The sequence below is a fragment of the Stegodyphus dumicola genome, chromosome X2 (genome assembly GCF_044657685.1).
Source record: "Stegodyphus dumicola isolate Sdum_Otavi_A_Nest chromosome X2, ASM4465768v1".
Taxonomy (NCBI): Eukaryota; Metazoa; Arthropoda; class Arachnida; order Araneae; family Eresidae; genus Stegodyphus; species Stegodyphus dumicola.
The window spans coordinates 66,331,917-66,448,945 of NC_140781.1; the positions used below are offsets into that span (position 1 = coordinate 66,331,917).

The 117,029-nt window shown below is 33.8% G+C and overlaps 1 protein-coding gene across 3 annotated transcripts; it reads left to right on the plus strand.

Moving 5' to 3' along the window:
• The first annotated feature begins 214 nt into the window (after nucleotides 1–214).
• LOC118181994 (flavin-containing monooxygenase 5-like) lies at nucleotides 215–72,902 on the plus strand. 3 transcript variants are annotated; one of them, XM_035351248.2, is made up of 3 exons: nucleotides 215–359; nucleotides 59,850–60,489; nucleotides 65,173–72,902. In XM_035351248.2, the coding sequence occupies exons 2-3, from the start codon at nucleotides 59,857–59,859 to the stop codon at nucleotides 66,334–66,336; spliced, it is 1,797 nt and encodes a 598-aa protein (XP_035207139.1). In that variant the 5' UTR covers nucleotides 215–359; nucleotides 59,850–59,856; the 3' UTR covers nucleotides 66,337–72,902. The 3 variants fall into 3 exon arrangements, with proteins under 3 accessions (XP_035207139.1, XP_035207137.1, XP_035207138.1); XM_035351246.2 differs by lacking the exon at nucleotides 215–359 and adding an exon at nucleotides 46,968–47,163; XM_035351247.2 differs by lacking the exon at nucleotides 215–359 and adding an exon at nucleotides 58,938–59,082.
• The last annotated feature ends 44,127 nt before the right edge of the window (nucleotides 72,903–117,029 follow it).

Genomic DNA, 117,029 nt, shown 5'->3' on the forward strand with positions numbered 1-117,029 from the left:
TTTTAATGATACCGTTCGTGCACGCAAGATATACCTTCTGACTGCCTTGAAAAACTTGACCCTCTATTTCAGCCTTCCCCGTCTGTGCTATTTTCCGAACCTTTGACACTTGATTCACGGAAAAAAGAATGACAGAATGAAGTTCAGATAATGAGAGAAAATTTTCTTTTACGGAAGTAGCTAGTTAGTGACCCAGACTATGCTTTATGTTTCTCATCTGATTTGACTTTAGTTAAATGACGACCGAATCATATACTCAGTTTCTTGCAATATGTTGTTTGAAGGTCTGTTCTCTTAAAGGATTATTATTTCTGACAGTTAGTTAACATTCAACTCTTCGTAACACGGAGCAGTTACAGGTAAGAGAATAGCATATATTTCCGTCTCTCTTCCTTGCATGATATATTTTAAAGAAGCTTACATTTTTAGGATCACATGAACATTTGAATGACTTAAAACATGAGGAAATGAGATATATTATTTTAGGATTTATAGATACCGATTAATTCTGTATTTATTAACTTCTTTTTGAAATATATACAAAGTTTAGCCTTAAAAGAGTTACAGTTAGTAATTTATTGTAATTATTTAATTAATATTTTACGAAAATGAATTCATGTTCATTAATACTAAATTGATTTATAAAAGAGATACTGATACGATTCACTTTGCTTTGAATGATGAGAAGAGCTAATTATTTTTAAAGTGATAAATAAACATAGATAACTTAATTTCAAAATCTTCCAGTGATCTTGAAAACATCATGACAGAATCCTGGCATTAAAATTATAATAATAAATTTGTTTTTGTTTCAGCAAAAATTGTCTTAATTTTTAAAATATTTTGTAGAATTATTTTGTGATCTGCTACTTTAAATTCATAATCGTTATGGTCTTGTTATTCAAATTTATAATCGCTATGGTCTATGCTATTTGCTTTTTTTATAAATGTTTAGTTTCAGAAATTACCTGTCGTCTGATATTATTGATATTTGCTTTATTTTTGGAAATAATCGCTTAATTATTTATTACTATAATATTAATAATAAAAAAACTCCGTTCTTAAAAAAGAAAAGAAAATTTGCTAGAAATAGCTTTGCTTTATCTCAAAATGTGGACAAAATTTGTCTCAAAGTTTACCTGCATCAGTTTTGAAAAAGAGAGAAATTTAGACAAATATTAACAGCTAAAACAAAGCATAAAACATTAAACTGCAATTTGGAAACTTCAGATTACGATCTAAAACATCAAAAAAGAGTTCATCATAAAATGTTTTAAATGAACAAATATTTAAATTTAAAAAAAATACAAAAAAGTATGCATTATTTCGCATTTTTTTCTTAAATAAAAACGACTACTGTTTCCAGCTCACAAAATTAAAACTTTCAGGTTTAAAAACTCCAACACTTCTTTTTGCATTTATTTTTATTCAAAATGGTGACAGTAAAAAAATTATCAAAATATGAAGAAGTTATATTATCAATTGAATAAAAATGTATAGCGAGAGGTTTGCCGTCTATTCATTTCTCCAAAATTTCGTTATCGCCGCTCGATTTTACTTAGAAAGTAGACGACAATGTAGAGTATTCTCTTCGATGTGTTATAGGAAATTAGGAATATGTTTTCACTTATCCTATATGTGGTATAAAATAACACTTGTTGCTAAACGTTAATAAGAAATACAGCTAAAATAACTTTTTAAATGATTCATTTTCTCACTCTGATCAACAACGCAGTTTTATAATTTCGAAGATAAACAAAAGATCTCATGCATCGTCACTGGAGATAACGTGGTCTCGTATTTCTGATTTTAATTTGTTACTAAATTATGTATTTTTTGTATTATTGTGTATCAAATTGAAAATAATAACACTTGATTGAGATGTTAATAAATACATCCGTCGAATGTATAAATTTCGCATGCACTATTTTAATATAATTTAAATTTTTGAATGGATTTCTTTGTACCTAACACTGTTGCTATTATTATACAGGAAGTTTAAGTATTTTACAATTATTAGAAACGGACATTTTTTAAATTCTGTTATGGCTTGTAAAATCAGGACTTCGTAAAGACATTAGGTATTTTGGAAGCAGAAAAGATGAAAAATGCGCATCGCCTTCGCAGGTAATCGAACCATGGGCCACTAGAATACACGCCCAGCGTACAGACCACCACACTACGAAGGCATGCTAAGAAGGCCGGATAAATACCTTATAACTTGAATTCAAATGTCTCATCATATGCCAACAATAAAGGTACCGCTTCATTAAAAAGCCAAGAAATATTTTAATCTGTATTTGTTGGTGATCTGACAAGATATGCCTTCGCATTTCTTTTTTATTTAAATCTCAAAGGCTTAGGAGGATTCAGATGATGCTTTTTGTAAAACTCATTTTACTTTCTTCCCTTCAGTTTATTTCCAATTTTGAAATACATTCAAAAAGTAACAAGTTTAAAATTCAAGTATCAGTTTTTATCACTGAGATCCGAACTTCGGAGATCCTCGTCCTTATACGAATACGCTGCAGCTGCTCTACTGAAATCAGTCACCAATGTCATGTTATTCTGTTTAAAATATGATTTAATCTTGTCTGCTTGAACTGACAAGGGATGTCTGAGTGACTACTTTCACAAAGCAAAATATTTGCCATTCCTACTTCATTAGAAATATATAATGCGTCTTATACTTATTATGCGCTATTAATCTCACTATTTAAAAGAATGGATGAATAGAATATCAAGAGTTAATACAAATATTTCAAATTTTATCATAAATGGGCCTTTCTTTTAACTTAATCGCTGAAGTAATAGAAATTTAAATTTGTAACGGAGGGTAGAATCATTCAGAAATGTAATATTTAATCAATCCTGAACAGTAGTATATTTTACTCCTATACATTTTCTGAAAACGGGTAGAGATGTGTAGAACTACAAATTTTGCTAATTAACATATCTATCTGAGCTATGGTAAGAAGGGATTTATCACATTTCCTGCTCCAAAATATCTCTACGGTTCGATCCGAATTAAAATTTGGTTGACAATTAGAAGCTATCATCTAAGTTTGGTCGACAGAGTCTCGTACTTCACCTCTATCGCACTTTAAACATAGAGTAATGGAATAATGTAGTGTATTAACGCCTTACCTCCTGCATGTTTTTGTGGTATAAGTGTTTAGGACGTCCATTTGGTAATTTGACATAAGTTCGAATTCAAATGAATGGGCTGACTGCATGGGGCTGCCGTATTTTATCATCTCTTAGGAGATAGTCCAAGAATACTTTGCCATAATTAAATAAACGATTCGTGGTTCGAAACCCAGAGAGAATAAAGTTATTTTTCCGCGTTTCTTGTTCCAAGGAAGATAAAAGTCTCTATAACGTTTAATTTAATTAAAGTTAATGAACTCATTATATTTATTTTTTGTGCTAGACAGTCTGATTTAATTGAACGTAAAATGCTAAAATCATATTAAGTAATGAATTTTCAAATGTAGTTAACTTTTCAGGAAGATCGAATAAATTAATGTTTCTGACAACACATTTTAAATAAAAGTTTGCGATTGAAGACGTAAAAGAGACTTTAATTAGTAAGGCTATCTCTCTAACATGGTGTCCGAAATTAAAAGATTTTTCATATTTGGTCTCTTATCTCCAAAACTAATTGACAAATTTTAATGAATTTAGATATGCAGAAGGTTGATATAATCAAAAAAACTGTACCATGCGACAGCCATGGTATTATACTTAAAGCCATGTATGATTATACTTAAAACCATTTGTATAATACCATGTATGATTATACTTAAAGCCATTTGCGGTGAGCTGACCTAAAACAGAAGTTGCAGAATCGAACAGGAAAGGAGGCTAATAGAGAGTATTATCCCATTCAGCAATCATAAAGCCAGTGGCGGAGCTACTAATTTTATCGCTCAGGGCGGTCCTTGAATTTGCAGTTTCTTTTGATATACAAGCATGTCAGAATAACTTATAGAGAAATAAAACTCTAAGTTTATTTTTGTAGAAAATCTTTAATTCCAACATTTCAAAATTATATTAGCATTCTGTTTGCTTTTTGTCCGCAAAACTATCGATGACAGTGCATAGCTCTATTTAATTGCCTCAAGTCCTGTTATGTGGACAGTATAGAAAGATTCTTTAAATGCAAAACTTGTATCTGCATTTTAAAAACCTCTTTAATGATTCTTATTTTGAAAATTCTATGCAGTTCAATAGAAAGATTTCATTTGACATCATAGTTTTGAACGTCCACAAGGGAACCACTAGGATCCAAGGTAAAAAAGAAATTTTGCCCACTAATTTCTATTTAGAATATTTGCTATTTTATACAAACGTAACACCTGCTCCTACTGTTGCCAAGAATACATCATATAGATGAACCTTCTTTTACTCGGAAAACCCTACTTAGGGGATTGTGCGACATTTTACTTTATAAAGTAACGGAAAATCCCACAGAAAATTACAGAATAATCTATTCTCTAATCCTTAAACGTGTCACTCTAATGTCATTGTACGAATAGTTATTATTCAAAATTGGTTTGAAGAAATGTGATCTACGAATGGGGGAGGGATGAAAGAAAAAAATTGAGAATCGGATCGTTGTCCTGTTTACAGGACACCTATGAATTTTAAAAAATACAATATTTTTATTTCTAGTACTATAAATCTGCTAACAGAAATGTATATCTATCTCTGTTTAAGAAAAAAATATAGATTTTAATCCTAAGTAACAGCTCAGAAATAAATCATTTGTTAATTCATTCGTACATTTATTTTTTAACTGTATAAATGTAATGCACTTAACATATTATGCTTTATTATATGGATTATGTCGCATTTCATTGCCTGTTTACATTACTGTATTCTGTTATATGTTATATTCTTTTGTAAATTAATATGTATATAATCTTAGTACTATTTGTGCCAGCAAATGTTAATGTTTTAAGTAAGAAAAGTTTAATTTGCAGAAAAATAGCTTCAAAAAACTAGTCAAAGCATTAATATTATCTATAATTTATTGAAACAAAAAATATTGTTATTGCGTGCTCTAAAATGTTGAGTAACCTTCAGAAAAAGGCATTTTTTGCTAGTTTTACCGAATTTTATTTAGTTACTGAAGGTAGTTTGAACGTTACTTTCGCAACATTTTTGGTTATGAAAGATATAAAGAAAAATTTTACGGAAATCACTGGTAATTGTCTGGTACACGAAAGCGGTTGCAAACTTTGAAAGACAACATATGTCAGTAGCTTACATATGATTTTGTTTCAGAGAGTACACAAACAACAGAAAATTCTCAAAAGGCAAAGAATATTATTTTACGTATTTCAGAATAAAATTACGTAAATGCATAATTAATATATATTTACGAAATACGGAGCATAAAATAAATCTCTAAAACTCCCGTTTGCGTGATAACAATCTTAACTTGCGTGCACTCAAATGTTTAAAATTCTATTAAAATAAATTTACCTTTCCCATTAAGTGAACTGTTAAATTATGAATAAATCGGATTTTCTATATTACTATTATTCTAAAAACGTCTTAACTCTCTTTATCTTAATATAATGGCGTGCATTTTGTCATCTATTCAAACGTTCTTATTTCCCCAGGTTAGTCAAGGATTTCGACTTCTAATAATCCTGCAGAAGCTTGTCTTCCGCATCGAATAAATATTCCATTTTGTTAAAGAGTAACGAATAAACTGAACTTTTTAAAACTCGTTTGATTTAATAGAACTTTGACTATTTGAAAAACAGTAGATAAATTCGCTAAATGATAAAATAATGTAAGTTTTAACAACTATCCCATACACCAGCCACACAAACGTACTGGCAAGGCAACAGAAGGCTCAAAAGGTTAAAAATGTTTGTTCTAATATTATGTAAAGCTGATAGAGTATATTTACAAATTAGTTATGTAATTGCTAAATGAATTCCTTTTTACTGAAAACAAATTCAAGATTTTTTTTAAATATACTAATAAATTTATCAAAAATGTGTTTGGATCGTTTCTTAATAGACATGCTTTGATGAATGAAGCAAGTTCGTTTAACAGAGACTGCATGCAAGGCATTAGAGACAATAATTTAATAGGCAAGTGCTGTATTGATAAAATACGATTTTATATGTCTAAAGCCAATTGTAATATCCTAACTAAATAGAGTTCTTTAAAAACTAGAATGCTGAAGAACTATGCAGCGACTATTCTCTGAGTTCTTGTACGTGTAACTATTCCGGAGAAAGGTTAAAATACCCTTTTATTTCAATTAAAAATATATTTACAGATGGCCCTTCTTGGCCATACAAGAAGCCACTACTTGGGCTTTACTTCAAAGTATAAAATATAAAACTATACTAATACTAAATAAATTTAATCAGCCGAAGCTGCACAAAATCAAACTCGCAGAGTTGGCCCTTAATTTAAGAATCACTGGCGTATACTAGCAGGCAAGTATTAAGTACGGCCGTAGAATAGCAAGCTTTAAGTAATAGCAACTACGTAGCAGAAAGGCGGAACATGCTCTCCTACCGTAGTAACTCAGACCTCAGTTTAAATACTCGTTCCTACCTTATTTGCATAAATCGAAATACTGAAACCTCATTATGGTGCGGAAATGCAGGTAGCAAATTGAAAGGTAAAGGAAAGGCTTGTTCCAAAATAAAAATAACTATTAGAAAAGTAAAGTAAAGCCCTACACAGTATTACGACTATTATAACTGATTTTAGCAAAACACACGCCGGCCATCTGCCTATTGTGGTCTGGCATCTGCTTATGAGGTCCTCAGTGGACGATCTTTTAATGAAAACTGGCAAATATTTATATTACATATTAAAAAAACTACGAAAACTTCATTCAACCAGCCTCGACAACCATGAATATAATGCAGGAACCACCAGGGATATAATCGGTGTTTTCCAGTTTCAGTCACTTGGCGTCTGATAAGTTATCCGTAAAAAATGTCTTTTTGCGGTAGCTGTAAAAGTTGGCAATACAACTAATATTCAACAACGAAACCTTTTCTTATATTATATGGGCATCAATGTCAGTTCTAGAGACTTCCGAATTCATTTTAGTCTTCATAATAAAACATTTTGAATATCTCAGTAATTCATTTACTTAGTAAACATTTTAAAAACACGTGAGCAGTGGCAATTCATTCATTGGTAAAGAGTTCTAAAAGTAAGATTGGAGTTATGCACTTTTTTCTTGAGAACTGAAAGAAAAACCGTAAATGAATTAAGCGCTTAAAAAAACTAAGGTTTTTTTCTTTTCTATACTGGTCTGAAATTTTTCGTCCCTGTCAATCTTTTCTTTGTGAATGTCTTGGAGACAGTAGCTAAAAAATGTTACATTTTTGGATGATAAAAATTTAATTCTGTGCCCGTGTGTACAAGATTCATATAAGCGAAAAAAAAGGAAAGAAAAGAAATCATAACTTTTCTTACTGAAATATTGGATGCAGTGGAAATCCCAATTTCTGCCGACAGGATAAGAATGTTCAGCATAACGCCAAGGATTATTATGCTCCAAATATATAGTCAAACAACCCCATCTTAATTTAAAATGTCAAATTCTAAAATCAGCTAAAATAATGTGTAATGAACATTTAATAATGTTATAGTAAGCTAAAACTGAATCAGGACCAAACTATAACGGGAGGTAAGATTATCCACTAATTATTTAATGCGGGATGAAGAAACCTATGAATGTTGAAAAGAAATTACGGTAACAAAACGGGAAAAATATATGAAAAACATTTAAAATATACTAAGGTACATTAAAAGCATATCAGAGTAAGTGATGAAAACCACTCTCTCTTAAATACAGGTATATATTAAAATGAAAGACCTGTTAAATAAGACGATCAAGTGTTACATCACAGCTATTGAAATACCTCTGGAAGGTGCATTAAGATAAAGACATTCTAATAAGATGTGATCCACCGAAAGAACAGAATTACAAAATATGGGCTAACCCTCAGCTTTTAAAAGGTAATTAATTATGCGTAACTCGAGAACGGCCAATTCTAAGACGAGTTAAAAGGAATCTTCCCGGTCTGTACTGGTCTCCCAATATTCTACTCTAGGTTTAATATTCCGCAGCTTAATCGTGGAGCTGAACGTCTCACAGTTACTTCCACTTACACAGGATCTTCTGCTCGATGACAATGTTGATATCTCTGAATGTACATTTCAACAGTAAACTTTGCTGTGATATCTATGAGATCATTCCCCTTTATCCCTACATGCCTGAGTGCCCATCAGCAAATAATCTAATATCTACTGTTCTTCAAGTTAGACTTTAATTTCAGAACTTGAATAATAACAAGATTCTGGGTGTTGTAAAATATTTCTAAAGCTTTTAGTGAACTGAACGTTGTTCGTATAAATAATGACCTTCTTTGGCATAGTTTAGATAGGAAGGAGAGTGCATAGTATACAGTAGTCAATTCAGGGGTAAAAAAAAAAAAAAAAAAGAAAAAGAAAAAAAAAAAAAAAGAACCGAGTAAATATCACGCAAACGGTTGCCCTTCATATGATTGCTAATCTCAAATGATGCTCCAATATGGTTAAATTCTTTTGAACCGCCTTCTGTATATACAGAAATGTACCTGCTGTATTTTTGTCTATGCTCAAGGAAGAACTGTCTATATACGATGTCGTTAATATTTCTTTTGCGAAGGTAGGGAAGTGCATTAAGAAGGTAGATACGCTCATCCTTCCAAGGTAGAATTTCAGAATGCTTATGTATACACATCAGATGCGAACTTCTTAAATCAAATGACGAACCTTTAAAGAGAAAGAAAGCACATAAGATGGCCGTGTCTCAAATAGAGGTTCAGACACGTCATTAAGTAAAAGCAGCTTACGCGGTTGTTGAAGTTGTTGCAATATATTGAATACCAACGATGCTATAAATGTTCTTGCTTCAACTGAAGTAAAGGTTCATAAGAGTCGACATATAGGCTTTGAATAGGAGATATCCTGAAAGCACCAGAACAAATCCGCAGGGCCTGATGATGGATAGGATCCAATTTCAGTAAAACTGAAGACCATGCTAATCCACAAGCTACTGAATCATAGTCAATTTTGGAACGGACAAGCGTTCTATAGATGTGAAGCAAAGAGTAACGATCCGCGCCCCAATAGGAGTCCGTCAGCACTTTTAAAAGATTACTTTTCTTTGAAACATTTCCTCTTCAAGCACATATGCGGAAATAATGTTAGTTTATGAAGGAATAACACTATTAAAAATTTTACTTCGGATGTAACTTACACCTCACCGACCAGGCTTCTGACCTAAGCAAAGTGCAAACAGAATTGATGCCTGATCGGTGAGCGGCATTGATTGATAAATTCAAATAAGTTTACATAGTCATAGTGTTACATGGTCACTAGTAGTTTTGTTACATCTTTGCACTTAAAGTGTTCCGTGATTCTTATTTTAATTTTTTTCGTATTAATGAAGTCTTGCATATCAGTATTAAATATTCATTGAATTTATAAGATATTTCTCCCGCCTTTTTAGCATGCCTTCGCGGTGTGGTTGTCTGCACACTGGCCGCGTATTTCAGAGGTCCGTGGTTCGATTCCTGTTGAAGGCGTTGCTCATTTTTCACATCTCATCCTTCCAAAAAGTACCTAATGTCCCAGCAGTGACGCTCGAACTGAAAAGGGTGGTAGATGATGATTCTCCACACCCAGGATTTGGCGATTTGTTCCACTAAAACCTCAGTCGCCCTTTAAAATGGAGAGTATATAAGGTGTTTCGCCCGCCTTCTTAGCATGCTTTCGTGGTGTGGTGGTCTGCACACTGGGCGCGTATTCCAGAGGTCCGTGACTCGATTTCCGGCGAAGGGGTTACTAATTTTTCACATCCCCTGCTTCCAAAAAATACCTAATGTCTCTACAGCTTTATAAGTATTGCACTTGTAATTTTGTCCTTTAAAGATAGATAGTGTCTATTAGCCGTGGTTAGTTTTCAAAGTCCAATTGTTAAATTTTGTATAATATTATAAAATCTCATTCTCTAATATATCCATTTAGCCAGGATCGGGGATCCAGGATCGTGACCCCATCTCACCAGGATGGTGATCAATTGAATGACTACCTCTGGACTGCCACATCCATACTGACAAAGAGTGGGACCCTGGAAGAGGCATAAATTCAAGATAAAAAGTGAACGCGTTATTCCCTGATCCCACTTTTGGAGAGTGAAGTTATACTGTGAGCAAGAATGTAGCTATTGTTATTACGATCTGAGAGCAGATAAATATATTCTTTCGCAATGGCAGACAGCTAATTGCCCCGTTATGGCAGACAGCTAATTGCCGGCGTTACTAATTTTTCACATCCCCTGCTTCCAAAAAATACCTAATGTCTCTACAGCTTTATATGTATTGCACTTGTAATTTTGTCCTTTAAAGATAGATAGTGTCTATTAGCCGTGGTTAGTTTTCAAAGTCCAATTGTTAAATTTTGTATAATATTATAAAATCTCATTCTCTAATATATCCATCTAGCCAGGATCGGGGATCCAGGATCGTGACCCCATCTCACCAGAATGGTGATCAATTGAATGACTACCTCTGGACTGCCACATCCATACTGACAAAGAGTGGGGCCCTTGAAGAGGCATAAATTCAAGATAAAAAGTGAACGCGTTATTCCCTGATCCCACTTTTGGAGGGTGAAGTTATACTGTGAGCAAGAATGTAGCTATTGTTATTACGGTCTGAGAGCAGATAAATATATTCCTTCGCAATGGCAGACAGCTAATTGCCCCGTGAAAGTGAGGACAGCAATAAAATTCGTTGGGCAAGATGATATAATTTTCCACAGTAGAGCCACTACTAAAGCACACTTTTATGAAACAAACATTTATGAAAACAATTATTATCAAAGGCTTCCGTTACTGTAGCACAAAATTTTAATTTTCAGCAAAATAACACGATTGCTCTTGAAGCAAATCTCTGAGAACGTGGTGTAGTGTCATTAGGTTTTTGATGCTGGAGACATAAAAAATAAGCAATGATCTCGCCGGGACTGGAACCTAGACTTCTCGAATACGAACCGAGTATGCTACCGTCACACCACGAAGGCATGCGGAAAGGAGGTAGAAAATACCTTATACACTCTTCCTTTTAAACGGCGATTGGGCATTAGGGAACTTAGTCGCCAAATCCTGGTGGTGAAGACTCATCATTCACCACCTTTTAGTTCGGGCGCCAATGTACATTCATTAAGTTTTTTTATGCTGGAGACATGAAAATCGAGCAAAGCCCTCCCCAAGACTCGAACCTGGACCTCTCGAATACGCGCCGAGTGTGCTACCGCAACATCACGAAGGCATGCAGAAAGGAAGGAGAAAATACCTTATAGTGTTATGCAGAAAATATTATAGGAAGATCTTGACCAGCTATGATCATGGATTTTACTATCACTGAAAATGTGAATGAGAAAGCGCATTTTAAATATGGAACGGGTAATTAATTCCATGTATTTATTTATTTATTTATTTATTTTTTTGGTTGTTGTTATTTACAACATAGCTTACTTTCTTCCTTTATCCTTTCGTTGATGATTAAAATATAAAAAAAGGGTTAAATTCTAACTTTTGTAAGACAAATCCATATATTTCGTATCTCACAACTGTTTTTAACTATATAAATATTGCTATATAACTATTAAAATGCTCATAGTTCGACCTTGATTCACGCCCAGGCGAACGGGTTGACTGCATGTTTGATTTTCGTGGTTTTTTCATGCATAACAAGGCCCACCAGCGGCCGAGCGGTAAAGTCGCTGAACACTGGTAGTTCGGTCTGAGGTTCGAATCCCGCGAACTGGCTGGCTGCATGGGCGTTTTCGTGGTTTTCCCCACGTGTAACGTGTATACGAGTCAGTTTCCCTTAGAAAGTCCTCATCCCCTTAGGCATCCTTTCCCTTAGGCAGATAGCCCTAGTGTGCTTTGCCATAATTAAATAACTCAAACCCATGCATAACGTAAATAATTTTCCTTAGAAAGTCCTCCACGGAGGCATCCGTTCTGTTATTAAGGTAGTCTCGAATGCTTTAGCATAATTAATGAATCTGACCTAGATATGTTATTCAAATCAAGGTGCTTTTATTATATAAATACTACTACTAATAATAATAACCTAACTCTTGTCGTGGAGTCTAACTGTTCGTTAGTACAACTGCTCAGTTCTAGTGTTTATCATAACTGTTGCTTACAGTCATTTTTACATTACGAATTGTTATGATGTAAATTATTCAGCTTATATTTAATTTTACATATATTTCGATGTTAAAATTTGAAATAAAAGAAGTGATCTTTGCCTTATTTAAAGTGGATGACATTATTTCTTAATTTAAAATTACTTGTTGCAAATTTTAAATTTGTTGAAATAGAATATAGTAATTTTGTTTCAGAATTACTACTTTTTCAAACCAAAATGAAATCAAAAGCATTTTATCAAACAGACATCAAAAATGATAACTACAATATAAGTACTTCAATTTTTGGTATTTTCAGATGAAACCTAAAAACATTGAAGTTTAAATTAATAAACATGCCAAAAAATACATTTTAAAAATGAGTTTGCTGAACAAAATTCGCTTAAAATTATTCTCGATAGAACCGGCATGCTTGAATTTTAATGACAATTCGGATTTGAATGTCGTAAAATTACTACCAAGAATTTTGAACAGCATTAGTTGACTGAATAGGATTTTACTTCCTGTACAAAAGAAATCCAAGTAAGCTGTTTCTCATCGTTGCAGGAGTTAGCTGTAGTAAATTATATGCTTTGGAATAGATAAAAGTTTGTTGAGACATCATATTCTTAAATAGGGATTTCTTACATAGATGTGCGATGAACTGTTAAGTCCGAAATATATTCTAAGCATTAGGAACGGTTTCCTCTATGCATCATCCTTCGGGCTGTAACAGTTCACTGCACATTTCTGAAAAAAAAAAAAAAAAAAAAAAAAAAAAGAGATGCATTTGAAAATAAAATAGCTTCAGCAAGGAATAGGATGATTTACTATATGAGAGAAAGAACAGATGTACTTCTGCACATCTTTTAACTAAGTAAACGGATGAGAAAAAGGTTTCAGGTTAATAGAATCCCACATATCTTCTTTAAACCTCTCTTCCTGGCTGTTTCGATACAGACTTTTCCTGAAGCGCATTGAATTCAGTTATAACTCAGTGCTTCTCAAGGCAGAACTTGATTTAAAACTCTTTGAAGAAAAGTAAAATGGCGTCAAGCGCGGCGTTAATCTCTTCTTTGGAAAAAGAAAGACGGTAACAGTGCTTGCATACAAATCTTAGTTTTTCTTAAAACATTCTCAATTATATAAGAATAATTTTACATATTTAATCAAGGTATGGGAGAGGATAGATAAAACTTTGAAATGCTTGAATTAATGATTTATATCTGAGTTAAAATGTGTCTATAAATTTTAAGAGTACTTAAAACACAATTGTTGCTTACGTTGCTGTTATTTAAAACATACTGCATTTTACGCATCAAGCCTTCTTCTTGAATCTTGATACATATTCCAGACAAACCATTTAAGGGATATGGTTATGTAAAAAATGTTTTAATAGCTCTTCACATGCATATTACTTCCAACATGTTTTACAATTTCCCTCTTTCACTGATTTATGCATTTCATGCTTTATTTTATATGCAATGAAACAAATAACCGTTATTATTCACATACAAAATTGGATATTATAACATATTGCAGAATAGCTACGTGATTTAGGCAAAGAATATAGTTTTAAGAGATTTTTATGTTGATGATATGTTAACTGGTGTAAAAGATAGTTCGGAAGGTATTGCATTGATAGACGAATTGCAACATCTGCTAAAAAGTGGTGGCTTTGATCTTCACAAATGGTCGACAAGTGAACCGTCATTGTTAAAAACCTCTGGCTTAACAAACACAGATAGTGACAATATTCATCGTGTAATAGAAGACAAACCATTGAAAGTTCTGGGATTGGAATGGCATCCGGACAATGATGAATTCAAATGTAATGTCGGTGTAATAGAGTATCAAAGTGTTCCGACTAAAAGAATTATTTTGTCATTCGTAGCAAAACTATTCGATCCATTGGGGTGGATAGCTCCGTTTGTAATTCTCGCTAAAATGATCCTTCAGCAATTATGGAAATTACAGTTATCATGGGATGATCCTGTAACAGAAGAGATTGATCGAAATTGGAGAAATCTATGTAGAGAAGTTAAACTTTTGAATTCTATAAATATACCTAGGAAAATTCTGCTACCTGATTATTTTCGATGTGAACTTCACGGATTTTGTGATGCGTCTGAAAGAGGTTATGCAGCAGTTATTTATATCAAAACTTTCAATAACTCTGACATTAATGTTAAACTCGTAACAGCTAAAACTCGTGTAGCACCATTAAAATCTATTACGATTCCAAGACTGGAATTATGTGCAGCAGTGTTATTGGCACGCTTGATTCAGTCTGTAAAAGCTGCATTAGTTATAAATTTTGATTTAGTGCAAGCTTGGAGTGATTCACAAATCGTGTTGTCATGGCTAAGGTCAGATCCTAAAAAATGGCAAGTATTCGTATCCAATAGAGTTTCTGAAATACAATCCATCTTACCACCTGAGAACTGGAGTCATGTTGATGGAAAGGAAAATCCAGCTGATTGTGCTTCACGTGGATTATTTCCTGCAGAACTATTATCTCATCAATTGTGGTGGAATGGTCCTTCTTGGTTAAAGTACAGTGAGATTGCCTTATCTAAAAATGTTCTTATAGATGAAGGCATTACCAGATGCACGTAAAACAGTCTCATTTGTAGTTTCTGAACCTGTACAGGAACTTGCTATTATATCAAATATATCTTCATTTCCAAAGTTACAACGCATATTTGCTTGGATATTAAAATTCATATCGAATTCTAAAGTAGCATATCTAGAAAGAAATACGTCTTTTTTATCTAGTAATGAAATTCGAGCTGCAACTTTCTGTATTGTCCGAATAATACAGCGATTTCACTTTTTTAAAGAAATTCAATGTTTGGAGTTGGGAAAGGACTTACCTACAAACAGCAACCTCCTTAGCTTGTGTCCAATTTTAGATGACAACAAAGTGTTACGTGTAGGAGGAAGACTGAAAAATGCGCAACTATCAGAAAATGAAAAACATCCAATCTTATTACCTTCAAAACACAATCTGACAGAAATCATAATTAGACACTTTCATGTCAAATATCTGCATGCAGCACCGGAACTTCTTCTATCTTTAATTAGACAGCAATTTTGGATCATAGCTGCTAGATCTGCTATCCGAAAAGTAGTGAAATCTTGTATTACGTGTTGTAAACTTAGAGCTAAAACTGCAAGTCAAATAATGGCTGATCTACCGGAATCTAGAGTAACACAATCGCGACCATTTCATCGAACTGGAATAGATTTTTCTGGACCGTTCATGATTAAACATCGTGCAGGACGTGGACAAAAATCATTTAAATATTACGTATGCTTATTTGTGTGTTTTGTAATCAAAGCAGTACATCTTGAAGTGGTAGAAGATCTGTCAACAAAGACATTTTTAAGTGCATTGAAACGATTTATTGCAAGAAGAGGGAAACCATTTGAGATTTATAGTGACTGCGGTACTAACCTTAAAGGTGCAGACAAAGAAATCAGAAAATGTTTTTTGCAATGTAAGCAAAATCAAGAAATTCACAAATTTTTGTCTTTAGAGGAAATAAAATGGATATTCAACCCGCCATCATCTCCCCATTTTGGTGGACTATGGGAATCGGCAGTAAAATCAATGAAATTACATCTAAAAAGGACTGTTGGTGATACTGTGCTGACCTATCCGGAATTTCAGACCTTGATAGCGCAGGTTGAGGCTTGTCTCAACTCTAGGCCATTGTGTCCAACATCGGCTAATCCAAATGATTTAACTGCATTAACACCTGGTCATTTCCTAATAGGAACGTCTTTAACTGCCATACCTGAACCAGACCTAAATTATAGTTCCTTCAATCACATTGACAGATGGCATGTGAGACAGTTTATTTTTCAGCACTTCTGGAAAAGATGGAGTCGAGAATACCTGTCTCAGCTTCAACAAAGACCTAAATGGCAAAAAAGTCAAAACAATTTAGAAGTCAATGACTTAGTCCTCATCAAAGAAGACAACCTTCCACCTCTTAAATGGAGGTTAGGGAGAATAATTGCTGTTCATCCGGGCTCAGATCAAAGAGTCAGAGTTGCTAGTATTAAAACTGGTCATGGTGTCATAAAAAGACCAGTCGTGAAATTGTGTCCTCTTCCTATTCAGACTAAAAAACTATGAACTGCTTCGCATATAATATTTTGTATTATTTTTTCTTATGTTTATCTTTATTACAGACTAAGAAGTTTCAAAATGCTCCAACTGTTGAAATCCCCTGGGATTTCAACGAGGGCCAGGATGTTTATGTGAGTATCGTTTGCTTCATTTTATTGTTGCAAACAGCGTAAATTCCTTTTGCTTTTCTTCCTTTAGTTTTGAACTTTATGTGTGGCAACAAGATAATTGATTGATAGAATTGTGTTTGTGACAGCCATGTAGAATGGCTCGCTTATTTTGTATCAATTATTTTGCATCGCTGACAAGTGTAATTTAATAAAAGTGTAGGAATACAATCCATTTGTTGATTGATTATAGTTTGTGAAACATATTAAGTTTAATAGAAACAACGTACTTTCATTTTGGAGCAAGTTGAACTCTTGTGAGTTTCTTATGTGAAAGTATATTGCCCAACAAAACTCTTTTTTTCTTTTTACATAAAAGTGGAGAGATGATTTGTATATAAAACAGTTTCTAAAACCTTTCCTTAACCTAGAACATTTGAGTAACCACGAAAAGAAAGCAAAGTAAAGACCAGGAAAAATAATGTATTTAGAGAGAGAGAGAGAAATGGAAAAAAACTGGAGAAGAAGAAAAACATCTGATTTAATTTTTATAATCGGTAAAAGGAGTGCATTACAATCAGCATAAATTATACATTTAATAAAATCAATATTGACTAGTAAACTGGCAAACTAGTTGATTTCATTAAATGGAAGCGAGAAGGTAATTCGTGCAGACTTTTCCTTGTCAGCACCAAATCTGCTTATAACACGTTTTGAATAATCCAGTGTATCTGAGTATTTGCATCAGTGAAAGCAGTAGTGGTAAATATAAAAAAAGAAATTTCTTATTTAAAAAAACTCTGATTTTATTTTCATTATCAACAAAAGCACACGAGAATCAGCATAAATTATGCATTTAATACTATCAGCATAAATTATACATTTAATACAAAAAAGCACACGAGAACTAGCATAAATTATACATTTAATACACAAAAGCACACGAGAACTAGCATAAATTATACATTTAATACTATCAGCATAAATTATACATTTAATAGTGTTGACCAGTGTAATTTTACCTTTAAATCAGCATACTAAGTTTGAGCACTAAAATGACGGGTTTTATAAAAAAGGGCTTATCGGTCCCAGTTTAGCATACACGAAGAAGCGTATTCATAGTTTCGATTCTAAAGCATTTTAAGAGTCATTTGGAATCAAAATAAATCTCGTTCGTTTCAGTCGAATTATGACGCAACTTTCCTTTATGAACGTAAATGAAAAAAATTATATTTTTATCCGTACAGGACAAATATAAATATAAACTTTCAACAGGCTGAAGATCTTTCAAATACCATTCAGCAGTTTTCTCCTCTAATATAGATTTCTTAAGTAATTAAAGTCATAATTGCTGATCCGTATCATTTTTCATTTTAACTATAAACTTGCTGCTCTCACACACACACACACACAAAAAGAAAAAGATATGAGCGACTTTATAACTGCAAAAAATACCTTTAATGTTTATTATTGCATAAACTGAACTTTACGTCTCTGAGTTTTTAAAATAAGGATTTAAAATTAGCGGCCATTCGTCGAAACCCACCTATTCTTAATTTAACTGTTAATTATCTTGTTGTTGGAGGCTTAATCTTATAGTAGTCAAGAATTTCACAGTATTAATACATACATAATGAATCCTAGGTATCCTTCCCTTTATGAAGTGGACTAACTAAGATTTATACCGCAGCTCGTGAACCCAATCACATTCTGGGAACGGGATAAATCCCATAAGCGTCACCCACCGATGACTTGAAACACTCCTGCTGGGCCCAGGGTCCCACACCCCCGAGACACCAACAAATTTATGGTACCCTCTATTGATCGCTCAACGATCAAAAAGCCCACCGCTAAACACGGGCCGGTCAAGACCACCGTCCCGGCCGGACCGAGACCACGGTGGGGTGGGCGATGGAAACTTAGGGTCGATGACCGGCCGTTAATTTGGGCTACCTGCCAGCACTACACGGGATGCCCCTCTCCTTAGGCTTTACACGGAATTCCGAGGACAGCAGTGACCAGACGCTCAATGGCCCAGTTTGCTATTTGGCTACCAATACTCTGGTGGAAGGGACTTACACCTCCCGGCCCATGAAGAGCAATTATAAACTTACCCCATGGACCATCGGGAACCGCCAAGTTCAAAAATTTTATGCCCCCGTGGCCGAGACTGCCTAGGTACAGATCCTAGCCAGTAGCTTCGCAGAGTTCTCTACGTCGACCCCCGGGGGGTTATGAAGTGGATAGCGTCTTTGCATGGTGTGCAACGGAAGATCAGAAATAACACACGTTACCTCTGAGTAAATTTTAGCACTTGAACGGTAGCAATTGCTTAAGAAGTGCATTCCTGTAAAAAGTTATTGAATTTTACAGTTTTACACGTCTCCCAACCGGTAAAGTGGTTAACGTCGCTGACTGTCGTGCCGAAGGTCCCAGGCTCAAATCCCGGAGAAGGCATGGATGTTTGTAAATGTATAGTGTTGGTGCGGCATGGCGACACTAAATATGAGGCGAGCCAAAAGTCCTATCATGTGGTTTTGTGGAAGGGGAGAGGGATGGGATACCCTTGGACCCGCCCCCCGGGATACTCTCCAGCAAAATTGGGGACGGAACTGATCTAAATCGCACTGTCACCTTCAAGGCTGTTGCCAACGACAGGCGAAAACCACCGCTCCTTGCCACGTGGATTTTCGTGGGTTTGGGCTGATGATACTGTCAGACAACTGAGCATAAGTAACCACAACACAGTTTGACTCTCTTTTTGCTGTCATCCAAGTTAAACTCTATGTAGACGTCAAGTGTTTATCGCGATAAGTCTAAAAGTACCATAGAGACTTACGAAGGATGTAAAAAGCCCTTTTTTAAAACTAAATAAATGTAACAGAAGGCACTTCTGGTGCTTATAACTCTGCCAGCATTTATGGCAAGAAACTTAAAATCAGTAAATTCAACGTACAGCTTAAATTTAAATAAACTAATAGCCAAGGTTACACACAGACATTTACCGCAAAGTTGGCTCAGTACTTCACCAGCGTGAATTTCAGCTATCGGCAGATATAATGCAAGGCCGATGTCTAAAATGTAGCAAACCTAGAAACGTGGCCACGAGTGGCAGAACACACTCTGTTTTAACAGTCTCAAAACCTCACTTAAATATATGCGAACTATTTTACATTCTGGTGGAAAAACGGAAAGAATGAAGTGATAATACGTCTTCAAAACATAAATTAACCGATTATTAAATTAAAGGAACCTCACATCTTTCCCTGCCAGGACTTAAGTAATCGCAGCGAAGGTCTTTAACGATGTTGGCTATAATTTTAAATTTTAACGAACCAAGAGACAGCTTTTTACTCCTGGCTCTCCGCAAGGCAATTTCTTTATGATACGTTTTAATATTAACAGAAGCCTAGTTATCAGGAAGGGAAAAAGATTTAAGCAATAAATTTAACACATTTTACGTTATTTTTTCCTTTTCATTTCGTTTTTATCAGAATCCTTCATATATTTTTCAGTGATTTTACAATTAATTTTTCATTCCCCTCTGCGCTCTAGCAATATGTACTGAAATGTAAGAGCTTGTGCCATTTGCGCAAGTTTTCTGCACTCTCATCTAACCAAAATCCTACAGGTTAGAAACATAGACGCACTAACCTCAAAACCACCTTAAATTCAAAGCTATATCTAATGTGGTGCAACATTAAACTAATCAGATCACATTAAATAGATCATTAAACTCTGGTGTTGGCTTTCAAGCCTAACGTCTAATTTCATGCATACCGCTAACTTTTGCTTAACTTAATTTTATCTTACTTTGCAAGCCTGCACTTAAACATTTCATTCACTCATCGAGAATTCAACTTTTACAAGTATGCAAGCACTTAATTTCGTGTCAACGCATACATTAGTAGAACTTTTATTTTTACAAGCCAACTTATCAAACATTATATCCTGAAACATTTACAATATATTAACATTGAGGGAATTTTATTCAGTTTACACTTTACATGGCCTGTATAAGAGTTGCTCAAAATTATTTTACAATTTCGCCAAACTTTCCCCAAAATCAGTCTCTTGCACTAAATCAGAATTCTTATTCTTAGTCTAAACTTGAAATGATTGCGAATAAATGCATAATTAAATTATAGTCTTGCGACATAACAAAACTGAAATGGCCTCACCTGAGGCAAAACTTAAGATAAACAAAAATTGTTATATTTTTAGATATAAACGCAAAACTGAATACTTGAAGAAAATAAAATTCATTTAACTTTTGCTCCTCTAGTAGTCGCTTATCCGTTTGGAGAGAAATTGATCCCATGATGGACATACTTTGTCTGCTGCACTCGTTGTCACCTTCTGGAACGTGGTTCAACATCTGCCTGGGACTTGGAGCTTCCTCTTCGGTGCTCTCTCCTAAAACCTCATGAATTGTATTGTCGCTGAGAGAACTCTGTTTCAGCGGTGCGCTTCCTGGTCTCTGGGATCGCCATCGACACTTTTGTTTTCGCCAGGACCGTCGTCTGTCGGTTAGCCGAACCCACACTGGTTCTTGTACAATTTCTTCCTCCGTGGCGAATCCTCCTCCGCTCGGTGTTTCGGATGTAGACCTTCCCATGAAGAACTGTCCTTAATTAATAACTAATAAATAAAATTTAAAAAAAATAATAATATATAAAAAAAAAGTCTGAACGCCCAAACAGGCGTTTTTTAACGTTTTGTGTGTTACCTTTATTTATTAAATATCATATGTTTCGCACTTGAACCATAAAATTCAACCCAACAGTAATATCGGAAAATATTTAAAAGAGCATATCTTTAGAACTTCCGGTACACAATCTCGCGCGCTGGAGATAGAATTTTTCTTTTGCCGTACAGTTTTCCCATTGCTAGCTTTGAAATCGTTGAGCTTCTTAATCAAAAACTCATAAATGCTGTACAAAATATGAGATAATAAAACAAATTCCAAATTGGGGGTTAATATAAGTATTTTGTTAATGCAATATAAATACAACTCAAATTATCCTTGTCAATTCTGATGATATGACTATGCGAACAGAAACTCAACCCATTTTATATTGAGGACTCAATTTTATTTATGTCAAAAGGGCACATAAATTGTCATCTTCATTGATAGCAATTTAACAGCCTATTTATATGTTTACATGTGTTATTACTATATTTACCAGTATTTTGTAAAGTCTAATTTTGGTGAGTGAAACTAAGACCTACAGCTGAATCAACGTGTCCTGGATGTATCAAATGCGGCATCGCACAGGTTTTCTATTGTCGAATTTATCACGCAATTGCAAATGTTGCAGGACCAGCGGTTTCTGCAATAAATAAAAAAATGCATATGTATACATAAAATAATAAAAATAAAAATAGAGGAACAACAGTATTGATACACCAAAGTTAAAGTAAAGTTGTTTAACTTTACAAATTAAGTGTAGAAAACTAAGCATGTCTTTCCAGATGTAGCTGTTTGATCACAATTGACTGTACCTTTCCAAATGAAGGTATCTGCTTCCGTGCATTTATAACTTTATTGGTCAGAAATTATATAGCGTTCAATATATCAGTTGGTTAAGCTTAAATTCTCAGCGGAACATTAAGTTCAACAAGTCATGCTAAATGCTTTATCTTAACTAAGCATAGAAGTAGTGCAGTATGCAAGATTAGTTTCGAAGTTGTTATCTAAGATTTTGCAATTAGAAAATGTAAAAATACTAATAGGTGTAAATAAAAGTGCTTAAGACCTTTGAAATCGTTACTTCAGCTCTGTTAAGATCCAACTTTGAAATACAATATAAATAATGAGATAAAAAAAATCAAATTTATTTGTTTAACGGTAAATTCAAGACTCGATTTAGTTAGGTTTTCAGACCAGGCATATTCAGTTACAGCAAATACATGCTATTTAACTTAAATTACATGAAATATTTGTAATAATTTTATAAATAATTTGCTGTCGTAAGTTAGTGCTCTATTTGTCCTACAGATGGCAGCATTATCCTTTTCAATCCTTATCAATGCTTACAATAGGTCAAATTTAGAACCCTAAGTGCTGGCCCAACGGTCTTCTTTCCCACGTTCTAATTCGGAAACCGGCTATTTTTTTAAAAGCACCGACATGCCATAAAAGAGTCTAATAATGCCGTTAGAAAAACAAAATTCTGTTACTGAATTCCGCATTCTTATAAAGTTTTGGAAAAAAAAAACTATTATTAAATTCTGTATTACTATGTAAATACTATTGTTAATAACATTATTATCTTAAAAACACTTTTGTATGTATGCTATAGTGAAATTTCGAAGCTGGTATGGTACGGCAGTGGCATCAAATCGCATCAATTGCATTCACACAGTTATTCAAAAAATTTCAAGTAAATTCACATATATTCAGAAAACAACAATGCAACTGAAATTTAACATTGATAATAAAGCTAATATTTGACGTTAATCTTTTAATAATAGGACTGAAGTAGGCTAAGTGCCTAGAGAGGCACAGATTCAATTTTGTCTCACAAACTTTTCTTTGAGATAGTTTTATTCAAACTGTACGTGCCAGTTTTTTTTTTTTTTTTTTTTTTTTTTTTGTTTTTTAAGGAAGACAGAAATCCTGTTACAAAATAACTAGGAGAGCAAAAACATTTAAACATAAACAGAATTTAATTTCTATAACTGGAAGTCTCAGTCATACGATGAACCGTCAAGTACGGCCGGCGTGGACGAAGAAGAATCTATTAGAAAAGGAGAAGGGGAGAAATGTATACGGCACATGGAGGTAAGAATAAAGAGGCGCCAATTCTGCAGTATACACTGAAAGCGGTTCTTCCAAGCTTTGGTCTCCAGAGCGGGTGTTGTATGTTTACGTCCAGATCATTCTTGACAGCGCATTGATAGTGTTTCCACGCACGGCAGTTCCACACAAATCGAAAAGGGGGGAACTCTTCTGCATAAAAGAAACATTCACTGTTATCCAACAATAGTAAAAGCAATATTGGTACTTTTCCGTTTCGCCGGCGCAAATCTCGCCAATCTGACTTTGTCGGCGACAACATACAGTATACACATAAAAAATGTTAACAAATGTTAGTTCTAAGAAATTTTTATTTTTGAAGGCATAAACATTTTAATATGGTTTATAATTTTGTAAAAAGCCAATAAATAAAGACAATAAATTTGTAAAAAGACATTAAGAATTTACTATGCTATCATGGTTCAACATCCTGATTCGCCGGTTCGTATAACGTGACCCCAAGTGATCTCATCTCACGTAAACTACGATACAAAAATATAATTCTCTCAGTAATTATCTACATTAATTTGAAGTTAAATCTTAATTTTGAATACAAGTTTAAATGCAAGAATTATTTCAATTCGTACGAATAGCTTACTGAGAAGTTATATAAAACCGTAGTGCTTTACTTCGCTAGTGCATTCTCATTGCAATTGATAAATTTAACACTTGATTTTGCATTTCTATATTTTCGCCTTCGGGTGAGTGGTGTAATTGCATCCTAATTGACTTAATTACCGCGAATGCTCTTGGGGCATAAAATTTGATTATCTTTGTAAATATTCTATGCAGTTGTATGCCAGTATTGAAAGAAACAATCAATCTGGTAAGAAATGGCTGCGACTTGTTTTGAAAATTAAGTGTAAAAGGTTACCAGCGAAGCTATTCCCTTTGGCAGTAGTTGTACCATTATTGGCGACTTTATCGTTTGCGCCGGCAAAACGGAAAAGTACCGCAATATTTATAGTTTAGTGGCATTTATGAAAAAATCACATCTTCATTAATTTTCGATAAGTTGCAACAGCGATTTTCGTTATGAATTTGTTTCATAAAATTCTAAGGACTGCACTACAAAAGGATTCTGAACTACAAAAATATAGATTTTAGCAGAAATGTTATGCGCAAGGAGTGAGAAATGACTTAAGTTACATTTAAGATGTCAAAAGATTGCAAAAATATAACACACTTTAAACTTCAATTTCCCTTATAACTAAGTGGTATAAGCATGAAAATTTGTATACTTCTTTTGATACCCTTGATAGAGTATTCGCTACTTTTATTTTATGTTCCAAATATCAAAATGTTTTAAATAAAGTACATTTTTATCATCCACATAGAATTGTAACAAGTACTTTTTAAAAAGTTTTAGGCAAGAGGTTTAGTTTAATAGTTACTCATTTTAAACGCATCATTTTTTTTATATATAATTGAATAATAATCACTTTGGGTTTACGTAGTTTAACTGAAAAATGAAATTACCACGAAATCCTGTAATCCTCGTCAAAATTAATAAATATATACAGAAATATGCTAATAACTTAATTTTTCCTTCATTTGTAACCGTACATTTGTGTAAACTTGTATACAAAAACACCATCGGTTCAGCGGAAGTACTATATGCGGTCAAGATGATGCAAACATGTGAACGTGCAGCATCATCAAGATAGCTTAAATGTATAATGCTTTCTTCCTACCTCGATGGTGCGGCGTGGATGCACTCAAGAAGAGTTGTCATAATACCGCAGTACAGGAGAGAAATAAAATTTGCTTCAGTTTTATTTATATCGCTCTTTTGGTGGTTTTTAATTATATGTGCTCGATTCTAGAAATTAAGTTGAATAAAATTTGAACTGCTTTTTCTGAGTACTAGAATTTTTGCTTCCTTCAGAACGGTGGTTCCCAAATTAGAGTATAAGACACAATTATTGGAATGTGCGAAATAATCTTAGTTCCAAATCCTAAATAAATTTAATTTTCCAAAATGGCGAAATACGAATTAATGTTTTATAAATTTTAATAAACATTCTCTGATATTCATTTTTATAAAAGTTTATTCACGAAAGCAGTATTTGCTTTCTATAACATTTATTAAATTTTCAAAAATTTAATTTTAACATGTATTAAAATTAATATAATTAGTATCTATTAAGCAAAATTCACTGTAAATGTCATAACGATTTCAATTAATTAATTTATAGAGTTATACTCTAACTGGAAGCTAAAGCCCAGCAGACCCTATTAGACGGATAGCGAATTATCGGTCAGTCTTGAACAAATCACGTGTACTGAAGTAAAATAGCCATTATACTTAGCCTTAAAGTGAACAGAGCAGGCATAGCTTGTGCTAGAATGAACTTCTTCTTCCTTGGGAAACATAATAGAAAGTTAAGTTCAAATGCAGGTTGTTGGATTTTATATATGTTGGAGACTACATATATAAAACAGACTAATTAATTAAGATGGCTCAGAATTTTACTGGCACGTATTTTATTAGAACATCGCAAGTCACAGCAAGACGTGGCTGCCAGAAGCTCTAACCTAAACATAATAGAAAGTTAAGTGCAAATGCAAGGTTACGTAGTTTGAGGCTACATATATAAAATAGACTAATTAATTAAGACGGCTCAGAATTTTATTGGCACGTATTTTAGTACATCGCAAGTCACAGCAAGAAGTCATCGCAAGTCACAGAAGCTTTAAGCTTTTAAGCTAAACATCCAAACCTTCAGCTTAAATACACACAAAAAAACTTATTTTCAATTCTGGTGAGGAATACAGAAAGAAGAAATTATAGTAAAGGCTTATATAATAATAATTGGTTAATTAAAGTACTTTACAAGTTAGTAATGTATTCTAGTTTATAAATGATGCATTAATTGCATTATTGATATTTTATAAATCTTTAATTTTAATTGAGCATAGTACAATTGTTATATATTAATTACTATCATTTTTAGAGGGTAATTTATCTTATATCAGAAAAAGCGGGGAGAAAAAAAATGTGTGGAGCGTGGATGCACTCAATCTGATCAATGTTTATTAATGTTTACCAATGTTTTTATCCGAAGCATTGTGTACAGTGAAGGTTTTGATTAATTTCATGAGCTGAATTATTCTGTTAAATTTGCTGCTCATTGTCATTCAAAATTTGAGATATGTTGGGAAATAAAACAAGGATATACATAATTCATCTACTTTTATTTAATCTTATCGCCAAGTCTCAAAATGTACATACTCAAATGTACATCTCTACTTTTTAATTCTCTTAATCTCATTCCCATACAATTCATATCGTAGTGAGCTTCCCGCTTTCGCTTATTCGATTTGTTAGATAATCAGAGGCTTACTAGTCAGTAAATAAAATAATAAAATATGAGTAAATAAAGTTAAGTGAAATGTAAGAGGTAATTAAAAAATTCATAAACAAGTTAAATTAATAAAATATATGTAAATAATAAAATATTCCAGGATAACTGAATAAAGCAAATGGAAAGTGAGGACATTAAGGAGAGCAAGACAGGGATCGAGGGAAAAAAATAAAAATAATTACAAAGAAACCACCAGACGACTTGGATCTTCTGTAGAAAGTGATCATCTTACAGAATAAATGATCGTAGATGTCGTCAGTTCTGCTATTTATTTATGAACTCAAAAAGTATTAGCCATTTTCGGAGATGACCCTTTTACGGATGGTGGTCACCATGGCAAGATTCATTGTATTTTGAACAGTATCTTTTGCTGCCAAATAACATTTCTGCATTATTTCCAGTCCATTTCAAAAAATATGTGGTCGGGATTTTACTGGCACGACCCATAAATATTCTTATTTTTGAAGGTACTGCATCTCGACACGTGCTGTTTCTTCTGAAGTTGCTCGGGTTTTCCTAAATATTACTCTTTCCAAGGAACCCGAGTCTTGCATGCAGTAACAAGTATCAATGTCAATTTTGACACCTACTAAAAGAAATGTTGCATGAATAAGAAACGTTTATAATGATACTGAAGTTGAGCTTCGTAACTAGTAACTAAATACCAGAGCTTTTTTTTTTTTTTTTTTTTTTTTTCCCATCTCCGACTGGAAGTACGAATTCTCTAAAAAATTAAAAAAGACCTACAGGACTGTTACTGAGTTTCAGGTCTAGAAGAGCTATTAAATTGTAGGAGGAGGAATAATAAATCAGTGCGCCCTCACCGAGCCACGGACCGTCTGGTAGCTAGCTGGATTTGCTATCAATTTACAACCTAAGCGCATATAGAAAGGATGGGATAATTACTTACCTTCTGTCCCATTTACAAGGCGACTGGAAAGGTGCGCGAACGTCAGTCAAATGAAGGTGATGATTATTTATTGCTCACCACATCTCAGTTCGGGCTCCATCCTAAGATTGTTAAACATGCTGAAGAAAGAAGCATGAAAAACAGCTTCGCCAAGCTCAAGATTAGAACTGTAAACTGTCCAACTGCCAGCTGGACATGGTAAAAACTGCGTAATAGGATAATCCCTTAAAGTTTATATCAATTTTATCAGACTTACATCCAAAATTTTGGTTGTATTGCAAACTATTATAACGTAATCTCGTTAACAGTACTCTAGAGGTTAAAGAGTTTAAGTTATTTCTTTTTTAAGAGACTAAGAGCTATAACTAAAACAGTAAATAAAAAAAAATTGTTTTGATACAATATGTTATATTTATCCTAAAGTACAAAAGGCGATTATACGAATTATATAAGGCAAAAATGTTTTTCATAAATCTTGAATAAAACGTTTTCGTGCTGTAATTTTTCACAAAGCATTAGACTGTTAAAATAAGTATAAATCGGAGATTTTATATTTTGTCTTATAAAAATGAGTATCTTATTCTTTATGAATTATGAATCTAATTAACTCTGCTCCCGAACAGCAAAATTTACTAAAATTAAATTTTGAAAATTCTTTGAAGTCATAATGATTTAATTAGTGTTCATATGATTTAACTCTAGCGTAAATACCATTGTCGTGAGCAAAACTCACAAAATTTTCTTGTCGTTGCATGTTATTTCGTTACACACCTGACTGCAATAGACTCCAACATAGAATGTATAGTCAATTACTACAAATTAAAATATGATTCTGGATTTTTGAACATTTAATACTATTATATTTACAATTACATTTACAAATTAGGCACATCTACAATAAAAAAAAATTAAAAAAAAAAAAAAAAAAATCTACTTATCTGTGTGTCTTCACTTGCATGTCACCTTCACTTGCATGTCAAGAATAAGCCTGGCGTTACTTTTCTAGAATTGAAAACTTTTGAAACTAGAACATCACAAAGTTAAACACAGAAGACCTCATTTTCCAAGCGCAGCAAACTGAAAAAAACTCCCTAATATACGTAGTTCATTTCATTTTGTATGTCACACAACAAAAAACCAGAACTCAAGTCCATATCGCAATGCTAAAAACTTTAAAATGAACTTTAGAACGAAAAACTCTCAAACGCATGACAGCTTTTTGATGCTCGCGCAAAATCCTGTAACCATGGTCGCCACTGCACTGTGACCGGGCTCGCTATCGCACATAAGTGAAAGACACAACATTTTCCCATCCTGATTTTCTCAAAATCAGACATTGCACAAAATTTTCTAACACTGGTAAGCAGGTATAAAAGCAACATTAGTAAATTAGTTAGAAAAGCATGGAAGAAAAACTTGGTTAAAGATGAATGAAAATACAACATGTTATGCGATACGTTCAACATGTGACATGATATAACATGTTGAAATGAGGTTAAAAAGAATTGGCTGAACACAATAACAGTTATTAATAAACAAAATGTTTTAAAGTCCAAAAACTCTACATTAGACATACCATTTATGAGTTTTGTCTTGGTTTCAAAAGTTCCCCATACCTAGATCTGTTATCATTTGCCAGGATTAGCATAGGATTGCTTGCAGCTAAAAATTGTAGTGAATATAATATCAAATATCCACTGCTTGTTTCACTTGTAGCACCATCTCTGCTGCTGTAGATTTTTACAATTTTCCCCATGGCCCACGTTACACGTTTTTTGTTCTCTAGTTCTTTGAGCACTTCGTCCCCCAGTTTTAGTACTTGACATGAAACACTGGCCATCTTCACAAGCTGGCTAGATATTCCTTGCAGATGCGATTCAGTTTTTGTTTTCGAGTACTGCAGTAGTTGGTCCAAACATTAAGTTTCTGGGAGTTGATGAATCTAGATTTGGTACCCCCATCTGTTTTATGTCTTGCGAAAGTTAGGATGGTAACAAAGGTACGAGCTCTTCTGAATCATCCGAGTTAAGTGACGGCTGTTTAATAACAGATTCAGCGTCACCCAGTACCGTCAAAATTACTGAAGGTATCCCTAATATTCCCACGAGAAGGGTCTTGTTAGAACGAATCATGAGCTCCCTCCATTCCCCTTCCACTAGGCAACCGTAAGGGTAACAGACTTCCACTGTTCTTAAAACACAAACTAGCAACTCTATGTACGGTGTAGTTATTTTCTTTAAGGGCGATATGTGTGATTTTGCCACAACAAACTTCATATATACTTTGTCTTCTTCCTTATTTTATAAGAAAATAGCGATTGCATATACGACTGACTGGCATATCAGACAGGCAGTACCCAGGAATCCTGTTTTCTATAACCTATGCGATGAGGTAATTTAACTCGAGAAAGTCTAGAAAATCTCTCGCACCCCCTCTCTAAATCCCATTCAGAGTTCATTTGGTAGTGATATTTTCCAGTTTGATTTTTTTGCCTAGGCTTCTTGAAGTATTAGTTTCGCAGGTAATATTGCAGGCACAAAGAAACCTACTGGGTCAAAAACCGAATGGACTAGAGATAGCAGTTTTCTTTTTGATAAGTCTTTTTAACAGTTTTTGTTTTGATGGGAATTATAAGACTATCATATCATCCAACCCACTGGAAGCCTAAAACTGCGAAACCTAGATCACTATCTTCAACTACTTGTTCATTTTCATCATCTGAATTGAAAGTCCACATTCGTAGGACTATTTTAGCTTCTGCCATAACAGTGATCGATTGGCTCATAAAAATTTTCAGCTCATTGGTATTATGAACTGATGTGTCACAGATGCCAACGTTAAAGGATTTGGCAAGCTTTTTCGAAACAGCCTTAAACTTAGGGGCAACGTGAGACACATGAAATGAAATCACAGCTAATCACAGCTACTAACAAGTACTGGCTACTGGTTATCCTCCAAACAACCCTCTTGTAATGGAAATACATCGATTCTGTTATTTACCCACCGCAGAAATTTTAGGTAGTTTTGGTCTTCGTGCTCTATCTGAGTCTGTAAAACAGCCCGCCTAATATGAGAGCCTTAAGGATCGCCTTCTCTTTAAACCGCATTAGAATGGCTGGGATTTTTCCTTTAAGGCTTGGAACTTTAGCAAGAGCCTATCTACTTTGCTTCACGCATCTAATACGAGCCTAATTTTTGCAGTGAGGCTATCTAATTTTATTACCGGGTGATGTTTTAAATAATGATTTCCGTGACTCTTTTCCGATTATGGGACGATTTTCCCATCTTCGGACAGATTTTCGTTGAATGCCGCATTATACTCATCAAACTTATTTAATGTTCTCAAATTTTCAAAGCTGTAAAGGGTGTCTTTTGAAACCAGAACTCAATTTCAAACCGCAGTGCTAAAAACTTTAAAATTTACTTTAGAACGAGATACTCTGAAACATGTAACATGTCTTTGATGTTCGTGCAAATTTTTGTAGCCATGTTTACAACTGCCGTTGCTGCTAGGCTCTGTCTCGTACATGAGTAACTATATTCAATTTCTTTCGTGACCTTTCTTTTCATGACCAGTGAATATTAAAATATAAAAGTTTGAGAAACTTTTAAAAATTAATTATTTTTTTTAACAGTAATTCTTTTGGGGAAATACTTCGTGCTCCAGAACTTATCCCCAGTCCATAGAAATGTCTCTAAAATCTTACAAGTAGTTCGTTATTAAGTGAATGCAAGTTTTTATATTTAATGAAAAAGATTAAAGGCTATTAAGCTTATTCAGCTTGTAGAGACAGTAGGTTAATTGGAAAAACCGGAAAGATAAAAAATTTGCAACGCCTTCGCCGGGAATCGAACCGCGGACCTCTGGAATACGCGCCCAATGTGCAGACTACCACACCACGAAGGCATGCCAAGAAAGCGGGAGAAATACCTTACATACTCCCTTTTTAAAGGCGACTGGGGTTTTTAGGGGACCCAATCGCCTAATCCTGGGTGAGGAGAATCATCATCCACAACCCTTTTAGTTCGGGCGCCAGTGTAGGGACAACAGGTAATTTGGAAACAGGAAAGATGAAAAATTAGCAACTCCTTCTCCGGGAATCGAAAAGCGGACCTCTGGAATACGCCCCAGTGTGCAGACCACCACACCACGAAGGCATGCCAAGGAGGAGGAAGAAATACCTTATAAGCTCATTTAAAACTAAATAAGCTGAAAAGGCACGCCTGGTGCTTACAAATCAGCCGGCATTTATGGCCTGAACTCAAAATAAAATTTAAAATTAAATCTAAATATCAATTAGCCAAAATCTACGCAAAGATATTTAAATGCGAAAATCGAGTCTTAAGCCTGCACAGACGTTAAACTATCATCGGCAAGAATAAAGCAACGCCAAAAGCAGGAAGTCTTAACTTAGAATAACAAACTAATGTAGGTTTCCGGCAGGCAGAACACGCTGTAACTACGTAATCTTAAAACATTACTTAAATACGCGCGAGCTAATTTTCATTCTGTCAGGGAAACGGAAAGACAGAAGTAAGAGTACAGATTCAGAACATAAAATAACTGATTAATTAACATGAACAAACCTTAATCATTTTATAATAGTTCATCTAATTTTCTTAAAGATTTTATATGATTCCAGTGAAAAGTTACAAGTCTTTTCGTGTCAAAAGATATCTGAGAATTTTTTGGCACAAATTAGCAAAGTGGCTCCTTAAATTTAATCTTTTCCAGGCTTAAACTATTTCTTTTAGGCATTTTACAAGAAACGTCTGACAAAATTAGCTCTTTATTATGTTTATTACTTCTTATTTCAATAAGAAATAGATTTTAGATCTCAATTTCGTATTTAAATACAAAGTATTAAAAATATTTCAGTCATTTGTCATTTAGTAGCGTTATCTAGTTTTATTCACTTTACGGTTTTCCCATGGCATTTAGATGAAGAAAACAATAAAAAAATTTTAATTTGTAATAATAGCTTAAATTTGATTACTGAATTTTTGAACATTTCCTATATTTCAATACATTACGATAATTGCTCTTGCTTTCGAATTTTACCTTGGGGTACATATTTCTACGTGCATTTTCTATGTATCGTGTATATTACCTATTTGGTCCATGGCTTTGATTTGAGAATCATTTTAATGTGCATTTATGAAACATTTACTTGTGAAATTTAAGTCAAATGAAGCTTTTTCAATGCAACCTTTCTCTGCCCCTTTCTTGTTTTACTATTTAAGAGTTTGTTTCAGAAGTTCAAAGAAGAGCTAAAACTTTTTTTAGATAAATAAAGAGTTTTAGTACATTGCAAGCATTTAATAAATTATTTGGAAAGAATAAGAAAAGAAACAGAGGAAATAATATTACAAAATTTCATATCCAAAAGTATCTTGCTTCTGAATGAAGTAAAAATCATCTCATTCTGTGAAATGAACATTTTCACGTTATTTATATTTTGCTTTTTTATCTTTAGGTTATTATAGGGCGTCACAGTCCTTCAGCTATATTTCACCGGAAGATATAGTGAAATTGATTATAACGTCAGGTGAAATTTTAAGTTATGCTATAGATTTTGAAATAAATTTATGTATATTTTGTAATCGCAACTATTAAGCTTTCCGATTGCAAAGGGTGCTTATACATTTCTAAACGATTTAGAGCAGTTTAGTTAATGTTTAAAATGTGAAGAGTATTTTTTTAAATATTCAACCTTATAGCCCTTTTTCTAGACTGTTCTGCATCATGATTTTTATGACAGAAGATAGTTTCGTAAAATTGACTTCTTCGGTGCACTGACATCTCTTCCTCTTCCACTACTTTCCAGGGTCCATCAATCGTGGTGGGTTTTCGCTTAGAAAGAACTTTGTCATATTCTGCTTCTTGGGCGGGTTCTGGATATGCGTTTCCTTAACGTGCACTAAATGTGGGCATTACATAAACCAGCCATTTAACAGCACAAAAACTTTATCAACACACGAACAAAATAAGAACAAACGATTAACACAAAAATAAAAATAGAACTACATTTATAATTACACTGGCATACAGCGTTACCTTCGTTACTTCGCTACTAACTATCTACTCTTCTCTAGTAAGTCACATGAGAGCGGGGCGTTGCAGGCCGTTCGGCTAAACTGCGCATGCGTGGTCATCATGTCATGACACCTCCTCTCTAAAAGATTTGATTGTGTCTTTCAATGATCTGTCAAATCCACATATATAAGCATTTCTCGAAACAAAATAAAATAACATTCATGAAATTTTCGAACTTAATTAACTAATTCTTACCAATTTTCGAACTTAATTAACTAATTCTTGTACATTGATCAACAGCACACAGAACATATTTATAGCCTCTACAGCTTGGCTTTACAGGTCCGAGGATATCCACATTAATTACCTGGAATGGTTCTTTAGGACGTGTTACTGGCGCAATCGGAACTTCATCAAAGGGACGCTTTAATTTAAATTTACTTCAACATAAATTCAGTAATCTTATTCATTTGAAAGATGTAACATTCAATTAACTTTTCAAACTTAAATCTTTCACATAATCATAATCATATAAGCAGTTATCATATTAACAAGACAATACAAATTAATCATTTAAAATTAAACATAATAATTTAGCAAACCCTGGCTAAATCTTTAAACATATTACATTACGTTAGGAGGAAAAAATCAAAAGTTTAGTATTTTAGCTCTAAAAAAAATGTTCACACTAAATGTCTTATAGTTCATAGTTCATAACGTCAGTCATTCTTCACTCACTGGAAAATATAATCACATCATTAAGTCACGTCATCAATAAACTCAGCATAGGCTTTTAGCAACTTGTGCTAAAAAGACGTGCCACGCACGTCGAGATGCTTTTGTCTCAAACCGCGAGCGACGTGAACACAACGTCGATAGGCATTTATCGCAAAAATGAAAATAACGTGGTGCACACGTCGCCTAACAACGAGATTGTTTATTTCTCTAGTTACAGCTCTGGATTGCACTCGCAGACACGGAGAGGCGTAAATGAGACACTTTACCGCTTGTTATATTGTAGCGCACGGCAACGCAAACGTGAAGTTTAGTCGTAACGAAAATGGTTAGTCTACACATGCTACCGTTCCATTTTGTTGATACACAAACTACAGGATGTACATATTCACTTTCTGATTCAACAATTAGCTTTAGCTGTAAAAGCTTATCTATTTGTGGATCAATTTCATTTCTTTAGAACTTCAGGTATCCGATACGGTTTCTGCTTTTTTGGCATACTTCCAGGCTTTAGTTTAATGTCATGTTCTCCAGACATTGGCGATTTTTGGAATACCAACTCTTAGGTTCTTATGTCTTGTTAAAATTTTCTCTTCTCTAGTAAGTTCTTTCCTCTTATGCGGTTCAAGGTGCGTAATATCACATTCTTCATTAGAGTAGTTTTCTTTTGTTTTCCGTGGAACAATCCTTGGAATGTTTTCAACTTCGCCGAAATCAATGTCTGTATCATATATCACACAGACATTATTCACAGCGGTATTGAACTCTCGTATCTTGTTTGCGTGAACGTGCTTCGAGGAATTGTCAGGTATTTATACTATGTAACTATAATCAGTATGCTTTTTTATGATCGTAGCAGGTCCCGTCCATCTGGCATAAACTTTGTTTTGACTATCAGGGATTAAAACTATAACCCTGTCACCTTCCTTGAATTCTTTATAACGAGTCTTACGGTTATGGTAGAATGCACAAGCTTGTTGCTTTTCAACAGCTGCAAGTTTTGCGTACTCAGCAGTTTTTTCCAATTTCATCTTCAAATCATTCAGATAATCGGTAACTGAGCTTAACTGCCCATGAGGAACAGAAGTTTCATCAGTCCATAACGTCTTCAGGATAGATAAAGGGCCATTAGGACGTCTTCCATAAACGAAGCAGTAAAATTAGTTCCTTGATCCGAAGCAACAATTTGAGGGATTCCTGTGCGTGTAAAGATTTGCAACAACACATCGCATGCTGTTTTGGCATTCAAATTCTTCAATGGTACCGCTTCAAGCCATCTTGTACATTGATCAACAGCACACAGAACATATTTATAGCCTCTACAGCTTGGCTCTACAGGTCCGAGGATATCCACATTAATTATTTGGAATGGTTCTTTAGGACGTGTTACTGGCGCAATCGGAACTTCATCAAAGGGACGCTTTTTCGCTTGAAGTTGACAAGAAGTACAAGTATTGCAATATTCATTTACATCTTTCTTGATTTCAGGGCATTAGAAGGAATATCTCAAAAGTTCGGCTGACTTCTTGGTTCGTAGGTGACTTCCCCATAAGGCTAGAATGATCTAAGTTCAAGATTTGTTTTCTTCTTTCTTTAGGAACGAATAACTGGTGAACTCTTTCTCCTAAAACTTTAGCTTTATGATACAAAAAGTTGTCAATATCAAAGTTATTACTTCCGTTCTTAGCGTTTTGCCAACATGCTTTTAAAGATGGGTCATTCATTTGTTGAACTCTAAACAGTTCTGAATCCGAAACACATTGATCGTGTCTCGTGCTACCTTTGAAATCATCCTTACCTGTATCTTCATATACAAGAGCACAACACTCTATTATTTTCTTAACAGTTTAATTACATTTTTCATTAATTAGGTTTTCCCCATGATGGTTAAGTATTTCGTCAAAATTTTCAGTTTCATGAAAAGGCATTTCAACGAAACTATCATTCGTAATGTTTACATTTTTGCATTCAAAATTAAACTTTTGTTTATCATCTCCCCTTAACCCTTTATAAGGCCTTTTTTTTTCTAGTAATGTTACGTTAAAGTATTTCTGGGATTGAAATTGATTTATAAAAAGAAATTCATTTAGCTCATTACCTAAAATTAATTTGATTATTAAGATCATTTTATTTCGGGGGGAAGTATGTTTCCCATCGCCCGCTGGGAGCTATTCAAACGTAGCACATTTCATGTTTTTCATTTCTTTTTATATTGCATTACATGATATTTATGAAATATAATTTGCAAATACTAAACTCTACAAAAGGAATTACAAATTAGATATATTTTGAATGCAAAAATTTAAGAATTTATACCTATTACTTTCCATGAAATTTCAGAAAACAAGGATTAATACATAGTGGGACATTGCAAGCTGTACAAACGTATCTTGTTCGCTTCTCATGTCCTTTAGTAGAGCACAAACGGCAACGTCTATATGTTTTTTGTACAGTTGGTATATGGTCACCCACTTTAGTCAATCGTACGTCATCTGGAACAGTTTTCTTGCTGCTCAGGAAACTTGCAGGTCGTCCTTTGCGTTTTCGACTTGAAAATCCAGAAATCAGTTGCCGTGCTAGCCGAAGTCGAAAATGTAATTGGTCTTGAGGTCCTGAATCTTTTCTACTTACTTTCCAGAGAATGAAGGCATTCACAATTACCAGATCAATTAGGAAGTACAGGATTCGATGCCACCATTTTCGGGAACGTCGTCCTATTTCATATCTTTCTCGAAGTTGATCAAAGTGATCAACAGCTCCCATAATCTCAATATATGTGGCAATAGCAGTTGGACACGATACATGAGTAATGCTTCCATCCTTGTTCTTCCTCGGGACTGTTGAAGTTGTACTTAGGCTATTTACTGTTGTAAGAATGGTCACTGGTTTATTATCCATCCATTTGATGGCTGCAGTGTCCTCCTTGCTTTTGAATTGAAACTCCCCTCTCCCTAGCTTTACTTTTTCTCTCATTATTGCGGGAAGACCTCTTCGGTTTGTTCTTACAGTACCGAGAGCATAAATGTTGCGTTCATGTAATATTTTCATCAGTTTGACCGTCGTAAAAAAATTATCAAATGCTACGACACTTCCAGTACCTTCCAAACAACTTGTTAGATTGAGCACCACTCGTTCTCCCAATGTATCCGTTGCAGTTTGATCTTTAGTTTTACCCGTATAAATGTCAAATTTCTGTATGTATACAGTTTTTGAATCAGCTAGACACCAAACTTTGTATCCCCTCTTCATTGGTTTCAAAGGCATGTATTGTTTTAGGGTAGACCGGCCTTTGAAAGGTATCATGCTTTCATCAACAGCCAATACACTAGATGGTTTGAAAGCTTCGGCAATTTTTTTATTGAGGTGTTCAATAAGAGGTCTAATCTTATGAAGTTTGTCATAATCTGGGTCATCTCTTGGAAGAACGATCTCATTATCGTTTACATGAATTGCCTCTGTTATTTTTTGAAACGCTTGCACGTCATAATTTGTGAAATACATTGTTGTCCTAATGCAGGATTAGAACTCCAGTAGTTATCTACACTAGGCAACATAATGATTCCCATCATAATGTTCATTCCAATCCATGCTTGTAATTCTTCTACATGAATGTCCTCCCAGTTTTTTGTTGTTTCACTTACAGTGTGACCTGAGCGCCTTTTTGTTTTGATTTGGGACGCATATAAATTTGTTTCCTCTACAATACGTTCTAAAATTTCCTGGTTGAATATTTGGGAAAAAAGTCCTTACTACTGGTTCGTGTTAGGCTAGGATTGATAATTCCTTCTCTATCCATACAAACAACATGGGAATCGAAATACCTTGTATCATTAGACCAGCCGCCGTCATCTTCATCATCTGCATTATATTCTTCAGTGTCACTAGAGTCATTTTGAACATCTATAATTTTAGACTTTGAATCAGTTCTTTGGTTCACATCCACTCGTTTGATTGCGTCATTTGCATCTCTACTAGTGCTTGGCTGTGGATCAGATAAAGCAATACTTTTTTCCTCGACTGAAAACTCTTCACCTGTTTCATCATCTGCATCTTCATCTGAATCTTCAGGGTCACTTGGGAGAGAAAAAAATAATTCAACAGCTTCTTCTGCTGTATATTTCTTTTGTTTTCTATACATTTCCATAGCAAGTGCAAAATAAAATTCAGCTACAACAAATTAGAGATCACCACTGGAGGTAAAATACAAAAAACTGTCAAATATAATTCAAAATTTTACCTACTGTAAAGAACTGGGCATAAACTTGAACTTCTGTGCTTATAAATAACCGAGTTTATCAATTTTGTGTTTATAACTACAAATAAACTCGATAATAAATGATCAAACGAACGAACACGTTTTCTCAAAGTGTCCATCTCATCTATCACCCCTTTGCAGAATAGAATCATCCATAGGAATCCTGCATTAGTAATTTTTTTTGTGTGTTTTCTGAAGTTATCAGGAGATGGCAGCACTAATCATATATGGCAAAATAGCTTCCCAATGACATTTAAAAATTGATGAAGTTGCTGGGAAGTATACTTACCACAGCCTTATAAAGGGTTAACTCATTAAAAGCACTTAACGACAAGAGTAAATCATTACATAACTTATCCACCATTGCACATGTTATAAAAATAGGTGACATAAATTTATCATCTTCAGAATACATTACTAAAGGTAGGTTAATTAGAGGAGCTTTTAAAGATTGTCCGAAAGCTGACGTGAGGATAACACTTCCATGTGGCGTACGGTATTTTTCTGGTACAATGTCAGCCCTGACAACAGTTAATTGTGTGCCTGTATCTGCTACTGCATTAATTAATTTACCATCACATATAAATTTAACAGTTGGAAAGTCATCTATTAATTCCTTAACTTCTTGATACACAGTAAAATATTTAGAAGAAATCTTTGCTGTTACGGCGTTAGAATTATTTTTAATTTCTTCCTTAACAACCTTTTCCTTATCTTCATGCAACAATATATTATGATACTAAAAATTACATTTTGAACATTTTAATTGAGAAGGACAATTTTTTGTTCTACAGTTCCTTTCGAAACAAAGAAAGCACCGATTAGAAGCCTTTAAACTCTTTTTCATTCTTCCGGGGACCTAACGCATTTTTCAGAAACATGATTTCCGCTTTCACAAAATACGCAAGGAAACGTTCGAACAGTTGCAATTTTGCTTACATTAGGGGAATAGCTGGCACTAAATTTGTTGGCGTTGAATGAATTCCGAGTGTGGAAGTTGTTTCGCTTTTCATTGGGTTGAGGATGCCTTTCGAGAGAATTACCGTAACTCTTAGAATAAAATAAATTTAATGAAGTTCGTTCGCGACTTTCAATTTCCCGTTTTAGAAATTTCATGAGGTCGTCGACATTAAAATTTTCCTCATCTGCGATTTGACGAGCAAAATCAAGTGTTATATCCTGAGGTACACATTTCATTAACAAAGGGTACAGTAAATTTCCATACGATTCGGTTCTGAATCCAATCGAATTCAGTGAACTTACTTGTACGTTGCAGGTGTCATATAATTCTCTCAAAGCATTAATATCATTAGAACTTCGAACAGGTCGTAAATTTAAGAGTTTGCGCATGTAAGAATTAATAAGGAGATCTTTTCGACCATATCTGTCTTTAAGAATTATAAAAGCTTCGTCGTAGTTTTCTGGCGATAAAGAAAAACCTTCCATCGTTTTTAAAGCTGCACCGCCTGACAGGCTAAGCAAGTAATTAAACTTATCCACTTTGGATAGTTTTTCGTTTTGATTTATTGCCGTGTCAAAAGAATTGCAAAATGTTTACCACACTTCACCGTTTCCATAAAATTTATCAATCATAATCTTTGACAATTTAACATTATAATCAGAACTTTTATTGACACCAGAAATAGATAAATTGTTACTATCATTAGAAGAACCATTAGAAACTAGCGAATTATTGCCATTTCTCTTATCTTTCAATAATTTTGTGCCTCTAAAACTCAATTTCGCAATTTTTCCTTCGTATTCCAAGGTACTTTCGACTTCGGTTTCAATGTCATTAACATCAGTCAAAGTTTTAATTTTTTTTTATCTAACGCTCTCAAACAAATAGCTTTTACTTTTAAAATTTCCAGTGATTCTTCTAGGTTTTCAAAGTTACCGGCTGCAATTAAGGATTCAATAGAATTTGTTACTTTAGTAATGGCTGAACGAATAACTTTCCGTTCTTTCTTAGATTTCGTTAGCTCTTCAGCCATTTTTGTAACTTTGAATTTCACTTTACCACAAAATAAATTGAACAAAATACTTCTTACCTTTCTGAAGACTCACTTACGCGTTTACTTGTGTACTTTGAAGAATGACATATCGTCCTTTTCTGACACCACTGTCATATTTTTCTTCTTGGGTGGGTTTTGGATATGTGTTTCCTTAACGTGCACTAAATGTGGGCATTACATAAACCAGCCATTTAACGGCCCAAAAACTTTATTAACACACGAACAAAATAAGAACAAACGATTAACATAAAAATAAAAATAGAACTACGTTTATCATCACGCTGGCATACAGAGGGTTACCTTCGCTACTAACTACCTACTCTTCTCTAGTAAGTCACATGAGAGAGAGGAGTTGCAGGTCGTTCGGCTAAACTGCGCATGCGTGGTCATCACGTCGTGACAAACTCCTTTTAAGAGATAAAACGCATAACAGTCCATGCGCGAAACGTTTGGTAACTTCGCAGCAATACATTGACAAAGTATATATGCAATACCTGCATCAGTTTTTCATTTCTTAAATTAACGCTCTAGTGCTTTTCGAAGTGTGACTTGTTTTGTTTCGACTATTTGAAACTTGTTGAAATAAAGAAGCGCAGTTTCTCCTGTAAATGTCGGACGTAAAACTTTCTCTTGATAGTATATTGAGTTGATCAAAACAGTTTTCTACTCTTCTTACTTTTAATTTTCTGTTTTAAGAGAATCCTGCGACAATCGTAAACCTGTTACTGAAACTTTCTTAACGTTGACGGAACCAGACTTGTGCATTTCTTCTCTTCGTTTTCGATATAAAAATAGACGTTTTTTTTGTTGCAGACACCTAGGTAAACCCATGCTTCACCAACTTAACTTAGAATAACAAACAAATGTAGGTTTCAGCAGGCAGAACACAATTACAATATATTTCCATTTATGTCCTGCTAAATAATATGCTCAAGTTCTAAATCTTGGCTTTATTATTTTATTTATTGTTCAAACAAATGTATTTAAAGACGTTGCAATTGATTTCTGCTTCAGCAGATTTTCTCTTATTAGCAACTATTTAACTTTAAAAATATTAGAAACAGTACATATCAGTTTCGGGTATTCATTTGAAGTCTTCTTTCCGTGTAGAAGTAATGACTGCCGAATTTTCCCTTTTCGATTATTAACGTTGCTTATTTTCCACTTGGAAATTTTAACGCCGTTTATTTCACAACGTATTTGAATTATGGAAGAGGAATATTTCTTTCCGGAATGCGCAACAATTTATCCTTCAATCCCCAGCTTGTTTACATGCGACAGTTTGAAAGAAAAATAAATTTAAAAGCACCACGATATTTTCCATTTCAAATAATAAGCTGTTGCCAGAAATGTTTACTCCAAAACATTTGCTTTTTTTCACTTCTTCATGGAAATAGTTTTGAAAATGTGCAAATACTTTCTGTCTTTGGAATGATAATTCTTCTTTCAAAGGCATTTAATATTAAGCGTGTTGTTGATTTATCTGCCTGAATTTGATTTTTTCTTGTTGTTGATTTAAAAGATATAAAATGTGAAACAATATAGAACGTGCTTTTAAAATGCTATGAAATTAATTTAGATGAATGTGCATGCATGATTTACTTACAAACTTACAATAAAATTAATGTGTCTAAAATTCAATAAGCCTGTCACACAAATTCATCTCAATGAATTCAACAAGATGTCGCCACATATCAATAACATATCACAAGGTATGATTTGGACAATAAGTACATTAACAGAAAAATATTTACATACTACATGTATGTTTATTATATTGTGTTTACGCCTCAAAATATAGCTTAGTCGCAATAAGGTCTTCTTTTTCCGGAATCCCCAAGGTTAGCCGGACGTGCTTCCAATTACACCCTGAAGACACGCGGTAAGAAGGGAGAAAATTCTCTACTGCAGGAAAAAGACAACCGATTTCTTTTGATGTACACTGATCCATTGTTGTGTTTTTGATGGACAATGATCCAAGTTAAATTAAGCGGGGTTTTGTAAAGTGGTTAGAAACGCTGACTACTCTGGTCCAAGGCTCGAATCCCAGAAAAGAAATATATGTTTGTAAGTGTATAATCTCTCTGCGTCAGAAGGGCATTAAAAACTAATGGGAAGACGAAAGACTTCTCGAGAGTTGGTGGTGGAGTAAGAGGCGAAGACCCTCAGACCACTCCCAGGGTAAATTCAAAACTCCTTCAAAATCGGAGAACTACACAAACTATTAGTGAAGTAGTTTTGCTCAATATTAGTTTTGGTACAGATTTTTGGCTTGAGTCATATTTGACATCATTCTTCTGTCTGGTTTTAATTTTTATTACATTTCAGTTTTTATATTTGCAGCTTTTCTTTATGGGATTTCTTTATGGTATTATATTTCTTTATGGGATTATATTTTTGGCAGTAAAAGAGTGACTGTTTTAAACATATTTCACCAGCCGTAAGAAACCAACGAGATAAAATACTGCTCTGTAGTTACATGAAATAAATTTAGATGTTAGAAAGTGTTTTCTTGGGTTCTCTTTGTAATTAGGTACTTGCTCATAATGAAGCTCGCGTTGACTCTCTACTTTATGATAGACATCGCCTGAAGAACTTTTCTATAACATGTATGTAATATATATATATATATGTTATAGATGGCGGAAACAACAAAAGTGTATTTGAAGCATATTTATTCTTTGGGAAATCAAATAGCAGATGAAGCCATGTAGAGACATTAGGTATATTTTGGGAAGCAGGAAAGATGAAAAATAGCAAACGCTTTCGCCGGGAATCGAACCACGGACCTCTGGATTACCCGCCCAGCGTGCAGAATCACGACATCACGAAGGCACGCTAGGAAGGCAGGAGAAATATCTTATATACTCCCCCTTTTAAAGGGTGACTGGGGTTTTTAGGGGACCTAATCGCCAAATCCTGGGTGGGGGAGAATCCTCATCCACCAGTCTTTTAGTTCGGATACCACTGTAGAGACTTTAGGATTTTTTGGAGCAGGCAAGATGAAAAATTAGCAATCACCTTCGCCTGGAATCGAACCACGGACCTCTGGAATAATGACGAAGCGTGCAAAACCACTACACCACGAAGGCACGCTAGGAAAGCGGGAGAAATACCTTATAGCCATAGCCCCAGCAATAATTAAGCGGTTAAGGCCTTTAAATAATGGTAGTTCAATTCAGCTTAAAACTCAAGAGAGTGAACTGGTTGTATGGCTAATTTTAATGCTTTTTCCCATCTTTAACTTGAGTAAGAGGCAGTTTCTTTTAGATAGTCCTCTGCGAAGACATCTCTCCACTTAAGCAACTACTCCTTATGCATTCTGCGACATTCAGTATCTTAACCTATTCAAATAAAACTACCAATACTAGAGACTTTTAACCTTTCCCTGGGTGCAGCGATATTATAACAGAAGAAAGTATTGGTTTTTTCCGGTCATCAGAAATAAGTTCGAGTTCCGATAAAACTGTGGGTTCTCATTACAGTTCTGAATCAGTTTTAAATCTAGGTCTAATTGAATTTCGTAAACAAAAACTGACCATAGGGAACAAACCAGTCAACCAATGATTTTAATCTAATTTATTTATCAGATTATTTCCTTACGAGTTTTTTCTAACACGCGACGAAACTCAAGAAAAATGCGACGTAGTTTTACCTCTTGACAAATTTAGTACTGTTTTTCATTGATTTGCAGCAGCTGCTAAAATGTTTCGATGCTATGTTAAAAGGATTGATGATATTTATATGAATGCTGTATTTTTTTTATTTCTGATGGAACTTCATTTATGTGAAAAAGTGGACATCACTCATTAAACATTTTTTGGACGGATCTCCACGTTGCTTCAGGGATATGTTTAACGCTTTCCTCGAGTTCTTGGATCTTTATGACCTTTCATAAAAGCTATTTCTGTATTTATATACTCTTCAACTATTCAGGTGTAAAAACTATTCAGCCGTGATTCAGTTTGTTAGCCGTGGTCTAGAATGTATGAAATTTAACACTTCCGGGTTTCATAAATGTAAGGGAACATAAATAAACCTTAATGAAACGCTGATTGTAAAGAGTGCTTTAGCCTATAGTGAAATAATGACACCGACAATAGATCAAAAATTAAAAACTACAGAGAACGCTAGAGAGAAGCAGAAGTAGGCATCCCCCTCTACGATTATTATATGAAAGGTTATTATAGTCCACGGAAGACTATTTTAATGAATTGGTAGCTTTTTATGCTTGTGACACTGCAATTACCTTCACTGAGGCAGAGCAAACGGTATGGAACTCAGTGGGACACACTGATTTCAAAGCTTTGTTGAGAAGAAAGGGGATTATTTAACGAGAGAGAAAGCAGTCAGATAATGTAGTATATTTTTAAAAATATAAAGCACTACTATACTACATTTTCCTTTTCATTTTATTGAAGAGTATAATTTTCTATATAAGTAAAACAGTTAGGAGAAAACAATTATTTAGGTAAAATAAGTAGTGTCGAATAAACAGATTTTTTGAAGTAGCCTTTTTCAAACACGAAAATCAGAACTTATTTCGAAACACGAGCTGCTTCTGCTCAGTTCGGATAATGTAGGCTCTGTTCTATTAGTGAGTTTTTAATTTACGAACGAACGCATAAGAGTGCTACAAGTTACAACACTTCTTCGACAGCATAATCTTTGACTGCTTTTGAAATATTAAATAGTGCAGACAATTTTATGAATGCCTGCACTATTTCAGAAACAATGAAGAGGATTTTATGCACTTGGGAATATTAGTTTAACTAAACATTTATTTCATTTAAACGTAGTTAAGTAAAGCACTTATAATGTCTCCCAAATAGCTAATTTTATTTAAAACGCATTGAAGGTAGTCTCGAATGTGTTTCTGTATATGAAAAATATTAATTTAAAGATAATGAAGTAAAACTGTATGGAATTAAAAGTTACTCCCTTGTTATTTTGTGATGTAAAAGTCAAAACATGAAATTAGCAGTTAGAAGGCTCGGATTTATTTCCTAGGGAGGACACAGTTAATAAGATTTTCATTTGTTTTAAAGCCCAAAACTAGAAGCTTAATTCTTAGTGCTACATGACTTGAAAACGTGATTGAGAAACATTCTCAAAAGAGATTAAATTTTAAAATAACATATTATTTTAATAATATAACAAATATCTAAACAAAATAAATCATTATATAACTATTATAATAGGAATAAATATTATTCAAGCATATATTCAATAAATATACTGTAACATATTATTCAAGCATATTAACATAAATAGCATATTATTAAAAAAATGCAGTGAAAATATTAAATTTAAAATAACACATTATTAAAAATGTCCTTTTTTTTTTCAGAGTAATTTTCATGCGGCTGACGTTATTTATTTATTTATGTGTTTTGAACGAGGTGAAACAAATAGATTCAGTTTGTTTGTAGTGTTATTAGAACTCTCCGGAGGAAACACTGGAGGCAAAATAAAGAATGTAATTTAAATGAAAATTAATTAAATGCAATTTTTTTATCCTGCGCCTGTTTTCGACATTTCTGTCATTAGTCGATGAGCAGCCGAACAAAATGATGAAAGAATATAAAATAAAGGATAAAAAATAGCCTCGACAGAGGTTCCTATAATATATTTTTAAATAATAAGGCAGGTAGTCACCATCCATATCCCCCTGATGACACACAGGGCAACAAGCTTAACTCCAATCCGATGTAATTGTTACTGTAAATAATCATGGTCAGTTGTCAAACGAAAGCAAACAATTCAACATAATTTAAGGTAACATAAATAATTAAGAACATCTAAATATATAAAACTCTTGCTAAATTAGTTTCTTCAACGTTTAGAACAAAAGTGGGGTTTGAGTGAAGAAAGCAGTAATGTAACCTGAAAAGTGAAATATGAGAATGTTATGCTGATTTAAAATAGCATCCTCTGCTTTCTAGCGAAAATAACAAGCGCAGAAAAATAGCTGCATTTCTAAATCTCAAGCAAACATATTAATGAAAACGGAAATTTTGTTTGCATTCAACTTGAAAAAAATAAGTTTTTGTCACGAAACGTTCCGCTACTTCCATTCTTGCATAAGTCTGAAATTAGCATAGGTCTCACGAAATTCAAGAACATCTACCAAAACAACAAACACAGCTTCTGCTCACACTTACATTAAAGAAGTGAATTTCGATTTAATACATGTGTTATTACTACTTAACTAATTCTATTTGCAAATCCTTAGACAGGTTATAGGCGGAACAGCTATGCCCTGTCTAAATGAAGGCTTAATTCAAAAGCGACTCTCCGAAGTCTCTCGTCCGGAACAGACTAAATGGCTATAACAGTGTGTTTTTCTCTCATTTGTGATATTGTTACAAGACCGGCATGGTGTGTAGTTCCACGGAAGACAGTGTTTTGAAATTAACATAAATAAATAATCTGCTTTTTTATTCGCTCTAGTAAATAAATTTATATATTATTAAATTTATATCATTCGTAAATTGGAATTATTTTAAATTGTTTGTAGGAATAAGATTGCTCCTTAGACTCAAGAAAGGTAAGAAAGTTTAATTACGCATTTTAAGCGTAATGACGCAATAATACTTTTTTTTTTTTTAAAGATTTCAGCTATTAATTGTAAAATAAGAAAAAGCTTTATGGTTAACAAAAAAAGAATTAGCTTAATTTGAGAAGTTTTCTATTATTTTATGACTTATTTTAAGTACTTTAACAATCAAGCTCCAAAGATTAAAAATGTTTCTGGAGTTTGCTAACTTTATGTTATCTTTTAAGATATTCAAGAATGATTAAAATTAAAATTAAAAAATGAGGAAATAATGTACAGTAAAACATAAAGAAAAAATTAAGAAAAAGATTTAAATCATTTTTGTATTTATTTAAAGAAGTGCTATATACTTGTATGATGGTGTGTTTCAGTGCTATATACAGGTGTGTTTCAAGTGTATACCTGTATGATAACACTGGTGATTAACTTTCTAGCAATGCATGTTAAATCTTTTAAATACATAAAGTAATATAAAATTATTGAATTTTTCTACGAGATTAGAATAGTAAAAAATTATTCGTGTTAGTATAATCACCGAAACCAGCTTTCTATTCCAATATCAAAATTATTTTGCAAGATAATTAAATAAATCCTTATTGATCGGGCATAGACGCATTAATTTTTATTTAATATGATAAAGCAAAAATTTTCCTTTAGTTTTGCAAGGCAGTTAAATAGTATATTGGTAGCATATTAATACATATCGAATTTTCCTGAAATGGTAACAGGAGTCAAGTAATGATGCTTCCATATCATTAATAATTTGACATTACCATTAGGTAAAAACTGATTGAAGACTCTTGACTTTTATCGTCCGTGGCATTTATTATTAATATAGAAACTAAGCCTTTTAAATTCATGTAGAACATTTTAATACATTTACAAATATTTTCGTGCTTTAGGTATTATTTGATATAGATAACATAACCCATAAGAGATATTTTGAAAATGCAAGATTAAAGTTATAAGATGGTTCACTAATATGTTAGAAGGAGTTAAAAGGGATGTCTATTCTTATAGTAAAAACACGAATACTGACTACGCTATATGATACTAAGTAGCCCCAAAAAATTCATAATTTCTCTCCCGAACAGACAAAACCCAACACACCAGATTATAATTGAAAAGAATAATAAAAAAGTTTGTTATGTTATTTCATAATATTGATAGTAATAATAAAAAAGACAAAAATTTACAATAAGTTTAGTATATATATATATATATAATAATAATAATAAACAACAAATTATAATTATGAAAAACGGATGTTACACATCTCATCAAGGGGTTCGTGCCAAGAGGTTGTTCAACAGGATGGGCATGTTTCTGAATGATTAAATTTTAATTTAATTTAAAGCTTAAATTTAAATAAAATTTTAATAAAATTTAAATTATATTGCTGAAATCTCAATGCTAATATAATTTTGATTTATTAAAAATATATTCTTTTCTCGTTGTTTTATTTAGACGAATTTGGAATACATCACCTCATAATGGAATACTCATACAGAAGAACTTACGATTTTATTACTAACTGAAAATATCATTATTAAGTCTAAGAAATCTAAGAAGGAATAATTTTTCAGAAGATTCTTCAATTGCATATGAAAAATTTAATTCACTTAAATGAAGAAATCAGTTTAAATGCTATGCTTTAAAAGTTTTGGAAATTTTCGAAAAAAAAAGGGGGGAAGATAGAAAGTAAAGAAAAAATAGACCTTTTACTGATAAATGAAAGGCGAGTCTAATCCAATATTTCACACTCACCCCGGAGAATATCCATATAATAAGAAGACCTGTTTCTTTAAAATATAATATTTAATAATTAATTGAAATCAAATCTACTATAGCTCTTGTTAACAATGCAACAATCAAGAACGAAAAACTGATATTTTACTGAACATTCTTAAACATTTAAAATTATTGAGGCAAGAGATTCAATAAATTATAATTATAAAGATCTGGATTATTTTTCGTCAGAATCATAGCTATTACTGTAATTTTAATCTTACCAATGCTAGTCTGCCCTATTCTGTATTGGAAAACCTAGAAGATAGTTTACAGTAAATCTTAAGGTTTATATATGATCTTTTTTTGAAAGTGGGAGGAGAATAAATAAATACTAAAATCATATTTACATTTTTAATTTTCTGCATATAAATAATGTAGAAAAATAAATAATACCCTGAATATATAATAGAAAAAATAAACGGAAAAGATATATTTAAATTCCTCTTATACTCGAATGAAAATAAGTACGTATTTCATCTGTTAATTTTAGTTTGAAAATATATAACTTGTAAATGAGTAGAAAAGTTTTTATCAGAAATATTGTAAGTCATAATATGAGCAAGCAAATGATATAAGTTCTCAGATAAATAATCTTTTAATTTTTTTTAATTTAATAATTTCATCTACAGTTTCATTCAAATATTAATATATTTAAAACTAATATTGTATTCAGTCTTCATTAAATCAGATCTTGGTTTTTGTTAATGTAATGAAAGACTTATATTAGTTACTTAAAGAAAAAGTTAAGATTTGATTTAGTGGTAACAGTATAGTTACCTACAGCGTTTGAATATTACAAAACGGAATCAGACTCAGATTCTTAAATGCCATAAAGCTATTATCTCCAGTCACTCATAAATAACTCTACCATGGACGTGCCGTAAGAAATGGCATTCCTTTTTTTTTAAATTATAATTCCTTCAAATGATAAAAGAGTTAAAAATTAAATATTTTTGAGGAAGAAAAGTGCATATAAATTGGCAAATTACTTGGAAATGCAAATATTTACAAGTTACTTGGAAAAAGAATGCCACTGCTAAAATTATTTTAAACCGGAATGAATATCCTTTTTTTATCCCTTCCTTAAACACAATACTGTTTATACGCCATGAAATTTAGTTAACAACAAAATATGCAAACACTATCTGCTTTAGGAAAGAAGCACTCATGGGCGATTTTTCTAAGCGAAATTAATCGTCATCTTATTCAGGTTAAATCAGATTCTATGGCTTTCAGCTCATTCATTCACAAAGAATTACTTTTTTGGTTTGGAGATAATGAAAGCCCAACCGCTAGCCGAGTGGGCAAGGGCGCTGAATGCTAGGAATTCGACCAGTGTTCGATCCCAGGCTAACTTTTTAGCTGCTTTATTGATTTTCGTAGTTTTCTCCATGTATAACGTGAATATAAGACAGTTTCTCTTATAAATTCTTCCACGCAAGGGATTTCTTCTCATAACCAGACAACCTTCGTGTGCTTTATCATGTTCCAAGAATCTAGTCTAATCTTGAAGAGAAATTCTCTGTGTTTTCCTGTTTGCAAGTTGTGTTATTTTTTTCCTGCATTTATAGTAAAAATCGCGTGTTTCATTAAGAATCCGTAAGAAGCAGCCTTATCAAGTTAATTTTTTTTATGATTTATTAATGTTATTTTTTTTTTCATAAGTGGATTATTTTTCTGCAGATAATAATTAAAGTTCAAAAACCGTATTTGCTGTCGCGAGAGAGGGAAAAAATATCGTAAATTTTCATTTTCATTGTTGTTAATTTTCAGTTTGGCGCACGGTTTATCGTATTATCATTAATTCGCCTTCATTAAAATGTATTTTCTGCACATGATGCATCTATGCATGGAATAGTCGCATTTCTATTGATAATTATTAAGAAGCTTTGCTTTTGTACTGTACAGAATGAGCTTTCTTTGCATAAAACATTAAAAATATTATTTACCATAGATTTTCTTATTGTATTGTAAAATATGTGAAAAGATAATTTTTTGTAAAGAAATAAAGAATACACAAAGCGAATGCTTCTCGTTAAATACAGTGTGGTTATTCCATAGAAGCTATTAGTTATTTCGGAACAGAAAACATAGAAATTCAACTGAGTGCATTACAGGTATTTGAATCACAGATCTTCCAGTTGTTACTTAGAGGTGTTAACAGTTTACACAACTTGAGTACAGATAATAGAATGCCATAATTTCTTACAACTGTCTGAATTAAATTTTTGCTTTCATTACTTTTTTCCTTGTTCCGGAAGTGCATTTGATGAATGCTAGTATAACATTCATCAAGTAAACTTCCGAAACGAAATATATTCTTTTAACACACCGTTTATTAGCTCCTCTTTTATTAAATGTTAGATTCCCTTTATAGTAAAGATTCTTATGTCCGAAAATGTTTACAATGCACTTTTTTTCATAAAACCATCCTTTGTAGGCAGTTCTGTTACTGGCATGTCTCATTCAGCCAATCGGAATGAACCTTTTTATTAGGGATAAACAAATGGAACAAAAGGAGCACGGATAAAAAACGAAGCTGTTAACCGTAAAGTGTTCAAGCACTGGTCTTGCAAATTGCGCTAGAATAAATCACAGATTCTGAAGAAAAAGGAGAAAAGAAAATTCAAAAGAAGGAATTAAAAAGCAAGGTGTATTAATTTAGACGTTTCTTCCAGGTGCAGAAGAAATCTCAGTTCTGATGTATGAACAGAAAAACCAACTTAAATAAATAAATAATTAAAAATAGAAGTAAAATAGGCCATGTAGTAGCATTTATTCAAATAAACGCAATTATCAGTTTCGGGAAAAGAACAGTTTCCACTTTTTATTGAATAGAGAATTAAATGTACTGAATGACGACATCCGTTTCCGATATTAATAATTACCTTTCAGAAATCTTTTTACATTAATTTTTCCTGAATAAAAAACTTTGAAACTTTTCTAAATTATGAGAAGGATCAGTTGCTATAAAAGACAAAAATAACAAGGCACGCACAGTTAAAACTGTAATGCTAATCTGTATTATAAAACTATGTCAGCAGATTTTAGTTTTTCTAGTATTGAAATGCAGATAATTCTTTTATGATGTTCTTGTGATATTAAAACATCTTTCTCTGTCTTATTGACAGATATAATTTTTCATACTGATAAGGAATGACTGTTTTAAAGTTTATTATGTTGTCTATTAGATATGTAGCTGATGCAGTTTATTACATAAAGTTACAAGTCTGTGACCTTCGAAAGAAGAATGATTATGCTATAGATGCGTATCATAATCAAAAGATGGTATCATCAGCGTTACTTCCTTCTAGTCTCAGGTTTCACAATTAAATGGTCCGTAACTCATTTTTGGAGCATGAGCCTTCTCCGACTGAAGTGGAAAGACATTTAATGAATGCAAGACTGAGGATCAATGATTTGTTCATAAAAATAGATTTCTAATATGAGTAGGAAAATAAGGCCATGTAATATAAACATGTTGGGTTATGATGGGTAATTAGCATATTTACTTGCTAATTATCTTCTTCTTCTTTTTCTTTTTGGTAATAATTATAGAGCTTCAAAATTTGAGAGGAGAGAAATAACGAGAGTACAGAGAGTAACTGATAAATGAAACTTGAAATAATTTCAAATTATGGAAACTATATTTAAAAGGCTACTTTAAATTGAACATTACAAATTAATGTATACTACTAATTTGATTCACTGACGTATTAAAGCTAAAAAGGAAAGCAATATTATGATACCATTGGAACATTTTTATGAACGAAGTAATTATTCCGATTATATAATTGTTAAAACAACAGTACTAAAATAAAATTTCATTTGCATGCCTTTTGGCAATTTCGGCTTCAGAGAGTCAGGTGAAAATTAATAGCTTATAAATATATAAATTATTATTCATTTATGGAATAGAATTAAACAAATAATTATACAATAATCAAAACAATAGACTGATAAAATCTGAAATAAAATCAAGAGTTTTTTTTCTGTATTTTAGAGCAGAGTCTTTCTTATAATTCACACATAAAATACGTTAATGACATACCTTAATCATATGATATGATTCTTTTAATCTTAAAAATGAATGTCATTTTTCTTGTTATTTGAATATAACAAGAAACATCCTAATATTATTTATCTTGCTATCAGAATATTATAAGTTGTTACTTGATTATTATAAACGATTTACACAAAGCAAGCCACATCTAATAGATTGAGTTCGAAATAAATCATAGAGTAATTATCAAAGGCTTTGCTATAGTATATTGCCAACGTTCGAAAGTCATTACGCGCATTAACTTGAATATAGTCTTCTGTAATTGGTAATAAGAAGTACTGACCTTTGATCCACATCGATGACGGATCCTAAAAATGATACTTCTAGTTCCACATTGGGGTATATTCCTTATCAAGAAGCTCTAAATAGCTAAGGAATTTGTCTTTCCTAACACTTATAGCAGTTCTGGTATTCTAAATCTATAGCAGTTTTTTATTTGATTTCATGCTAAGATTATTTTTTGCGAAGCGATTATGAAATATATATATCACTTGACTAATCAACTGTTTTGGGTTTCTATCTAAATAACCACATAGTGCGCTAAAAAAATCTAAAAAAAGGTTTGGTACGAAAAAAGTAATTCAGGTTGGTTTAACGAAAGTCATACAGATTTCATTGCGCTCCACTAAGCATGAACTCAAGTTCATAAAGTTTGACCTGCACTGACTTAAAATAAGAAATCTGCTAATCAAAATGCAATATAAAGCTGTGTAAAATTTAGCGTAGTATCTGCGCTTAGTTTTATGAGTCGAGTCACATCCCAAACTGGAAAAAGTTTTAAGTATTGCATTCTATACTATAATGTTTGTGAATTCCAATAGTACTGAAATCAGTTGTTGAAAAGCAAAGGGTTAAATTTATACATGTTCGTTCTTTATCCTCACAAATGTTACCTTAAATAAAATAGCCATTTTAATTACATTCTTTCCCTTACCATTTTTTAGCTTCTAAACTTAAAGCTATGCTTTCCAAAATCCATTTTCCATAGAAAATCTCGAGACCCCTTCTGACAAGACATTTTTTTTTTATGGTAACACTTCAGTACAATTTTCTAGCTCTATCCTTCTTCAATTAATCATTTTCCTTTTAATTTTAATACGTATTATTATATTCTTGCAAATTTTATCTCTTTTTTGATGACGTATAATCTCTTACGAAACCGAAAAGTTATCCAGATAAGGTGCTTCTTTTCAGAGAAGTTTCTTCACACTTCGTATTCAGTTGAATTCGTATTTGTTTTATATTAAGATTAAGCCTAACAATCCCTTACAAATCACTATTTTTGATCCGCTATTGAATCCGCTGTTATATGGCGCAGCGTATTTCATAGAATTTAGTTCAAAATGAAAGGAAATGTTTTTAAAGTTTAAAAGGTATTCCTTCCGCCTTCCTAGCGTGCCTTCGTGGTGTAGTGGTGTAGTGGTCAGCACACTGAGCCGGTATTTCAGAGGTCCGAGGTTCGATTCCTGGCGAAGGCGTTGTTAATTTTTCATCTCTCCGGCTTTTCCAATTAACCTAATGATTCTACAAGTTTAGCTAATATCTCTAAATTAATGATGCAGCCGTTTTTCTCACCAGTTCCAAATTAGGAATTCAGTGCAAATGATACAAATTCTAGTTTTCAAATAAAGTAAAATAAACATTCGTTGCAATAATTTTAGGGTATTTTACAAAAGAGGTATGAGCAGAATGACTTCCTTCGAAGGAAATAAAGTATTCTCTTGTTCCACAAAATGCTATAAGCATTTTCATTTCGAATCGATCCCAAACAAAGGCTGAATGACTCGCAAGCTTTTTCAAGCATTTAAATCTCAGTTAGAGTTAAGCATGATGCTAAATGAAATATCAATGGTATTTAGTTAAAAAGTAGTATATTCACTAGAGCCGCGCCTAGATGTTTTTCTCTCCGAGACGAAAATGTAATATAGAAAGTCAAATTAAGTATAAATATAAACATATATATACATGCTTATAAATTCATCAAAAGTGACTAAATAAATGTTATAATATTTTAATTGTAGCTTTATACATTCAGAGAAATCATATAAGTAATATTTAAAACTTTTAAAAATAAAGAACACTATTGGTGTATTTGGTGTATTTAATTATGGCAAAGCACACGAGGGCTATCTGCCTAAAGGGAGGGATGCCTTTCGTGGAGGACTTTCTAAGGGAAACTGGCTCGTATACACGTTACACATGGGGAAAACCACGAAAACGCCCATGCAGCCAGCCCGTTCGCGGGATTCGAACCTCAGACCGAACTACCAGTGTTCAGCGCCTTTACCGCTCGGCCGCTGGTGGGCTAAAGAACACTAAAATTAAAATTTACCTTTTTGATAATAATAACACTGAAATAGCATAAATAGTAATGTAATTAATCTAAAAAGCGTTAAACTAAGTATGTTCAAGCATTTAATTTTTCTTACTTTTAATGAAGAACAATCTTTAATAATGTTTTGAAATTCTGCTTCGTTATTTAATTGATATTCTATAGATAGAATAGCGTGATTGAAAGTTTTCCACAAGACAAGATCTTACGTAATTTTTATTACCTTAAGTTTTTAAAGCTCCTCTTATCGTTAATCATCTTATAAAGTATTTTCTCCCTTCTTTCCGTGTGCCTTCGGGGTGTAACTGGAAGCACAGCGCATGTTCGGGAGGTCCGGAGTTCGAAACCCCGCAAGGGCATTGCTCATTTTTCGCCTCTCCAGCGTCCAAAAACCCTAATGATTCTACAATCTCATATTACTTAAAATATACTAAACACCAACTTTCGAATTCAAGTTTAACTGATGTAAACTACTTTAGCGCATTAGGAAATTCTTTTTAAAGAATCTAAATTTGTTGCCGCTGCAAGTTCAGAAGTAAATGATTTTTAAAATTAAATAGAAAGTGATTGTTCTTCTTTATTATTGTTTGCTTGTTTAATATATTCGAGGATATTTAATGTGCACAAGAGCTGTCTGTCTGAGGAAAGGATGTCTTCTTGAAGGATTTCTAACGGAAAATAGCTGTCATTGACGTTACACATTTAAAAAAAAACATGAAAACGTATGTTTGCAACCAGACAATTCACTGACATTCGAACACAGGTTAATTCATTGTATTAAGGCTGGAACTTTATGTACTACTGCATTTTTAATACAAAGTTTTTATTTATGTTTCACGTTGTTTTGCAATATTAAATTTTATACAAATAATATTCACATTTTTTTAATGTATTTGCTTCAAGATGTCATTATTTTCAGCCTTTTCTAATAATTTATCTTTTGATGCTTGATATAAATTTGAAGTATTAATATAAATGTTAAGTAGCAAACGACATGAAAATTACATAATATACAGGATACTGATTTTTCTGACCCACTTAAAATATAAAAGTTTCTTATTTTGTTAATAATAAAATAAGTTTTCTATTTCATTGGTTAATTGATTAAGGTTAGGTAGGGCAAGACAATCTGTTTGAGAGAAGGGCCTTCGTGGAAGACTCTCTACGGTAAACTGGTTTGTATTTTGTTACATTACAGCAAAAATAAGAAAGAATTAATGCATCACGCCCGTTTCTTAGGATTTGAACAATGTTGAATTAGTAGTGTTCCGTGAGCTTATTCATTTGGCCACTGGTAGTCAAATAGGGATTTATTTTATATAGTACCAATATTTTAGCTCAGTTTTTAATTTAATAAAATGTTTAAAAAAACGTTTACTATATATTTTGTTGCAATTAATTTAAAAACATTTGATTACTACAATTATTAACAGTATGAGAAATATTTTCTCGGTATTACTAATATCGATGAATATCGGTGCTTTTGCAATCTTCACAGCAGTTACCTCAGAATAAGCCGAAACAACAATTTTATTCTAATTGTTCCACAATAAAATTCAAAGTTTTAGATACCCGTGTTTAAACTTTCGATGCCAATTTAATGCGATTCTGTGTTTTATATTTGCTGAATCAAATTTTAGGTGACAGTTAATGAACTCTGGATAACATGCTATATCCATATAAATATTAATATTAATTAATATTGACAAATTAAATAAAAACAGAATGGAATTACTAATGTGAGGAATATGGCTACTCTAGGCAAGTTTAGTTTATGGAGCTCATTATCATAAATCTAAATCAATTTGAATATGTTGGTAGCAGTAATAAATTTTAGTATTAGAAAATAGTGTATATAGCAGGTTTAAACGAACGACTCTTGAAAACGAACAACGTACAACCAGATTATTTATAATAGAAAATTCTCCTTAACCTCTTTCCAGGAACTGAAACATGATTGCAGTTAAATAATAATATGATATTTTGATAATTTTGCTGAGTAATTTTCGTATGTATTTATCACATTCGTGTAATTTTATTGCCTTTTGTGTTGCGATTATACTGTGTCATGCGTAAACGGGAAGACGCAGTTCTTTCCAGAAGTTGGCTATTATGAAAGATATGTAATGGAAATAAGATAACCAACTATATAACAAGGAGAATAAAATCATTAAGAATATAATGTTTACAGCATTAAGAGGGCTTTATTAAATGATAATTATGACAGCACAGAGAATGAAAGATATATCAAGAAAGAATATATTTCTTATAAATTATCACATGTAATGTTAGCTGAGAAAAGTTTTATTACTTTAAACATGGTGTTTTGAAACCGCACTTCTTGATGCGTTCAGAGTTGAAAATAAACAATTGCAACCTTTTTTTTACATTGCTAATTTGGCGCTTTTTCTAATAGTTCACGTAAGACAAATGCCTCACCTGCCTCACACAACCCGGCTTTGATATTCATATCAGTTATGAATTCCTTCACCTTTTAAAGACAAGACATTGCTCTAATAAATCCAAAATTTAAGGCAATAGAAATGAAATAAAACGTGTCATCAAATAAAGGATAAAACAAGTAACTGTCCATAAGGTCTTATTTTAAATTCTTGGTTAGAATCCTAAATGATAACAGTATTTACTCTAGACCAGTTCTAAATCAGTCTTTCCCATCTCTTCCTTCCATAGAGGAATTTTTTATTTTCAGCTTTTAAAGAATATCAGCATGAAATTTATGCTAATTGTAATTTATGACAATTTAGAGCTATCAGCTACGTTAAGTTCTCGTTTTTTGTGTACAGAATATTTTTCCGGGGATCCGTTTATTTTGACGAATATCGAAGTTCATGTTTTGAATAACTTCATCAGAGATTTCAGATCTTAATACAGTTCAGTGATGCGTCATAGTAAGAAAGAAACTTCATTTTACTCTTCCGAATTTCCCCTTCCTTTACTTACAACCATGATGAAATTAATATCCCATAATAGTACATAGAAGCAGTCAAACATGAAGCACAGTATGCCAAAAACAGCATTTTTTGCCAGTTAAGATTAAGAATGCATCTCAGCTAATATTGTTTAGAAGAATAAAAGTATAGTAAAACTCAGCTTATTGTCTTTAAACCTAACTATTTTTTACCTATTTTGCATTTCATGATGATTTTAAAGGCCTCTACGACAGTTACAGTAAGTTTCTAGCGATTAGATTAAATGAAAATGCTTTTTATTTTTCTACAGCTAATCTCCGTTGAATTTCTTTCGTTCTTAAATCGCATTCTCTGTAACGCAACTATAATCGATGTCTAGTGAAAGTCGAATTAAATATACTGATATAGAATGTGGGACAAATTTCAGCTTCGTCGTAAAATTATTATACCTGTATTATGCATATTCCTTGAGGCAAAGGCTTTTTGAATAATAGAACTATTAAAAAAGTGCATACTGCTCACGATACATTAGTGAAACAAAAATCAGGTAATAAAAAGTAGCAGATTAAAGACGCAGGAAAAAATCTGCTTGAGTAGTTCACGGTTTCATATGACTTCACAAGGCAATTTCGATGGAAATCAGCGCATTTGAACTTTTTGTCGATCAAAAAATGTGAGCATTCGCTTAGAACACAGGTGAAGAGCAGTTTGGATTAAGGATTTTCTTCTGTATCTTTCTTCTGTTTAGAAACAGAGGGGGAAAAGCAGTTGCACACGTATATCATCTTTCAAAAGTATGTTGTTCTCTCATCTTAAAAAAATTATGTGTCCTGAAAGGAAAATAGCTCTGTATTCTAGTTTTAATAAGGAGACACTAACAATTTCATTACTTGAGTTCGTTTTGCAAATCTTTCGAAGATTTGAAAGTTAATAGTCTTAATTTTTTAGGTATTGTTAAAATGGATTCTTAATTATATATGCAAGTTTATTTGTATTTCGGAGCATCTCTTTGCATTAGACTTTTAATATGAATATCAATTATTCTATAGAAAATAAAGCAAGCCTTTACCATGAATATTTAGTCTTATTTTCCTACATGATAGATGAAGTTCATGTTAAAAACAGTAATTAAATATTCTGCTTAGAGAGTGTCTAATATTTACTGTCGTCGCAGGATAGCGTAGAATTTCAATATCAAAAGAAAAGTTCAACAATTTGGGTAAGAAATTAAAAAATTTAAAAAGAATTTATTAGGAATTGAATGCAATTTAGTTTTCATTTTCATTCGGCACTTAGTACTTCATATCATTTTCTTTAATTTTTTTCCTTATTCTAAAAAGCTTATTACGAAGCCAATTTTAACATTTTCTTCTGACTTTATTTTAATTTATCACTAGTAGTGTATGAGACTAGAAAATATTTAGTAACTAAGAAAATTAATTAATTAAGTAATATATACATATATCAATAAGAGAGTATTCATTTACGTGTATGTATATTTAAAAAAAGTAGGACGTAACTTTTTACTATAATTTCTCAGGAATTTTTTTTTTCTTTACAGACAGAAAATGCGTATTAAAAAAAGAATTGCAATTATCGGTGGAGGATTCAGCGGCTTGTCTTCTATCAGAGCACTGAAAGAAGTAGACATCGAACCTGTTTGCTATGAGAGAACCTCTGGTCCTGGTGGAACGTGGTGCTACAGAGAAGAAGCTACATATGGCGTGCCTTCCATAATGCCAACAACTGTTATTAACCATAGTAAAGAAATGGGAGCTCTCAGCAATTTTCCCCCGAAAAAGGAATACGCAAATTATATGCGGCATTCAGAGTGTTATAAATATTTCAAAGATATCGGAGATAAATGTGACTGCTTCAGGCATATGATCTTCAACCGAGAAGTTATCAGTGTCAGGAAGTCTATAGATTACGACAAAACCGGACAGTGGCAAGTGAAAGTTAAAAACTCGTTAAATGGGGAAATAACAAGTGACATTTTTGACGGTGTGATGGTTTGCACAGGTCATATAACCTATCCAAAGCTATGCAGTTTTCCTGGATTGGAAAAGTTCAAAGGAAAGGTTATTCATACTCATAGTTTGAAAAAGATGGATGAGTTCGCTGGACAAAAGGTTTGTGTTATTGGCATCGGATGTTCCGCCTTGGATGCAGCTGTAGAAAGTAGTAGCGTAGCAGAACAAGTAAGTTGACATGATTCTTGCAGTATTACTTATTTTTCATATTAAAATGAGATTTATTTTCTCAAATTTTAGATGATTCTTGCTTTAATTTGGGATATGGAGAAATCTTTGAGAATAATGCATGAATACGCAAATTAGAAGATAAGTTATTTTCATTATTTCATGTATGTTTCCACAAAGCAAACAGGCAAAGTCCCGATATATTCGTTTAAATATATTTATTTAGAGACGATAATTTTTGGTGGTCTTCAATTAAGCCACTTAACTAGCTATCTTTGCATAAACATATATAGACAATTATGGAGTTAAATAATAGACTTCCTCTTCGCTTTCTCTTACACTTCTAAACTTTCGTATTCGTATTACGCTGCTGCACTTTAGCTCACATATTAAAATGAATTTTAAAAAAAATCTTTAAATGAAATAATATTTTATACCGACATCGATTTCCAAATGCAATATTAATAATTATGTATAGAATTATGGTACTAGTTTGGTAGACGGTTGCACGGATTTTTGGCGATTTACATTGGCGCAATTGTTGGCGCGGTTTTTACAGTCGTCAGCCATCTTGAAAAATGCTGTTTTTACGTATTTTACGCATATAGTAAAGTATTCGAAACTTTAAAAAAATAAATATCGTTAAAAATAATGGATTAATTTTTTGTTGAAAACGTTGTTTTTTAAGATGGCTGGCAAATGTAAATAAATACCTTTACTAAGAGTATAAAATGCTAAAGTAAGCTTAAATTATTACTTTCATATAATAGAATAAAAACACCGCTATAAAAACATTGCGCCAACATTTAATTGGATATCAAATTAAAAACATCATACTAACGTTTAAAAGAATTAAAATATCACTCAAATACTTTAAAATAAGTGTTATAGGATTTAATTATTTAACATTAAAACATCTGTTGCAATAAATATTTCAGGAATTTTTGAAAACATTCTATCATTTTTTTAAATAAAAATTGAAGTATACAGTTATAAAGTAAAAGAAAATTATGTACTTACATTTTTTTAAAGTATTTTACCTATCGTATATTGTATATCGTATACCACCAAAAAAAAAAAAAAAAAAAAAAAAAAAAGGTCTTCTAACGATTTTTATCTGTGATCCACCTCTCTCGCATTTCATTGAAGAAGCAATTAGCAAGGTTTCCTCCAAAAATTTAAAATAAATTTCCTCTGACGCTATTAAAAATTTATAAATAAATCTTTGATTAGGAAAGACAGGTTGGCCAAAATAAGGTCTCAAAGGGCAATTTTTTTATTCCGATACCAATAATTCTTGGTAATTATTCATCTTCGCAACGGACATATCCATTCCATGTGAAATCTGAGGAATTCGATGAGATCAATAATAAAATTTTAAAATGGCGCGGTAATGCACAAATATTTAGTAACCAATCAGGGAGCCGATTACATCACTCAAAGAATTAAAATTATTTAAATAATCATTCATAATAAAATCATTTTTAAAACAAATGCAAAATTAAATTGTATTTTAATATTTAACAGCCATAAATAATGTTTAAAACATTAGATTAAATTTAAAGATATTAATAAAACCAATTACTTTTTAAGCAAGGTGACGTCATTAATTACATCATCCACAACATAAAATTATATAAAATATTATAAACAAAAAAATTTTCATTTCAAATAAAAATGCAAAATTAAATTGATTTTTAATATTTAGAAGCCATAAATAATATTTAAAACACGGAATTTATGCATAATAAAACGCATTATTTTTTAAAATAAAATAACAACAAAGTATCGGTTACCATAAATAACTTATCTAGCAATGGGTTTACCATAAGTCGTATTATGCGCCAAAAGAAAATCGCCAAAATCCGTGCAACCGTCTACCAAAGTAGCACCAGAATTATTAACAATTATGTAATTAAATATGTATAACATTAATAATTGTGAGTATAAATATTAATAATTATTTATTAAATATTAATAAATATGTAATTAAATAGGTATAATGTCGGTTAATTTATACCGACATCGAGTTCCAAGTGGAATATTAATGCTAATCATTAAATCATTTGGAATAGTTACTGGCCGAGCTTAAATTGTTCTTTTCACACGAAGAAATTAAGAAATATTATTCCATTATTTGGCTTCATGTTTCGGTGCACAAATATCCAAACAAACGCACATTCGCGCGAATAGCAAGTGCGTCGAAATTTGAGTGATTGCATGCGTGTTCAGGGAGAAAAAAAATATTTAGTTCAAAATTTGTTACAATTGAACCTCTTTTCTATGCAGTAGTGTAAACTTCTAACCTCTTTATAGGAAAGAAGGTAATTTTGAATAATTTCTTCATGAAAAAAAATATGAAGAAAATATTTTTAAAATTTTGATATCTTGTATGCAGTGGAAAACAACAAGATTAAAATATAGGTAATATAAAAGAGACTATTCCAATCCCAAGCGCATAGTATTTAGTTTAATTTCTACTTTCACATTAGAGTTTCATACTTGAGATTTAATTATTATTGACTTTTACCTGAATTTTCTTCACTTTTTGTTCAAACAAAATAATTGCGTGTATTTATTATCATTTTATAGAAGGATTTCAGCATTTTTTGTTATAAATATTTTTACAAATATAATTGTAGATAATTCCTGTTTATTGCAGATGGCTTAAGCTCGGGGGGATTAAGGACAAATAACATTTAACAAGTAATTTATAATAGTAAACAATTTGAAGTTTTTTGGTGGGATAGGCTCAGAATGGACGCTATGTTAATTTCCAGCCTTTCTTTGCGTTTTTCAACGTTTGCTTTATCAACATGAGTTCAAATTATGAAAATTATTAATAATTTATTGCATCATACAATGAGCAATGATTCATAACTTTAGTTCTTTAATATATGAAATTGTAATGCTTCTTAGTTTTTTGCGCAAGCAAAATTAATTTGCTTCAGCAAAATTACTTTTGTGACATGACATACGATTAGGAAAAGCAACAACTTTGTGTTTAGCGTAGATTTTAACCAAGACTCTATTGCTTTCGAGAGCGAACAGGTACAGGTCCCTGTTCATCAGGAGCAAAGAAATTCTGCAAAGAATGGAGGAACCACAGACATATTTACAGCAAGAACAAAGTAAATCGAACGAGAAAGTAACGAAATTTGTGCTCAGAAATAATCACAAAGTGAAATATTAAGTTAATATAATTTTAAAATCGTTAGAGAAGCCTGGATTAGAATCAAAGTCATTATATAAATAAGATAAAATTTTCTGAATGTGAAAAAATTCAAGGAAATCCAATTTACCAACTGAAGAAAACTTCTGAATAATTTTTGCAGGCCGAAAGACAAAATTGTGAATAAATTTCCAACTACGATTAGCTATCGAAGACTTGTTTGTTTCAAGGAAAATCCTCTGTCAGCGGGAGGGGTGACAAATATCTTAGATCATTCGAAAACAAAAATCCTGAGAGGAAACTTTGAAAGCAAGAGATCTATAATAATTAAAAGAAACTTTTTTTTTTTTTTTTTTGCTTAGTCGAGTGACATTATTTTAGCATGGGTGGGAAGCAAACAGAAAAGCAGTGCTAAAATCAGATTAGTTGCGGATTATTGAAATATCAAGGAAAGAGGATTCGGTTTCAGAAGTGAACTGGATGGTTGGATCAGTCGAATTTATAACAGATAAACTTGAGATAAATCATCTTTATTATCATTAGAAAGAGCGAAAGTATCGTCTATGTAGCGACTCCACAGATGAAATGATAGTTTCTCAAGTCACCAATAAATAAAATCCATGGTTCGATTCTAAAAGTTTCCATTTCTGACTTCTGTCCTTGGAGAATTTATAACATATCTTACCAATGTGGTTTAAGATAGATCGGCCATACTAAAAAAAGCGTTAAATTTCTCGAATCTTATGTCCGAAAATAAAAACCAAACAAATCTTTGATATCTAATCATAGTTGGAAATTTAATCACCATTTTGACATTTCGAGCTGCAAAAATTATCCAAAAAATGTCTTTAGTTGGTGAATTGCATTTCCTTGAAGCTTTCCACATTCATCTGGCATTGCTTTTCATTTACCACTGCCTAAAACGAAACATCTAGGGCTAAAGACTAGAGGAGGAAAAAGTACTTCGCTTTACATATAAAAGTGGAGACATTCAAAGGGCACTCTGGTCTAGTCCAGTGCTTCTGATGCCAATGTTTTCGATATTCGCAAAAAGCTTGCTATAATGAATTTTGCTGCGTAAAATATGGCTTAAATTATCACTTCAGAGAATGCCAAAAAGTTAAAAATGAACATACTGCGTGTGAAAAATGCGGCCAAGGACATATTGCTTTCTTTAAAGGTTCCGAAAAATATCTTGAGCCAGTCAATAAAGACCAGATAGAAACGCACGCAGATAGATTTGTCGTAAATAAGTCCTTTGCCGATTCTCTTAAATCTGTAAATGGTATGAACTTAAATATGATCTCAACATTAAACGTATGCTTTGCATGAAAAAGTTAATGAAAAATATTTTAATCTTCTGTAAAGATACTTGTAAATTCTATTGCTAATGTTTTAACTATCTTATGTTTTTTTTTTTAAATTTAACATAAACGTAAAGAGCAAAGTTGTAAATTTTAAAAATGTATATTGGGTAATATTATCTGAATTATTCATCTACTTCATTTCAGGTTTATCTCAGCACTCGTAGTGGATCTTGGATTTTCCCAAGAGTTGGACCATATGGTGTACCGATGGATTACTCCCTACTTAGACGTTACATAACATTTTTTCAAGATATATTACCAATAAGTTTGTCCAGTAAATTCATAGAAACTTTCTACCTCAATAACAAGTTCAATCACGATCTGTATAATCTTCGACCACAATACCACGTACTATGCAAAGACCCTTCAATTAATGACGCTTTCCCGTCTAAGCTACTTTCAAAAAGCGTTTTACTTAAGAAAGATATTAAATACTTTACGGAAAATGGTGTGGTATTTGAAGGAGAAAATAGCGTTACTGAAGTAGATACGGTAATTATGGCGACTGGATATGAATGGAAGTTTCCTTTCTTGGAAGACGATATAATAACGACAGAAAATGACGGAAGAATTAATCTATACAAATGCATGTGGTCTCCAAATCTAAAACACCAAACTTTAGTCATCATTGGATTTGTATTGCCTTTTGGTCCAGGTTTTCCTCTTGGAGAAATTCAGTGTCGCTGGGTAGCCCAGATATTCAGTGGTAAAATGCAATTACCATCTAAGGACGTAATGATGGATGAAATTGTTAAACGTCATGAAGCCAACATGAAGAGATATCGTCCTGGTGACAAAATGTCAATACGAGTAGATTATATACCTTATATGGATGACATAGCCTCTCAGTTTGGTGCAAAGCCAAATCTTCTGAAAATATTAATTACAGACCCTAAACTTTTCAAAGCTCTGGTTTTGGGGCCTTCATTGTCTTATCAATATAGACTCCAAGGGCCTCACAAATGGGATGGAGCTAGGAAAGCAATTTTGGACGCAAATGAAAGAATGAAAGCTCCCCTTAACGGTACAGACAGCAAACGCAAAAAGAATTTAAGATGGAGTTTCCTTGTTAAATACGTAATTAACCTATTGCTTTTATCTTTATGGATATCTTGGAAAGATTCTTCGATGAAATACTATATTGCGGCAATGTTATTGCCTCAGTATATGTCACTGAAGAGCTTCTTTCTGAAATACGTCTTTGCAACACTAATGTTGCCGTTTCTTTTTCCTTGGAATGGATTCATGCCTAATTATATTTTTACACATTTAGCCTCTCTTATATTAACAGCCATGAGCTCCCTGTAAAATAAGGATACCTATTTAGCCTCGGCTTTAATTGTTATTTTTTCTCTTATATTTTGAAGCTAAATTTTTAGCAGTTTGAGGCTCTCAAACATCCATTAATTTTAGATTCAGAGATTTAATTTTTTACTACATATAAAAGGGAATATTAACATAAATATTTTTATCTTTGTTTACTTAATTCACATAAAAATGATTTATATTATACCGTAGCATTTTCTTTGAAGGGAAGTTTACATATGATCGACAGCCGTAAAATATCTCAATGACCTTCTTCTTAAATTAAACTTTTGAGAGGAAAATTCTCTTAAATTCTTCTTAAATTAAACTTTTGAGAGGAAAGGTATTAAATCTTTTCAAAGTGAGATAGAATGCGCTTTATGACAAAGGATGATAGGTACTAATAAATAATATGTTTCAGTTCCTAATACGTATTATGCATGATTATTTTAGAGAACAATTAATTCGTAACTATAAATACAAAGTTATTGAAAATTCAGAAGGGATGCAAATTTATTCGATATTCGAGATTTCAGAATATTTACTCACAAAACAGAATCTTATAAAACTATGCCAAAGTTCATCGCTGTATGAAATTTGTCACTACAGAGAAATGCATTTTCAATAAATACAAAAACTGTGGAAAACATAGCTGTACTCCATTTGTTTGTAATATGTGTTGTTATGAAGTTTGATATAATTGAAATTTCCTCTAGTTATGCTTCAAGTGGAGATTAGTTTCAGCCAACTGATTTTCGGTCACGCTTACATTTCACAAAGGTCAACTTTTCTCAAGGCAATGAAATTTGATAACGAAGAGTGTTTCTTACGCTTTGGAACAGCTTGTGTGAAGAGTAATGCTATACATATATTAGTAATTTATTTATTTATTAAATTTATTACTAAAAATGCCAAATAACAAATGAAACTCTTCTGTTTAAATCAAACATTGATTTAAAGCCCCTTAAAATGCTTTAAATAGGCAGTTTTGAGCATTTAGCTGCAGGCAGATTAAATTAAAATACAAATTTCAATAGAATTTCCCTATTAAAGTTATTTTGAATATCAGAATTAATCTTTATTTAACGTGTATAAAAATTTCATAAACACACTTTCAAGAATACTGAAATCAAAATTTTAAAACAGTGACTCACAGCATTGCCTATGCGTTTATTGTTTTTGAAATTCTTGGTTTCTTAACCTTAGTAAATGCGTATTTCATATAAAAGGAAAGGTTATAAGGTTATTGCTGAATACGGCAAAATGCATGACGGCTATCTGCTTGAGAGGATGTATGCTTTCGTGGAAGACTTCCTATAAGAAATTGGCTTGTACGCTATACATGGGAAAGCCACGAGAAACAACCATGCAGCCATCCCGTTTACCTCGGATCGACGCCGGGTAGAACTCCCAGTATTCAACGGTCTTAACCACTCGGTCGCAGATGGAGGCTTTTAAAAGTATAATCACTCCTGTAAAATATATCTGTTTCCTACGTTGTATATCATATGGCTCGTGACTAGTCCACTCAAGGGCAAGCTCCTTTTTGTTGAATCTCCTGAAATTCTATCACTAATCACGTGCAGATGATAGCCAGGTTGAGAAACCCCGTGCTTAAGTGCTGTGTTATGCATTTGAATGGTAGATTTTCCAAACGTGATCCTCTGTGATATTCGGCCCACGAGCGGCGGAGTGGTAAAGTCGTTGAACACTACACCATACTTCGGGGTTCGGGGTTTGAATACCGGCGAACGGGGTGCTTGCATATTTGTTTTCGTGCTTTTCTCCAAGTGTAACGAATATACGAGCCAGTTTCCCTTAGAAAGTCCTCCACGAAGGTATCCCTCCACTTAGCCAGATAGCCTTCGAGTGCTTTGCGATGATTAATTAAACCAAACCAAACCTCAATGATATTCAAAAAGAAGATGCAGTGTCGATATAATAATTTTCTTTCACCTTCCAGCATGCTTTTGTGGTGTAACGGTAACACGTCGCGTATTCGAGAGCTCCAGGCTCGAGTACAGGCGAGAGCATTGCCCAATTTTCAAATTCCTCCTGAAAAAAAAGAAAAAGTCTCTACCCGTTTTGCCCGAACTAAAAAGTGGTGGACAATAATTCGTCACCACCAGGATGTGCCGATTGGGTTCCCTATCCCAAGTCGCCCTTTAAAATGGGGAGTATGTACGGCATTTTCTTCCTTCTTCCAGCATGCCTTCGTGTGTAACGGTAGCACATTCGGCACGTGTTCGAGAGGTTTTCTAGGTACGCGTCTCGGGCGAGGACGTTGCACATTTTTCCTGTCTTCTCCTGCAAGAAAAGCCTAATATTTCTACAAATTTTACTCCATTGACTAAAGTTATAGAAATCTTCCTTTATTATAACTTCATTTATTTATTAATCTTTCACATTTTCATTTGATATATAACTTTCAGTTTTGCTTTCTTTGCTTAATTGTGATATGAAATACTTTCGTACTCTGACCTAGAGATTTTCAGAATCACTTTATGCTCGGAAAGAGCAACCTAGCTAAACTGCCGCTAGGCTCGGTTTCGAACCATGGATATGACATGGCTACGTGTAATGCCCCTCCCTTTCCTTTCAGGTAAATTATCGGTCTACCTAATATGCCTGACTCGTTAGTAAGAAAATAATACTAGTTAAGCTATTAATCACATACTAGGCTACCTACTCCCAGTCACTAAAGAGAATGTCTTAAAATGCTCTATGAAAATAATTTTGTTTTGAGATTTCTATGTTTTACTTTTTTTCACATGCTTTATCATTAGAAGTACTTTGTAAACACATTCTTAATAGTGTATTAGTTTACCTTATAAAAGAAACACCTTATCAGGCAAATCGCACTTGTTAGAAAGCTTCTGTAACTTACGATTTTCTTTTTTACACGTTATTATTATAGATTTTTCTTTGCTTTTTCTCATAATTTCTTTGCTTTTTCTCATAGTTTCTTTGCTTTAGTGCATTTTTAAAGCTGTGTTTATTATTATTTTTTAATTTCCTGAACTTGAACATTTCCTTCCTATAGAAAAAAATTTTCTATTTTTATTCTAGTTTACATGCCTGAAAATTTTCTGATGAAAGCTTCACTTGACCGTGCTTGCTTGACACATATCTAAATCAAAGAACATATATACTCATATGGTAAATTTATAACATCAAGACAAATGATTCCGTAATTATAATCATTATATAACTACATGTTAAAAATTCACAATAATAATATGATAAAATATATTTCAACGTAAAATGTTTTATACATTAAGTAAAATATTATGAAGCATATTAACAAGAAGAACGTATGAAACAAACATATATCCAACACACTGAACAATCATTACAATTATACCAAACGTCATAACAATACATATTACAAACAAATGGAGTACAGCTATGTTTTCCACAGTTTTTGTATTTATTGAAAATGCATTTCTCTGTAGTGACAAATTTCATACAGCGATGAACTTTGGCATAGTTTTATAAGATTCTGTTTTGTGAGTAAATATTCTGAAATCTCGAATATCGAATAAATTTGCATCCCTTCTGAATTTTCAATAACTTTGTATTTATCAAATTTCATTGCCTTGAGAAAAGTTGACCTTTGTGAAATGTAAGCGTGACCGAAAATCAGTTGGCTGAAACTAATCTCCACTCGAAGCATAACTAGAGGAAATTTAATGAATCGTAAAATGAGGGCAGCTATCGAAACTTCGGATGTTACACGCACGCAAATCGCAAAAATACCCAATTTTAAAGACTCATTAAAGCTATATCAAATAGACTGAAAGACTGAGGAAGTTACTTTGTAAGAAACTGCGGAAATAGATTTGAGTTTGTGTTTGTCACAGAAATGATACTAATACAATCGAAATGCATTTCACTATATCTTCATATGGGTTTAATATATTTCATATGGGTACCTTCATATGTTCATATGAGATTATATAGACACTGGCCAATGAATTAGAAAACTTTGAGATTTTCATTTGAATGCGTGCTAGGGATGAAGTATGAAAATATTTTTATGACATGGGTTATACGTGGTTAGAATGCTTGTATAAGTAAGGTGTAAAAGTGATTTTCAAGATGAATGAAGTAAAATGGGAAAAACGACAGATCTTTCAACTTTTGAAAAAGGGCTTATTGTTGGTGCCCGTTTAGCAGGGGCCTTGAATTCGAAGATAGCAGATCTCACTGGTTTCTCAAAAGCAGCCATATCAAAAGCTTTCAAAAGTTGGAATCAGAACCCACAGTCCCTCTCTAGAAGACATACTGTTCGAGCACGCACAGTTTTACAAGAGAATAATCGGCCTCGTCTCCGACGAATTGTACGGCAAAACAGGGACTTTACTGTGCTTCATCACATCTGAGGATTGGAAACGATAGTGTAGTCGGAGGAATCCATCTTGCTTTACTCGCACTGTGGAAGGGTCTGGGAGTATTATGATATGGGCATGTTCTGCTGGCGTTGAAGTGGTGCTGTGGTGTTCTTTGAGGGTAAACAAACAGCCATGAGATACCTAGATATACTGGCAGATCAAGTGCACCCTGAAATGTTGCATTTTTACCCTGATGGCGACGGATACTTCATGGACGATGATACAACTATACACGTGCTAGAAATGTTCAAAATTGGTTCGCTGAACATCATTCTGACTTCCAATACCTTCTTTGGCCAATGTATAACCCGGATCTTAAACCCCATAGAAAATGTGTGCAATATGGTGGAAAGACGCATCCGACAGCACTATCCACTTCCGTCGATTTACAAGACCTAAAAAGCTTCATAGCCAATGCATGGTATTCTCTGGATGTAAATGCACTCCAGAAGCATGTAGACTCGATGCACAAATGAATCAGAGCAGCTAACCGTGCAAAAGGTGGTCTAAATATTGATCTTGGGTTTCTAATTCATTGACCAGTGTGTGTATGAATTTTTTTACTGGTATCAGTAGATCTCTTATGACCAATGAAAGTTAATGGAAATTAAAATTAATTGATATCCATATTGTTTACCGATTATTTTAAAATTTCTTATTATTTTTTTTATTACTTTATTTATTCATTTATTGCTACCGTTGAAATTAAGTTTATTTCAGCTTTTAATTAATAGAAACATTCAAGTAAAAAAAATGCTATAATCCTCTCGTCACGTCCACTTCTCTAATACGGCAGCTTTATAAAATCGATCATTAATACAAGAATATTAACAGCATTAAGCATGACCTATTTAAGACAATCAGAGTAATCTGGAAACGTAGGTAGTCGTCTTAAGAAAGGTTTCTCTCTTTGTGTTTATTTTTTTTATAACTTTTCTCGACAACAATAAACAACAATCGGTACTTACACACACATATATATGTAAGATTAAAAATATGTAAAACAGACTTCTAATTTTGATTGTCAATAATCCCTTTTATTCTTCATTTTAATTTGTGTATTCCCCTCTTTGTCCCAAAATTAGTGACTCTTTATAACATATCTATCTAAACTGCGTCATTTCAAAATCAAACCGCATCATAAATCTTACGTAATGCTTCAATGAAGACACCTCTCATCGAAACACTGAATAAGATTTCTATTGAAACCAAAAGATTCTCTTATTCTCGCCTACGCTGTTTTTGAATGCGTCATACACGTTCTCGCTTGCTTCCAACAAAGTAACATGTCGCCGCTTCCTTCCGCCTATCATTCATTGTATGTCTTAAAATGTAAGCTCCCAAATATTATGGGGTACGTATTGCTTCCATAATTATGTGTGAATCAGATTATACGTCTACAGAATAGTGTTATCCAGCAATGAAAATATGCTCCATCTATGGTTAGGTCTGCAAATGGCATCATTGTATCTACGCAATAAACCTCTGTAATCTACTATATATATATATATATGTAATAATAAAATTCCATAGTCAAGAATACACTTAAAATTCTAACTATATGTTCTTTTCATTTTTAATGGCGACGGTCTCTTATTTGAAAGTGCGTGGAATTAAATCCACAGCCCCGTAGTCAAGTTGTTTTTCCCGCTTTTTCTACACGTACAGTTATTGAATGTTCTGGAAATATTTAAAGCGAACTGGATTGGCTGACGAGGCTGACGTCATTTCTTGGAAGTTCCGCCTTTCCAGAGGCTATAAAAGGACTCGCAAAAGAATATAATATTTCTTAAATGTCACGATGCAGTAAACTTCATACAAAAAGTTATTAGTAATTCTTTTTATTTACTCCGGTTATCTGATTTTGTAACTGCTATTTCTCCTGAATAATAATAAATAGATCCTTTTTTTTAAACTTATCGTCTGATAATTTCAGCTACGACTAAAGTGGGTAAATCATATATATATATAATATTAACAAGCAAGGTAATTAGTACAATACTGTAAGACCAATTTGGTCTAAATAATTTTTTTGCGCAATATGCTGCAAAATTAAGGATATTAGAAATTGTAGAAAGCTCGCGAAAAAGTTACCAGGAGCTGTGGCTCCAAGAAAAGTTCAACACATTAAAAAAAAAAAAAAAAAAAAAAAAAAAAAAAAAAAAAAAAAAACAATGTCATAGAAGGATGATAAATTATGCTACACGTGAAATTAAACACAGTAAAATACTAAGCATTGGAAAATAGTAATGGCAAAAAGTACAGTAAAATACCTATCGATGTGGCAATTGAAAAGTTAAAACATAGGAAAACCAATCGATGGAACAAGTTAAAACATAAAACAAACATAAACATATAAAAACATAAAAATATAAAGCGGAAAATGGTAAATTAGCTGAATTCGAAGTTCAATCTGGCTTTTCAAGGGAAATTTCTAATAGAACATCAAATTAAGCCAACTCCATTACGCGTTTCGCCGAAACAGACAATTGAAACTTTTGTGCTACAAAATTTTAATTAAATACACGAAGTGTCTTAGAAAATTTATTAGTCTCAATTCTCTGTTCCAATTTCCCGACGCGTCCGCACAAAATGACACATTAAGGTGTTAAAAGATGTAAAAACAATTCCAATTTACATCAATAATCAAGATAAAAATAAATAACAGTCTGCTATTAGTCAAAAAATACAATAACTTAAGGGCTGAAATTAAATTTAAATGAAAACAAACACAGTGGGTCTTGCTAAGACCAAGAAACAATTTTTTTAGTTAAAGAAACTGAAAAAACAGACCTGTGGCTATGCAGAGCTCTCCCTCGTAAAACTAAGTCGAAAAGGGGTTGTAATTCCCCTCTGTGTCCTTCAGCACCATCCCACACGTCGTGTGACGTAAGTAGGAGGGAACAATGTCACTGGGCAACAGCCAATGCGATTAGACTGTCCGTTGGCTGTAACTCGTCCCTAAATTTCAATGGGGGTCGGAAGACTCGGAAAATATATATATATATATATAATGTTGTAAGAACTTAAATCCATTTAGTGCGTCCTAAGTTTAATTAAAGTAGAATTATATTAAAAGAATGAATCCATACTAGTAAGTTACATTTTGAAAGATGTTTTGAAGAAACTTGAAAGTATTCGCACTAAATGAATTTAAGATCATACAACATTATATATATATATACACACAAAATGAGAGTGTGTAAGACATGTACACACACAATAAAAGCGTATAAGGACAATGTGTCTTAGACATAGTCCCTCTCTAAAGTCTTACTTTCTAGAGTTAGTTACCTCTAGAGAGACATAATTTTCTGTCTAAGGCCCAGTAATGGAAGTATGCTGAATCCCTGCTTACATCTGCAAATGTCATCATTCTATCTACGCAATAAATCTCTCTAAACTATTACACACACACACATATATATATACATCTATATATAAAAATCTATATCTATATATAAAATGTTGCATAATCTTAAAATTCACTTAGCTCGAAATCAAGTTATTCTAATACTTGCGCAATAGCTGCAAAGTAAGATAATAATAATTTATTTACTAAAGAAATATTGATTATATTATCTCCTAATATTAATTTTAGTAGAAGTATCTAAAAAGAGTGAACCCAGAGGTAGGAATTTTAATTCCGAAAAATGTTTTAAAGTAAGTTGCATATAAATTGTTAAAAATGTTTTACGGGGTCTTGAATTAAATCATGAATAACAAACTTTCAAACTTTGAAAAAGAAATTAAATTAAAAGCAAGTAATTATTGCTATTGATCGGAAATTGGTTGACTTTTCAAGGGGAACAAACCAACTCCCGTTCAATGAACAATAATTAATAAGTACGAAGGTGTTTCGTCTTTTACTCAAGTAATAATGGTGATGCCAAACTGGCAAATCAAGTTAGGCAAATAGTTCCGTGAGGTGAAGGTATTTAGAACCAAAGTAGAGTACCAAAGAACATCATCCTGAATTAGGCATTTTCGCAAATACAAATTTTGAGTGAAAAACAATTTATGTAGTAAAATTGATAAATTACTTGAGTAATTGTCCCCCGATACTCTCGTTTTTATGCATGTTAATTCAAAACTATTTGTATAAAAATTAAACATTGGTAACCTTAAGCGGAATAATGAAATAGAACTCAAAGTAATTGAAATAAACATTAGAAAATTAAGAAACATAATGCTATCTTTGCAAAAACAAACCAAATAATAAAAATTGAAATATTAATATATATAATAAGAAAAAAGTGAATATACATGAAGATAAAGCATTAATTAACTAGTGGGTTCTTTCTAGTGGGATGTGGGCAAAGTGTTTTCTTCGGTGTCTTACTCAGAAGGGTTGTGTGTCCGAAATTCCTTATCGGCAGTGGGGACACACACACACACACACACATATATATATATATAATTGTAGTTTTGGCTGAAAATGAAAACAATTCACGTTTAATGGCCGAAAAAGCTGCTGCGTAGATGGCTGGACATTATGGCGTAATGGATGATCGGATGGCATTTTAGATGCACGAGCAGTTTGATAGTTAAACATTATTTATTCTTGAATGACGAATTTTTTAATACATAACTGTAGAAGATTATGAGTGCTAAACGCGCCCCATAATTTTAAATATGCAATTACATTTTAATTAATGGCAAGTAGCTAGCAGAGGCTGAGAGACAAGCTGTCAGCACGCAGGCGAAGAGGCGAAAGAGAGAAAGACTACACAGTTATTAGCTATTTATACAAGATTAGGTGCACAAAGTACAGATAATCTGTGATTGGTTAATTTCGGGTTTTAGTTCCATTTTTCAAGCAGCGTTATGTAATTTGGAATGATCTCGAATTTGGGAGAAATGATGAACTTAGGCGGAGAGCACCAAATCTAGAACGCTAATTTTTGAGGTCGCCAATTATTCTTAAAGCAGCTATCGTATTTTGTTATAGCTTACATATATATATATATATCCACACACAATGAAAGTTTATAAGTCGTGTATATATATCCAGACCTAATGAGAGCGTGTAAGGCAATGTAGAGAGATCTCATTGTCTCTCTAAGAGTAGTCGCATTAGAGAAAAAAATTAGGTCTTTCTAAGGCGACTATCCCTGATTCAGATTTTTTTCTTTGCAGCTAGAAAGATGATGTTCAAAATCAATATATACTTATTTTCTCAGAAATACTGGTTTCCTTTAGAGGCGGCAGTCTTAGCGAGGTGGTCGCTACAAAATGGTTGAGAGTACAAATAAACACCTATATTGTATATCACGTCTCTAAAGCGACTATGTTTCCCGAAAACCAAAAATACTCAAATACAATCTATAAGCAGGTAAACAATGCTGTGAGTTACTTGTTCTTAAATTAGGTATATTATCAAGGAGCTCATCAGGCATACTTGTTTAAGTTTATGTTAACGAGAAAAAAAAGGCACATAAATTGCTTTAGTTAGAAATGAAGTTAGTTAAAAGTTGCTAAAGTTAGAAATACTACTGGCCTTAAGCAGAACCAAACTACAATATCGAAACTGTTAGAATACATTTTCAATATTAATACAATTTATGACATATAAATGAAAATGTTTCTTAAAAAAATAAATAATAGAATTTATAAATACACATTTTTATTACAAAAATAAATAATATGACTTATTAAAATAAATAATTTTTAGTAAATAAATGTCCTTAGTACTTATTCTAAGCATATCAGTTTTACTGAATATTTCGAATATCAGCTTTGACTCGATTACGCTTTTTAGGAATGATAGTTACTTGCATTTCATGTACGAATCGAAGTTCATGGGCAGAATTTCTTGCATCTGAATATTAGAGATTATATTTCTTTGTCTCCAAACTAATCATGCTTTTAACAGCTATAAACAAGGGTAGAAATTTGATAATTCCATCAAATAAATCCTTGGCAATTTTTTTAAAAGTGGTTACCTTATTAGTTAAAATGGGAAGCAAATAGATGAGCATTCGCATTCACAGTTGCAGTGTCATACATGGGCTGTGAAATCAAATCCAAAACGCAGGTCAGTCGCAAATAGACTACCATAAATGTCTCATTATGTTACAGCTCTTTCTGAAGATTGTATTTGATGCCTTCAAAACACGATTATTCACAAAAAAAGCAAAAGGGGTTATCTCAAACAGATATTTTCTTCGCCAGATGTAAAAATATTTCCTTTTTCAAGAGGAAAATGCGTTTAAAAATTTACTTCATGGTTATGCTTTGCTTTAGTTTGGAGAGTCATTAGGATTTTTGAAAGAGGAAGACGCGAAAAGTGAGCAGTGCCCTTCCCCGGACTCGAGCCTTGTATCTCTCGAATACACGCCGAGTGTGTTACTGTTACACCACGAACGCAGGCTAGAAGGAGGGGAAAATACTTTATACTATGATCATTATACTTACACATACCAGATCTCTATGTAGAGTACCATGATCTGGAAAGAAGTAACACTAGAACTGTAAATCTAGTCAATATTATAACTCATTTTTCTTTCAGTAAAATTAGGTTAATAGCTATAGTTCTAATGATAAGAATCAGATACAGTCAAGTCAGTTGTTCTTGAACCGTTATACTATGATAGTTTTTTGTTTTGATCAGGATCTCTTTTCGTGACCATACCGACCTCTACGTTCGTGTACAAAGAAATATAACTTAGAAATATAACTAATAATTCTAGAAAAAAAAATTTGACCAATACACTGAGTATCAGACTGTAAGATTGTGCAACTGGTGATTCCTCCCACTTTCAGTCGAATATTTTCACTGAGAAGCTCTACGCATCTTGTTTCATTAAAACCAAGTACTGAATGATTTTCGTATTCGATCACCAAACCTCACTTCTCTAAACAAAGAGATCATTTAGGTGACAAAGCCTTCTTTTCAGTGGTATTACCTAAAAGGGATATTTTGTGTTATGATCTGGGGTAATCGCCGTTTCCTAGACATAAATATAATTAAAAGATTTGAATAATAAAAATGTCCTAAAACGTCCAGCGATTTAACGTATTTCTGGGTTCATTCCACTAATACGCATTGCATATTTACTTAATTATGTATTTAATGTGACCTTCCATCAGAAAAATGCCCCCATCAATACTATAAGCACACGAATGGAACAAAATTTCATTCGTCTCTACTGCTGAACTTTGAGGCATTTAATACATGTTTAAACTCTTTTGCAGAAGGCTGCATGCAATATGCGCAATCAAATGTATACTAATACTCAAAAGTATTTTAAATACATAAACGTAATGATATTTCATGAAATAGCTTATCACTATGACATATGGTTTCAAGAAATAAGCAGAAGGCAACTTAATTTTTTTCCTGCATAATCTGATCCATCTCTTGGTAAAGTGCAGTTATGGCCTGATGTCATTCCAAAGCAGGGTAACCGTTTTCCATAAAATTTCGTTCCCCGTGTATTTTAGCAATTCGGAATTTTTTTTTAGAATTTATCAAGTCGAAACAATTTCCCATCACTCTACATTATCACTTAGAAGAATCTTCAAGGCGATGAGCTGATGTTCGTTTAGAAAACAGGACACACAATGATAAGAGTAAAAACATTTCTTAAAGTTTCAAGACAAAGAACATTCGCCCTTTGGAAACAATTTCTCTGGATCAAAGAATTTTCTGTGTCAGAACGAAGATTCTGAAACTATTACTAGGTATCTCGGGCGAGACCTTAGAAGAAAAGGCAATTGGTTTTGAAGCTCAGTTTCCCTCCATAATTGCCACTTTGCAATAGAAACTTGATTGCTGAACAGAGGAGTTTACATCTTATGTTCAACCTTGAAAATTTTTATTAAGACATATTCCATACTAAAGGCTTAGAAAAGTATTATATCATAAAGCAATGATTTATGTTTCACTGGCCTGACAACAAAAGAAGACCAATTTGAATTGATATAGAAAACATCATAGTTGGTGCCTATTACAGTAAACCTGTATTCTCTGGAGTAATGAATCTAGGTTCAGTTTAAAGCTTGATTCTATACATGTTTACTTCTGAAGGAAGCCAGAAGCAGGAACAGTTCCCACAAATTTTAGTAGCTATGACCTTTAAGGGACTGCAGATATAGTAAAGGAAGCAATATTAGTAAATAGACTTAACAATTCCTGCACATTTTCGACTGGGATCTGTGTCGCTCAGAGACTTTGAGATGAAATCTAATAACCCACGTAAGATGTTTCAAAAATGCATGTGGATCCGACTTTAGTTTAAAGAGTGGCCATATCAAGTAAATTTGGTGGGTGGCGGACTTTTTGAAACCAAAGACACTAAGTCAATAAAGTGGTTGGCTAAATCTCATGATTCTAATCTAGTAAAAATCTTTTAGCACAACCTCGGAAGAGCTGCTGCACGGTAAAATTCTTCTTTTAGAGATCTCACTGTCTTAAAAGCCAAATTCATGAAGACACAGAACTTATACTGTCAGATTCTAATTTATCTCTTTATTAAGTCTATGAAGTCGTGCTGTCTTGTTGTGATATTGTGTGCACAAATATTACTGTCTATCAATATCAAAAGCTTACATTTGTTAAGAAGTGCTCACTGATATCTAAAATTTTGCCAGTACTTACTATTTGAATTCTGTTCATTTTTATAATATAGTTTTGTACCATAAGCATTCATATTAGACTTACAAACCTACATTTATGCATTATGATGCAATACGTTGTTTCAAACAAATTCATCATGAATTTGAATACTTTTTAACATCCAAATCATGTTAAAAAGGTATTCAAAAGCTTGGAATATGTGTATGTGAAAATAATTTTGGATACCATTATATTTCCAAAGCTAATGCTTTAAAAGTAGTTAGAAAATTCCTTTCAGGATATCTCTGCATAACTCTATAATTTTTAGTGCTTATCCATTATTAATCAAACAATGAACTCTTAAAAATAAGTCATAGCCGGAACCGGGACATTACCTCAGGATAATAACTAAAAGAGGCGCCAAATCAGCTATAAAACTTTGAAATTCGTTTTAAAAAGGAAAATATGATCATTAAATTTCAACTCGGAAAAAATCAAGAAATATTAAAAGAGTTTTGTGTTATAAATAATCTGGATGAATCAAAAGAAGGATTAATAACATTAATTTATTTTCAAAAGGGCTAAGCTTCCAGATTACAGTATACACTGACAAGCAAAAACATTATGACCATCCTTACATTTCTCAATGAAGTCGTCTGGATGACGTGGAGAGCATGTGATTAAGTGGAAATGGTATTTAACTGCTGCTGGAGAAGGTAAGGAATCATTCTTATACTTATTCTTGTAAGTGATGAGAAAGGCTGCTGATTTCAATGAATTAGGTAGAAAGCAGATTGTAATGGCCCGAACACTCAGAACGAGTATGTCCGACTGGTAGGTTGTTGTTCACGATCTTCCATTGTTAGTATTTATGCAAAGTGGATAAATGACAGTGAAACCAGCAATAGACGCCAAGGTGTTGGACGTCCACGCCTCATCAGAGAAAAAGGACGTTGGAGACTGCCCGCTTGCAAAATCGGCACCAGATAGTGGTTTAGCTGACAGCCCAGAGCAATGCAGATCCAAGTGAAAGTGATTCGGAATACACATTTCAGCAGACACTGTTGGACATAGAACTGCGCAGCAGACGTCCCAATCGTGTGTCTCTGTTGACCAATCACCATTATCAACTACGCCTACGGTTCTCCTGGGAATGTCGAGACTGGACCGTGAATAATTGGAAGACAGTTGCTTGGTTGGATGAATTCCGATTTCTCATTCAATCGCGTCGATGGTCGTCTCAGGGTACGTCATCTTTCAGGCGAACAGTTGCTCCCACCTGTGTGGGGGCGGTATTATGCTTTAGGGAACGTTCTCATGGGCGGCTCTGAGACCCTTAATTGTGGTAGAATAGACCATGAAAGCCGTGAACTATCTAAAGATAATCGAAGATAAATTGCACCTTTACATGGTGTCTATCTTCCCCAACTACAAATGGAACCTTCCAGCAGCATAACGCTCCATGTCACAAGGCTCGAACTGTATTGAAGTTGTTCGAGGTGTATAAGGATGAATTCCATTTAATGTACTGGTCACCTAACTTGTCGGATCACATTTTGGATCTCATGGAGCGGCAGCTCAGATTTCAAACATCACCATATCAGAATATCTCGACTTTCCGTGGCCACTGCTTAGACACATGGTACAACCTATCTTCAGAGCTTCTGGCATCCATACCGTGGCAAGTTGCAGCTGTTTTGCAGGCCAAAGGTCGCTTATTGAGTAGGTGGTCATAATGTTTTTGGCTCTTCAGTGCTTTCTAATATTAAAAACTTAGTGATGGAACTAACACATTGAAATAAATTTACGCTTGCTTAAATTAACAAATTGCGCTACTTAAGGTAAACTTGACTGAACAGCATCATGCTGCTGACATGATTAATTCTTTACCATCTCTGTTTAATTAGAAGTACAGCTCTTATTGCTTTTACTTCGCCGGTACAAGCTTCACAAAGTCCACTAACTGAAAATGGACGGTAATATAAGTGCTTACAGTTTCCTGCATTAGACCTAACGCATGATGCTCTTTAGAATAGCATCGGGAGTCTAAACAAGATGTTGTAGAGTTCCTCACCTTGTAAATGCTAAGTTACTGTTGAACGTGAAAAATCTTAAGAACTGATAAGCGAATAATCGCCTGAGTTCGTGTGACAAGAAACAACAAGATGGAAGGGTAAATAACCCTTTATTATTCAGATATGATTTAACAGAACTCCGTCTTGGAGTATACAATAAAAGCCGACACTTGGTCTTGAGCTTAAGAGGCTAAGAAGTAAACTAAAACTAATCTAAACTAAAAAAGAGATATAGCCGAAGCTATCAAGATTCTAACCGAATTGGCCCCTTGATGCTAACTGACTGCGAAGCTATCAAGGGCCTGAGTACGGCCGAGCGTAATAACAGCTTACGAGAGAGTAGCCTAAAAAGGCGGACGCGTGCAGACAGAGTACCTGGTAACTCTCTCGCCAAGACCGAAGAACTTCGTGGTTTAAATACCGCTCCTCCTCATTATGTATTCAAACGTGAATCTAAAACTACGTTCTAACCGGAAGTAGTAAGTTGAAGTTAATTTGACAGGAAAGAAATTTAACTCAAAATTTAACTGTTAATAAAATTAACATAATAGTTACAATGTTTTAAAATGAAATGTACCATATTATCAGTATTTTGAGCCATTGTTGCGTAAAAGTTTCATTGACAGTTATCTCAGAAACAATCATACGTATTACTGGAATGGATTAGGCGAATTGGCATATTAGTATGCCTGATTCTTTGTAAAGGCTGGAATACAAACATACAAAGTAATATATGGTTTCTGTTTTTTGAACAATTAAATGAATTGTTCGTAACGAAGAAATAAAAAAGAAGGTTTAAAATGTTCAAGTTTTAAGACAAACCGTTCTGACAATTTTAATATAATTGATATTCACGTAGAACAGTGGTTCCCAAATTCACTATGCTCATGGACCCCTTCTTATAGGAAAATCCTGATCATGAACCCCAAAGTGCAATACATAACTGCGTAACAAAAAAAAATTACAAATTCAAATTTGATGTCTTAAATGGTAACTGATGTCGAAACAAAATATAAATAAAGTATTTTGAAATTTAAAGTAAAATTTGTACAATCAATTAGGTTTTTTTGAAGAAGGAGACATAAAAAATGCGAAATGCTCTCACCTGGACTCGAACCTGGACCTGTCCAATACGCGCCGAATGTTCTACCATTACACTACGAAGGCAGGTGACAGGTGACGGAGGACGGGGACGCCTGGCGTATAACATAGGTAAACAGGCATATGTCCCACGTCCTCCACTATCTCGAAGAAGCAACTCGCTGGAGCCCCGTGAGGCTGCACCGGAAGTTTACATGGCCATACAGGTGCTAGATGTCGGGTAGTTTTTACATAGGACGTTGTTAATAACACAAAGTAACTTAAAAAAGAATATAAAGGATAGCATTAAAACACTAAAACACTCATATAAGCTGAAACACATAGATATACAAAATTAAACGTAAAAGCATAAAAACACACTCGTAATTACGTAACATAAAGACATAAAAACACACACGAGAATACATATCATGACACATAGAATACATATGGAAACACGTAGAGCACATAAATGCAAATATTACACACAGAAGAAACATATGAGACATAGTAACGTGTGCGTAAAGCAGTAGCGCTGTGCGGAAATATGCTCAGTTCACATAATACATAATGTACATACTTTCATTAGGGGCTTCTGTTGCATGAATTACATATTTCGTTGCATACACTACATTCGTGCATTGTACGGATATTATATATTTCGATTTACGATAACACATCATTCCATTGGGTGCCCAGTGCTTTACACTGATAAACATGTCAGTAACATTATTTCTGCAAGTTGGTGGCTATTGAAAGCAGATGTTAACACGAGGCTCGAAATTGAATGTGGAATGTGTATTACAGAATGTGTACATACTGCGAATATCTAATCGTTGAGTACATTGTCTGCAGTACCATGCTACTGTGGCTCGCAAATGTCTTGCCCTAGGGCGTTGATTTGCTGTACAACTGCGCAGATACTCCTTATAGCTGGCGGGTGTTTGATTATGAAACGATAGTAAAGTGTTCTATCATTCGTTGGATGTGGTAAGTGGTGGTTTGTTGTTGGACCGCAGTCAAATAGGTAGTGCTCGGGAGAACCTAGCATGCCACAGACACAATTGTCAGATGCTGAGATGCCATGACGCATAAAATAAGATGGAAATGGGCCATGACCCGTTATGTACTGTGTCAGTGGGACTATTGTTATAAGACGTTCCGTGTCTACCTTTGGTAGGAAGTTATACGTCCTTCTCCCTGTGTCGCAACTATTCCATTCTTCTTGCCACTTTTCTTTACAGATATTACGCAGAGGTTTCTTGAGGTGTGAGACGGGGGTAGGGGCTCTTATACTTTGAGCGTGGATGTTGTTGGCAGCCTCATTAGCCAGTCGGTCTGCGACGTCATTCCCTTCGTTGTCTGAGTGTCCTTTCACCCATACCATGTTAAAGCGGGCTTGATGATTATTGCGTAAAAGTTGCTGTATATCTATGATGATGGGTGAAGTGTGGTGATGATCCCTGAGTGCGTGTAGCACTGACATGCTGTCCGTGTAAAAAGTCGCATTGGTAAGGGAAAGGTTGAGGGCATGTCGTAGCGCATTAAATATTGCTAGTGCCTCTGCTTGGAAGATACTATTGCTGTTAGTGAGATGTCCTTTCCATTCCTTTACTAGTGTGCCATGTTCGTAGTGAGCAAACGCGCAGCCCACTCCCTGATCATATTTTGATCCATCAGTGAACAGTTGTGTAATCGCAGAGGAAGTGTGTTGTCTGGAGTGCGATTGCTGATGTTGGATTTTGACATGGATCCCTCTACCTTTGATGGCAGGGTGGATGTGTTGCACACTGCCAGGGAGTTCATAGTCTGTTGTTCTGAACGTAATTCCTGCATATGTGGCTTCTTGTCTGTGATGGGTGATTCGTACATAGGTAGCCTCTGCCTCTGCCTTTATGTGTAATGGCAGCAGGCCTGCAAGTATCGTGGCGGCGCTGGACGCTGTTGTGCGATAACCTCCGCAGATGTTTAATGCAAACGACCGTTGAATTGTGGTCAGTAGCTTGGTCTTTCGGCTGCTCATTGGTTGTGCCCATATGACTGCTGCGTAGAGAATTATTCTCTCTGCAACTGTCAGATATAATAGTTTCCTGATATGGGGGTTTTGTTCCCAATTTCTCCCTTGAAATTGCCTGGCTTTCCTTGCGATGGTCGATGTTTTTGTACGTATTTCTTGGAGGTGCGGTAACCAGGTGAGTCTTTGATCCCAAGTGACTCCTAGATATTTAATCGTTTTCGTTATTTTTAAATTCTTGCCCAGTAGCTTTATACATGGACGTCTTGTGGGATTTGTGCCAGGACGTGGAATTACGATGGCTGCGGACTTTTGTCGAGAGATGATTAACTTAAGTTTATTGCATAGGTCCGTGAATATCGAGCAGGTTTCTGTGGCATTCCGTTCCAGTTCATCTCTTGTGCGGCCAGACACCAGAAGAGCTACATCGTCGGCGTATGCTATGATATCTGTGTGCAAAGGCCATTCATGTTGTAGTATGGAGTTAAAGGTGATTATCCAGAGCAACGGACCGGCGCAAGAGCCTTGTGGACACCCTCTTTCCTGCCGCTTGATAGTGAGGCCATTGTTGTTGCCTACTATGAGGCTACGTGCATGTAGATAGTCCGTGATGATGTTAAAGATGTTTTTGGGACATTGTGCCTCTCTAAGTGCTTGCTTTATAGCAGGCACCAGAGGGTGTCAAAGGCGCTTTGCAGGTCCAGGGATATGAATGCCGTGTGAAGATTTCTGCCTCTATTTTGTTCTATGCTATCTTTAAGATGACTCAGGGCATGCGTGGTTGACAAGCCAGTTCGGAACCCGTATTGCCGTGAGCTGAGGAAGTTGGTCTGCTGGAGATGGAACTTAAGTCTGTTTACCAGTAATTTTTCATAAATTTTTCCCAGAGACGAAAGTAGGCAAATTGGCCGAAACGAGCTTGGGTCATCTGGGGATCTCTGCTTCTTCAGGAACAGGACCACTTCTCCTTTTTTGAAAGCAGTAGGGAAGATCTGGTATTTTAAGAGCTTGCCGAAATATTTCTCGAAGAAAGTAGGGCGGGATGTGTAAGCCACCTTTATTATTGCATAGTCTAGACCGTCTGGCCCCGGAGCCTTTTTTATGGGAAGAAAACGGAAGATTTGCTGTATTTCAGCTGAGTCGAAGGGTATGTCGTCTGGTGTGTTAGGAATGGAATGGTTGTCCCGTATCTTCTGTTGTTCTGTTGAGTCATCATCCGGGTTATCTGCTAGGAAGATTGCATTAAGGATAGCAGATGCTGTAGTTTCTGCAAGATTGGTGTTGTCTGAGTTATTGGCTGATTGGGCATAAAGCTGGTCAGGCTTGTAAACTTTATTTGTAGCTAGTTTATGCAGGATTCCATAGACGTTGGTATTAGCTGTGCAAAATTTCCGCCAGCTATTGACTTTGGCTCGTAGTATGCATTTTTTATAATGCGCTCTTTCCCTGCGGAATGTGGTCAGCAATGCCATTTTGGTGGCTTCGTCCATTACACCTCGGAGACGCCGTCTTAGGGCTCTGCACTTTGCCGTAATTGGCGTAGTTCCTTAGTCCACCAGCATATGCCTTGTATGCGTTTAGCAGTGCGAGTCTTCAGGAGCTTGTCGCAAATACATCGCAATGTATTGAGGAGATGATCTGTATAAGTGTCTAATTCCTCTGGGCTGTTTATTTGGTCTATTACTTCTTCTTCACTCTGTAGGGTATCCGAGAAAGCCTTTGTTAATGCACGCAGTTTATTGCCTGGGATCTTGTAGCGCTTAAGGATAGTGATGCTTGTGTCGGTATTAATTGAAAAGTGGATATATTTATGATCAGAGCAACTCTCGTCGTCTGTGACCCTCCAATCTGTTATATTGTTGGCTATGTTACTTGTAGCTATTGTTAAATCAGGCCATCCTTTGTTGTATGAGTTGTCGAACGTCGGTGGGGCATTCTGAGTATTTATTAACTGTAGATTGGCTGTCATTATAAATTCTTCTAACGCTGTTCCTTTCGGTGAGGTATCTGGGTATCCCCAAATGACGTTGTGCGCATTTAGGTCTCCACTTATTACGTGAGGAATAGTATGTTTTCTGTGTATTTCTGCAATACTATCTACTGCATTGCTGATGTCTTCTGGTGGAGAGCTGTAGACGGATGATAGGATAATCTGGGAGTTATTATAATTCAGAAGAATTGCAACATGATCTCGTGCCTGCTTGATAATGAGTGGGGACCATTGTGGATTACAACAAATGATCGCCGCTCTCGGTTGTAGTTCGTTAAGTTGCGCTTTCCGCTGGAAGATCTTCCATGAGAGTGGTAGGCAGGCTATTGCGCCATTTCTGCAGTAAGGCTCTTGGAGAAGAATGATATCTATCTCATGATCGAGGACATGCTGCACTAGTTGCGTATTAGCTGCTTCTGCCCGCTGGAGGTTAATTTGCGTGCATTTTATGGAGCCTGCTGAAGAATGAGTTAGAATCAGGTTGACTGGGTTGTCGATATTTGTCGGTAGGATCTCTTGTGAGAAAGTGTTGCTTTCTTCAGACGCATTAGGTAGTAACATAGCATTGGTAGGCTGCTGAGATGTTATAGCTTTAGTATTGTGTGTTGCAGCGTGTGTTGTAGACGGCTCTCTGGTACATCGGGCATTCCGGGTGGTATGCCGGATGTTCAAAGTAGTAGGAGGTGCCGTTGCGGTAGTTACAGTCCCCGCAGTTGATACAGGCTGGTGACTCTGCTTGACAGATTTTGGTGTTGTGCGACCCAGCGCAGAAGGCACAGAACTGTTTCTTGCTGCGGCAGAGATCCTGGGAGTGCCCGAATTGCTGGCATCTATAACATCTACGGATTCCCAAGAACTCCGTGATAGTATGAGCCTGCCATGCTGTGAACAGACGTCTGATGTTGATGGCGATTCCAAAGCTCTCCGTGGTACACTCGAGAACCCATTTGACTCTGTTTGCTCGGCGCTCTTTAAGTCGGAACAGGGGTTTGTATACTCTTGCTGATAGACCTCCTGTTGCGCGGAGCTCTGCGATGAGCTGTTCTGGTTTAACATGTTCTGGAACATTATGGATGGCTATTCTCGGCTGCCTCTTTTGCCTGAGACGAACCTCTGCCTGGACCTCAGCTTTTTTGATGTGCTCCTGTAACTTGAGTACCTCCTCGTTTGTATTACAAAAAACTTCTAGTCCGCCTTTTGGAGCCGGTTTGATAGCGTTGACGACAACTGGGATCTCACTAAGTGGAACCTTTTCTTGTAACTGTGTTCTTAGATCACGTGGATGGATACTCCCTAAAGGGTTGATGATCAGACTGAGTTTACTGAACTGTTTAAGCACTGCCGCAAAGGTTGGTTTCTGGGGCACAATCGCTGATGGTGTTGTCGCTGACTTCAAGTGGCTATGCCTTTCCCCTGTGTTCCTGGGAGCCTGCGTAGTTGCTGTTACTGGCAGGGAGTCCGTGTTTGTACTTGAAGTAACCACCTCAGTGTAAGGGGTGTTAGTGCCAGTGGTACAGCGCGGGATTACAGAAGTGTTCACGTCTTTGTTGACTACCTCTGTTCCACGTAATGCGATGTCCCGAAAGATCTCTAGAGTGGCTATGAGGCGTGGTAATATATTTTTATTACCTCGAACTGTATTGGCTATTTGTACGCTCTCGTCGAAGACCGCTTTTATTTTTCCTCTATATGAGAAGTCAGTTGAAACTAAGTGATTTGGCAAATCTGGATCACTGCAGTGTGTGGAGGTACGCATTTCAGACATACTGCATTGAGTCTATTGTATGAAATCACTAATGATAAATAAAAAATATATAAATTATTCTGCTATTCCACAGAGTCACTAATTACTATTGGAATCTTTAAAATTATGCACTAAGTCTCTAATTTCACTGTGTAGACTATCTCACTGAATGCTGTAGAAATCTCTATATTATGGCAATTAGAGGCACTATACTGAGCACTAAATTGTGGCACTATAACAAGGAACTATCTTAAGGCACTGTAATCTCTGTATTAAAGCACTGCTGTTGAAGTCTTATATTAGGAAGCTGTTGAGATCTCTATATTAAGGCACTGAGTCTCTAATTCACTGAATACACTAAATCACAAAGCCACTGCATAACTGTAGTTCACTTGAGCAGTGCTTAAAATTGAGCCCGCAGAAAGAATTACAATGTAAAGTGCACACAAATTATCACTTGCGCAGAACTTGAAACTGAGCACGTAGTGAGGGTTACAGTACACAACACAGCAAATGTGTGATGGAAGTAATTAATTATTAATGCACAAAAGTTTCAGTAAGCACAATAAATAGCAGTACACATGATATTTTGTAAGTATACACATATATTTAAGTGATAAACACGTAAACCGAGAGGTTGTAGTGGTATGCCAGAGGCCCGAAGAATGTTAATAAGTCAAAGATAGCAAAGAGAAGAGATGAGTGATGAAAAATGGGGGAGAATGTAAGGAATAGCTGAAACGTGAACAGAAGGAGAATCGCAGGTGCAGAAAGAGTAGTAATAGGAGAGCCTGGACCTTAAAGAGGTTGCGGGTTTACAACAGGAAGAATGTGGAGGTGTTTCCACTAGAGGAAACTGTAAAAAAAAAAAAAAAAAAAAAATCTTAAAATAGTTGCAAAAATTGCTCGAAAAAAAAAGGATTAATTAAAATATAAAAAAAGGTATGCGGAGGGTTGGGGTGGAAAGAAAGAGGGGGTCAGCAAAAGAAAAAAAAAAAGAAAAAGAAAGAAGGTAAAGTATCAAGAGGGGAAAATGAAAAGAGGGCGCTATCTAATGTAGTTAAGGAGAAAACTTAGAAATTAAAAGGGAATAACAGGATAACAAGGGGATGAAAAGAAGAGTTTGAGGCCGCAAAGTTACATAGAAGCGAAGTTATCAGAGAAATAAAAAGAAGGGGAAGTCAGTTAAAGGGGGAAAGAAGAGGGGAAAAGGCTTGAAGACAGCTTAACTAGAAAGTCATAGAGGAAATAAAATTAATGATGGACTGAGAACTTATACTACCCGTAACTTAAACCTCAAAATACAGACATTTTAGTAGGAGAAAGAGAGAGAGGAAAAAAAAAAAGAAAAAAAAAAGGTTAGAAAGTGCAAACACAAAATTATTAAATTTATATCAATAGTCAGTAATTTATAATACAATCAGTAAATTTCATTATCATTAATCAATAAATTTACATCTATAAAGTATAAAAAGATTGTAACATAAACATGAATGGGCGAATAAATGTCAAAGTTGAAGTTCGAAACATAAACAAAGCCGCGCGGTAAAACGTTCTGTCACGGGTGTCAACAGGTTCTGTGCCAAGCGCGCATGCGCTTTGTAGGTGGAGGGGAAAGGTCGTTGTTAATATGCTAACCCTGAGGGGCTTCTTGAGAAAACAACAACCTTGCAAACCCTGCGTCGAAAAATTCGACTTGGAAGAAGTTAGTAGGGGGGAATACGAGTTACGGATTATAAAAATAACACAAAAGTGTGCATAGCAGATGAACTAATAAACATACATTCAAAGCAAGGGTACCGAAATAAAGAGTACAAGAAGACCTACTTTGCCGAGGATAAATGATGATGATATTCCAAATAGAAGCCGAGATATCCTAGAAGAAATCCGCAAAAATGACACTTTATGAACTCTAATTAAAATAATTATAACTCTGCTTAAACACACACCACAAACACAATTCTTGCACCGTTAGAAAGCGGAATGCGCCAGCTTTCTCCAGATATCTGTGTTGAGAACAGAAGGCAATTTGGTCGCGAGTAATCACTTAACAACGACGGAGCATAAAGCAGCACTTCATTTTCTTCTTCCGGTTCTTCATTCAAAAACATAGGCTCATGTGTAGACAATGGATGAGAATTTAAAAATTTCAATAACTCCGGAATTATAAGACGTAGGAACACAAATCAAGCATCAAAATTTGTAGCTTGTTGAGACCTTTACGATGTTACTACACTACGAAGGCATGCGGAGATGGGAGAAAATACTTTATATACTCTCCCCCTTTAAAAGGTGACTGGGTATTTGGGGACCCAGTTGCCAAATCCAATCGCCAAAATCATCATCCACCACCATTTTTAGCTCGGACACCACTGTAGAGTCATTATTATTATTGAATCAGGAGACTTCGAAAATGTGCATTACCTTTTCTGTCAAAAGCTCACTAATTCGTTTTGACAAAGTTTTACTGCATAAAAGGCACTTAGGTAAAGTACTATATCCTGCTAACGGAATAAAGCCATATTCTAAATATTCAACACTATATTGCCTGAATTTTTTTTCTTTTGCTGACTTATACTGTTTACTGTAAAAACAAAAAGGGGACATAATTTATTTTATTTCACTCAGTACGTACAAATGCTTCCAATTTCTTTATTGCTATTTATTTTAACTTTCATATTAATGAAAAATGTTTACAATACTTTTAATTTATTCAAGGACCATTGAAGGACCTCCAACATTATTCACGCACATCCAAATTATTTTTTTTAATTTGCCACAAACTTCCAATTCCTCTATTGCTATTTATTTTAACTTTCATAATAATGAAAAATGTTTACAATACTTTTAATTTATTCAAGGACCTCCAACATTATTCACGCACTCCCAAATTAGTTTTTTTAATTTGCCACAAACTCCCCTGAGTGATCATCAAACCACGTTGGAAAATAATGATGTAGAAGAAAGTGTTTTACAAAACGTAGTTCCGTTCCGTTAACTCCAAGAACTCTAAGATGACAGACAAAAAATATACTTATAAAAGATACAATTCTTTGCAAAGAAATTTTTAGAAGTGCAGTTTCAAAAAGACTGAAACGTGAAGAAAATATGAACGGGATAAAGCTGTTTATTTAAAAAAAAAAAAATCTGAAATTAAAACGTGAAACTCAATCAGACCAGGCTTGGTAAACTAGTTTATTGCAACGAAGGAAAATTAGTCTCATTTTCATATCATATTCGCGAAATTTACCTCATTGAATCCCCCTTAGCTAACTGATGACACTGGGTAAAAAGAAAGGTAAAGCATGAAGGACTATTAAATTTTATTAATTTTTAAATTGTACTAATGTTATAGGAATAAGATGAGAACGATAACCTATATAATATATGATAACATATCTATTAGCCATACATAAATCAAAATTTCGCTGGCACATAAAATTTGGCTCAAACTGAAATAAACCTTTCTTAAAATAAACATTTATTTGATTTATACACATGTGTGTACGAATGTTAAAGACTGATTCATTGTTAATCAATCATAGTAAAGCGTCTGAGGCTATATGCATTACAAGAGGCACTTTCGTGAAGGATATTGCTAAGAAAACAGTTTCGTATCAATGTTACACATGGGGAATGTCCAGAAACTACACACATTTGTCATATATCTACACTGTTACAAGTAGCCAATAATACCCACTCTGTCACTTGTTAGACACAAGTATTAACGAAAAAACAAAGACAGTAAAACTTATTGCATAGTAATTGTAAAGCACAAATTTTGAAGCCAGGAATATTTTTTCCAAGTCCCAAATGTTATTTAATCACACCGAAGGTATTATTTGTTGATCAATATTAAGGATGAAGAAAAGGAAGATGAAGAAGCTCTTGGGCGAATTTCTGCGTGATGGTTTTCTTATCCTGAGGTAACTCGGAGGAATCAGAGAGATAAGGCCTTCAAGATTCACAAACTCTATCTCATAAATGAGATCCGTTATCCTTGAAACGCATCTACAGTAGATGATTGTCGTTCATTTTAACAATTCCCAAGTATCAAAGAATATTCCTTGTAAATATTCGTGATTAAAATGACTTTTTCTCTTCCATGTTCCTTGCACTCACAGTGCTTCTTCATTCACATTTTGCATTCCACCACTGTGTTACGAAAACGAACCGTGCTACGAATTTGTTACATTTGCCTTAATCGCTTACCCCTTAGAGGTGTACTTTCTGTAAATATTCAACTATATTTATCTTGATGCCTTGACACTTTTAAGTAAATACCTGTGCAATGTCTCAAAAGTTATCAAAAATATTGTCATAAAGTTTAAATAAGTTGAAAAAATAATAAGAAACATGTTTTCTTTTATTCTTTATTTGTTTTTCTTTTTTCTTCATTTATTTAATTTTTTTTATGCTAGTAAGTATATATTTCTCTTACATAAAGCATTACGCTATAAATTAATACTTTCTCTTTTAATAGATAAAATCATGTGATAAAAATAATTCCCAACACTACTGAAAATGCAAACAGAGTAATCTGCGATGAATACAGTATGTAAATGCCAAACCAAGTCCTAACTTCCAGGTCTGGGTTCAGTTCTCTTGTAAAGCTTACTTGTTTATATGTATTCTTCCCTTTTTCTCACTGGTGTAATTTAGGTCAATTCCCTGAAATATTCTGTGAGCAACGTCATCTGTCATGAGAGGACTGAAAGACCAATATTTCTGGCTATTCCAAAGGAATGATCCCTAACAATGATCCGGAGATCCCGACCGTTTTGCTAAAAAAAATCAATATATATATATTATGTTTGCATATTCATTTTTTCTTTCTTTAAGATCATGACTTTCCTAAGAAAGCACATTTGAAGAGAAGTTTGTTAAATTCTTAAATTTGCGAATATAAAAAGAGAAATACGTTAGAAAATATTAACTGCGAGAATATATACCTGGCTTTCTACGTGTGTAACGTAAATATAAGCCTGTTTTCCTTAGAAAATCCTTCGCTAAGTATTCCCTTTTCTTCGGCAAGTAGCGTCGTATGGTTTGTCATAATCAAACAAAAGCAATTTGAATTATTGTCATCAAAAGTGTTACTTCCTCAAATAAAGAAAAAAACTAAATAAGATCTATAAAATGACTCATTGAAAGATTCAAAATTCTATTCTTTTGCTACATACTACTACCACAATTTATACCTTTCCTGAAAACATAAAATTAATATATAATTTCATTTTTATAACTACTGTTCTGAAATATTTCACTTGCGTTTAAAAATATAGCTTTTATATTCGTTCCTTTACTAACACGGGAAAAGACAGAAGATTCTCATAAAAAAATAGCTCAAGCTGGAAAATTTAATAAGATGCAACCAAGACTATATAATTTTGTTTTGCTTCCTGCTAAAAACAGCTGTAATAATTTCCGGCTTCTTGAACTACATTTATAAAATCTTAAGTCTAGTGTAATCTTAAAACAATCTTTGCTTGTTCCATTGTTCTTGCCTTATTGTTTATTAAAAAAAGAGGTTTTATTCAGTTGTACTTACAAGGTTATGTTATAAATACATTGAAAGTGCAGCGAGTACACATATCTGAAGTAAAGCTTTTCTCGCGGAAATAAGAAAATAGGAGTAAAAAATAAATATTACTGCAAAGACTAGCACAAAATCCTAAACTTTCTAGTAATGAATATCTAATTTGATTCTCAATAAGAAATTTCTTGTTTTTTTCTACCGACTTCATAATTTCTTTTTATTATTAAAAGAAATGTATTTAAAATTTTTGAACAGGTAAATATTTCCAGAAAGTAATGAACGGACAGACAAAGCATTCATATCATTTATTGGATATTCCAGAAAGCAATGAATTATTATTTTGATATTTCAACTATTCGTTAAATGCTTTGTTGTTATTCACAAAATAAGATTTTCAGAGAAAAATCAATTTTAAAGCCCGATTCGACAACACTCTGATTAAATAATATTATAAAATAACAGCGATATGCAACTCATAAAATTGCCGAAATTTGCTTCATGGTAGCGCAGGAATAAATACGTAAAATGTTGATGAAATAAAATTTGAGTAAATTTGCAACGAAGTTTTAAATGTTAGCGTCGTATTTAAATATAATACTGATCGATTTATAAATAAATTTAAATTTTGATAGATTACCAAAGGTATGTTGTTTGTAACATTATATTTGAGATGAAAGGTTCACAAATTTAAACAATGTGAAATCAATACATAGATTTTAATAGTTTGCATGGAAATACAATTTAATTCAGTTGAAAGTTATGAAATATTGTAGAGTCAATAGTTTTTTTTTTTTTTTTTTTTTTTTTACGAAATCCTATACTATTTAATACTAAACCCTCTAATATTTAATACAAAAAAATCAGACATATACTTCTCTCGCTCCTTCTACTCGTATATATACTCTGTACTTTGTATTCGAAATTAAATATTAGATCATCTCATCTGCAGTTTCTGCTTATCCTGTTTTTTGGAAAAGAAAGTTAAAAAAAAAAAAAAAAAAGAATTTTTTAAGGCAAAAAGTTTTTATCTAGAAACAAATATGGGAAAACTCTTGTAAGTATAATAATGCAAAAATAGATCAATTCGATGAAACAAACAATTAAACACCTTGATCCTCTATGAGCAACGAAATGCTAAATTTACTGATTTTTAATGGCAAAAGCTGAAGTTTAGGAGCTACTTAACTTAAGCAATAAATTAAAAACAAAGGACTATTTTCAGCTCCCTTTTAACGCTGCAACATGCATATATCATTTTAATACAAAATGATGCATTTTTTAAAGTTTGTTATTTTGAATGACGCAAATGTCATTTTTAGTGACTGATAACGCATACTGATGCTTATCGAAAAAACAAAGGTAAATCACACTACTGCCCTAAAATCTTTTATCATTTCGTTTTGGAGCTTTAACGAAACGCTATTTTTTCTTCTTTTTCATGGGGGGCAGCCTTGATTTTAAAAGAACGTCTAGAAGTACTCATTATCTAATAGTGAATTAGTGCAATCATTTCTCTGGTAACCCAAAAAAGACACAGCTGACAGAAGAAACATTACATACTCCATTCAAAACTGTATGCCATTTGATTCTACTGAGAAAAATTTCTCAAATACGAATACTGATTTTCAAGGTTGGTATTTGGCCGTGGATGAAGTGTCTTCTTTGCACCATCGGTTTTCTTCCGCACCATTGACGTTTTCCAGGATAGCTCTTTTTTCCCTCGAATAAATACGCGGAAGTTTTGATCTCTTGAAGAAAAGACACGGCTTCTTTTCTTTTTATTATTGATTAGCATTTAAACTTAATGTTTGTCATGATCAGAAGTATGAACTGCTTGAAAATATATTGGCATAATACAAACAATGAGTAATATAATGAAATATTAGCAAACTCAGAAAAATATAACGTTTGTTAAACTGAAGCAAAATGCCATATCTTCTAGCTCTATGAAGCACATAATGCAATTTTGATATTGTTCTAGAAAATTTTGTTGCTTAGGTGGCAAAATCGCGGAAAGGACATCTGCTTTGAAAGGACTGACTCTTTGGAGAGCTTCGCTCCATAATGCACTGGTATTTACTTTACGCATTTTACCATCCACTTTAGACTTCAAACAGTAGTCTACTTAGAGTACATGAAGATTTTCAAAAATCAAGATTTAGTCCAGATTTTCAGAAATATTATTGATTTTGAATTCTTTTAAGTTTATCATGTAAAAAGTTTTTTAAATTTTTCATTAAATTATATAAATTTGCTATTTAAATCCATTTGTCTTTAATTACTTTTCTTTCATTGTGGTTTATCTAATTTAGAAAATTTTCTTTGAAATAGGAAGATCCTAAAAACACTCTTTTCTGAAAGAAGAATAAAATTTCTCGAAAAAAGAATAAAGACTTCATTTCATGAAGAATAAAGATTTCCTTCCAAGGAAAAGAAAAAATGTCTATTGTAATTTGAACTACAAAATGTAAAAGATGTGTATATTATTTATAAAAGTTCCTGGAAGCTAAAGCAAACAGAAGTCAAGTTCCAAGATTTATTGTGATACTCACAAGAGTGACTCAAAAGATCTGAAATCTAGTTATCTACTTCTTTAGCAATAATTATTTCATAAATGGATTTGCAAACAGGTAAAAATATATAACGCATATTGTACAAAACGTTTATCCAGTTATTTTTCAAAAGGCGACTCTGAAACTTTAAGAACGCATATCACAATACATATTAAAAAATATTGGCGAAAGAGATTACTTTTAGATATTTTCCTTTAATTTTCAATTGTTGCAAACTTCTTTGCCTGGATTATGAAGAATCTTAAAGATACTAAATACAAACTCAAAGCAAGGTTTACCTTATAAAATGCTTTACCATGTACTCTTATTATTTTTGATAAATTTCAGCAATTTCTTGAAAGTTGTTTAGGTATTTTGCACTTTATAACTTCAGGAATGATCCCCTTTTCTCTAAATAACATAACGCAATTCAACATTGATTCGAATACTACAGTTTCACCATTTGATAACATAACAGTTAAATCTTCAAGTAAAGAATTACACTGGTGTGCAAAAATTAAGGACGAGACGGTTTTTTCAATATAACTTTGTACAAAAGCTTTTCAAATCAACACATTTAATACCGTAAGAACACCAATACGTAAGAACATGAGTAATGTAAGCAACACTTACTAAAAGAGAAATCAGAGGGATAAAAAGAATCTTCATTGAAAAAGTAGCATGCAGCGCAATGCGACTGAAGGCCGAAACATCCCTGTGATGGGTGTCCAGCAAGAAACATCCGGTCTTTAATAGTGGATATGATCTCCCCTGACTGCTAGGTAGGTTTCACAGCGTCTGCCCATGCTGAGAATGAGGGTGTCAATGAGTTGTTGAGGCATTGCTGCCCATTCGTCTTGCAGCGCCAATCGAAGCTCCGGAATCGTTACTAGTGGTAAGGTACGAGCTGCCAAGCGTCTGCCTAGAAAATCCCATACATGCTCGATGGGATTGAGATCCGGAGATCGTGCCGGCCAATCCATACGTTCAATATCCTCACTCTCTAAGAGCTGTTCGGCAGCTACTGTGCGATGACATGGTGCATTGTCGTCCATGAAAAGGAACTGCGGACCCATAGCGCCTCTAAAAAGACGCACATATGGAAGAAGAATCTCGTTACAATAACGGGTCCCGTTGACTGAACCTGCGTCGAAGATGTGAAGGTCTGTACGACTACCAAGCATGATGCCTCCCCAAACGAGAACACCGCCACCTCCATACCTGTACCTTTCAATGATGTTCGAGGGATGATTGCGTCTTCCCCGCTCTCTCCAGATGAGTATGCGATGAGAATCGCTACTCAGACTGAATCTGCTCTCATCTGTAAAGAGTACTCGTCCCCATTCATTGTCTCTCCAATTCCGGTGTTCCCGGCACCACAGAGAACGCCTTCTCCGATGGGCAGGCGTTAGAGGTACACACCGTACAGGGGGTCGTGCAAACAGACCACCACCGTGCAGTCTTCTGGCCACGGTAAAACGCGATATCGGTCGTCCAGTCGCCTGTGTCATGTGTCTAGCGATTTCTCCCGCTGTCTGCCGCCTGTTTCTTCTGGTCTGTAAGGCAATATACAGGTCATCTGCGGGTGTGGTTCCTCGTGGACGACCACTACTATACCCCCGGATAGCTGTTCCTGTAGTTTGAAATTGTCTACAAAGTCGTGAAACGATGCTGTGAGCAATTCCGAACTCTGCAGCCACACTTGTCAGACTGCGGCCTTCCTCCAACTTCCCAATGATTCGACCTCGGGTAAAAGCATCCAGATGTCGTCTAACAGATTGATTATTCGCCATTTCTCGCTAAGGCAGCAACTCGGTGGGATTTTAACTGCTATACGGCGTGCAATCTCTTTGCCAGAAATGCTGATCTTACACCGACAACATGCTTTATACTACTCAGACACTGCCCCATTACGTCTACCTGCATATCTGCGCATGTGCTGCCGTACATCACCTTACTTAATCTCCTGATTGGTCTTTCTGTCCGCTCTGCCTCTTCGTTCAGCTGATATCTAATTTTTCGACTTCGTCCTTAATTTTTGCACACCAGTGTAGTCTCAGAACATATCATAGGCTACGTTTAATCCTATGAATATCATCTTTTGTCAAGATAGAGATGTGCAAACTGATAACAGAGTTAAATATTAATCACTGAAAAGAAGCATAAGCTAAAGATATATAAAAATATGCTTCAAATTTTATTTTAAATATTTCTCGATTTCACTTGCAACGAGTAAATCACTTCAAAAAACGATTCAGGTTTAAAATTAGACACCCCCCCAAAAAAAACTAAACTCAGTTTGAAATAGATTTTGAATTAAACTCTACTGATTTCGCGATCGAGCGCGATCTGCCACATATTCCTCTTCTTCGGGAGCATTTTTCCCCTTTAGTTAAGTTTCGACACACATACTTTTAGTCTATCTCCGTTCCTTTAATATCCCGTTTCATACATGCACCCAGGATATCTTTTCTACTTCCTTCGGTTTTATTTTTAATCACTTCGCCCTTTCTGTACTTAATAATTATTTTCTGTACACAATGATAACTTCCTTATACAATATCAAGAATTTAATGAAGAGGTTTCCCTTTTTTGATAAACTTAAAAAACATTTTGATACAGTTTTTCTCTCCAGAGCCGAAAGTCTTTAATTGCCTTTAAGTCTTTAAGTCGTTTCCAAATGTTTATAAGGATTTATGGTATCGAATTTGAATGTAAACATTAGAGACGCTTCGAAATTTTCTCAATTTTCTAACATTCAAATTTGTTTAAATATTTTAAGGAGCTCCTCGTTATTAGTCTATTAACTATTGCGACACTTATCAAACCATTAATCATATTTATGCATAACCATAATTTAGATATCATCATTTATGCATTTCATCACAGCTGCTTATTTTACATATGTTGTTTCTAATATACTAAAGTAAATACGAAACTTTGCATGCAAAGAAGCGTATCCTCTGTAGCTTAATTTTCGAATTCATGTTTATTTCTTGCAATAACCTTTCATGATTCTTAGTTTATAGAAGAACAGTAACATTTATACACTGATAAATTAACTCATTGCCTCCCTTGATTCCCATCCAGTGATTTTCCACTCGCTGAACATGTGAGGTCATGTTTATTTACAAACGAAACATTGCAGTAAGAAATGAATTTAATTTCTCTATGGTGGTTTAGCGGCGGTTTAGTCGGTTTAATTTCTCTATGGTGGTTTAGTCTCTATGGCGTTTCACCTTGCTTAGTGTAGTTGGCAATTCAATTAAGTTTAATTAATAGTTTCAATTAATGCAATTGATATTTTATCAGTTTTCGTTTTATTATCTCTTATGAAAAACAGAAAAGAAAATGCGTCGATTTCAAAACAAACGTAAGGAATCAACAAGGTAATTACTAAGTGTGACTCCATGTAGGAAATTTAGCAAAATGGCATAACAAATAGTTCTGTAACTGCCCTCTGCCATGTTCTCTGGATGGGATCTGTAAAAAATACTTAACTGCAAACGATAACTAATATTTTTGTCAAAAATATCCCTCTAATGCGTCTGTGGCATAAAAGGAAACTTATTTTTAAGACAAAATTTGACTTAAAAAATTCGGTAATTAACTGGTTAATACTGAAGAAATGCTCATCAACGGCAGAGCGCTAAAGTTGCTAAACGCTGTTATTTCAACCCAGGTTCAAATTCCGAAAAGCTGGTTATCTGCATGGGAGGTTTTTATGGGTTTAAGTGAATACGAGCTGTTTTGTTTTAAAAATTCCTCCAGAAAGATAGCTCTCTAACTTATCGGATAGCCATGGTTGAGTCGCCATACTTTGTTTTTTAAATTGAAGACATTTCTTTACGATTGATAATATATAACCAAAGATCACTGAATACTTAGGATTTTAGATATTTTTTCGAATTTCTAGAGAAATGCTTAACAAATTATTCTGTTACTGCAGCAATGTACACAACATGCATGAGCTCACACTTTCCAATGAAAATTCAGCCATGAGTCCACTTAGAGGTACCAAAATAATAAGATTTGAGAAAAAAAATGTTTGTCAGCCTCCATTATAAAAAGCTTCAGAATATTTTATATGCTATGTGCAATGTCCGTATGCTTTTTCGTAAAAATAATACATATACTGACAAAACTAGTAAAGGTTTCTTTTAAAAATTAAAGTATCTCTTGCTTATAATAAAGAACATGCGAAATTTTAGACATTCCCTTAACACGATATTTGCGTAGAATTTTTATATAAGTTGTCCTATATATTCGGCTAGAAGATTACGAAAGAAAGCTGGTTGATAGGTTTCGCGCATGCGCTATTAAAAATTATTTTCTTTAAATGCTAATATAATCATCGAATATTCATTGTTTTCTTCATTTCAAATTTCAGTTTAACTTTCAAGTTTTCTGCAGGTTCGTTAAATTTGGCTGGAACTTCTGCATGTTATAAACAAAAAAACATGGCAAAAAAAAAAAAATTGAAAAGTTTAAAATAAGCAGGAAAGTTTAAAAGCAGTAGGATTAGCTGTTATATAAGGCACTTTTTTGTCTATCAGAGGGTCATTATTGAGGGAATACTCTTCTACCAACAACAAACAACAAATAGGGAACGTCGAAGTCTAGGGACAGCCGTAATGAGGCGTAAATGCTAATGAAGCATCGAACAGGAATTTTAAGCGAAAAGATGAATAATTTTATTAAAACATCCGGTCTGCGTACAATTTGGCGATAACTTCCTTCCTTGTATTTCTGTGATCTGAGACTGTGAACAAGCAGTAATGTCAATATAAATAATATTTATCGATTGGTATCATTTAAAGCCCATCTGTCCTAAGACTTAAGTAATGAAAAAGTATTTCTACGGATAGATGAAAGCAGGTGTGATGTATACTAGTTTGATGAACAGATATCATAAACTAGGAGATGGTAGCATTCTTGTATGAGGCTATTTTACATTGTATAAACGTAGCCCATTGGCTATTATGAGAACAACTAATCAACCTCTGGCTCATATAGCGCATAGTTTTCTCCGCCAGGTCTGCCTCGAAAGACTTAATAATTGCAGTCTTGCTATGACTGTTGTTGTAAGACATTTTATTACTATCATGACAATATTTAGGTACAAACGAACATTACTTACAACTTCAATTCAATATCGTGTTTGGACCGACTGACTTGGAACTCTGATCTCTATCCCATAAAAAATGTAACGGATAATTTAGACAGGAACAGTGTTGAAAATGAGAAAAGTGAGACTTCAGTAACAAATGAGACAGTGAGTAAATTTATACTACAAGAAATTGAACCTTAACGTGGGAAAAAAAGACTTTTAAGTTTCACGACTTTCAGAATTGCCTTAGATGTAAAATTATCAGCTCAACTTTGCTTTACAGCTTAGCATAAAGAGTTCGAAAAATAAGCCTGCTATAAGGAAAAGTTGGTAGTGGCACGATAGACATAACAGAAACGTATGTTTATAGTTATTTTGCAAAATATTTCCAGGAAAGTCTTAAAAAATGTTTCTAATTTTGGCAATTGTAAATCAATAGCACGCTATAAAAGAAAAACATATAATAGGTTTGCAGGCGCATAAGACAAAATTATGAAGTCAGTTTCAAATAGTTTAAATTGAAATATCTGAACTGATTGTCCTATAAAGATCGCATTACAGGAGAATGACATTTATACTCCGGTTTCTCCTGAACATGCTCACAGTACTAAGAGTACAGCGGCACACTCCGCTTCACTATTCAGGGCTTTGACTCATACTCAACTCTGTACATAGTTCTGTATTGTTGTGCATATTTTCAGTTTCTCTATTTGTTTATCAACCCCCACAAATTCTGATCATATGTCTATAAGCATACTAACTTGAGCAGCTGCAATTTTACTATTTCATATTAAGCTGCTACAATTTGTCTTTTCCTGATTACTCAAGGTGTTGCGTGTGCTTAAGACTTCTGTAAATCTTCGAATGGTGTCCTCATTTAGCTATTTCCATGCTATCTATATGCCGTCAGTTCAACAGAACTCATATCACTGTCCTAGCGCATTCTAGGCCTGATTTCTTCCGACTTTTCGAGGTGGTGTTGGCTTTTAAATTCTGTATAGCTAATACCCCAGATGGAGCCTAACTCAAATGAGTCCAGTAGTAAAACACTACCGTTTTCTTTTATATACAGGAGATTTTTTTTTTTGTTGTTTTAAAATTCAAGTCTCATAGTCCAGAATACCTGCTTTGAGACACTCCAATAGCTTCCACTGAATCACTTGAATTTAGCTTGTATCTGAACGAATTTGAGCCATCTAGACTAAGGATTCTGATAAATCATGCTACCCAGACCTCACAATCATCAATTAAAAAAAATTCAAACATACCCTTTTTTCCCCTCTCTGTCGGCTCAGTGATCGGATTATTGAGGTTACATTTATTTGTGTACGGAAACACATCATTTATAATGCCACAGAAAGCATTTATATATCCAGGTTTTTGGTTTGGGTTATATGATTACGGCATTTTATTACTATTAACCATCGAGGGCTTTCTGTCTAAGGGAAGGGGGTGACTCGTGGAGGATTTTCTAAGGCAAATTGGCTCGTATACACGTTACACATGGGGAAAAGCACGAAAACACCTATGTAGCCAGCCCATTCGCTCAGAGCCCCATCAGCGGCCGAGCGGTAAAGTCGCTGAAGACTGGTAGTTCGGTCCGAGATTCGAATCCCCACGAAAGGGCTGGCTGCATGGGCATTTTCGTGCCGTAATCACGTAATAAACGAAACGTTCGCTCAGATCGAACTACCAGTATTCAGCGACTTTACTACTAGGCCGCTGGTGTGGTTTTACATATCCAGGAGTTTGTAAGCTTGAAAAATTCGCCCTCTTTTCGTTTTCCTTACAACACTAAGAATTTATATTGTTATTTGATACGAAAATCATGTTGCTAAATAACTGCTTTTAACAATCTATTTATTAGAATTCTACATGCAATGATTCAAATACTTACCAAAACTAAACACACACACACACACACACACACACACAAAAAAAAAAAAAAAAAAAAAAATCCTGAGATCTTGAAAACTAGGTCTTTGCCCTTTTATATCAACACACAGAAATGGGTTTCATTTACTGCAAATTCTTTCCTGCGGCGTCTTCATAAATTAAGTTTACGGATTGAGGAATATTCGATATTTTACTGTAAATTTTTGTGCAATTATTTTTAAGTGATTGGTTAGAGTTTTGATTTCTAATCAACGTCATTCAGTTATTAACTCATTATTATTAAGAGGAAGAAAGCTTAACCAAAGTAAATATTTCATTCCATTCATACTTCACAATCACTGCTCAAACAGTTGTCAAACAGCATGTAGATTATTACTCATTGTTTCAATGGAGAAACTAAGTTTTAGGAAATTGTTGCAGAGATTTTATTCAATTTTCAGCTCAAGTAAGTGAATAGCCGAAATTAACATATGTTGGTCGAACTGCGGTTTTTGCCTTTATCTGTAATGCAACGCATCACCGAGTTAAAAAAAAAAAAAAAAAATCAAATGAACTTGGACACTTCAAATTCTTCTATCTTCCCCACAAGTTCGCCAACAGCATTCTAGCAACCCTAATAGACCCCCTAACGACATCTGAGGCCTGACCTTATTATTCCACGTTCACTGGAGGAAGATGGATTTTTTTTTTTTTTTTTAATCTTACGAGAGAATGCTCATGTATTTTCAAGACAGTATTGTTTTTCATCAACCATGAACTCCAAGGCATTTATGCAAAATGCTTTTCTTCCATTCTTTAGCTGCTCAAAGGCAAGGTAACATTAGATGAACTAAGCTGAAACTGCACAAACGCTATCGTAGGAAAAAAAATCCACGCTAAAAACATTGTTTGAAGGCTAAAAATTCGCTTGAACGCGTGCTGAAAATTCGCTGTTTGAAGAAGAGGGACCTACGTTTTGCAATATCCTCAGAATATTCACAAAAGTTTCAAATAACTTAACGGCAAGCTAATTTTATTATGTGAAAAAAGTTTACAGTTATATTATTTCGAATTTCAGTTAAATGCTATTCACCGCTTTAATATGTTGAGCTGAGTAATAAATATAACCAAAATTTATCAAATTCATTGTAAAATGAAGCAAAAAAGCTATATTTTTTAAGCATTTAAAATTCTAATTCTAATGAATAGAGAATTAAACATTTCACATGGTTCAGTTGTTTGAGTTTGTGATAAATATTTCAAAGAATTTATTTAATTTTAAGAATTTTTACATTTAAAAGAACTACTAAATATTTTTATTTTCAGTTTCAATTATAATGATTTATTAGTTTTCCTTCTGAAGCTAAAATATAAATACGTGTGTCACAAAGTAAGAATGTTTGGGAAAAGTTCGGTAACACTAAAATCAGTTATTTCTAGGTCTATTAGGTTACGGCAAAGCACTCAATGGCCGTCTGCTTAAAAGTAGGGAAAGCCTTCGCGGTGGGCTATCTAAGATAAACTGACTCGTATCCACGGTACACATTGGGAAAGCCACGAAAATGCTCATGCAGCCAGCCCATTCGCCAGGAAATGAGCCGGAGTCGGCCTAACAGTGTTACTTTACCGGTTGGCAGCTAGTGAGCCGATGTATTTTTTGGGGAAGAAAATAACTGTTGGAGTCAAAATACGGCTGCTTAGAAGTATCTTGGCTAAGCCAAACATCGCCCTTTTATAATTCAGTTGATAAATTTAGAGATCTCTATCTCGAACTCATTTGAGAGCTGACCTTTTTTTTATAAATTATCATCTTAAGTCTACATTCGTTGATGCTGGTTTCTCACGTTGTAAGGGATATTTCAGTAAATTTCATGTAGTGTAGCTAAGCTGGTTTCATCTTAAAGAGAATGTCTAAAAGCTTAAATATTAAGTTAAGATTCCGTTTCATCTTTCTGTTAAAAAAAAACAATCCTTTTGACTATAAATCACTTTAATTAATCTAGCCAGTCATTCTTCTAATCAAAGTGGAAAGAAATGTGAGTCCTCATTTAATAGACCGGCGGGGAAAAAGTACCTTCTTTAACTAAAGCTTCTCCGTAATTATAGTATTTCCAAGCGTATTTTTCCCTCTTTTTAATAAAGTTTACTGTTCGAATATAGAGAGGGGAAAATTATGCGAATAATTTAATTTTCGAAGGACGAGGCTACAATATGAACACAATAAATAAACCGTAGCCAAGGATAAATTATAACTAACTGTCTCAATATTATATCTTTAAAAATATGTACATTTGAATAAAAATGCAGAGTAAGGTTAACACTACAATCTCTAATACCATATCTTCATTCCCACTTCTTTGTAACTTCAACAGTCTCTGCTACTTCTTAGGCCCAAAATGATTTATTATTAGACGAGGTGAATGTACAGCTGACTGAGCGAAATCATACACTGAATGTCAGTTCGTGATTGCTAAACTATGTTTGTCGGCTCTCGTACCGACTTGTTGTAGTAGAGTGGCATGAAGTTCATCAGTTAGAAGGGAAACATTCGGCAGGGCTTTCGCAGTTTGCAAGGATTTATCTTTGTTAGTGAGACGCAAACAATCTCTATGTGAACGAATTCATTTTAAATTTTAGGGAAGCTCCTTCTCTGAAAGCATTGTTGAAGGGGAAATTACGCAAGTATTTTTTTAAATTTTCAGAACCTGGCGATAAAAAACTAGGAGGAAAATACGCGATGAAGAAAATGCAGGAAGATATAACGATAATGATAAAATTCATTTGTCACTAGCACATGTTCATCACACACGTAAACTCCATCTATGATACTATTTTACTTTCAAAACTTTTATTTCCTTATATTGTTTCACACTGTTGATTATTAATTAACAGTATATTCAGACTGAGCTTTTTTATAAGTTTTCGTAATGTGGTTTTGTTTAGCTCTAGAATCAGCCGTAGGAATTCTGAGATTTCATTACTAAGGAAGAGGAGTCACTCACTCTCACCTGTCTGCTTGTCACTTGCTCACTTGTCTGACGTAGACAGACCAAGCCCACGAAATTCTTCGTGCTAAGGAGCGCTAGATTACACTGCCATTGGCAACAGCCTTGAGCACCATTCAACTGACAGTGCGATTTAGCTCAACTCCGCCCCCAATTTTGAAGGAGAGAACCCCGGTGGGATGGGTCCGAGGGTCTCCCACCCCTCACCCCTTCCACCAAACCACACGAGAGGACTTTCGGCTCGCCGCATATTTAGAGTACCGCCATGCCCCACCGACACTATACATTTACAAACATCCACGCCTTCTCCGGGATTCGAACCCCGGCCCTTCGGCACGGCAGTCAGCGACGTAACCACTATACCAGTTGGGCGGCGAGGCAACAGTTAGAACTACTGATCAAACGTACCCTGCATAGAGATATTTCTGTATTTCTCACATCTCACAGATTATATTTAAAGCAAGTAAGCTCAGAATTGCGGATAATTTGTTGACGGGGTACTAATTAGAAGCAGGTTGTTGAGCATCGCTACATATCCAGTGATCACTTGGAACATGCAGTCATCAAGGTCTTCGACTCTATCATGCCTGAAAAGCATGAATGTCATAAAAACGTATATGCGTCTTCTTGCATGAGTAAGTACAGGTGAACCCCTTACAAAACTGTGAACATAAGATAGTTCAATTAAATACAAAAGCTTATATTGGGTAGTATAGAGTTTTCTTGGACTCTTGAATTTATATAAGAATACCTGGGTATTACAAAAAACAATTGTTCGTTATAAAATACTTTTGGAAGATTAAATATTTATATCTTTCAGCAGTTTCAGCCCACAACAGCGTTACCCGTAAATTACAAAAAAAGTCTAAGGTTATACAAAATATCATTTAGTACATTCCGATTAACATAAGCCATTTTATGAAGATGTTCTGATCCGGACAACCATTTCCTCGAGTTAAATGAGAAAAAAAATATATTTATCATTGCAGTTTTCTTGCCTTAAAATTTGGTAATTTATTTATATGGCTGCATTTTGCAGTTTTTGAATAAATTTCCTAACTCTGATAATTTTCAATAAAAATTGCCTTATTAATTTGTCTTCCAAAATTAGTTTGAAGAATACTTTTCTGTTTTCCTATCATCGCACAGATTATACAAGACATCGTACAAATTCATCAGCTGTTTTTTATAGTAAATTTGGGCTGTTAAAAGCTATGACATTTCAGCTATGAGATAAGATACGAAAGCCCTTGTATTAGTCATTTTCTAAAAGAAATTGAAAGGAGAAAATTAAGATGTTCTGTCACCTCCCTCCCCCCCAAAAAAAATACATAGTTTTCATTCGTTCTTTAATTCGTCCTTTAAATTGTCTGTTTAATGTAACTGTAGATGATAACTCAAATTCATCTTAAATACATATATGCACATGATTTGCCTGGTCATTATCACTAGAATGCATACATGAAATCTTAGATCGAGCCTTACATTCGATTAGTGGTAAGTGTAGTAGGTATAAAAAAGTTGTTGTTTGTACCAAAAAGTAAAAGAGAAGATTAATTTTTTTCGGGTACGGAATACTTCTAAGCATTTAGAAGCGTGGATTTGATCATACTTAAGAGACATATTATCTAATTATTTATCTTTTCAACCTTATAATTCAAAAATTACAAATATATTAGTTTTCGACACTTTCAAAATATATCTACTTAAGTTAAAAAAAAAAAAAAATAGTTGAAAGCAAAGGTATTTCACATCACAGAATGTTTCATATGGGTTAACAAATTTTCTTGCACTTTTGCTTCTCTATTGTGGCATATGCGAAAGAATGAAGCACATAACAAGAAGGCTACTTTATGAACAGAGGGAAAATTTATGGTTTGTGAGAATTCTGGATTTCAGTGGCAAAGCACAGCATAATGATTTAAAGGATGAGTGGTGTCTATTCCTACGATATGTTTCCAATATAACTGGCATTACAAAATTAAATGATACGCTATAAAAGTCAACACTACCCTCACTAAAAAGTAAACCCCATGAAATTTGGCAGGAACTTTAACAAAGATACAAGGTTTGTCCGGAAAGTAACGAGACACATTTTTTTTTCTCTCACAATTTATTGATTGATACATTTTTACCAGCCCGATGCCCATGCTGTATATGCCTTTTGAAAGTCCTCGGCCGGGATGTCCTTTAGAAGAGCCGTCGTGGTTGCTTGGATATTGTAACACAGTGCCCAGATTATGTCCTTTGAACACCCGTTTCAGTCGAGGAAACAAACAAAAAAAAAAAAAAAAAAAAAAAACCGTCGGGGCTATATCGAGATTATAGGGTGTGTAGGAAAGCGTTCTCCTGTATTAGATGAAATTTCCTTAGCACCATTTTCATCATCGTCAGAACCAGAAGTGTTGTGGCTATTTCGAAAGAATCTACCTAAAACTTCTTTCATTATTTTGTACTTTTGTTTTCTTTTTTGAAAGCAGCTGAACAAATACATTTGAGTGTGTGTGTCATTATGTCAAAGCCTCGAGGCTATCTCCCTAAGGGAAGGGATGCCTTCGTGGAGAACTTTCTAAGGGAAACTAGCTCGTATACACGTTACACATGGGAACACCACGAAAACGCCCATGCAGCCAGCCCGTTCGCGGGATTCGAACCTCGGACCGGACTACCTAGTGTTCAGCGATTTTACCGCTCGGCCGCTGGTAGACCCAAATAAATTTGAAGAATAAAACTTTAATACTATTTTTATAACTCCACGAGTTTCATAAAAATTAAAAAGCAATGCTAAGTTTAGTATGTACATTTTGTAAGCATTTTATCACAAGAATTTAATATGAATGAAAATATTAAAATTAACTTTTAGAAAATTAATACGATATTTTAGGAAATTTTCTCAAGAAGTTTACACATTTTCTCCAAAAATGATGACCTAAATATTTTGCTATTTTCAGAAACTCGAGAAAGAACCTCCCGTATATGTTGAAAATGATTCAAGTTCGGCGAGTATTTGGAACTTTGGAACTTTGCGGTTATACTGGCTTTCAGCAGGAAATTAAAATCCTGCTCTTATCAGTTCCTGATGTGATCCCATGTGGGGCCTGACAGAGTAGAAACCTGAAAGAAATTTTCTCTCGTGGAGGTAGAAGTGTGCTGGAGAGAGAGAAAGAGAAAAAGAAGCACTTTGCTCCTGTACTGCTACATCTGGATGGAATCCGCCAAACAGGGGCCGGAGATAGAAACTTCGGATGACCTGTGTAGGATAGCCCGAATACTAACTGTTCATTCATCGGAGCCTGTCACGGGGGAGGTCACCCTCCCAGAAACTGACCCCGATTGATGCTGCTTGAAAACCAGAAAACTGGAACTTAGAATTCTGAAGTCAAGAGATGGGCGGCGAATGGGCGGAGGTTTTTGTCTTCAGCCAGGATTTCGTAGATAAGAATGTCCGTGAAATTAGCGGGATTCACGATGACAATATTATTAAAAAAGTTGTTTATTCTGCTGAGGTAGTCCTGAATAGTATCTATTTTCAAGTCGGAGTGGAGGGTCTTATTCCGAACATAGTAAGGAGCTTTTGTGATGATTCTTAGCACCTTATTTTGAAGCACTTGGAGTTTGCTAATTTCGTTTGCTTTGAAATTTGCCCAGGCTGGGGAAGCATACGTGAGAATGGGTCGGATTACAGTTTCATAAATCCTCTTTTTCAGTCTGAGGGTGAGGTTTTCATTCTTTAGGAAAGGGAAAAGCCTGAAAATGATCCCGTGTGCTTTTCCGCTTACTCTAAGCATATGATCCTTCCAATTGTAGTTCTTGTTAAGGGTAACTCCCAGGTAATTAGCTTTATCAACTGTAGGGATTGATTTTGCCAAAAAGTTTAACCTCAGTTCTGACCCGTTTCCTCGGCGAGTATGCTGGCTAATATATCTTTTATATTCCAGGTACTTCTCCACCAAACGAGTTCGATAAAATTTGGCGTTGTCATAGACTAGGAAGAAATCCAGGATAAAAGCTTTTCTAATAATAATAATAATAATAATAACCTAGAGTGCAAATCTCTATATACCCTCGTCAGTTGCCTATCCTAAAGAAGAATAAACGCATTTCATAAAAACTAGCTAATTTAGTAATATTTGATGGAATGGCTTCTTGTTTTTGACAGGAGAAAGGACACTGAATATCATAATTCAAATTGTGTCCTAATTATTTCTTCAGTGGCAAGAAAGTTTGTCAACTTTTCGGAGATTCACAAAAGTGGTCAGTGTTGGACAAAAAAACATAAACCATACATTGTCTCATGGATGAAAGGGCAGATGTTATGATGTGTTGTTGTCACCGTTATCCATAATTTGCGCTTAACCGGGCTGCTTGGCGGCAGTTTCACGGTAGGCGGGATAATACGTAAGTACCTTTTCTTTTAATCAATTGTGGAAATGTAAGCTACAGCTATCTGCCTAACGGGTATGACGCCTTTGTATAAAACTTTCTAAGGCATATTGGCTTGTATTCACTTTACTTATGGGAATAACCACAGAAACGCCCATGCAACCAGCTTTTTCACGAGCATTCAAATTTAGGTGCAATTACTACTGTTAAAGTGACACTCGGATTTCTCTTCGCCAAGGCTACTCTCGGTCAAAATTGGGATGAGTCTTAAGCAGATTATCCTTAGGTATATTTTACTTTACAATTAATACAATTCAACATATTTAAAAAATATCTGAAAATTTCAGTTTTATCTTGGGTACGCAATATCCGGTCACAATGATTATGAGCAAATTATTCTCTATGAAAGCTATTGGTGAGGTAAAATAAACATGTAATTGTAATTTATCGTTGTGAAAAAATTTGAACATAGAAGAAAATTATGCGAAATTACAATGTTTAAATCTATTTAGTAAATTTAGAGTTACTACTTCATCTATTAGCTTTTTTCCAAAGGCTTCGTGTTACAAATTGTTTATTTTTTTCTAAAGACCCTATTTGGGAATACATTATTTGTCAGATATAGAAAAGGCTTTAGTTTTGCTTGCTCTCCTTCCATATTTCTTTCGTATTTTCTTTTTATATGAAAAGTAAATTTAATTATTTATGAAAATATTAATATTTTATGTCAGATTTTTCGAAGAGGATTAGTTTAATGAAATTTTTTGTTTGATGCTATTTTTATCTGTACGAACTCACCTATAAATTACGCTGTATTATTCTTAAAAATATGAGATATAAATTAGTTGTTGTATGTTTCATGGAAGAACGGCTGCCAGAGCCTCAAGGAGGTTGGACTTTTATTTCCACCACAATTTTGAAAGAGAGCACCCCGGGAGGGGGCTGATCTGAGGGTCTTCCACCCCTCTTCCCTACCCCCAAACCACAAGAGAGGACTTTTGGCTCGCCATATATTTAGAGTGTCCCCATACCGCAAAGACACTATACATTTACAAACATCTATGCCTTTTCTGAGATTCAAACCCAAGCCCTGCGTTATTGCAGTAGGCTTCCCTATCCATTAAACCGTTTAGGCGACATATAAATTAGTGGTAAAACAGAAAACGATTTTAAGATTCCACAATGAAATTCCAGGAATGGTACTTACGTAAAACTGCAGCCACCTTAGTAGAAATCGCCAAATTTTCAGAATGTGCTAAATTCTGGTAACCATAAATGCATGACCATTCTTCCGCCGGCTATGCTCATATCAGTCCTTCGGTCAAGGAACGCTGCCACTTTCGTATGCGTTCTTTCTTGTTGTGTGCCAAATTCAAATGGGTTTTTTATAGCCGAATTGTGATATCTTTGCCTTAAATTTAATTTCAAAATATGAGCTTGCGGAATTTACCAGTACTGGAAGAAACTTCAATAAAATTTCTGCAAGAATACAGAATTTTTCTGAAAATTTTTTTAAGTAAGCAACAGAGAAATGTTTTTAGTAAACAGCTGCTGTTGCCGAGAATCGCGCGAAGCTGTGTCTCCGCAATTCTCTGATGTATTTTTAAGCGAAATCAGATCGCTATGGACTTCGGGAGAATAAGAGCACACAAAAGTTACAGAAAGATTTTAAGATTAAGTTCAGAAAGATTTAACGAAGTGTTTTATTTTTTTAAAGCATCACGTAGTCCTTACTTAATAATTCAAATTTGCATTTTAAATCGCTAAAGTTCCTCTTCTTTTCATATGTTGATAATGTTTACCAGCTTAAGATAAATATCGATAGTTTGGGCATCTTTCTAAAGAAAGGGCGGGAAAACCACCAGCTTGTACTCGGTAAATAACTTTTATCTTTACATCTGTAGAAAAATCGCCTAATTGCTCCAGGGTGATTGCGTCAATGTGTAAGTATACCAGAAATTTTGATTCTTCATAATGTAAATATTAGCTCAGTTAGTTCAGTAATCTTTAACTGGTGGTCCGCATGCGTCTTCCGAAACTGTTTTACGTGGCCCGCGAAGACATGCCACGTAAATTAATTAGCATGATTATGACGTTAAAGGCAGAATTTGAAGCAGAATTTTGAATAACATCACCAGAAAAATCTATAAACTAATCTAATTAATTTTCAATGTGCTATAAATCTTATTCAAAGATTTGAACAAAGAGATTTGATTAAATGTTTTTCGTACTTTTCAAAAGATAAATACCTTCAGTTACGAATCTCTGCAATAAGAATAATCGCTTTGTTTCTGAATACATTTATAGTACGTATACAGTTTTTTTCCTCCGCAGTTGAAAATTAGCAACTTGTAAAAAGAAGAAAAAAAAACAAAACAGACTAACCGATAAGCATCTACAATTCGTAATAGACATAGTTTCTAGTAAATTTTATCCAAGGTTATAAACTTTATAAAAATCGAAACACTATGTTGTGTTGTAGCTAAAAGTTATAATAAAGAGAAGTTTATAATTATTTACATACGAATATATGCATTTTTCTGTGCGCGTCAAAGAAAATTTTAATAAATAAAAGAAAGATAATAAGTTTTCATTATTTACTCCCAAGTTTTGGAAAGTTTGAAATTGAAAAATTTTCGTAATTTGTTTAGTTTAAGTAAGTTATAGTCTATAACTCAACTTACTGGAATAATTTGAAATAACTATCTGTCTCAAAATTTAATATTTAGATATAAATACTTTTAAATTGCAAAGCATAACCAACAGAAAATTTTTACAGATACCAACCCTTAGATTGCAGTGAAAAAAATAAATGTGAATTTGGGTTTTTCTCTTTGCGTTATTATTGTTTATGTATGTTTTTTGATAAACATTTAGTAAATAAAATGTTAAATTTGTTTTGTTAAAAAAAAGCCGTTTCATTTGGGGTCGGGAGAATTCAACTTCTTTCAGATCATGCATTCAGCACGTATGTAATTTGATTTTGAAACTACTGAGTTGGTTGATTACATATCAGTAGCATAAAATTAATTCTGAATTGTAGTTCTGAACTAGACTTCCTATATCTTTAGAGTATGTTCTATGAGTTCTTATGATTATTTACTAGTGGCTATGTAGATAAAACAGATGAGCATTGGCAGCTCATCGCAGATTCGATTCTTAGCGAACGATCCATGTGAGTTTTATCCATATACTAACGTGAAGATTAGCCATTTCTTTTAAAACGTCTTCCACACACATAACTATCCTAAAGCAGATACAAGCTCTCAGTCCTTTGGCGTAACCGATTCAACACAATAGTGATTATCTTCTTATCTAATATTAATTCGATTTAGTTTTCATTAGAAAATTAGATGCAAGTGCGACCGACTGGTAAGAAAGCTGGATGCTGGTAATTCGACCCGGATTCAAAACACGAAGAACGGGTTCGTTACATGTACGTTATCGGGGGTTTTGTAATGTGTAACAAGCCAGTTTCCTTTAGAAAGTCTTCCATGAACGCATCTCTGCTCTTAGGTGGTTTGCCATAATGTGAGTAATTCAATTCAATCCCGTAAAATTCATTATAAAGGCATTATAAAGAAAATTCATTATAAAGGCTTGCCTTCCTTTGTGCAAAGAAACGTCATGTACTTTTCTGTATTCTTAAACCCAGTTAAATCCTATGCAACGAATTTTTTTTTGTTTCCTTAATTTAATTTTAATTAGCGTAGATATAGATAGCTAGATAACGTAGACAGATAATCTTGCCTGCGTTGCCGTAATAAATAACATAGCTTGTACCATTAAGAATAGGATTTCTCTATTCTTTATTTCCAAATAACAACAATTACTTTTATAATAATAATATTCAGAAAATGAAGCCTTGTTTACCCAGATACAAAGTAATGACTTAAAATAATTGTTATGATTTACGCAATCTAGTACAGAATTTCATGATTTTTTTCTTTTAGCTTTTTTTATCCAGCCAATTAAGTACAGATTCAATAGATGAGGTCACATTGCAATTTCGCGGTTGAAGCTGCCTTATAAAGATGCAAGGAAATGGTCCTTGACATCTCATCTTAAAGAACGCATTTTAACTTGACTGCGAAAAAGCAAAAAGCGGAAAGGCTGGAAATGACAGAAAAAAATGTTTAATCAAAATGTAGGTAACTATGATAGACAGCCTAGTTAAGCACTGTAATCTTTACGCATCCGTTAAAGAGCTTAAAATGCAAACACAAAAACATTACTTCAATTTCTGACGCTTAGAAAGAAAACTGAACTCATTTAATCTGAATATATTGAGACAGTTTGAATATTTTTACAATATGGAAGCGTCTGTTTTGAAAGCTGTAATCGTATTATGCATTATTAAGGTCATTATTAGTTTCATCAAATGAACCATAACTGGAATGGAAACTAAATGCTTCGATTTTAAGATGTATAAATAAAGTGTGAGAAATTTTTAATATTCTCTCGGGGGAACTAAATGGTAACAGAACAGTTACTGTTGTGAAAGATCAGTATATGATCCATAATAGTCTGACTTAATTTCTTATTCCTAGCCGTTATAGAAACTGAATAAACGATGAGAACTGAAGTAAACATCGTAACCTTCCACTAAAAGAACATGGCTTTCCAAAACAAAAGTTCACATTTTACTTAATGACTATTTGTTCACTTAACATGTATATTGCAGTTACTTATCATTTTCGGGAAAGAGGTTTGGTATGTTCTTTAATTGATTAAGTAAAAAAATGCAAAGGCTATCTGCCTGAATAGGGAGGTCTTCACGAAGGACTTTCTAAGAGATACTGGCTGGTATTCATATCACACACAAGAAAAATCTCAAATCCCATACAGCAAGCTGATATCTTATCAAGTTGTCACTGGTGAGCTCTTGAGTGAAAATGATGAAGGTACTAAGAGTTCGTGTTACATCCCAAGTAAAGTAAAATGTTATTAGGTACTGAGAATGCATTTTATCTTAAAATAAAATTATTAATCATTTCTGGGATTAAAATTATTACGTATTTAAAAAAGTATTTGCAAAAAGTGCTAATTTTATTTATGGGCCTTTAGATCCTATCGCTATGTAAGTTACCCATATGAACACAACGTATGTATTATTGGTACTATTTCGTTTTGAAGACCGTAAAAAAATTGCAGCGAAAATCTATGCGCAAAAGCGCCAAATCTAGCATACGCGCTGATTTCAGATTGCGTGAGTTTATATAGTTCTATATTTCTTAAGACGTCATTGAAATACTAGTTTAATTTTTAAATCCTTTTTTGATATCCTATGGATTTCACAATTTGGGAATTGCCCATGACGAAGAGTCTGCAATAGAATGTTGGGTAAAGTGCAGAATCACCCACTAGTTGACGCGTTTTTAAGAATTTTTCATTTAAAAAAAAATCCCCAAATTGCACAAAAATGGCACTGCGCACACCCTTGACTTTATCTATGTACATATCGACCTATTTTCACTTAAAAAGTAAAAGAAAATTGACAAAAATGCAATTGTTTTTAACCCTTGTAAAAAGTGACAAACAAATAAGTGGGCGATTCTGCACTTTACCGAGAATTTTTTCAAAGAAAAGGCATCATTCATTATAGAAAATTATGTTTGAACAACCAACGAGATGAAATTATGCTTTAGCGATAACTCGGTAGCGAAATAGCGATGCAGGCATCCATCCAGTTATGTTTAGCAATTTTTATATAAATTATAATAATGATCTGAAGTAGTTATTTACTCTTATGCTTCCATTTAGTCATGTTTAGCCTTTTTTATATAAATTATAATAATAAAAGAGTATTATATGAAATTAACCTTTCGTCTAAATTAAAACATCAATCTTAAATAGTTATTTACTATTATACTTTCTTCTTGCGTTAGGGTTGCCGCAATTATTTTTGGCAGCACTGGCATCAACAATAGTTTGGCGATTTTTTACGGCCCTCAAAACCGAATAGTATCGTATTATTACACAGTATACGAATGCAGTATGTTTGTTTTTATTTTTAAAAATAAACTCTTATTTTAAATAAAATGTATATACAGATAATACTATTTCTGTGCGTTTCGATTTGCAACCTTGTGTATGATAAAATACTTTGCGATCTAAGTAATTATCACTTTTCATTTATTTAGAAAAATTTGATTTCTGAAAAAGCTATAAGGCCTATAGAATTTATGTGCAGTTTTATATTAGATAATTTTTTTTAAAAATTAATCAGCAACTTGTTATTTGCAACACAAAATTAAAAATTGCATAAAATATTTTCTGAGCTGTTGTCCCCCCCCCGAACAGTAGCTTCCAACAGAAAAATTAAAGCAAACATTTTACATTTAATTTTTGCTGCGAATGAACCAAAGGCAAAAA

Excerpts from the sequence above, each read along its gene's own strand:
- LOC118181994 (XM_035351248.2), top strand. The coding sequence starts at position 59,857 with ATGCGTATTAAAAAAAGAATTGCAATTATCGGTGGAGGATTCAGCGGC. Across the intron at positions 60,490-65,172 it reads GTAGTAGCGTAGCAGAACAA|GTTTATCTCAGCACTCGTAG; the intron begins GTAAGTTGACAT and ends ACTTCATTTCAG.